General features: G+C 44.8%; 1 protein-coding gene and 1 long non-coding RNA gene across 4 annotated transcripts; one reads left to right on the top strand and one right to left on the bottom strand.

Annotated features, from left to right (window-relative positions):
• Positions 1 to 18,797: 18,797 nt before the first annotated feature.
• Positions 18,798 to 67,097, bottom strand: Bcl6 (BCL6 transcription repressor). 3 transcript variants are annotated; one of them, XM_052158028.1, is made up of 10 exons: positions 66,884 to 67,097; positions 31,438 to 31,476; positions 30,343 to 30,514; positions 28,060 to 28,281; positions 25,489 to 26,463; positions 24,790 to 24,974; positions 23,261 to 23,428; positions 21,640 to 21,770; positions 21,380 to 21,517; positions 18,798 to 19,070 (listed from the first exon to the last, which is right to left on the bottom strand). In XM_052158028.1, the coding sequence occupies exons 3-10, from the start codon at positions 30,501 to 30,503 to the stop codon at positions 18,927 to 18,929; spliced, it is 2,124 nt and encodes a 707-aa protein (XP_052013988.1). In that variant the 5' UTR covers positions 30,504 to 30,514; positions 31,438 to 31,476; positions 66,884 to 67,097; the 3' UTR covers positions 18,798 to 18,926. The 3 variants fall into 3 exon arrangements, with proteins under 3 accessions (XP_052013988.1, XP_052013986.1, XP_052013987.1); XM_052158026.1 differs by lacking the exon at positions 66,884 to 67,097 and adding an exon at positions 41,222 to 41,442; XM_052158027.1 differs by lacking the exon at positions 66,884 to 67,097 and adding an exon at positions 32,891 to 33,903.
• Positions 66,547 to 105,178, top strand: LOC127665578 (uncharacterized). The gene is made up of 4 exons (XR_007973459.1): positions 66,547 to 66,752; positions 66,838 to 66,962; positions 70,257 to 70,393; positions 103,950 to 105,178. It is a non-coding gene; the product is annotated as an uncharacterized LOC127665578 (long non-coding RNA).
• The last annotated feature ends 23,331 nt before the right edge of the window (positions 105,179 to 128,509 follow it).

Raw genomic sequence — 128,509 nt, 5'->3', positions numbered from 1 at the left:
ATAAAGACCTTTGGGAGCAATTGAGTAGTGGTTTGCAAGCCGGACTAGTCAGAAGAACGGTATGGTGAGGTAGTTACACTCAAGGTGTGTAGCCATAAACATTTGCACAGAGCTCCTGAACCTGAGACATCACCACGCACAGCCACACACTGCTCCATTCTCATTCTGTCCCGTGCCTTTCTGTCTCTCTCCTTCTTCTCCTCACGTGCCCACCAGCAGGAAGACGGACACCCCCACTGCATTCTTCAGGGCCGAGACAAGAAATTACTCTGCTCACATCAACATGGTAAGAATCCCACACTGTTGAGCAAAAGAAATAAATATGCATGTATAGACACATAAACGAACTGGACATAGCACTGCAGAGATAGTCAGTACCCCCTTACATGCTCAGTCTTACACGAACCTTCGCTTTGCGTGTGAAAGTATCAGACACACAGCCAGCAGGAGTCTGGGCCTCAAACTGAGAAAATTCTGCTTCGTGTGAGCTTAGATGTCTTTGAAGTTTTTCCATTCACTTCATCCTCTGTTAAAGAAAATGAGTCTATGAAGGATAAAATTGCTTTCCCACCCAAAGATAATCCAAATGGATTTTTACAATAAAGATTTGAGGTAAAATTTTGTAACTTTTCTATATTTCTTTGTAAATTGGGTTTTCCTAATCCATATATTATAGACACCATAGTGTAAAAGTTACTGTCTTTGTCTACTTTTACTACTATAAAAAGATGCAACAGACCAGGGGATTCATTAATAAAGAAAATGTCCTCCACCAGTATAAAGGCTGGCAAGTTCATTGTTAAGACGCCAGCATCCAGGATAGCCCTTCTTTCTGGTTAGCACAGTACAGGCCAGAAGGTCAAAAGAACAAGGGCAGGTGAGCAAGCTAAAGTAGATCTCCATTTAGAGTTAAGATGTTGTTACAGGAATACCAACAGAATCAACTAACCTGGGCCCTTGGGGGCTCTCAGAGACTGAACCACCAACCAAAAAGCAGACACAGGCTGGCCCTAGGCCTCCCTGAACATATGTAGCAGATGTAGCCCAGTGTTCATGTGGGTCCCAAACAACTAGAGCAGGAATCTGTCCCTAAGTTGTTGCCAGTCTGTAGAACCCAGGGAGAGGATACATCCAGCCCTGCAGAGACTTGATGTGCCAGAGTCGGGGGACATATCCAAAGGGGACCTCCACCCTCTCAGAGGAGAAAGAGAGGGGGTTGGGGGAGGCACTGTGCGATGGGGGTATTGGGAGGGAGCAGCAATCAGGATGTAAAGTGAATTTGTAAAAAAGCTATCTTAAATGTGGTTTGGAGTCTCTGGATTTATTTACTCTGAACGCCATGATCCTATCTGTCTGTTGGGCACAGCTACAGTGGTTCACTGCTCCCTCTGCTTTTTTCCACAGTCTGGAGCTCATTCGTGGTCTCTGGGCTCATTTGTCTTGGTTCCTGGTCTAATTCCTTGAACTCAAGGCTCCTGTGAGAGGCAGGGTCATCCCACACCTCATCCCATTGGCCAATGAAACTCCACAGGACGGTTTTTGTTCACTTCTAGTTAAAACACCTGACAGTAAGTATCACAGGGAAATGGAGAGATAGTTGACAAGGTCTATGTTGGGAAGTAATTAAAGTTACTTTTTGGTCAGAATGTTAAATTTCTTAATGAGGCTTTACAAAATTTTAATGGCCGATACCCCAGTGGAGCTTATGCGAACCAGAAATAGAACCAGAATGCTTGTGAGTCTGTGTTAGTATATCAGTCACACTTATAACATGCACTAAAACAGTCTGTGATCTGAGCCTGTTCCTCAAAAGTCATATCTTGAAATATTAATCCCTGATACAAGAATGTTGGGAGGTGGGGCCTAATCAGAGATGGTTAGGTGATCATCCTGTCTTTGCCCTCTCGAGGGAATGAATTTGATGAGTATAGATGAGTGGATTAGTTATTATGAGTGTAAGATTGTTATAGAAAGTTCAGAGTCTGGAGAGATGGCTCAGTGGTCAAGGGGATCAAAGGGGTCAAGGGCTCACTGCTCTTCCCGGGGATAGAAGTTCAGTTCCCAGCACCCACAGCAGGCAACTCATTCATCATAGCCTTCCTCTGGCCTCTGTGGTCACTGCAGTCACATGCACGTTCCCAGCTACCCGGATACAAAAGAAAGAAATTTGTCTGGGTATGTTGGCATGTGTTTGCAATCACAGCACTCAGAAAGACAGTCGGATCACTGTGAGTTCAAGGCCAGCCTCAAAGTCATAGTGAGCCTCTACCTTAACAGAACAAGACACCAGGTTCAGATCCTCCTTTCTGCTCTCACTGTCTCTCACCCATCTGCCTTTCACTTTGGGATGAGGCAGAGCAAAGATACAGTAGTTGCCTGAGACTTCCCATCGCCTAGAACTATAAGACTAAAGGTTATAAGTTACCCATGGCAATCTCTTGTAGCATCAGAGTAAGGCAGAAACCTGCAAGGTGTATCCTTCAAATTCTCTTTAGTCTTCTAACCAGTTTTAGAAAATATGACACAGACTAAGAACAGGACGGTCTTTCAAATTTTTGTTTCTTTTTATTTCAAGTGGTGTGTGTGTGTGTGTGTGTGTGTGTGTGTTTGTGTGTGTTTGTGTGTGAGAGAGACAGAGAGAGAGAAAGAGAGAAAGAGAGAGAGAGAGAGAGAGAGAGAGAGAGAGAGAGAGAGAGATACCTACACATATTTATGTGTACCACCATATGTGTGCCTGGTACTCAGGGATCCAGAAGACAGCATCAGATCCTCTGGAACTACGGTCATAGATCATTGTGGGTCAGTAGCCTCATGGGTCCTGGGAAGCAACCTTGGGTCCTCTGAAAGACCATGAAAGGCAGCCTGTGTTCTGACTGAGCTAGGTTTAAACCCCAGAGCCCCACCAAATAATTCTGGAAGGAACAGAAGGTTAGTTTGTCATGCTCTCAGACACGAGGCTCCTGACATGAGGCCCCACCTCCATAATGCTATGACCATCAGGCATGGAGGGCAGCACCCCAAGCTTCTGGTATTCTGTCTGGACTCCACCCCCACAGTTACATGGCAACAGCCTGGTATGCTCCTCCCCACAGTCACCTGGCACGAGGCTCCTGACATGAGGCCCCACCTCCATAATGCTATGACCATCAGGCATGGAGGGCAGCACCCCAAGCTTCTGGTATTCTGTCTGGACTCCACCCCCACAGTTACATGGCAACAGCCTGGTATGCTCCTCCCCACAGTTACCTGGCGACAGTCAGGTGGGCCTGACCCACTCTAAAAGGGGCTGTTTGCCCCTCCTCCCTCTCTTACTCTTTCTCTCTTGCCCTCTTGGGCTCTTCTCACTTCCTCCTCTCTACACATGGCCGTATCAACCTCTACTTTTCACTCATCATAACACCCCAAAAATAATAAACTCTTTAAAACCATGGACTGCCTCCTCTCATCTGGACCCACCATGCTGGAGCAATGGAGCAGGTCTTCCCCTAAAGAGCCAGTGTCTCATCTTCCACAGGGAAAGCCCTCTACACTTTCAGCCACGGTCATCCCCAAGTCGAGCCTAGCTGCTGAACCAGCCAAGGACACCCTGAACTCTCCTTTCCCTCTTCTCTCTTCAGCACAGACTTAGATCCAGCTCTGCAAGTTCCCATCCTGTTCTCAGCCTGGTGGCAGTGTGGGGGTGCACACAGTCAAACTCCCAGCATCTGTCTTCAAACAGTTGACCTGGCCAAAATCAGGTCAACACTTTTAACCCACAGTGATCAGGACAATATCAAGGTAAATTTATCCTGGATATAAGAGTAATTAGAATCTTGAAACTAATGTAAAAGATGAGTCAATTTTGTGATCATAAAATATAAACTACAGTTGCAAAAGCCACCACAATGACTTAATCTGTCTGTGAGGTGCCCTGAAAGGTAAGAAAAGTCCAAGTGCCTGAGGGTACTAGGTTCAAGCTAGAATGACCTCAAGGTCCAAGGGGACCTGTTCATGGAAGCTGGCCAAGAGAAGCCTGGGTAGTTGCAACTAGGGAATCCAGGTCATTCTTACAAAACACTTTATATTATCTAAGAAATAGAAGCTGCAACTTGAGGCACCAGGAACCAGACAAGAAAATGGTAGACTCTTTCCTCATCCAAATATCAACAGGAGTAGCAGAAGACCTTGCCAGGCATCAAGGATAAAAATTAATGGAGCCATGTTATTCAGGCACCATGTTACCAATAAACATGAATGGTGTGAGGTAGTGTGTATTGTAATGACATTCTTTACTTTTCATATGAGAAAAGGTTCACTAATGTATTAAAGGTCACAGAGGAGTTGTTCGGTCTAGGATTTGGATCTATGTAGTAGGCTCACGACCTGTGTAAATTTCAACATAAAGCCTCCTTGGTCATAAAATTTCAAACAATTCAAAAACCTATTAAAGTTCAAAATACATTTAATGGCAGAGCTAATTTCATTCTTAAAAGATGTCATGTAATTTTATATTACATACAGTGTTGAGAAATTTTTAACATCGATGCCTTCCCAGTTTGGTATGGAACTGTCTAAGAGACACAGACTTGAACTTCATGAGCCTAGGTTTACTTAGTAATGATGTTAATATGATTGTCAGCTTGAAAGGATCTAGAATCACCTAGAAGAGAGGCCTGCAAGCATGCCTTTATGATATTATTTAGAATGAAAATAGATCCATATCTATCACCTTGCACAAAACACAACTCTAACTGGATCAAGGACCTCACCATAAAATCAGAGACACTGAATCTAATAGAAGAGAAAGTGGGGAAGAGCCTTGAACTCATTGGCACAGGGAGAAATTTCCTGAACACAACACCAATGGCTCAGGCTCTAAGATCAACAATTGATATATGGGACCCCATGAAACTGAAAAGCTTCTGTAAGGCAAAAGACACTGTCAACAGGACAAATTGGCAATCTACAGATGGGAAAAAAGTCTTCACTAACCCTACATCCAGTAGAGGGCTAATATCCAAAATATATAAAGAGCTCAAGAAGTTAATCTCTAAAAAAATCAAAGTAACCCAAGTAAAAAAAATGGGATACAGAGCTAAACAAAGAATTCATAACAGAAGAATCTCAAATGGTCAAGAAATACTTAAATGTTCAAAGTCCTTAGTCATCAGGGAAATTCAAACCAAAATGACCCTGAGGTTTCACCTTATAGCAATCAGAATGGCAAAGATCAAAAACTCAAGTGATAGCACATGCTGGCAAGGTTGTGGAGAAAGAGGAACACTCCTCCTTGCTGGTGGATTGCCAGCTGGTACAACCACTCTGGAAATCAGTCTGGCAGTTCCTCAGAAAATTGGAAATAGTGCTACCTAAAGACCCAGTTATACAACTTTTGGGTATGTGCCCAAAAGATGCTCCAACATATCAGGACACATGCTCCACTATGTTTATAGCAGTCTTATTTATAATAGCCAGAAGGTGGAAACAACCCAGATGTTCCTCAACCAAAGAATAGATTCATAAAATGTGGTTCCTTTACATAATGGAATTATGTACGTAATATAATTACATTATTCAGCTATTAAAAATGAGAACATCTTGAATTCTACAGGCAAATGGATGGAACTAGAAAATATTATCCCGAGTGAAGTAACCCAGACACAAAAAGACATACATAATATGTACTCACTGATAAGTGGATATTAGCCAAAAATTACAGAATACCTAGGATACAACCCACAGACCATTAGAAGTCTAATAAGCAGAAAGGCCTAAGTAAGGAGGCTTCAATCCCACTTAGAAGGGGGAGAAAATAATCACAGGAGTCAGAGGGAGGGTTGGACCTGAGTAGGAGACATGAGGGAGAGGAAAAGAGGGGTAGGATCAGGGATGGGGGGAACAGGAGAGAAACAGAAAATGGATGGAAATATGCAGCCTTAGGGGATGGGAGATTGGGGGGGGGGACTCTAGTAAGTACCAGAGACCTGGGAGGTGAGAGACTCAAAGGTGGTGACCTTAGCCAAAATGCCCAATACTTGGGAGAGGGAACTTGAAGAGTCCACCTCCAGTACATAGACAGGGCCTAAGAGAAGGAACGGGTTACTAACCCACAATCAAAATTTTGAACCCAGACCTGTCCCTGTCTATAAGAACTGCAAGGACAAAAATGGGAAAAGACTGAAGAGAAGGTGGACCAATGACCAGCACAACTTGGGATCCATCTCATGGGGGTGGAAGGGGACACCAAGTCTGACACTATTACTGATGCTATGCTGTGCTTACAGATGGGAGCCTAGCATGGCTGTCCTCTGAGAAGCCCTACCAGCAGCTGACTAAGACAGATGGAGATGCTTACACCCAACCATTGGACTGAAGTTGGGAACCCCTGTTTGAATTAGGGGAAGGACTGAAGGAGCTGAAGAGGAGGGCAGCCCCAGAGGAAGACCAGCTGTCTCAACTAACCTGGACTTCAGGGAGTTCCCAGAGACTTAGTCACCAACCAGGCAGCATACATGGGCTAGTCTGAGGACGAGAGAATATCCTGGCCTGGCCTCAGTTGGAGAAGAGTCACCTAATCCTCCAGAGACTTGAGGGCTCAGGGAAGAGACAGGCCTGGTGGTGGTGAGCACCTTCTTGGAGGCCAGGGGCGGGAGTGAGGCATGGGACGAGAATCTGTGAGAGGAGGTATGGGGTGGGGGGGCTGCTGGCTGGAATGACCCTTGAGGACATCAGTACAGGGAGAAAGTTTCTGAACAGAACACCAATAGCGTATGCTCTAAGATCAAGAATTGACAAATGGGACCTCATAAAATTACAAAGTTTCTGTAAGGCAAAGGACACCATCAAAAGGACAAATCGGCAACCAACAAATTGGGAAAAGATCTTCACCAATCCTACATCAGATAGAGGGCTAATATCCAATATATATAAAGAACTCAAGAAGTTAGACTCCAGAAAACCAAACAACCCTATTAAAAAATGGGGTACAGAGTTAAACAAAGAATTCTCACCTGAAGAATTTCAGATGGCGGAGAAACATCTTTAAAAATGCTCAACTTCATTAGTCATTAGGGAAATGCAAATCAAAACAACCCTGAGATTTCACCTTACACCAGTCAGAATGGCTAAGATTAAAAATTCAGGAGACAGCAGGTGTTGGAGAGGGTGTGGAGAAAGAGGAACACTCCTCCACTGCTGGTGGGGTTGCAAATTGGTACAACCACTCTGGAAATCAGTCTAGCAGTTCCTCTGAAAACTGGGCACCTCATTTCCAGAAGATCCTGCTATACCACTCCTGGGCATATACCCAAAGGATTCCCCAGCATGTAATAAGGAAACATGTTCCACTATGTTCATAGCAGCCCTATTTATAATTGCCAGATGCTGGAAAGAACCCAGGTATCCCTCAACAGAAGAGTGGATGCAAAAAATGTGGTATATGTACACAATGGAGTACTATTCAGCCATTAGAAACAATGAATTCATGAAATTCTTAGGCAAATGGATGGATCTGGAAAACATCATACTAAGTGAGGTAACCCAGACTCAAAAGATGAATCATGGTATGCACTCACTAATAAGTGGATATTAACCTAGAAAACTGGAATACCAAAAACATAATCCACACATCAAATGAGGAACAAGAAGAACGGAGGAGTGGCCCCTTGTTCTGGAAAGACTCAGTGAAGCAGTATAGAACAAAATCAGAACAGGGAAGTGGGAAGGGTTGGGTGGGAAAACAGGGGGAGGGAAGGGGACTGATGGGACTTTCGGGGAGTGGGGGTCCAGAAAAGGGGAAATCATTTGAAATGTAAATAAATATATCAATAAATTAAAAAAAAGAAAAGTAATGAAATTAAGAGTATTTATTTATTTGTTTGTTTATTTATTTATTTATTTTAATTTATTTACATTTCAAGTGTTATCCTCTTGCCCGGTTTCCCCCCTCCCAGAAACCCCCTATCCCACCTCCCCTCCCCCTGCTTCTATGAGAGTGTCCAGCCACTCACGTGCCCATTCCAGCCTCCCCACCCTCAATTCCCCTACACTGGGGCATCTATCAAGCCTTCATAGGACCAAGGACCTCTTTTTCTATCGATGATTGACAAAGCCGTCCTCTGCTACTTATGCCGGTGGAGCCATGTGTACTCCTTGGTTGGTGGCTTAGTCCTCTGGGGGGTCTGGTTGGTTGATATTGTTGTTCTTCCTATTGGGATGCAAACTCCTTCAGCTCCTTCAGTCCTTTCTCTAACTCCTCCATTGGTGACCCTGTACTCAGTGCAATGGTTGGCATCCAACTCTGTATTTGTCGGTCTCTGGCAGGACCTCTCAGGAGACAGCTATATCAGGCTCCTGACTATATCTGGGATGAATCCCCAGGTGGGACAGCTTCTGGATGGCCGTTCCTTCAGTCTCTGCTCCACACTTTGTCCCCATATTTGCACCTGTGAGTATTTTGCTCCCTTTTCTAAGAAGCAGCCACAGTTTGGTCTTCCTTCTTCTTGAGCTTCGTGTGGTCTGTGAATTGTATCTTGGGTATTCTGAGCTTTTGGGATAATGTCCACTTATCAGTTAGTGCATACCATGTGTGTGTGTTCTTTTGTGATTGGGTTACCTCACTCAACATGATAATTTCTATTTCCATCCATTTGCCTAAGAACTTCATGAAGTCATTGTTTTTAATAGCTGAGTAGTACTCCACTGTGTAAATGTACCACATTTTCTGTATCCATTCCTCTGTTGAAGGACATCTGGATTCTTTCCAGCTTCTGCCTATTATAAATAAGGCTGCTGTGAACATAGTGGAGCATGTGTCCTTGTTATATGTTGGAGAATCTTTTGGATATATGCCCAGGAGTGGTACAGCTGTGTCCTCAGAGGGCTAATAGCCAATATACATATAGAACTCATGAAGTTAGACTCTAGAGAACCAAATAACCCTATTAAAAATTGGGGAACAGAGCTAAACAGAGAATTCTTAACTGAGGAAACTCAAAGGGCTGAGAAGCACCTAAAGAAATGTTCAACATCCTTAGTCATTAGGGAAATGCAAATCCAAACAACCCTGAGATTCCACCTCACACCAGTCAGAATGGCTAAGATCAAAAACTCAGGAGACAGCAGGTGCTGGCAAGGATGTGGAGAAAGAGGAACACTCCTCCACTGCTGGTGGCATTGCAAGCTGGTACAACCACTCTGGAAATCAGTCTGGCGGTTCCTCAGAAAATTAAGAAATTTAAAAAAAAGAGATTATTTATATTGGGTTAACTGAGGTGGGAAGGCTCACCATCATACTGAGTGCCACCATCCCATGAACAGGTGACCTGGACTGAATAACAGAAAAAAGGGAAACTGTACCCATGGTCAGCGTTCTCTTCTCCTGGAACACTGGGCAAATGTGGCTGCTTCAAGATCCTTGGCCCAAATCCTCCTTCATAATGGAATGTACCCTTGTATTTTGAGGCACCATGAACCGGTTATCCCTTAGGTGGGACCTAAGGTTAGCCCTTAGCACCTGCTTCTTGTCAGGAGCTTTGTCACTGCAGTGAGGTGAAGAACCTCAGACGCCCTCTGCTGGGAGCTGCTGTCATGCCTTGATTTCAGCACCGCTGGAGGCCTGAATATTCTACTGTCCAGGTTGCACCTTGTCAAGTTACTGAATATTGATTCTCCACTATAATTGCATGGCAATAGTTAATCTGTAGAATGAGGACACACCTTGCCATCCATATATGATAATTAATTTTATGCCAACCTGATGGACACGAGACATTGACTATCAGGCTATTTCTGGAAGAGGTTAGCATTGAACCAGTGGCCTGAGAACAGCAGATGGCCTTTTCTAGTATAGGTAGGCATCCAATCCACTGGGCCTAGGTAGACCGAATTGTCGCTGTAGGAGGGTGGAGCTCACTATGCCTGACTGTTTGCCTGGATGTTAGCTCTCCCCTGCCTTGTCTCCTTGGCTAACCAGCCTGTACAGAGAGTACACCTGTTTGATGCTCTGCCACTGTAATAAAGACCATCATCAAAAGCAGAGGGTTTATCTGGCTTCTATGTGTTGGTCACAATCCATTATTGAAGGAAGCCAAGGCAGGAGCTCAAGCAGGGCGGGAACCTGGAGGCAGAGCTAAGACAGGGCCAATGGAGCAATGCTTCTTAGTAGTTTGTTCTTCTGTAGTATGCTCAGCTTTCGTGTGTGTGTGTGTGTGTGTGTGTGTGTGTGTGTGTGTGTGTGTGTCAGATAGGACACGCGTGTGCATGTGCGCATGTTGTCAGATAGGACTTGTCAGATGCAGTCCTGGCTGTCCTGAAAGTCAATATGTGGAACAGACTGGCCTCAAACTCAGTGCTCATAGTGATTCCCTAATGTTGAGATTAAAAGCACCACACCCTGTTCAGCTTGATCTCTTATATCTCCCACAGCCACTGACCACTGGCCCTGATACACCATCACCCACCATGGGCTAAGCCCTCCCACATCAATCATCAATCGAAAAGGTGCTTACAGGCCAATCTGATGGAGTGGAGGTCTCCAGATAACTGTTGTTTTCAAGTTGACAAAGCACTACCCAGGACACCACTCTCCGTAGTCACATGAGCCAGCTCTTTCTCCTCCCATTGGTTTGGTTTCTCTAGAGAACCACAGGATATATAGGAACCATAGGGTATATATATGCATATACATAAGATATCATCACATATATCCTCTCAACAAAGAATGGATTATTCATAAACTACAGTCATCAGTACAAAAGCAGATATCTCTGACCTCTAGGGGAATAAGCTAGTTTATCCTGGAGCCAAATACCCAGAAACACAGATTTAGGTTACCCCAAATATCAATATCCAAATATCAATGCAGACCGACTTTTCACCAGCACCTGAAACCCATGGAGTGGGTGAACCTGTGTGGGATACAGCCCTGAGGATGTAGGGGTGCAGGAACACGGTGCCTACTCCAGGATGTGGTCTAGGACCGACCGAGCTGATAACACACCCATCGGCACACCCATCACCACAGTCTGAGAAGCTGTGATGGTCACTGTACTGCGCCATCAGTGAGCCTGAGACTGTTGGGATGAAGGTAAATGCCCTCCCTATTTCTGACCTGTAAATTTTTCATAAATTAAAAAGTTTTGAGTTAGAGAACAAATACAATTTTTCTATATTTTTATTATTTCTATTTAAAAAAAAATAAATGTTTTACTGTTCTTAGAAAATGTACTCTGTGGTACTAAGCCAGAGAAATTTTCTGAGGCAACTGTTAGCTTCTTATAATTATGCTATTCTGTGTTGAATTTTATCATCATCACCATTATTATTATTATTATTAAGACAGGCTTTCTCTGTGTAGTTCTGGCCAGCTCTCCTGGAACATACTCTGTAGCCAACACTGGCCTCGAACTCACAGAGATCCCCCTGCCTCTGTTTCCTAAGTGCTCATCTGAGAGGCATGTGCTTAGGTGAATTTTTTAAATTTACATTGCATCTTTCAAGAGAGGTTGTATTTCATAATTAAAGCTCCATGCACATGTATATGTATGTCAAGTGCTCACAAATGACATGGCAGCATGGCATTGATAGCATTCTCAAACGCACCAGCTATGGAAATGCGGAGCAAACAAGGGATGAAGGCGAAAGACAGAGAGAACAAGAGACCGTAGTGATAGAGCATATACAGCTACTGTGTCATTTATTGAACACACACACACACTCACACGCACACGCACACGCACGCACGCGCGCGCGCACACACACAAACGCACGTGCGCGCACTCTCACACACACACACACACACACGCACACGCGCGCGCACACACACTCACATGCACACGCACGCACGCACGTGTGCGCGCACTCACACACACACACACACACACACACACAGGTGGCACCGCTCCCTAGCAGCACGCATTCACGGACCCCTCTTTGCCTCCTGATTACAGATGTGATCTTACCAGTTGCTTCGAGCTCTTGCCTCAATGGACTGTACCCTGGAGTGTGAGAAAGAACAAACTTCTTGTCCTTTAAGCTTCTTCTGTAGAGTATTTCATTACAGCATCAGAAAAGAAACTTTGACAGCCGGCATTTAGGGGTGGGCGGTTTTCCTGGACATCACCTGTGTGGTCTTTTCGGTTGCAACCAGAAACCCACCCAAGCCTGAGGACAATACACTTCCCTAGCAATGCCAGGGCTTGGTCAACAGTGGCGCTCTAGAGCTAGAACTGAAGTGGGGCCCTGCTCTGCAGAGATTTGCTAAGTCTCTACAGCCACCCAGTTTCTGGGCCTGAACAATGTTTGGGAGCATGTCTGGCCTGTCACTGAAGGGTTGCAGAACGCAGTAGCGGGTGTCAGTTCCGCAGCCCTGGTAACAGTAAAACTGATGAATTCTGGGTGTCCCTGGTGGTTTCCTCTCTGACTCCATCCAGAATTTGCAATATCACTTCCCCCAAACCTTCCAATTTTGAGAGCCTCCGTTGTCTTCTTAAGCTGTGCTGTGCAATAGAAAAGCTGTACCAAGGACTGTGCAGGAACAGGGGCATGGCGTTCCAAAGAGTGGCTCTGCCCGCTGGGACCCGGCCTGGCCATCTACCAGCCCAGTGTTCTGAGCTCCTTCCAATTTCCATTTGCTCCTGTCAAATAAGGTGGGGTTCTCTTGTCTCGTTTCTCTTTCGCCAGCAAGATTGTGATGAGGATCAAAGCTCTTGGATCCCAGAGCGCTTTGCTGACCTAGAAAGCACACTATGCTCATTAGCAGTAATATTTAAAGGGCTCTAGTAGAGATTGTCCTCCTTTAGCTGAGAATTGGGACAGGACTTCCGCGTTTATCAAGGAAAACTGGAAACCTACAATTCAAAGGAAAGCCAGAGTGGAAATTTACGCGCTCAAGCAGGACCTTAAATCACACCCAGTGGGCCACTAGACACTTGGGGTGAGTTACAAGAAAAGAAAGGGTTCCAGGGAGAACAATCCCAAAAGACAGCAGGACCTGATTTACATTGGGGAGGGTGAGGTGGGGGGGAGCAGAAGGTAGGGGTAGAGGGGCTGGGGAAACTACTAAAATAGCCACTGCTTGTCCTATGCTTCCCCCTTGTGGCCATTCTCCAGACTACACAAGTAAAACTAGTCGCAAAATGGGAATCCAAGAGTTGTTGAGGCTGGGAAAATCAGCCTAGGATGGGTTGGTAATCCCAACTGGTTATCCTATGCCAAGTTATCATCCATAAAAACACACACAGAGGAGAGGAAAGAGGAGATGTTGTAAATACATCCCACATCTGTAAGAGTAAAAAGCAAATAAAATACAATTAAAGACCAAGCAGAGGGTTGGGAGTGGCGGTACATGCCTGTAATATCAACACTGGGGAGCTGAGGCCCAAGTATTGCTTTGAGTTTGAGGACAGGGTAAGATACAAAGTGATAACTAGCCTCAAAACTAAATGAGTGAAGGAATACATCTGAAATCCTTAAGCACGCTGCCATTGCGCTGTCCACAATGGCAGGTGGACCAGGTCTGCGGTGAGTTAAGGGGGTGGGGTGGGGAGTAAGCAGGGAATGCTGGGAGCCAGGCAGTGCGCAGGACAACCAGTCGCTGCACTCTTGAGTTAGACATCATCTGTGTTTCCATGTGACTATGGGTCACGTGTGCCAGGCAGACACAATAGCAGCATTAGCAGGTGGGGGCACCGAATTGTCTCACTGCTGTAAAATAAAAAAAGAAAAGAAAGAAAGTGAAATGAATGTTGTGAGGGCTGAGTTGGAGGCTCTCATCTGGTAGGGGTGTCTGCTCTGAAAGCATGAGGTTCAGCTTGAGTTCAAATCCCCAGCACCCATGTAAAAATCGTGGCATGATCAACTATCCCTTTAATCCCAGAGTTACATGAGGTTGGGGCAGGAGAATGGCTGGGGTTCCAGGATAACTCCATGTTCAGGGACGGCATCGAGGTGAGAAGTGATAGGGGCCGGACACCTCATGTCGTCTCCATGCACAGATACATACACCCAAATTCATATACGTGTAACACATACACACACACACACACACACACAAACGCGCGCGCGCACGCGCGTTTAAAAAGAGGGAAACAAAGAAGACACTTTCATAAGCCAGAAGAGAATCAAAGATGGCCGGGCAGCCACCAGGCACAGACTCCCACACTGCACTCAGGAGGAACCATCCTGCTGCCACCTGGTCTCTGAAAGCCAGCCTCCAGGACTTGTAGGAAGCCCTTCAGATTCTCATACTTGTCATTCCTTGGAGGAATCCAGGAAATGTCAGCCACCATTCATTAAGAAGTTTAGACATGCAGCCAAGGAGATGGCTCAGTTGCTTTGCGAGGTTGGCAAAGTGAGTTCAGATCTTCAGAAACCACAGAAATGCTGGTTTGCCTTAGCAGCTGCCTACTACCCTGACACTTGGAAGGTGGAGATTGGGGGTCCCCAAGGGCCAGCTGGATAAGTAGACTGACCAAATGGGCGAATTCTGGGTTCAAGTGAGAGGTCTTGCCTCAATAAGGAGGAAAAAACCACAATGCCTCCACTCATGTAAATATGGGTCCCCCACGTAGGTGAACACACACTCACACACACACACACACACACACACACACACACCAACATCAGTATCTGTTTTGTTAATTACGGCCAGTTACAAATTTTACTTGAGTTTAATACTAAATTGAATTTTACTCCAAAGGCTATGAGTGTGGGAAAACATTAGTAAAAAGTGTGTCTCCTTCATGAAAGTCACAAAGTTGTCATCAGCAAAACCATCCACTGTGAAAGGCAGTGTATAGACTGGACAGCGTTTTACTGTAGAGGCATAATTAAAAGTGAAACTGGTAACTATTGTAAAAATAGTCTCCACAGTCTGACGTTGCGGTTCATAGTGTTATTTCTTTATTTCTTAGCCCCTGGAGCTGGAGTTACTAACGTTGTGAGCTGCCTGAGGTGGGTGCTGATAACTGAACTCGGGTCTTCTGGAAGAGCCGCAAACCTGCCCTGCTGAGCACCTCTGTAGACCCTGAGGATGCTGTTCCTTATAGCCAGTAACGCCAGTAAACAATAGCATTGAGATAAGATTCCTAGGTCCTAATCGTTGACTGAACTGTAAATTCTACAGAGAGCTGGTGTGGTGTCGAGCAAGCTAGACCTCGGCTGTGTGACCCTGGGCAGTCCCTATTCATTTCATCACTACTAAATCAGAACACACCTACCTGTTCCTTCCTGGGGGGGAGCCTGGTATCCATACTTGCCCAGACACTAGATGGCAGCAGACTGTTTCCCTCAGTCACCTCACAGGTCAGAAGAGTCACTTAAAGGACAAAATTCTTGCCACTCTGTAATTTTCAGCCCCGTAACAGCTCTACTTGAGTAGACTCAACCAGTCTACAAGCTGCTGCTGTGGTTTAGGTATGTGGTCAAGCCCCCAAGCCCTCCCAAAGCTATTGTTTTAAAAACACTTGTCCTCTGCTGGTAGTGCTATTTTAGAAGAGTCTGGAAACCTTAGAAGGTGATCCTGTATGAAGGAAATAGGTTACTCAGCACATGCCCTTGGGACAGCATCTTCTTCCTCTTTTTGCTTCCTGTCTGCCACGATATCCTGTCTCATCATAAGCCCATAGCGGAGCCAGTGACAATGGACAGGAGCATCTGACGCTGTGACCCCAAAGACATCAAACCAGTGAGCTTAAAGGCGTCAACCCTTCTTTGCTGGGATGGGAATTCTGTCACACCAGACGGAAACCTGTGCTGTTCAGCTGTCAACTCTACTCCAGTTAGAGCCCTCTGGGCAGCAGGAACCTCAACCAAGTGAGAGAACAGCACTGCTGCAGACTGGCCTGTAGACAGATGTGCGAGGATCCTGAGCAGATGTGCCACGATTGGTTCAGAAGCTGAATAAGCCACAGGACACAAGTAGGCAACATTCCTCCACGGTCTCTGCTTCCATTCCTGGCACCAGGTTCCTGCCTTTAGTCTCTGCCCTGACTCCCTTCAGTGGTGGTGTGTGATCAGGAAATGTAATCCCAGTAAATCCTTTCTTCTCCAAATCGCACCTGGTCTGTGTATTATTACAGCAACAGGACGTGAGCTGAAGCCAGAGCTAATGCACCTTCCTCAATACACACTTCAACCTGAGGTCCTAATAAACCTTTCCCTCAAAAAACTTCTGTGATATGGGGAATATTAAACATCCTGGTGTTTGAGACACCTGTGTATGTGTGTATGTGTGTGTGTGTGTGTATGCATACATGTGTGTACGTGTGTATGCATGTATGTGTATATGCATGTGTGCATGTGTGTGTGCATGTGTATATGTGTGTGCATGCATGTGTGTGTGCATGTGTGTACGTATGTATGTGCATGTGTGTGCGCAAGCGTGCATGCGAACATGTGTGTGTGCATGTGCATGTGTGTATGCATGTGTGTGTGTGTGTGTGTGTAAAAATGCATTCACTCCACGCTTTTGTAATAAAATTCTCTCTCCCCTTTGCTCTGGACTATACTCTTAATAACTGTTTGGAGATGTTTTCCTTTTACTTATTATTAATCACTGGCTGACTACAGTGGCTCAGTCTTTGATCTCCCTTTTGTCGGAACACCACCCTCCCTGTCTGCTCCCCTGTCTCTCTCATAAATAGTAATGATACAAAAACAGACTCTCGGGAGCAAAGGAGCCTGGGGCCCAGCCTCCCTCAGGCCTGTGAATTGCCATTCCTGAAGCTGTCTATCCCGTAAGTTCTTCTGCCAGGTTTCTATGGGAGCAGAGGGATCGTTTTCTCCTTTTCAGAGAACAGGGTGAGTTGAGGCCTTGAGCTGGCAAGTTCTTTAAAGTCATTTTCAAAGGAAACCTGAACGGCCAGGCCTTGCGGTTGGCAGAAGGTGGCGTGACTTTCTGAAGCGCTCTCTGGGGCTTTGGGTGGGCAGCTCCTCTAGGTTCTCCACACGTGCCCAGAGACGGCTGCCAAGCCACCGCCAGGAGCTGACCAGTAGGCACGTGTTCCCTCCCCCACTGCCACCCTGGGCACAGGAAGGGGATGCAGGCTTTCTCTTCTGGGCCCATTACCAGAACCACACTTGTCTCCCCGGTTCTCAGATCCTGTCAATCATACTTGGTCCTCGGGGTTTTCTGAGGTAAAACACAAACAGATGCCAAAGCAGGCCAGTGTGAACTCACATCTGAATCATGGCTTCATAAATGGTCTCGTTAATCCAGTCTACTCTTGGATGGGCTTGGACAGAGACCCGCAGCAAAAATAGTGACCTGATACACACAGGAGGACGTGGCTGAGCTCCAACACTAGGGTAGAGGCTTGCTTGGCCCCTGGCCAATCCTAAAGCTTTTTAAGTCTGTAAATGTCAGTCGGTCACCCCGGAGACTCCAAATGCATGGATGCTGAGAGATGTGTGTGGCTTCAGTCAGAGAGATGCCTTGGACCTGCCTGAGGTAGCCAAGTCAAAGAAAACATGTTTCTAACATCAGAACCATGATGGGACTTCTCACTTTAGAAAAGAAGAATCCCAGAGATGGGAGAGGTTCTGACGAGTTAGGGGTAGGAAACACTGTGACGTTTGTGTCTAAAGAAGAAGGACTGAAGTTATTAAGAGTGAGGCCCTGGGCTGGGGAAGGGTTCACAGATAACCTACTTGACCTTCAGGCCTAGTGTCTGGGCTCTGCAGCTGATGCTGGTGTTCAGGACCAAAATAGGCAGGAAGCTACCTGGACAAACCCCAGTCTGGCCCTCATGCCATGCTCCTCTCCCATGCCTCACTGGCCAGCGGCCCCTCCCCCTGCTAAAACATTGCCCACTGGAGCAAGAGGCTGGATCCACTCCGGTCTCTCTCCATGCAAAAACAGATCCTCAGAAAAAGCCGGCTCGACTTTTCAATGTTTTATTCTTATGTTTTGTACAGCTATATTTTACAACGCACTAATGCAGTTTAGACACAGCCAAACCCTGTCTCCGGAGTAATTATAACGACAAGCACGACGTAGAATGTGGGAGGAGTCAAACATTCCCAAAGAGAGTTTAGTTAGTGACAACTTCAAGTCCCTGTGTCTGCCTACACTTCAAAAAGGGATGGCGCGCACCCGTCCGTCATTGAAAACTTCCGTGTAAAAAGGCACCGTGAGGACACGTTACAGGTATGTACAAACTGAAAACTGGGGTAAAAGTATACATTTCTCCTTCTGCGGCTTTTTTTGTTCTTTTTGTTTTTAATACACACTTTGTAAATTGTAAACCTTCACTTGCAAAAAAATACAAATACACGGAGGCATTTTAGACAAAATATTTTCTTACTTATACAGACGCAATACTTAAAATAGTCTCTTAAGTGCTCTTTCTCAATAAAGATTCTCAGATCCGTGTCTGCCTGCAGATACAAAATCGAGCCTTTAACACAGTTTTATATTTTCAATATATCTTTTTAGGTTTATATATTTATATTATATATATATATATTTATATATTTACAACTCTGCCATATATTCCTTCACCTTTGGTTAAAAAAATTAAAGCCCTCTCTTTGACAACATACTGAAGTCTTGTCTTTTAAAACAATACACATTTACATACAAAAGAGATCTCGGTTTCCACAGAGCATTTACATTCCTCGTGTTGCAACCTGTCAAGTCGGAACTTCTGCATTCTCCCCTACTTTGATATAGAAAAGGATTTTTGATTTTTGCTGACGTGGTTTGCCTTACACATAGGAGAAGAAGCAATAGTATTTTCTTAATGTTTTATGGCAGTGACGGAAGGGTAGCCGCCCTGGCCCCCGTCCCGCAAACCCCACCCCCACCCCCCCCCACCCCAACTATGATTTGCACTAGTGGATGAGAGAGGCACTACAGCATGGGATGACCTTTGTAAAGTGTTACAGCATCCTTTGGGTAGATTCTGAGAAGGGGCTGGAAGAGGAAAGAGTCAACATTCCATGCTTCAGCAGGCTTTGGGGAGCTCCGGAGGCAGGTCAGCGGCCGACACGCGGTATTGCACCTTGGTGTTGGTGATGGCGCCGTGCTTCTGGCGCAAATGGAGTCGCAGTTGGCTTTTGTGACGAAAGTGCAGGTTACACTTCTCACACTGAAAAGACACCAGAAGCAAAGTATTAGCTGTCATCCACTCGAGAAACTCAGTGCTCCAAAGCCCAGAGGAGACTCATCTCTGGGAGGGTTGGGTGAAGGCAGCTCCTCCCTCTCGAAGGGCAGATTTAGAATCCATATAAATCTTGGCTTCCACTGGAGGTTAAGTACACACTGTGCAAATGCCCCAGGCTTCCTTTCAGCTCACGTGGCCCTCGGGCCAGAGATGTCCTTCCTGACTTAACTGCATGGCTACAAGTCTTATCCAAAAGATAATTTCAGATGCATACTCCCCTAATTAGTAACATTTCTCAATCTAAGATAAAATAATCCATTTCTTTGCAGCTCTTGGATTTTCAGCCTTGCCTCACAACTGTTCTGGTGTATTAATGTCTCCATCATGTGGTTAATACTTTGAAGTACTTCTCATCCAAACTTAGTCTTCCCTATGACCTAGCAGAATACACCTACAGGAAACTGCGAAATCAATCAGATTGCAACAGCACAAATGAACTAAATAGGATAAATCCATGGAGATTCATGAGTCTGGGAGATGGTTTTCTTTATTTCCAAATGGCATAAGTCCCCTGTGTCACCCACACCTGTGTCACCCACTGCTGTATATCTTGGCCATATCATCTGTCAAGATTGACTTTCCTGTCTCTAAGGGACTGGGTCAATCAAATCCAAACATCGCTTTTAACTCTTACTGCTTCTGAGACAAAAATCCTAACAGTTCATGGCACAGCTATGTGCTTGAAAAACTCAAAGCACTGGGTGAATTAGTTCCCTCAATATGGCCACTTTATGAGGTAAGCACTATTTTCTAAATCAATGTACAGGTGAGGAAAATAGAAGGCCCTAAGGGCGAAAATGGCTAATTTGCCAAGAAACAAATAGCAAATACAAAGATCTTCATTCAAAGCCTAAGAAGCAAGTCAACGAAAGAAGGCACACGCTGAACCTTACCGACTCAGTGCCCGGGAGCCATTCATGACTCGCTCTTGTGCCCAGCACCTCAAGGGCTGCCCTTGACCCCGCAAAGCACCCTTATATAATTCGCAAAGGATGAGTGTGGCCGCATTCCAGTTATGTTTTATTTATGACCAGTTCTGAGCACAGTACCAAACAGGCAGGCGCCTGCTCTTTCTTTTGAATTTATTGACGCCCATGTATTCTTTTTTGTTTTTTTTTTTTTTTTTTTTGCTTTTTTGCTTTTTTTTTTTAAAATTGAATATCATCTTCATTTACATTGCCATGGTAAACTTTTCCCAATTTCCCCCCTCCCCAAAGACCCCCAACCTCTCCTGCCTCCCCCTGCCTCCACGTATATGCCCCTCCACCCGACACACTCCCACCTCCCCCCCCTCAGATTCCCTTTGTTGGGGCCTCTGTTGAGCCTTTACCTGACCAAGGACCACTCCTCCCACTGATGCCCAACAAGGCCTTCCTCTGCCACATTTTTGGCTAGAACCATGTGTGCCCCTTGGTTGATGGTTCAGTCGCTGGGAGTCTTGGGGCGTCTGGGTGGCAGAAATCATTGTTCTTCCCATGGGTCTGTAAGCCCCTCAGCTCTTCTGGACCACCCTCCAGCTCCTCCATTGGGGACCCCATGCCCAGTCCAATAGTTGGTTGCTAGCATCTGCCTCTGTATTTGTAAGTCTCTGGCAGGGCCCCTCTGGAGACAACCATTGCATGCTCACGCATGTATTCTAAATCTGTAACTATGTCACATGCATGCAGGTACCCGGGGAGGCCACAAGAGGGAGATGAATACCCCTAAACTGGACTTGAAAGTGGTTGTGAGCCAACCGATTCAACTGCTGGGAACCAAATAGTCTCCCGCAACAGCAGCAAGTGCTCTTAACTGCTGGACCACCTTCTAGTCCCAGCCAGCTCTTTCATGAAACAATATTTTTTATTTATATATTGGCTCTGGTTTGGGCTTTATTTCTTTGCCATATTTCTCTGGTTGCTGTCCTACTCCTAAGCTCCCTTTAACGCCTTCAATACTCCCACATACATATCTAGTGTAGAGGCATGCTGGAGATGCTCAGAAAACATCTGTGGAATGAATGACTAACCCAGTTCTATGTTTCCTTTCCTAAGACCCAGGACCAATACCTCCATGTCAGAGATGAACACCCTGAGACCTGGGATTGCTGAAGAAGGGAGCTTGGACCGTCAATCAGACCAGGATCTAGATTTCCTGACCATTCGTACACTAGAGGTTGGAGCAAGCAATTCTGCTGTCTGCTTGCCCCATATCCCCCACTCCCAGGCCAGCCAGAAGCCACAGGGTTTACGTACATGGTAAGGTTTCTCTCCTGTGTGGATTCGCAGGTGGCTCTTTAGAGTCTGAAGGTGCCTGAAGCGGGTGCCACAGATTTCACAGGGGTAGGGCTTCTCTCCAGTGTGGATGAGCACGTGGGCACGGAGGTGGGCCACCTGAAGGGGGACCACAGGATGAAGGGTGCTGTCAGAGTATGCTGCCTGCCCATCCCCCACAGGGCCCATCCCCCACAGGGCCCATCCCCCACAGGGTCCCTTTGCCATGCTGCCCTGCTCACCTGCACAAATCTGGCCCCACAGGTTTCACATTTGTAGGGCTTTTCTCCAGAGTGAATTCGAGTGTGGGTCTTCAGGTTGGCTGGCCGATTGAACTGCGCTCCACAAATGTTACAGCGATAGGGTTTCTCACCTATGGACAAGACCAACAGGAAAGGAAATCATCTTTAATGGTGGTTTCTACACTGGCCTTTAATTTCAAGGCAACTATTTCTATTCAAGGCCACGAATGCTTTCCCTTCCCTACAGGGAGGTCTGAGAGAGAATCTAGGGCAGTGGCTCTCAACTTTGTAATGCTGTGACCCTTTAATACAGTTCCTCATGCTGCGGTGACCCCTCCCTCCCAATCACAAAATTATTTTCGTTGCTACTCTTAAACTGTAATTTTGCTAGTTATGAATCGTACTGAATCACATTGTAAATATCTGTGTCTTCTGATGGCCTTAGATGACTCCTGTAAAAAAAAAAAAGTCATTCAACCCCTGAGGGGTCTCGATCCACAGGTTGAAAGCCACCGATCCAAGCGTCTGCCACACACATCAACACACTAAGGGACAAGGACAAGGGACAAGAAACAGGCAGTTGGGCATAGTGGGGTGGAAACTCTGTACGTAGCACAATTAGCACACAGCTGGAGAACTTTCAAGAACCCCAAACTGCAGAGTCACCATTGTCATTAGAGTCACCACCTGCAGGGCTTGGGCAAGACCCAGCCCTTCTCTGGGCCTCAGTGTCCCTCTCAGAATGGGCAGGGCTGATTTAGACAACCTGTGAAGAGTCTTCTGCTCTTCCCTTGGCCGGACTGATGCAATAATCCACTCACTCACCAGAGAGATAAAATCAGGCCGCTCTAGTTTCTCTCTCAGAACATACTTTTCCACTGTGGCAACTACAGCCGTATTCCATTTGCTAGCAAGGCAGGGTGTGGGGCTGAGCAGAGGCTGGGCAGAGGAAACCAATCTACAGCTGAGCCTTCCTTCCGCCATGGAAAGTTTTGGGGATAATGGGGCCGCAGAAAGGTCTGAGAACTAGTGAATGCTCACAACAAGGAGGTTGTGAGAAGCGTCCCGGGGAAAGGAATCTAAGTTGGTTGAGATAAGTCCTTGACATCAAGAGGCTTTCATTTTTAGCTGGCTTTACCCAAACTCTAGTCCATGTTGTCTCTGTCAGCAATTCTCTCTTCACTCAGCCAGGGAACTAACACTTAGAATCCCAGCAAAGGCAGAGAAGTAGGACAAAGCCCACAAAAGAAGCACAAAGGAGAGAGACAGAGACAAGACAGGGTTAATCCTCTGGGTCAGTGGTTCTCAACCTTCCTCATGCTGTGAGCCTTTAAGACAGCTTCTCATGTTGTGGTGGCCCTCAGCCATAAAATTATATTCATTGCTAATCCATAACTGAATTTTTGCTACTGTTATGAAACATGACCTAAATATCTGTCTGATATGTGTGACCCCTGAGAAAGGGTTATTTGACCCCCAAAAGAGGTCAAAACCCACAGGTTGAGAACTGCTGAAGTCAGGGTGGGGCATACATCCTGCCTCACTCCAACCAAGTCCCCAGGTTTGTCCTAAGGTCATGTATGACAGATAATGGAGCACTCAGCATGGGGCACGGCCATACCTGTGTGGACGGTCTTGTGGCTAGCGAGGTTGCCTTTGTAGCGGAAGGAGGCCTGGCAGCGGTCACACTTGTATGGCTTGTCGCTGTGCGTCTGCAGCGTGTGCCTCTTGAGGGAGGCCTCCTCAGAAAAACGGCAGTCACATTCGTTGCAGAAGAAGGCCCCGTTCTCTGCAGGACATGGAGGGATGCCGTGTTAGCATGAGGAGGCAGGGCAGAGCTCGAAAGCCTCCCTCCTCTGGAACTCTGCCATGTTTCACTGGACCCTGGGCTCCGCAATGTTTACAGGAACCCATAGGCCCAGTGGGGACTTTTATTTTTCCTAGCATTTAGAGCCTCAGTCAGAGAAGAGCAAGACAGGAGACAGACTGAATCTTAAGGTCAACACATCCTACGCCAGAGACTCTCCTTAGCGCAATACTGCTTTGGGGAAGCCTTAGCTTTTCTCTTCTGGGAGCTCTGAGACACCTTGCATATGGTCCATAGTTCAACTTCTATCCATACACAGCAGCCCTGGGGCAAGACACTTCACCCCCCTAAGCCTCTCTGTGTCTCTGTCTCCAAAGCAAAGCTAAGAAGTCCCGCCTACTCTCAGGAACACATTATACAATGGAAAAGGAAAAGGATGACAAAATTACGAGGCTGTGAGACACAGATCTAGTCCATTTATCCTGTAAGTCCACCCTGGAGGGACTGATGATGAAGACGCGGTCATCTGTGTGTGTATCTGTTTTTCATGTCTCCAAAGCCCATCTGTAACCCTAGGACACTAAAGGTGGCAGAAAGGGAAACAGAGGCCCAGCGACAGGAACTGGAATGCAGAATAAGAAAATCATCTGGGGACTGGCAGGCACAGTCCCTATGCTCCCTGACTTGTGACCCTGTGCCAAATGGCTCACTATAAGGCGCTTGCGTCTTCATGCTGTCATAATCTTTTGGGAATAGTATATCAGTGTAACTTAACCCTGATTATATATTTCCTGGGTCAGAAAAGGTGGTAACGAGAGCTGTGTACAGAGTAAGGCTTTTTACCAGGTTAAAAACTGAGGGAGCCAATACTGACTATGTGGAAACGCTAATCTAATGATTTAATTCAATGAACTTAATTCGGCAAACATTTTCTAAGTACCTCTGCCAATCTAGGGACCAACTGAGGCCCGTGCAAGATGCATGGGTGACTAAGGCCAGTGGTTTCTCCACAGAGAATTGACAACCTACCGGGAAATGCTATCATGCACCCAGCTTGGTACAGTAGTCTGGACACTGACAGGCTGAGAAAGCTCTGAGGAGTCCCAGCCGCCCCACAAGCTACCTATGCTAGAGTGCAGTTATCCCAGTTCAACACCTAAATCCTCTGGCTTGCGTGAATCAGCCCAGTTCCTGGGAGACAGAGAGGATAACTATTGCTGGTGATGCTATGTGCCAGAGGCCTTCTAATCTGGGTCATGTCCCAGAGACAGTCGCACACAAATGCCAGGGAAAAGAGGGGCCTCTCTTACGGGCAGAGAGGGGGGGAGGGCAGGGAGACTCACCACAGCTAGAATCCGAATACTCTGACTGGGTCTCTCCCATCTCCTCAGGGAACGTGGGCCCAGCAGTGTGGAGGCACATCTCTGTATGCTGTGGGGACTGAGAGCCACAGGACGTGCACTTTGGGGGGTGCATGAAGAGTGGCGAGTGACTCTCACTGCTGCTTCGGGGAGAGCCTGCCAGGGACCTGTGGACAGAAAACAGAAATCTCAGCACTCATCTGGGAAGAGTGTTCCTCATGGTGTCAGTGTGAACCTCTCTGTGTGTCTCTCTGGCAAGCCCAGACTCAGAGACCTCTTCTACTGGTCAATAAGTGCCCCTGGCCCAGCTGCTTCTCCTCGGGGCCTGAAGCCCACAGCCTTTCTCAGTCTAAAAGAGGGGTTCCCTGCTCCATCAAGGCCACAGGAAGTGCCTTTGGGATTTGTGGAATGCTTTCTCCTGCTAAGGAAAATAAAACAAAACGAAACGAAAGAACAAAACCAAACCAAACCAAAAGAAACGAAAGAAAATGAAACAAAATACAACTTCAGTGTAGTATGGTCAGTCCTGACTCAGGGTAACTCGCTCTGGTACTAATGCCCCTCAGCATTTCAGACAGAAAAACAGAACGACCCTGTACTCTGTATCAATCCAAGCTTTGAGGCCTCGGAACTGTGCTCGGGTAGCCCCTGACCTTAGACCCACAGGGCCTCTGAAATCACCTGTTCACGATATTATTGAGCCGGCTGGCTTGGGGGATGGTAGAGTCCTCCCCGCTGGCACTGAGCTTGGTTGGGGACTGGAGATCAAGGTTCGTAGGCTCCATAGGTGGCTGGCAGGCCGGAGGTGCAGGGTAGGCTCGAGGGGAGAGGCGGCCCAGCTCTGCCTGCTCAGAGCCCTCAGGTTTGGCGTTCTGATTGAGGCTGTTGAGAACGATGAACTTGTATTTCTTCCAGTTGCAGGCTTTCGGGTCAGTGGGGCTCTTGGCTGGAGAGGAGCCAGAGGCCTGAAGAATGCAGGCGTTCTTGCTGCTGCAGGACTCTGTGGGTGAGTTGGGCTGGCAGTCGGATTTCTGGGGACTCTGGGGACTAACCAGGCCCTTCCGGTTCAAGGGTGCATTGGGGGACTCGAAATGCAGGGCGATCTCATCCTCTGAAGAGGGTCTCTCTTCTTCTTTGCTGGCTTTGTCGCAGGGGAAGTATGGGACATTCCGAACAGAAGGGGCAGCAGGCTTGGGGCCCTCAGCCACACTGTAGTGTATGTCACTCCGAGCCTCCTCTGGGACCGCCTCCTTGGGCGAGTAGATGTTGCTGTGGCACAGGCTGGGGGACACCTCCATGGCTGGCCGGCTGTAGTCATTAGGGATGGGCCTGGCACTGTCGCAGGGAAGGGCGCGCTCCTTGGGAAAAGGGTTGGCGACAGGCATTCGGGGGGCATCTCGGAGTTCCTCATCAGAGAAGAGGAAGCTGCTGAGGGGGAGATGGCTGTACATAGGGTAAGAGGCTGGTGGTGTTGACAGGCCACTGTACAGGGGAGGGGCAAAAGCTCTGCTCTCACACCCAGGAGTATTTCTTAGTGGCATACTGTTCTCCACAACCTCACGACCTCGATAGGCCATGATGTCAGAGGGCATGAGCATCCGGCTGTTCAGGAACTCTTCACGGGGAGGTTTAAGTGCAGGGGCCATTTCTGCTTCACTGTGGGGGATTAAGAAAAAGACCCAAAATTAGAACTGTTAAACAGATGACCTTCCAGTGACACTGTTATATAACTGCATCTGTGCTTGAGTCAGCTAGACATGGGAGATGTGACTCTAGAGTAGGAAAACAGAATTATAGGGCATTATACCCAGAAGTCTAGCTATCTGAGGTACGGTGAGGGAAACTGAGGAAGAAGAGTTACTCATATAGCCTGTATTTGATTGGGCATGGTCTTGTAAATGTGAGGTGCATATGTATGCATGTCTTAGAAACTGTAAGTCTTCTGATTATATAGAATCATATGGGTTATGTAAAAATTATATGGGTTATGTAAAACTTTGAAAGCCTTTATCTCATTTCACACGTGCAATACTCCTGCAAGGAAAAGCAGGACATTTCATACTCATAGAAGCTAGGAGGGAAGAATGCACAGAGTGGTGGCACTCTACAGTCAGTGTGTATCAACCAAAAGACCTGCCCTGTATGTTGAGCAGGTTTACAGGGAGGTTGATGAAGAACAGGCAGTGACCAGCACAAAGCCCTGGTGATGGAGCAGCCTGACCTGGTTTGCAAAACCCAGCTCTGACCTGCAGCAAGTTGCTTCACCGTTCAGAGCGCAAGGCCTGGCCTGTGTAAAGGACTCCCAAAGGATGCGGATGATGAGGCCGCCGCCATTATCACCCACTGGAGACAAAAACCACTGGCTGCAAATACTTAAAGAGACTTGTGTGGGTGAAAAAAGTAGGGCAGCTCAACAAACTCCCCACTAACAGAGCTGGAACCAGAAAGAGAGCATCTACAGAGCCGGGCTTCAAGAGGTTGTAAAAAGAGACTTTGCAGCTACCCAGAGCAGATGGTATGGTTGTGAGAATATGAGTTCCTAGGTCCTGGAAGCGGTCAATAGATGGGAAATCCCTTCTGGTAAGAAGCTAGCCTAAAGCTGCTGAGTTACATGATTCTGAGGAAGGTAAGCCTCAAGTAACTGCTCCATTTACCAACTCTTCATTTCCCCGACTCTCAGGATCTTCTGATAATGACCATGTCTCCTACCCCTTGGGTAAGGGTTAGACCCAGCCAACTCCATTCTATCCATGAAGTATCCTCCCAAACATGAGTGTGTTGATAGAATAATAAACTCCAACTCAGCTGTAAACTCAAACAGCCTCTGCTTTGGTAGACAAAGAAGGCGCGTATAGGAATAGTTATCACAGACGTCTAGAGGAGAACTAACCTACAGACGAAGGTTAGCAGGAGAAGGAAGGTCGGAAGGAAAAGCAAAATGGTGCCTGCCAAACACAGACAAAATGAGGATGTCAGAAAAAGGTCCATGGAAATGGCTTCCAGTTTGGGCCTTGCAGGGCAAGTGGGAAGAAGGACTAAAAGGAAATAGGGTGGGGTGTGTGGGTGGGGTGGGGGTGGAGCTTATACAAGATGGACATCTGGACAGTTACAAGAAATGGTGTCCGCCTAGAGCACACGGCTAAAGAGTAGAAGGGGGCGTCGCATGTCGCGGAGGGTATCCCAGCATGCATGGTTTCTGATCTGGAACTATCCTTTCTGCATCCACAGCTCCTGCCTAGGTAGCGGCCTCACCTGGCCTTGATGAACTTCCTGCATGTGTCGACGACATGTTCCATCTGCAGGTACATAGCTGTGGTCATCACAGCCATGATATTGCCTTCCCTCAGGTTGAGTCTAGATGTGTACATGAAGTCCAAGAGGATGCAAAACCCCTCAGGGCTGATCTCAGGATCCAGGTTGATTACACTCAGGTTGCATTTCAACTGGTCAGTGAAGATGCTGTAGAACAGGCCACTGTAAAACAAGCAGAGGTGCCAGTGTGGTGGTCACAAAGTGTCTCTGTGTCTTCTCTTTCCGGAGCCCAGATCCCAAAGCTCTGTGGCACTTAATAATTACGTCTACCTGTGGAAAGTCTGGCAGATGCCAGCAGTTCCTGAAGGATTTTGCAAGTTTACATTAACCAGCATTCTCCCTAAACCTGTGAGACAGAGAGCTATCACCTTCTCCCTCTACACTTGGAGAAACTGAGCTAGCAGAGTCTTGGGCCCACGGTGGTGTTTTTCTCTTGTCTAACTTAGCATTCATCTGCTTCTACGTCATGTGTGTGCTATAGATTTTCCCTTGTTTTATCACAATAGCCTTAGTTATAGAAGTCTCCTGCGTGAGGAGCACATTGGGGAATGGACAATGGTGACACATGCATATTTATACTCCACAGCCTTGCTCGAAGTCCAACGATTACCAGAAAGTCAATTATTCCTAGAAGATTCAAGTCTAATCCCAACCCATGCCTCCAGGTCATGTTGTCTAGTCAGTTAATATTAAAATGACTGTCATCACAAATCTCCTTCTGGGTGGGTTGTCAGAAGTGAGCCAAGGCCTTCCGCAGGAAGCAGCTCTTCAACTGTGGCCAACAGCCTTACCTCCTCTATGCCTTGGTTTCCTTATCTGCTAAGTAAAGGGATATTTTTATATGTGCTTAATAGGGTTGTGGTGAGAACAAAAAAAAAAAAAACTATGTAAGGGGTGTGCACTGAGGCAGGCCTCGGTAAATACTGAACACTAGCTATCACTTTATATCTCCATAAGTTCCTGTTTTACATATGATCTTTACACTAGCTGTCTGTCTCTGTGTCTCTGTCTCTGTGTCTCTGTATCTCTCTGTGTCTCTGTCTCTTTCTCCTCTGTCTGTCTGTCTGTCTGTCTCTCTGTGTGTGTGTGTGTGTGTGTGTGTCTGTGTGTGTGTGTGTGTGTGTGTGTGTATAAATTTGCTATGTCATGATAGTGGAGGTCACAGGACAACTTGTGACAGTCACTCCTCTCCATCCTCCATGCGGGTCCTGAACGTGAACTTGCGTCATCAGGTTTGGGGGCATGCGTCTTTACCCACTGAACCATCTCACCAACCCTTCACATTATTTTTTTTTAAATGCTATTATTAGACATTGGTGAAGTTCTCTAGTTGCAATACAGAGCACAGACATGTGCCTTGCTTTCATTATCTACAAAATGGAGACATAGTGTCACCCACAACTAGTAGGAAGACCTTGGAAATGACTTAATATGCTGTGGCACAGAAATCATGAAATTCAGGAAAATTTGAAGAATTAGCTGGCATACTCTATGCTTAAACCATGGAAATATAATTATAGTATAAATTAAGTATAATAATCTGGGCATGGTAATTTATACCTATACTCCTAGCACTTGGGGTGAGAGGATCAGAATTTCAAGGCCAGCCTTAGCTAAGTATTATATCCAAGGCTAGCTTAATCTACCTGTCTCAAAAAAAAAAAAACAAAAAAAAAAAAAAAAAAAAAAAAAAACGTTTTAGGACAGTGGCAGCAAACACTAATTCCCAGTACTTGGGTGGCAGATGCAGGTGGATCTCTGTGAGTTCAAGGCCTGACTGGTCTATGGATCAAGTTCCAGGAAAGTCAGGGCTACACACAGAGAAATCAGGTCTTGAAAAACCAAAAAGCAATTTTTTAAAAAATAAAGTACAGTCATGGCATAAAAGGCCAAAAGCTTTCAAGCTTGGTTAACCCATTTAGAAACTTTTGTCTCATCCTCATGCTGTTTAAGTGAAGATACTCTCCCATGTGGCCTCAAATGCACCTTGGCTTTGATAGTATATGATTTCTTCACTCACTATTCCTTCGGAACAGCAACGCTTTTCCAAAGGTGTGTTCATTCAATTGTTTTTGAGAATCCGCAATGCCAGGCCATTTGCTGAGATCTGGAGACTAAGGAAATGTCATCTCAGACATGAGAACAGCCACCATTATTCATCTCACTGGCTACGATCCGAGCATCCCCATTTCTGCAGTCCCCCTTCACGCCCAGACCACTCACCTGCAGGCCATGAGCACTGTCTTATGGGCTCTAAACTGCTCACGGCTCACCACGATGACAACATCGGTCAAGATGTCCCGACTCCGGAGGCGATTGAGGTTGAGAAGAACATCACTAGCATGGCGGGTGAACTGGATACAGCTGTCAGCCGGTGAGGCCATGTTGTGTTTGCCTGAACAGAAGTTAAAACTCCTGTTACTCCTTGAGAACCTAGTGCCTGCTTACAGGAGTACCAAGCAGATGACTTAGCCTGAGAAGCTATCTATCGCATGCAACGCAGGTATAGAGTGGACAATTCATAGCCCCATTTCTGGACATTCCTTTTCATAGCTGTCAAATGGGGAGAATGAACGCTAGTGTAGAAAGCTCTCTGGGGGAAAGGGGAAGGGAAGGGCTGCCTGTGGAGTGCTTTTCCGCATACTAAACACTCTGCCAAGCATTGAGAGGCAGTGACTGTGTTGCAATGGAGAAAACCACTCTTGGAGAATTACCCAGGTTGCTTTGCCTTTCACCAGCTCTCTTACCAGTGTGTGCTGTTACTTTTTCTCAGCTTTCATTTTCCAAAATAGGAACAGCAATACCTATGTGGTTTTTAAAATTAGAAATATGTGCCTACACCATAATACGTTCTTTTTTTTTTAAGTGCAGCTATCTTTCTCGGTATGTCATCTCACTATTCAGCTCCGAGATTGTGAGTTGTTCCGTTCAACAGTTTGAGTATTTAGCACTCACATAATCCTGACAACACAGGCAACCAGGTTAGCCTGAACTGAGAATGAATACGGGGAATGAATAATACCATATAGACAACGGTATAAAGTCAGTTAGTGAAGGGTCAGAGGGTTGAAACCTGAGATATGTATGGAAAGAATTCATTATCCTTTGTTCATCAAGTCAAAGAGAGCAAATTTTACACACAAACACTTACACACACACACACAGAGGCACGTACACACACGCACACACACGCGCGTGCACACACACAGGCACATACACACACACACACACACACACACACACACGCACGGGCAAAATTCAAGAGAAAAAAAATCAACTAAAAATTTTATAGCATATAATTTGTTCTGATTTACTCACCCAATGCCTTGCTTCACAGTCCAAAATTTTGCTTTAAAACTGCAAAGAAGAGAGCAAGCAGAGATTGACTAAATGAGTGTGAGATTGTCCACTCCAGTCTTATTTTAGGACACACGTAGCTAGCTTTGCTTTGATAGCTGCAGCCTGCCAGCTGGTGCAGTTTTCCCACAAGCTAGCAAACATATTCCAGCTCAGTTCTTACAGAAACAACCGGCACTCAAAGCCATTTAGCAACAATGCCTTATCCTTAGGGCTAGAAATATCAATGCATATATTAATTACATATATCTGTATACATATATTTCCTTTCTTAGGGTAAAAAAAAATATACATCAAAAGGCCATTTGAGTTTATGGGAAAGAAAAAAAAAGTAGTTCTTTCAATATTAATGATAATGATTCTTCAGGGACCTAAAAACACTGGATGCTATTCAAACCCTTGCTAAAAATATTATCTTTCAAGTCTTAGAATGATTCCACAAGGCTGATAGGGCCAATATCTTTATCCTTATTTCTCTGGTGATGAAATTGAGACTCAGGGTTCAAATGACTTGTTCAGGACAAACAGCCAGGCAGTATTTCCTGATTCTCTGGAACGCTTCAGACTGAATACCAACTCTAGAAGAATAAAACCTGAGACACCATGTTTATGCATTCCTTGGGTATCTTTGCCCTCTTTTTCAAAGTTTTCCCCTCCCTCCGTTTCCAGGTCTAAAACTAGACAGAGGGCCGACCATAGCTTCCAAGTTTGAGCTTCTCCCGGCTGGTGAAAGATTTAACTGTGTGGTTTAACTGAGAAGTGGCCAGGGAGCCTTCAAGAGATTTAATGAAAAATGTACTCTCTCCAAATTGGTTTCTCTAAAACAAAAACCATTAGAGGCAAAGGTGCAAGACTTTCCTTTATGATCGAATGTGGGCTGCAAAAACTGGGCAATAATACATTGGAACTCTGTCCTCCCATTTAAATAGCACAGCCCTTCGGAGCTACTTTCCGGGTAAAAAGGCCTAAGGCCGGTGAGGTCATGTTGGGCCACGCAGATAGTTGATGGCCTGGCCCTAGGTCTTCTGGCTCAGATTCCTGTCCTCTTTCCAAGTCAAGCATACGTGCCATAGAACACGCAGGACGGCAACACCCTGAGGTGGGTGAATCTGAGTTTTAAGCTCCTTCCCCCACACAAACTTTGCCCCATTTCATGCTGCTGAGTCTTACCAAGTGAACACTCTAAAATGTGAGGTTTCTTTGAGTCTGTAACCAAACACTCAGATATTTCTCTGTGGTCCTAAGTGTCAGTCACTCAATCTCTTCGGCTTCAAGGTTAATACACACATGCAAGTGAGTGAGTCTGGGATAGGAAATGGGGGAGGAGAGAGGACAGAAAATGACAAGAAGGACCTAGTTCTTCCTGAACCCACCCTAACTCAGAGCAAGTAAAAAGATTTCACTTGGTCCTCACCCAAGTCCAGTGACTGTCTCTTTTGAGAATAAATGCTGAAGACACGTGAAGTGTATTTACTGACTTCTTCCTGCTTCCCAGTGGAAGAGAGCCACAAGCCCTTCTGGAAGCCGGGGCTGAGCGTCAACCACCAGCTCACTTGTGGATTTCCAGTCACAGCCTTCTGGAACCGCAGGAAGCCCAGATTTGCGTTTCACCAGGACAAGTGGTAATGACTCATTCCAGATGAGGAACGAGGCAAACAAACAAACAACAACAACAACAACAACAAAAGGCAGCCCTTCTATGTCCTCTGACAGGCTGGCCTTGGGCTTTTTACCTTAAGCCTGTCCCCATAACAAAGCACATGTACACACAAGGGCAGGCTGTGTTCTATGGAATCACCCCTCTCAAAAGACTCACTTCTCTGTCAGCCAACTGGTCTCAGCAGGTTCCACAACTCCCTGGGGTGGGGGCTAATGTTGGAGCTGAATGCCACCTCCCTCCAGACACTGCAGATATGAAAGCTAATCAGCATCCAGCTTGCTTGTTGGGCAAATGACTCATCCCTCTCCCACTCCTCATTAGACCACATCTTTATGACAGCCAGGATTCACTATAAAGGAAACTGAGGCTTCCAGAATAAGTCCTTGCCCAAGATCTCAAAACCATTCTCCAACAAAGTTCTATGCAAACAACCCCCAAAGAGAGTCGAGCAGGCAAGGACAGCTGAACCGGGTCGAGCCTCAATAATCCCCACCTAAAAAATTAAACTAACCCACCCATGCAGCTTCCCTCCCTGGGGCACTTTCCTAGAGTGCTTTGAACGAGGCAGCTTCACAGGAGCTTCCCGTCAGAGGGAAGACAGACAGAAAGAGAGGAGAGAGAACCTGAGAGTTGAGGGGAAGAGAGCACAAGAACCCGATGTGAAAGACTCCATCCTTTCCCTGTGGGGAGGAGGGGTGGCACTCAGTCGGACTTGCCTCTTCAAACACACCCGCACAAACCCCAGCCCTGCCGCCTGGCAAGCTTGAACAGGCTTGCTCACCGCACCTAGCTGTACCTGTCTTCCTAGGACCGCCCACCCCCTGGCGATCGGCTGGCACTGCTGCCCATCCACTTCGAAGCCGGGGAAGGTTCCGCCGGGGAAGGTTCGGCAGGGCCGAGTGGTAGGACTGTAACAGCTAATTTGGTTACATTCAAATAAATGTTTTCGTGCACCTCGGTAGCATTGTGTCTTTTTTTTTTTTTTTTTTTTTTTTTCCTGTTACTCTGTCAAAGCAGGGGGCCGCGAGGGGACTGGCTCAGCCCTCTCATTCCCGGAACGTAGTCGATCTCAGCTCTAAGGATTTCACAGAACACTCCTGCCCAGCGCGGTCTCCAACGAGAAGTAACTTTCCAGGAAGCCGCGGCCTGACAGTCCAGCCCGGGATCACTGACTGCATAGCGCTGGCCGGCCGGGGACAGAGCACCCGTTTCCCCTAAATCCACCGTCTCCACCGGTTCCGGGTTCCAGACCCGAGTCTACTGGCTCCCTATCTCTGCCCCCCAGCAAGCTAAAAGCCGCAGAGCGCGCAGAGCCCCAGAGTCTGAGGACAGCCCGAGGCTCGCTTCAGGATTTCTATTTTACCCTAGTGTTGCAACTGAGTGCGCTAAGGGTTCATTTGCTTTTGTTGTTGTTGTTTGTCTTAGGGTCTTGTGGTTATTTCCTGGATTTTCTTTTTCTCTTCCCGCTTGCTACCTCCTTCCCTGCTTTAGAAGGGTAAAAAACAATTAAGACTAAGGCTCTCCTCCCTTGGAGAAACCTGGCCGAATTAGGGAGCGAGGAGGGGGGAACAGATTAAACCTGGAAGAAAAGTAAATTGAAAGCCCCTTCCGCCTACGTTGGCAAGAAAGGGGAGGCTTCCGCCCAACCTTCTTTAGAGTTAAAGCTACCAAGCTGAAGCCAGAAGGGCTCCGGAATTCAGTGTCTTATTTTCCTGAAACTGTGGAGACAAGTTTTTCCTGAGACTGTGGATAACAAGCTCTGTCACACGGCAGGGTTGCTTCGCCTTCCCAGAAATGAAGTCCCTGTGGCCACCCCCCAAATGCTCTCAGTAGCCTTTTGCCTTTGGGGAGGTCTGCACAGCCTCAGTTCTGTCCTAAAAGTAACGGGTAGCATCCTTACACTGCACATCCTTTCAGTGACAGAGGCAGGATCAGGCTCGTGCCCCAGAGATAGGGTCTCTCTGGTTCCCTGTTTTGTGGTTTCTTTTTCCCTCTGTATGAATTAACGGTGGCAAAGGGAATTTTATATGGGACAGGAATGAATATCCTAGTAAGTAATTCGCACTTAGCGCAACCATAACGATACCTCTGTCTAACGCTAGAGGGAGCTCTCCATCAAGGCTTGAAACCATAGCCTGCTGCTCGCCCCGCCTCTCCTTCCCATTGACCTAGTTTGGCCAGGGTCTGGATTTGGAGAACGCTTTTCCACTTCTCTCTATCCAGGATGGTTGTTGGATTATTGGTAATCTAATAACTCCAATAGCTCTCCGAAAAATCTAAAGAGGATTCTTAAAATGTACATCACTGTCCAAGGAGTTTGAAGGCGGGGAGGGAGAAGGGATGACGCGTCGAAACACGCCTCTGGGCTCCAGCTGGAGCGCTCAGGGTGCTCGGGTCTAGCCACCCTGTTCTGGGGATAATGGGGAGAGTCAAAGTGTTGCTTCTGTTCTGGAGGTAGGGAAGGATAATATTGGTGCTCTTGCCTCTGGGCGGGGATGACACTAAAGATAAAAAGAGAATAGAGAAAGATAAAAAGAGATAGTAAGATGGACTCCGCAGCTGCATGAGCTAACCAGAGGACTCTGTGTCCTGACTTTCTTTTCTGTTACATGTCCTACCTCAGAGCTCTTGCTAGCCTGCAAGCTTCGAGGAAATGCAATAAAATAAAGGGATGTGTTTTATCATCAAGAGCTGAAGAACTGAAGGGACGCTCCCCGTGAGCCCGGTCAAGACAGCCTCCAGAAGGCCTGCCGACAATGCCAGCAAACCATGTCCTTCAGAAGAATCTCTTCCCTCATCTTGACTGGACTGGGATCGGCTATGGAGTGGGCGGGGTACTGTGGGGTTAGGAAAGAGAGGCATGATCTCCCCAAGCAAACAATGCCTTTTAAAATTCGATCTAGACAGAAGTCAGCCAAGGTCTTTATTCACGTTAATGAAGATGGAAGGCACTAACTGTCCTTGGAAAGCGATGAGTCAAACTTGACCGCGCTTCAGACACGTCCCCAGATTCGTTTCCAACCCGAACAGAGGCGCATTTCTCCGCGGCGGCCTGGGACAACTCCCGCAGTGACAGAGGGTGAACTGGATTCCTCCCGGCCCCGGCAGGGGGTTAGGGGTGGGGGTGGGGGTGGGGGTGGGGGTGGGGGACAGCTGTGTCTCTGCAGTGAGGACGCCACTAGAGGCCGCCAGTCGGTGCAAGCGGGCCATCTCCGTTAAGAGCTTTGAGAAAGAAAACTACAGAGGAGATGGGGTGCAACTTCTCAAAGAATAAAGCTCTGTTTATTTACGACCCCTACAGACACGCGCACGCGCGCACGCACCCCTGATTTCTCAACAGGCCACTAAGTAAAAGGATAAACTGGGTAAAAGAGCCCGGGGTTCAAGCTTACAAAAAGCCGGTACACAATCTCAACCAGACCAAGTAGTTTCTGGCCACTAAACTCTCAGAACAAGCATGCGACACAGCTTTGAGATGTCCCCACCCCTTCACACCTCTGTAACTTGTCCATGTCTATTTTCAAAAACTTTCAGCTAAGGCTGGGAGGGAACGTTCCCAATGTGCACTGGACATTCCAGTGACCTAAAGTTAAACTGCTCTCGGCCTTCCTCTTAGATGAACGAACTCCCTTGATGAATTCTTTGGAATTCAGAAACTTACTGTTAGGCCTGATCCCACAATTGCAATGAAGTTACAATCTTACAGTTCCTGAGAGTTTGGGCGCAATCCTTCTGCTACCAACTTTCTCTGTGGAGAGGCCACACCTGTCCTTTCAGAAAAGTATCGTTTCTCAGTTGAGTTAGATATTGATGGCTGAGCAACTGTGGATGTGGACGGCGTGAGCATATAATTTTCATCTGTCTCGTCAAAACTTTGCAAGTCTTCATTGGATGCTGTCTTCATTGGAGAATGTCCTTCTCAGCCACAGCTTCTGATCAGGATCCAGAGTCGCAGCTCTGGAGCGTGACCTACCACTAGGTGGCGGACTCAGTCCGTTCAAGAATCACCCTGTTACCAGAGCCTTCTACACTGTACGCCCCCCCACCCCCACCCCTCGCCCCGACCAGCGCGGGTTTTGTCTCTCTTGAGGGTGGGGGGAGTTGCTTCCAAAACTGAAGTCGGAAAACATTTAGTTGAGCAGATGTAATTCCGTTCTTCCGATACTCATGCCTCTAGCTAACACCGTACGGTTTCGGGAACTGCTTTAAGTGCATTGTGTGTCTATCTGTTCCCTCCGTCCTCTCCTCAAAGCTGGCTACACTTGCTTTCAAAAAGAACCACACCTGAAAGTATTAAGAGAGACTCGTGCCAAAGAGAAAGACAGAGGGAGGGAGGGAGGAAGGACGCAAAAGTCGGGAATAACCCCATGGTTCATACCCACATTGGAAGTGAGGACCAGAGGTAAGTCCCTCACCCACTGAGAAAAGCGGGTGCGGAACCGAGCACAGGATGGTCTTTGGAGGTGCTACTGGTCCGTAACTGGGAAGCAGGAAGGGTTCGGAGAAGCAAAAAGAAGCTAACCAGCAGAGCCAGCGTGCAGAGTCGCGCGTCGCTGCTGCGGTCCCACTTGTTGCGCAGTGTAGGAAGCCGACACGCGCCACGTTACTTTGTCTCTCACAAGCCTACCGCTTGCCGCTGCGCCCTGCGGTCCACAAACCTCTCCTCCATCACTCTGACACAAGTCACCACGGCCCCCGGGGAAACTGCAACACTTTCAGTTCTACGGGTTTACACACCAAAAAAAAAAAAAATCCTCTTTAGCTCAGAGTCGGACCGTCAAATCGACGGTCAATGTCTGAGAGGAAAACAGCTACATCAATCCAGAGGAGTCGCTAAGAGCCAATTCTATCCCACCTCATCTCCACTTCTAGAAAGTGTGTCCCTTGAATTAAAGGGAAGGAAATCGCCTGTTAGGACACCATTCTAGTTTGGAAAACAACGTATGTCTATCTTATTTGAGAGATTAGCTGAAAAGTATTGATTTTAAAAGTTTCATCTGTCTCTCTCTTTTTTTTTAATCTCTCGGGGTAGCGGGGAAACACATTACGCTCATTTCACAAGTATTTTTTTTTTAAATATTTGACTTTACCATAGTTTTACTCACCAAAGGGGGGCGCTGCTGCACTACCTCCCCTGAAACTTAAGTTTTGGTTGTTTTTTATTTTTATTTTTTTCACAACCGAGGGGGATATCCCCAGCAGGGGACAGAGGGAAGGAAAGATTTTGACATCTAGTCGTGGCATTTACACAGCCCATAACTGGAACTCCTCCTCGGGGCTCAGCAAAAGACAACTTAGAAATTTAGGATGCCATTCCTGACCACTAAGGCCAGAATAAATTAGTCTTTTCAAGAAAACACTTCGGTAAACCCTTCAAAACTGAGGCGAGGAAGAATGGGTTTGTGAAAACCCATTTCCTGGTTGTCTCTGCTCAAGTCACTTGGTCGCCTTGAACAGCACCTAGTCTTACTTACTGTCACTACCAACAGATCCTTAAAATCACCCAACGCCTGGAACTATTAGAAAAGAAATTCTTCCACATAGAATACTGGAAACTTCTATTTATAAACTGGGGGTTGGGGTGGGGGATGTGTCCATCTACAACTTTCTATTTTGGCCTCAGGACTCAACTGCAGTCATTTCAGCAGGAGAAATGTCCATCTCCTGGTGTTTTCTCTCCATTCCCTCTTCCCCGGGGGGCAAATATTTTTCCTTCTTTTATTAAAATATGTATATAAAAAAGCATATGATTTCACCCAACTCCTTTGAGCTCATGCTTGCTACCTCCAGGAATAGCATGTGGACTAGGGCCAGGTGAACTTCAACTTGACGTATAAGGTTTTGCTCAAGTGCCTACCAAAGGCTCTTGGTAGTAAATGGTGAGCAAAATAGATAAATACCTGTCTCTGGATAGATCACGCTGCCTCCTCCCCTATTTTAAAGTTGTTTGTTACACACACACACACACACACTCACACACACACACACACACACACACCCCTCGCAAAGAAAAAGGGAAACCAGCAAACTGCCGAGGAAGCCAGCGGCATAGCTCAGAGCCACAAACTGTATTTCTAAACAGTCTTTTCCGAGAGGATCCCTCTCTCTTTCTTGCCTTCCCTCTTCAATTCCTCGCTCTTTTTTTTGTGGCTAGTAATATACACATAGTAATATATGAGTAATATACCTCTGAGAACTGTACAATGTTTGAAGAAGAAAAAAAGACAAAGATAAAATCACTTCTTGGGGATGGGGGGAGGTGCGATGCTTGTCTCTACTGCAGCCAAGGACCCTGTAATCGCTTTGGAGTTCCAGCGCAGGGTTTAGGTCATTTCTCACTACCCCTAGCACAAAAACTAAATCTCTATGGGAGGGAGCACAACACAGAGGTTATTTATTTTACTCTTTTTTAAAAAAAATATTGTTTGGTGCTGTTGCTTTTCATGGGGGACTTTTAAAACTCATTTTGCAACACTCGCTCCATTTCTCGCCAGGGTTCCAATAACACGGTATTATACAGGCAACGCAACCCGCAGTTCTCAAGACATTTAACGTTCACCGTTTCCGGCAGGGGTGGCCTCTAGCTCCCGCTGCCCCCTAGGTAGCCCATTTTCTAGGCTCCAACTCCCAACCCTCTCTCTCCCCGGGCCGCCGCCGCCGCCTTCCCTATTCCTACTCCCTCGAGGAGAGCCACAGGTTGCAAATCCAACCAGCCTCGCAATCTGTTTTTGCAAAATCACTCACAAAGATCTCCCTATCGCACCCGCTCCTCCCGTCCGGGGCCCCCCAGCCAGAATCACAAAGTACCCCTTCTTCCCTCCCTGATCTTGCAAATCAGGAACGCAGGCTGGAGCTCTGTTTTTCTTCCTTCGCCCAAAATAAGGACCTTGGGAATCTGAAGCGTGGCGTCCGCTATACCCAGGGCCATAGCTGCCTTATTTATTTATTTATTTTTACACAGCTTGCACCAAAGGGGAGAAATGAAATTAAATTTAGGAAAGGGAGGGAACTACCGCTGAGAGCCAACACAGTCACGCAGTACCCAAAATACAAACACCGCGGCCGCCAGAAATCCCGCCACCTCCGCGGAGCTCTGGGCGGGCTGGCCAAGACCCCCCGGGTCCTGCACGCTGAAAGCGCCGCAGGTGCAAAAAAACCGCGCACCCCTCTCCCGCCCACCCCCAAAATCCCTGTCCCGCCTTCAAGCCTCCTTCCTCGGGCTGGGCAGACCGAGCGCACCCGGGTTCCCGACTGCCTCGACTCCAACCAAGAAAGAATAATTTTCAAAGTATTCAACGTCCCCGCCCCCCGTGCAAGCGAAGCCTCCCCAAAACACGGTCTCTCCTTGGGAAGATCACGGCTCTCAAAGGAAACTGCAGACACGATACTTCATCTGGCTTTATGACCAAAAAGAAAAGGGAAAATAACACAACCAGCCGAGGAGTTGGCTTGCATTCCCCCCGCTGACTCCCGGCTCGGGTGCAAGGCAGGGACTGTGCGGGGCCGGGGCCGGTGGACGGCCGCCAACGCGGGCACCGGGAGAACTGAGCGGGGAGGGAGGCAGCGGCGGGGAAGGCAGTTTGCAAGCGAGCAGAGAAAGCAAGCCAAGCCGCGCGAAGCCGGCGGGGCCGCCGCGGTCCGCCCTCCCAGGCCGCGCCGCGCAGCCCAGCGCCCGCCGCCCCGCGCCCCAGCGGCTCCAAACACCGAAACAACACCGGGCAGGGCGGCACAGCCTCCCCGAGGCGGCCGAGGCGCTCCAAGACAGCAAAAAAGAAAAAAAGAAAAAAAAAAAAAAGAAGAAGAAGAAGAATACGTATGCGTAAAGCTAGATCCTACAGTGGGAGAGACGTGGGGCTGATCTTCGGCATTTATTTTAACACCTGACAGCTAGAATCAATAAATAGATACATTTATATCAATAGATACACATAGGAAACTTGGAGCCAAAGCATTTGGCAAAAGCGGAAAAAAAAAGAATTAAAAGGTAAAATAATGATCATGAGCAGCGGCGGCGGCAGCGGCACCAGCGGCAACAGCGGCGGCGGCGGCAGCGGCAGCGGCGGCGGCAGCAACAGCAATAATCACCTGGTGTCCGGCCTTTCCTAGAAACTTCTTGCATCACCACTTCTAAGAACCCCAGTTCTAAGAATCAACAGAGCTCAATTCTCGGAATTTGAGCTGCGGGCTTTACCATTGCTCCACAGCAGGGGAGGACTCGGCTGGAGCGGCGCTCGCCGCAGCGCCCTCCCGGCCCGCAGAATGCCTCGGGGCTGCGCCACTCGCCTCCCTAGGGTGCGGATCGGGGTTCCCGCAGCACCGCCACCCGGAACACCGGGGGTCCCGCAGCGGGCGCGCGCGCCTACAAGGCGACCCTCCCTGCCCCCGGCCTCCGATGGAACCGCCCGCTCCGCCGCCGTCACGTGGGCTCCTCCTCCGTGACGTCGGCGTCTTCGCTGTAGCAAAGCTCGGCCTCTGGAATTCTGAGAACTAATTTGCTATTCGGTGACATAAGAGGGGGAGTGCGCTTCGCTTTCCTGGGGTCTGGGGCTAATTCTTCCTCTCCTACCCATAAACTCAGCTCCTCGAGCTAAATACACAAAAGGGAGCGAGAGATTCGAGCCGTTAGAACAAGTATGTTAGAGGCAGGTTTAGAGAGACGAGTGAGGGAGAAAACAATAAATACCACAGCTCCTTCCAGCTAGAATATTAGGCACCACGAGAAAAATATTTGCCAAGCAGTTTTCGGTGGGTTCATTTGTTTTCTTTTTATTTGGGACAAAATATGTTGGGGTGTGGGGGTGGTCCTTTTGGGATGGTGGCTTGGGATGCTCCTGTTGTATTTTAATGATTTAGGGTTTTTTTTTTTTTCCGCTTCTGATTTTTGCCTTTTGCAAGTTTGTGCTGTTATGTAAATCGTCGGAACTGTCATCCGTTGGTTTTGTCTCCTCTCTTTAGCGCTCTCTCTCTCTCTCTCTCTCTCTCTCTCTCTCTCTCTCTCTCTCCCTCTCTCTCGCATTTAAAAGATGCAATATTTCAACCTAATACCATTGACAGAAGCTTAAGTTTTTGGCCACATATGACAGCCCCAACCTCCAACACCACCCCCACCCCTCCCCAGTTGCCCTTGCTGCAGTTTCCTTTTCCTCTTGGACTTTTGCTGAAGGAAAGCTTTCCTGCACTTGAAAGAGATGTAAAAGGATTTGGTTTGGTTTGGTTTGTTTCTTTCCAGGACAGCCAGTGGTGGGGTTTGGTGGGTTTACTCTGTTACTGTTGACTCTTAGGAAATTTCATGATGCTAGAAATGTGTGTGTGTGTGTGTGTGTGTGTGTGTGTGTGTGTGTGAGGGAGTACGTGTAATGCTTGTCTGTTACGACATTCTGTGAAGCCAAATACATGTTTGTATTTTGCTCTTTTCTTAAGGTCTTGAACATTTTTTCTTTCTTTTTTTTATAACCCCCACTGGGTTCGTTTCAAGGTCGTCGGGGTGGGGGGGGGGGGGGGAGGAAAAAATCTCTTTAGTACGTGTTGAAGGGATCAGCCTGAGGGAATTCTAAAGGCCTGGCTGCCAGGATCTCAGATACTGCGTGCATTGAGTACAGGCTGTGCTACAGCTAGGCGCCCTGCACGCAGCCTGGACCTCTAGGCTCTGGAGCAGAGCTGAGGGGAGGAGGGGGGGGAAATCTTTCTTTCCCTTCTTTCTTCCTTTATTTTAAAGGGCGAATACAGGGCAGAATCCTTTCACTGTGGGCCCTGGTTTGTTTGCTTGTAGCTGCCAGTTTCCCTATTTAAATACGGGTTGGGTTTTTTGCCCTCTCACTCATCGCTGGATGAGTGAGACTCTTGTGTCTTTTATGTCTGTCTCTTGCAAGAAGGGTGTGAGCTAAATAATATTCAGATTCCTTAAGACTTAGAATGAACCCAAAGTGTTTGGAGCAAAAGATGCTTTCAAAGGTCAGGCTGTTCTGGGCTTTAGCTGTGAAAGTCCTTCAAGTGGCTTGTTAAATCACAGAGGGGTTCTTAAGCATTCGCAAAATATCTCCACATATTAATTTCTAATGAATACCTGTGGACCACAACCCACAACGTGGGCTTAAAAATAGAAATGCAAGCAGAGTTCTGGAAGGCTTATGGGGTACGGAGGACTGGTCTTATAAGAAGTTTCAGCTGTGCTGTTGTTGGAGTAACACCACCACTTCAAAAGATGATGTCACAGGTTTTAGAACTGGGGGAGTCGGAAGGAGCTGATTGTTTTCTATGGGGGTTGTAACTTAGAAAATCCGTTGTCTGTCCCTGAGAAATCTGAATGTTTTAATACGTATTGGCAGATGGATTACTGCAGTCTCAGCGGAAAAGCCTGTCTTGTGAAGGATTTTTGAGGGATATTCATAGGCCTAATCCTATCACTATTGGGGAAACGAACATTTTACTTCCAAAGACATGGTGACTTTGTCAAATAGATCCACTCTGCTGGGATGCAGGGTCCCTTCCCTCTCATTTTAGAGTATTAAGTAAATCCCACTGGACCAAAATGACACCCTGATTTTGCTGAAGTGATTTTCTTTGTGTAGCTAGCTGTCTTGCTACCTTTTCTGAGCATTAAGTACTTTGCATTTCTTAGATACGACTTAGCTTTGGAACAGGAGTCGTATGGTTTTGCTGTATTGTTGTCGTCATAAATAGAATTACTTTTATGGTGATTTTGGTTACTTTTCTTTTCAAAGTGACCGTGTGTCTTATTCCTTGATTCCCACCACAAAGCCTTCAAAACACACACACACACACACACACACACACACACACACACACAGCAGGTCTTATGTTTTCCCCCTTGCTACTCCACTATTCGCCCCATGGGGGCGCTGCAGAGCAAAGGGAAATGTGCTCCCTTAGGCAGTAGAGCCAGCCAGAGTGGGGGTTGGGAAGGAATTTATCCTCCTCATACCTCATACCCTTTGATTGTCTGAAGAGTTTCCCGGAGCAACAGCCCACCAGCCCTGCTTTATAGGTAATTAACCCCATCCCTAGAACCTCTTATCCTCCTTTCTGGGACCAAGTGCCAGAGTTTGTGTTACTGTGGTGGAATTTTTGTTGTTGTGTTTTGATTTTTTTTCCCTTCTCCCTCTCTTCCCACCCCACCCCCCAAGTCAAAGTGTGCATGTTGGAAGAAAATAACCGTAACAGAAGGAGGCACCTGCTTTTAGATGAGTCTCTTTTCTCTCAACTGAATGGATGTTGAAGAAAATTATGCATTCACCTTTCAGTTTCTTCAGTTCCAGAGAAAGTAACTTAATAGAGTTTTATACCAGTGTAACTCTTCCTGAATGTCCATTCTTCTCTTCTTACTGGCCTGATCCCATCACTTCCAGCTATGTAAGGCCCTTGAATTCTACAGTGCTATTATTGGGCTTAAGAAATGACTGGAATATATTCAGATTCCTTTAAATCATCCTTAAGGATCCCACAGGAGGGATTCCATACCCTGGGGTCTATGAATTATTCCTGCACACTTGAGAACAACATGGGTCAGATAATGCCACGAGTAATGATTCCTAGTTGCTAATACTCAGAATAGGGGACTAGACCAACTCCCTTGACTGAGCTTAGGAATAGATCCTTGATCACAGCTGCTGGGTAAATATAAGCTCTATTACAAAATAAAATAACTTGGTACTAATATTATGTTGTTGAAGGGACGGAACACAATTCACACCCACTTTCCTTCGCAAGACCTTTCTCACAATTCAGCACTGTAGATTCTAGAACAAGGAGCCTTCCTGATAATCACTCCTCCCAGTTTTGTCTCCCCAAGGACTAGACTGTTCCTTGTGAAGGGGTCTGAGACAACCTAGAGTCACAACTGAAAACGAGGCCGTAGTCACTTCTGGAGATCGGGCTGAGCTGACCATCTAGCCTTGAGGGGTGTGTATCGGTAAGGCTGCATCAGGCCTTGTGTAAACTGTAGCTGGTTCCAAGAACCAACTCCAGGACATGCTTCTCAGAGCCAAGTCAGTAGGATTTGTGAAGAGCTGCAGGGGGTTATAGGAAGGGTCTGAGCTGTCAAATTGGACGATGATTTTGAAGAGTACGTCTCTTTATTCTACTTCAAGACCTTCCTTTGGAAGTGCTATACACAAACCAGGCGTTGTGTCTGTGAAAGCTGGAGGCCAAAGGATTAGCTGTCCAAGGTTGTCCTTGGCTTTGTGGGGAGTTGGAGGCCAGCCTGGGCTACATTAGACCCCATCTTTGAAAAAACAAATAAATGAACAACATTGTATAAAAGCTCTGTAGTATCCTCAGACACAAGAGAAGGCTCTTTGTATGTTTTTCAAAATAGGTTAGTGGAGTCTGGTGAGATTGAAGAATGAGGAGGAAACAGAAAGTGCAGAGACATTGGGAAAGGAGGACAAACCTGGGCCTATTGATGCTGCACTACCACCTCCTGAGGGAAGGAGATCTCACTTCAGTTTCTCCTCTCGCTCAGAGCAGGTTCATTAGTCCATGTCCATTCATTCCTCCCCCTTTGTCTTCCTCCTCTTCTCCTCTCCTTTTCTTCTCCTTCTCCCTCTTCCTCCTCCTCCTCCTTCTCTTCTTCCTCTTCACCGTCATCATGGTGAAGAACCACTGCCCCTCTTTAGCAAACCTTTTTAGCCTGGCTTACAGGCTTTCTTATCGCAGTACCAACTGCCCATGCTCTGCCCATTGATTTAAGTGGCAATGGCTATCTGGATTTTAAAACAGAGAAGTGTCGGGACGGGATGGGAGCACACAATCATTCGGCCTTTTGCATTCCAGCACTGTTTTGAATAGCAGGGTTTTCACTTCCTATGAAACCTTAGCAGGAGGGAAAGCGGAAACTGGACCATACAGTGAGAGGGATGAGGAGAGGGAGGGACTTGAGTATTTGTAAACTCAGGGTGGCTGGCCCTGCCTACCAGGCTGCTCTCTACCACCCGAGGCTAGGAGTGGAAAAACTTGATTTACGCGTTGTGCCTGCCTGTTTTTTTCTTCTTCTTCTTCTTCTCCACGCCCTCTGTACACCTGACCATGCCTAAGCCTATCTGGTGGCAGGGAGGGCTGGAGAGTAGAAGAATGTGCACAGGGAGGGAGGGCTGGTACTTTTCCATTCACATCTCCTCAGTGGCTGTTCTTGTTTATTCCAACCTCCGCCCGCAGAAACTTTTTCAGCTGCCTGAAATTCAAGTCATCAAACCGTCCCCTGAGGTCAGGCTGCAGAGGCTTGGGTGCATGGCCCTTTCATGCCAGCCTGTATTTAGTCCGTACACATAGGAAGAACACAAACCTGGCTCTGAAGTACCCAGAGTGAGGGAGAGGAAAGATTGGCTTGCTGCTCAATGTGCTTGGTTTCTAATTATAGTTCTACCTGAACTTTTTACTGGGCACGGCCGCCCGTGAGGACCCAGTTCCCTCACCTGTGTGAAGGAAGTCCAGTGATGTCCGGGGTGCCTGCTGGTGTGTCCTGACTTCTGTGACTCTGGACCTAGACATATGTTTGTGTAACTTTAGGATGGGGATGAAAAAGGGCTGTGTGTGTGTGTGTGTGTGTGTGTGTGTGTGTCTTGGGGTGGAGCCAGAGGTTAAAATGTAAGCTTCGGAATAAAGAAAGGCAATCTGCAAATAGTCACTTTATCAATTTTTAACCAGTTGTAGACCAAAGTCTCTGTGCTGAGTCCAAAAGCCAAGTTAAGGCTTGTGGGTTTTTTTTGTTTGTTTGTTTGCTTAGTTTTTGGTTATTGTTGTTTGGTTTAGTTTGGTTTGGTTTGGTTTGGTTTGAATGTTAAGCATTGGAAGGTGCAGGGTCTGAGACCCAGTTCTACTTTGTTGCTTTCCTTACTCACGCTCAGAGCTGGCAGCCCCTAGAAGCTTTTCTGCCTTTCAGTTTTGTTTTCCTGTTTTCTTCTCTCCTATTGTTCTTTTCTTTTTGTTCTGGAAACTGTTCCAGCCAATGGTAGAAAGGGAAAGACAGTTTTAAGTTGGATACTCTGTAAGCTGCCAGGTTTCTTGTGAATATGGGAAATATTGCAGGACATAGAGAAGGTGGCATGGGAAAAGAGAGAGAAGAGAGAGGAGGAAGGACCTAGAAAGAGCCCTGATAGCCTTGTAGAAATGATCAGTAAACATAGAAAATCAGAAGAAATAAGAAGAGAAAGAGGAGCAGGATGGCAGGGGAGGAAGGAAGGAAGGAAGGAAGGAAGGAAGGAAGGAAGGAAGGAAGGAAAGGAAAGGAAAGAAAAAGAAAGAAAGAAAGAAAGAAAGAAAGAAAGAAAGAAAGAAAGAAAGAAGAAAGAAGAGAAAGAAAGGAAGGAAGAATGAAAGAAAGGAAGGAAGGAAGGGTGAAAGAAAGAAAGAAAAAGAAAGAAAGAAAGAAAGAAAGAAAGAAAAAAGAACAAAAGAAGAGAAAGGAAGGAAGAATGAAGGAAAAGAAGGAAGGATGAAAGAAAGAGAAAGAAAGAAAGAGGAAAGAAAGAAAGAAAAGATGGATGGACAAAGACAGCAGAAGAAAAGAGAGAGAGAGAGTTAGCTCCAGGATCTATCATACCATTGAAGAGCAAAGGTCAGAAGAGAACCTATGTAAGACTGAATCCATGATCTCAATTGACACTATTGTTTAGAAATTGTTACTAATTATGAATGTAGGAGAAACTAGGTACAGGGTTAATCACTGGACTGTTTTCTCACTTTTCTGTTAATATAAAATTATTCTTAAAAATAAAGCCTATAACTCAAAGAAATAAAGAATATTTTTGTGTGATATCTTTTTCATTCTTAGAAACCTCCAGATCATGACCTTGGCTTCCATTGAGGTCAGACAGGTTCTGGTTCTCATTTGAAAGAGTCAGAACAGCAGGCTTGCTTGGTTTTTGTAATATATATTTACTCATCATTCACTTGGTGCTTTGAGGCAGGATGTAACCACAGTTGGCATCATGATCCTCCTGCCTCAGCTCCCAGGGTTCTGTAGCTGACCATCAACCATCTTTCTCAGCTCTTCTGTTTATCCCCCAGTTCTTGTGTGCCACCATCTACATAGAAAGCCATCAGAATACCAGGGAGACACCAAGGCAGGTGGCCCAGTCCACATGCTCAGCATTTCTTTATGGAAACCATGGAAACAGAACCCTCAGCTAACCTGCTGTCAATCTCTGTGAGACACACAGGACCTGGGGCTTGGTTGCTGAAGTTATAGGAGCTCTCACCATCATCTCTGAGTGTCAGCTTTTCCTTAATAACTCCAGTGGAACTGTGGGTCAACAGAATTATAACTCTAGGAGTGTGGAAGAGGTATGGACTGGACCCAGCCATGAGATTGCCTTCATTAACCTCATATGACTGCATAGTCTAAATAGGGAGAGCCTCTAGCTGCATATTTATTTGATTAATGTGAACTATATAAGGCTATTTTATACAACTATATTTTTTAAACATACCTTTTCCATTCTTGTCTCATCTTTTTCCTCACAGGTTCTATATGTGGGGAAATCCAGACAAGAAAATAGTTTACAGCAAACTTAGCAAGTTCCCGTGCCTATGTCCCATTGGATCTACACTGCATCAGTTATTTAGTGGCAGTATCTACTTCAGTACGCTGACAGTTACTACAACATTGATGTGCATACTGACTTAATATGTCCTATTAATTTCTGGCTGTTTGTCAGTAATCGGTGGCTTCTAGTTCTAAAGCATATTCAGATTATGTGTCTCTTTCCCTTTCCCCTTTAACTCTTCCCAATTCTACCAGCCTTCATGTCAGCAATCGATAGTCTGTGAACCAACCCTTACATTTATCAGATTTATATCATTTAAATAATTCTTGGAGAAATGCTGTAAGACTGAGTCCTACTTTGACTAACTTGACTTTTCCAGTAAGCTGTCTGGTCACGTGTCAACAACCAAGAGCACAATCATGCCCTTTGACCCAGTGCTCCACTTCTAGGAATCGATGCACTAGGTATACTGGAACATGTAGGAAAGCAAACCTTTGAATGCTAGCATGTGAACATTAGTATTGTACCAAATATGGAAACTCCAAACAGTCAACATGTCTGGTCATGACTGGGTTAGTAGAGAGAGCATTAGGTAGGGAAATGGTTCAGTAAATGACAAAATGCTAAGTCTGAAAGGTTTAAGTTGAAATATATACATGGGGCTGGGTGTGATGGCCCATGCCTTTAAACCCAAGACTCGGGAAGCAGAGGCATCTGTTGAGTCCAGCCAACCTAATCCATATAGTAAACTCCAGACCAGCCAGAGTTTCATGATGAGACTTGTATCAAAACACACAAACATACAGAGGGTGTTATGTTAAGTAATGAAGCTGGATGCACACATCCATATACACCTGTAGTAGGTCCATATAATATATTTTACAACTATATCTTAAAATATTTTTAGAAAATAGGGTAAATATAAATAAGAGTATACAACTAACAAAATATGTATAGTGGTTGCTTTAGGGTCGAAGGATTATAAATTGTTCCCTCTAGTCTTTGTCTTTGAAAATGTCTTATGTCTATCACCTATCTCACTGACACATACATGGGAAGCCCCACGTGATGTCTTTTTCCCTGCAGACAATGAGATGCTTACCTCACAGTTTCGAATATTTGACTTACAGTGTCAGTCACTCACATCTGTGAGGCTTACCACAGACGTGAACTGCCTGGACAGTCCTGGAGAGAGGGGACCCTTCACTCTGGGGATACCAACCAGCCTCCTTGACGAGAAGCTGCTACCCTTTCTATGGACTCTGATTGCAGAGAGATAAAGCAGATCTGCAAATCTCTGATCTGTTTCCCGCCCCCTTGGTGGGGTAGGTATCACGTCTGTTAGTGTTTCGCGACATTTGCAAATGTCAAAGGGTTTCCTGGGTGCTGTGCTGTGAAGCCACCCATATGCTATCCTGGTAGCTAAATCTCCAAGACCCTCTTAGGTCAGCAGGTGATTTATTTTGATTCTTGGTAACATAAAATTCTGAAAAAAAAATATAAACTACTTCAATGTTTATCTTTCAAGATTCAATTAGAGAATCGCAGAACTGTTAAGAACTCTTTTGAAGATTATGTCATTTTCAGAGTCCCTAGCTTTCAAAGAAGGGCGGGCGGGTAGAGGTCAGTATCTAGTAGGTGAGAGCAAGGATCATAGTTTTACTAAGACACCCCTCTCTTAAACTACAGACATGATTTCCCACTTTTTCATTCATTGCTCAAAGCTGGATATTTTATTAACTTTTCGTGAGGTAGATAGACACTGTACCGAATGAAATATGGGCTCCCGACTTCAGGTGTTCACCATCAACTGAAGACATAAAGATCCAGAAAGGTGCTGAGACATGCTTTAGGTTAAGCAAATGACAGTGCCTGTACTAAAACTTGCCCCACATGTCCTGGTCGGGAGCCCAGTAAAACTCCATGACTTATCAGAAGCTGCTCTCTGACACAGCTCTCAGATCGGAGGGAGGTGCTGGCTTGCACATGACATCAGCGCTCTGAAGGGCTTGATCTAGTATTTATCGTGAAAACAGAGTGCATCCCAGTCACCTCCATGTACCCTCCAGGAAAATGTAGCTTCCCATGTGGAGGGAGCCCTAAAGAGCCTGGGTGAGAGCTCACAGCCTCGGCTCTCTCCACCGTCATCATGAGTTTCTCAGGCCACAACACACAACTAAGACTATCCATTATTCCAGGGACAGTAGAGTCCCACCTTAGCTCTCACTTGTGTGTTTAGCCTTCCAGGAAAGCCTGCTATTCTGAGCTTCGTGTTCAGCGTGTATCTGCTGTATGTACTATGTTCTACCATAAACAAAGATCACCCAGCATTATGTTGTTCTGATGCACACAACTTCAAGGAACATCCACGACCTGAACTCTAGAATCCAACATTAGTTACCACAGAATCTGAGCATCGTGGTGTCTATTCATCTAAGGTCAAGATCACCATCGCTCTATGGGCATTCCAGAACTTTGGGTCAGAAACAGTAGGTACTCTCTCCAGGTGCCAGCTCTGTAACAAGACTGGTTTCCAGAGCATTCCAGTTGTCAAGACTCAGCCTGCCTCAGGTTGGACCCATCAGCCAGGAGCTGTAACTATTTGTTTTCTGTGGCCAGGCAAAAATAAATTGGATATTAGAGTAGTCAACTTTCCATTCCTATAACGAATACCAATGCACTAACATTTCAATAGAAAATGTTTATTCTGGCCAGGTTTTAGAAGTCTTGATCTAGTTCATTGGCTCTGCTGTTTGGGCTCAGTGGCAAGGCAGTTTATAATGATGGAAGAATGTGGTCCATTCATTTCAAGTATGCAAAACTTAAAGACAGAGATCATGCCACTGATAAACTAGGAGCCCCCTAGTACAATCTACCCCTTAGAATGTCTCACTTCCTCCTAATAGTTCTGGGGTGGAGTCCAGCCTTTAAAATGCAGGACCATTGGGGAGGGTGGTATTCAGGATGGAAACCGCACAGATACAATGGCACATACATATTGCCTGGATGAGACTTAACAATTAATGGAAAGCCCAGCAGATTTCAGTGTTTAAGCCTCAAATTGTCGAGATAAACTTTGCCATGCTATGAGCCCTGATACCTAAATTTCAGCAAAAGACTCAAAACAAAATGGACAGAAAAAGATTGATAGAGGTTATAATTTAGTAAGGTAAATTAAGAATAGAGGATACAATGCTAAATCAAAGAATGAGCCCATTTGGGCTCCTTAACATCTTTCCAATCTCATACGCAGAATTTTCCACACCAGACTCCTGAGGGTTCCCTAGAGAACCGTGCAGTTTCCTCTGCTCAGCACAATAGCCTCTATGTCTTGATCTCTGACTTAGAGAATAAAGTCAAGATCAGAGGTACTTCAGTTTTGTTTTCTTAGCATTTTACTTAGCGTGTTAGCATTTCTTAGCATGTTACGTAGCAGTAACAGCCAATGCTTACTTAAAAGAGGTTGACTAAGTTGAAGGAAGAACCGAAAGAGATTTCACTGTGAGATCTGCAGACCCACATTACGGTTAAAAGCTCCACAGTTGACTAAGTTCTCTGGATCTCAGTTTCTTGTTCTCCAAAGTTGTCATTTCCATGAAGGGAGAACCTGATAGCATCTCGTGAGAATTAAGGGCACCAGAGGGAAAGGTGATCCAAAAATCATTGCTCAGAGTGGTTGGTGAATGATTAGCCAGATAGTAAAGCAACATAGTCACAGGACGGCATTCTGTTATTTGGCAACACCTTCCGAGGCGCACACTGTATCTAAAAAAACTGCATTTTAAGTGCCCTGTCTTGACTTTGCAACCATCCTTAAATATGATGATTTCACTTCCTCAAATGCTTTAAGCCTTTAAGTACAAGAAGATATACATCTCAGCTAAAGATAAACAGTGATCCAAAGAAAAATTTTAAAAAAGATCATCAGAAAGTCTTTTTGTTCTTGAAATGCAGAATTGGAAATGAACCATTTTCTTGTAGTAGGAACTGAAATCCAGTATTAGATCCGTGTTTCTGGTGCATTCTTCCCCTTTCTTCCTCCCCCTTTTACTTTAGCTCCTCCCTACACCTTTCCTACACCCAAGTAGGAAAATAGCAGTTATTTTGAGCTAACTTTACTCTTAGAAAAATGTACAGTAAAATTCCAATTTATTGGGCCTGTGTTCTAAGATCAGCAAGGCAGCTGCTGCTTACAACATTTTAAAGCAATTGAAGTGATGAGTGAGTTATCAAAATAATGAGGCAGGATAATTATCTACCAGAAAACCCTAAATGATAGAAAGAATCCTGGTCTAACTCCATCTTGTGCTGAAGTTTAAATCTATCCTTTTTATCTCTGCAGCAAATACAGAGCCTCCCCAGGACATTACAGGAAATAAAGGAGGATTTCCATAGGGATTAAAGAAAATTTCAGCATAGGTGTCGAGGGGAGAGTGGCAACAACACATCGGGTAGGGTCACTGAGATGGCAAAAGATAAAGCGCCTGATGCTTAAGTGTCAAGACCCTGGTTTGGATACCCAGCAACCATGTGAAAACCAAGGCAAGGTGATGTGAATCTATAACCTAGCATACATGTGGGGGCAGAGAAGGGAGGCAGGAAGACTCAGGCCCATCCTCAGTCTGGCCAGTTGGGGAGCACTGGGCTCAGTGAGAGGTCCTGTCTCCAAACACAAGGTGGAGAGCATTCAAAGAAAACATCCTATTGTTGGCTACTGGTTTCCACACCCATGTGCATGCAACACTCACTCCTTGCAGATGCACACGTACCCTCCCCAATACACACACATACAATTTTTAAAAGCCCATCTTGGCGGCCAGAGAGATGGCTCTATTGGCCACACATGCATCAAGCCCCGAATCAGAGACTCGGTACCCAGTGGAGTACATCTGGTAGATGGGTGAAGACAGGTAGACACCCAGAGCTCAATGGCCAGCAAGCCTAGATGGATTGATGTACTCTGGGTTTAGTGAGAGACATTGCCCCAAAAGACATGGAAGAGACCAGTTAAGGAAGATCAAGGAAGATACTCAATGATCAATCACTAGCTTTCACCTGCGTGCATATACGCAGGCACACACAGCCCAATGCACATGTGCATAGCATAGACAGTATAAAACTAAATAAATAAAATAAAAAATTTAAAGCCTTCCCTCTGGAGCGCGGGAACTCAGTGGTTCTTTTTTAATATTTCCCTGTCCCTGACACTTTGGTCAGTACCAAGTCCATGATCAATAGACCATTTATTTTTAGATTCCTAGAGGTAAAGACGGAAGAATATTGTTGTATATGGTCTAAAAACCGAAAATGGGTGAGCCACCACAAAAAAAATTAGGATCCTGGATGATGTCCACCTTGGACAAGGACAGTCATCTCCCACGGTTGTTCAGTATTTCCCTATCCAATCATCCCATTCCTGACACCTTTCACCCAACTGTACTTGTAGATCCCTGGTTCCCACCACAGATGATAGGCAGATCAAAGCAAAGGAACTACCATATGAGATATGCCCTTCTCAGCTCTGTAATTGGGAGACTGGGATGGCCCAAGAGAGAGTAGAGTACTGTTAAGATTTCTGGAGGTCAGAACACAGAGTTCGATCACCCACTTGGCAGTACTTTCTCAGAAATGGCCAACAGGGATATCTGTTGAGTACACTTTAATATGAAGTTATAAAGAGAAGGCTCAATTGTGCCAGGCCAAAGGTGGGAGGGAGCATGTTCAGGCCAAGGAAACAGGAGTGATGTGTTTCACAGAGTGAGTTCATGGTACGTTCGAATGGCTGGAACACAGGACTTTACAGATTATTCCAAATGCTCAAGATATCACGGAAGGCTGTTAGCAAGGTGGTTGACAGATCTGACTTCTGTCTTAAGACAAAATTTGCATGCTGTTTCTGTGATAAAGCACCATGACCAAAGGCAACTTGGGAAGGAAAAGTTTTATTTGACTTCAAGCTTACATTATCAGAGGAAGACAAGGCAGGAACCTGGAGGCAGGAACTGAAGCAGAGGCCGTGCAGGAGTGCTGCTTGCTGGCTTGCTCCTCATGCCTTTCTCAGCCTAGATTCTTATACAACTCACGACAACCCACTCAAAAGTGGCACCACACACAGTGGGTTGAACCCTCACACACCATTCATTAATCAAGAAAATTACCCATAGGCCCATCTGGGGGACTTCCCCTTCCCTCAGTTGATATTTCATTTTCCTAAATGACCCTAGCTTGTGACAATACAAGCAAACCACACTAGCCAACACGTAATTTCACATGTTCAGGGGGAGGAGGCCAGAAGGGAAATTTTTTAAAAAGACTATTGTAGGAGCCCTGGTCTGAGAAGCGCTAGCATAGACTAAAGAGTTAGCCTTGTAGATGGTGAGGCATAAAAAGACTTGAGACACATTGCCAAGTGAGAATCAACCGGAGTTAACATCAGATCACACTGAACTGTGGCGAGTGCAAAGGCAGTAGAGCTAGCAATAACAAATCTGAATTTTTTTTGATTCAGCAGTTCACGGACTAACAGGGTAAAGAAATATTCTGGGGAGCTGGAGAGATGGCTCAGCGGTTAAGCGCACCGACTGTTCTTCCAGAGATCCTGAGTTCAATTCCCAGCAACCACATGGTAGCCCACAACCATCTGTAATGAGATTGGATACCCTCTTCTGGTGTGTGTGAAGACAGCTACAGTATACCCATATAAATAAAATAAATATTTTTTTAAAAAGAAATATTTTGTGGTGGGTGGGACTTGTTCAAAACTCAGTTTTGAACATGATATGTTTAAGATATCTCTGAGGTAGATGTTTCAAGAGAGGCAATTGAATATTCAAGACCTGAATTAAATAAAAAGAAAAGAAAAGATACTAGCTTGAAGATACAAATGTGGAATACATACATTTTTGATAGTAGGGGAAAGAATTGATTTTTGTACCAGACAGGTTTAAAATCAAAACAGCAAAAAAGAACCAAGCCAAAAGTGGTGGCACATTCCTGTTATACCAGTCCCCAGAAGTCTGGGAAAAGATGTGGTGAGGTTAATGCTACCCTAGATTATAGTGAGTTCTCGGGCAATCTGAGCTATAGTGTGAGTCCCACTTTTACTGGAACAACCTCTCTAAAACAGTAAGGGCGAAATGGTCCTTAGAAATACTTACAAACAAACTTCTCAATTATAAAGAAATTGGGTCAAACAAATGAACTTCCTGGCAAAGCTAATGGGAATAGCCAACTTCACTGGCTTGAGAACTTTCTTCATCTTATAATGTAGTCTCAAGGTTGGACATTAAAATGATTGAGGCCAACAAACCCTCTGTCTGGATCCTATGGTTCATGGCCACCACCTTTTCTTTGTTTTATAATGATGTCCAGTGTGTGTGAACCACCATACACTCTCAGAACTAACTTCTCCATTTAAGTAAAAAAGGAGTTGTCTTCATGAGTCCTTACCTGTCAGAACATTAGGAGTGGTCATTTGGGATGGAAATAACTGGAAAATTTACTAGTCTACTTCTATGGTTCTCAACTTGTAGGTCATGACCCTTTGGGTGGTCAAATGGCTCTTTTAAAGGGGTCACCTATCAGATATCCTGCATAGCAGATATTTACATTAAAATTCATAACAGTGGCTAATCATGAAGTGGCAACAAAAATAATTTTATGTTGGCTTCACCACAACATGAAGAACTAAACTGTATTAAATGATTGCAGCATTAGGAAGGTTGGGAACCACTGCATGATGACTGAGCCTAACACATATTTTTCAAGTCCCTATTGAGTACCTATTACTTAGCACTCAAATCCAATTATCATTAGCTTGTAATTGAACTCTATCAGTTTGAATTCGAGTATATAAAGATTAAGACCATCTTTTGCTTCTCCTTGGAACCTTAATCTAGACCTGACGTGTAGGTTAAGCAGGTAATCCATCTAATGCATGTTTTGAATGAGAGACAGCGAATAGGAACTTTTTGTAATATCTTGGCTTATCTTTGTTTTTCATATAAATACATTTACTGTGAGTATATTATATGTCAGAGTATATATTATGAAAAACATTATGATTGTAATGTTTTTCAGTCTTTAAAAACGTATCTGTGTTATGGTAACATAATCATTAGTATGACCCAATAACGCTAAAGGTGCAGTATTGGCACACATACCTTGGCAGTACCCAACTGCTATCTAATTGGACTTAAGACCTGCTCAACAAGAGGGTGATCATACTTGGTATGGGAAACCAAGCCAACTTCTCAGGGCTGGTAAAGTTATGATGATTGGAAGAGAAATCTATAATCACCACTTTATTAAACCAGTAAAGTCCCTAACTACATTCTAAGTATTGGTCCTTCTACCCACAGATAAGTGTAATCTTCACCTCTTGTGAAGGAAATTTCTTTGTGCAACATATGGAGAATGTTACAGAAAACCACAACTGACCATATAAACAGAGGTTAAAGAGCTGGTCTCTGTCCCTTGTGCTCCAAGCTTGGTGTAGGAGGGGGTTATCAAAAACAAAGGCAGGGACCGCAGCTGTCAGAGACAAGCAATATACTCTAGTTGAATAAAAGTACACGGCTGCTTTAGACAGAAATATCTGAGGTGTGAGCTGTGAGCATAACATTGAAATAAAATAAAATGATGAACATGTCCTTGACATAACAGACACAAAAACAATGAGCTTTGAGATAATTAGCCCCCCCCCTTTTTTTTTAAATCACAGTACCTAGTTTGGACTGTTACAAAAATATTTTGTATTTATGGTTTATTCAGTCATCATAACGACATTATAAATCAGGTGGTGGTATTGGTGGCATCACCTCTCTGGGATAGACTGGAAGCAGATGTATAGAAATGTGAAGGCCCAGATAACTTAGCTGTTATTCTAGACCCCTTTTGAATGAAGTGCAGAATTTCAAACCATGGGTCAAGGGGAGGGAGCATGGGGAGACAATATTCTAATGTCACCGCCACAGTAGCCTGTGTACTGGCTGTTCTTGCCTCTCAAAGGAGGAAGAGTCCCAGCCTGGATCCTCTCTGGGAAGCCAATGACTCCTGTGGGGCATGCTTGGATTCACATTCAGCCTCTGCTCTGACTTTTGACCCTCAGAACCCTGGAACCCTACTAATCCACAGCATCCCCTGTAAGTTCATTAGATGACCTCCCTCTCTGACAATGGAAACATCCCAATTAATATCTTTGCCAAAATTTTCCAGTCACTCTTACATTTGATTGCCCTTTCTCGTGTGGTGAAAGTCAATATTTAAATATGAAACCTGGCTTCGATGCTTTCAAAAATTTAATTCCATTATTAGAATTAGTTGAAGCTGGGCTTTGTGTCTGTTTGGAAATGGCTAGGAACGATGCTGCCAGTAATACCCCAGGCTCGGGCTATTGCTGCAAGAAGGACAACACCTTGTACTGCACTGACGGTCACACCGGGTACGGCTCAGTAAGTACCATTTCATAGGGTACAGTTTGAGAGCCTCCGGGGAGACTATAAAATCAGTGTCCAGAGAACAGAGCTGGCTCTATCATGGATCCAGCGGCAAGTATATCAAATGCTGAAAGAAATGCAATCAAGAGATGAGTGAAAATTCCCAGGCAACCTGGCAGCCTCCGGCAGCAAGGGCTAGACTCCCAAGCAGGGTCAGATTTGTTTGTGCACGTTTGGTCAGGGACCCAATTCAGAGGACACTTGTGTTTTGTTTTGTTGTCTTCCAGGTTCTATCCCACCCAGCTCTTAGCAGAATTGTGATCTCAGTCCAGAAAGGCAGCAACATTTTAAAAAAGACAATAAGAAAGACAACTAAAGTTTTCAGTGCAAGAAGAATGCATGGGAAAAATCTGAAAAAAACCTGCACATGATTTATCAAGATTACAGTTAGTTCCAGTGAAAGACCTCATTCTTACATTTTGTCAAGTCTTTCCAAAGAGTCTCCCCTACATGTTAGACATCGTTATTTCTTTCTAGGGTCCATGCTTTGCTTTGGCTTACTTCTTTGGAAAGGGAACAGAAACTATTGCCAGGCAAGTTATATATTGAAGATTTAATATAGCAAGGAACAATAGCTATTTCTATGCATAAATGCATAAAGTCTGGCATTTTTTTTTTAACGATGCAGGGTTTCTCTGTGTAGCTCCGGCTGTCCTGGAACTCACTCTTGTACACCAGGCTGGCCTCGAACTCAGAAATTCGCCTGCCTCTGCCTCCCAGAGTGCTGGGATTACAGGCGTGCGCCACCACCGCCCGGCTAAGTCTGGACTTTTCTATGGTAGCATAATCTCAAGTCTGTTTAAAGGGGAGGGAGGGCTACAAAAAGATGCATTTAATACAGTGGTTTTCAAACCTTCTTAATGTTATGACCCTTTAATGCAGTTCCTCTTGTTGTGGTGACCCCCAGTCATAAAATTGTTTCCATTGCTACTTTATAACTGTGCTAGTGTTAGGAAGCATAATGTAAATATCTTATATGCAAGATATCTGATGACCCTCTGTGAAAGGGTCATTCAAGTCCCAAAGGGGCCACAACCCACAGGTTGAGAAATGCTGACTTAATGGCACATTTTTGGATCACCTGACAGTGGTAGATGAGAAGAGAGACAGCGGAACATGCCTTGACTTAGTGGGAGGAGACGAGATACTGACACCACTTAGACTGGGGACTCAGTTGGCCATGCCTTTATTATGCAGTGGTTCATTTTATTCTGAACAGAGACACACAAAGTGCATGCCTACAGCTTATAAATTGGGAGCCCGAGGAATTATTGTCCAGAGTAAAGGACAAATAAGCTGATGAGAGAGAGACTAGGAAGGGAGATAGAGCCGAACCTAGACCCCAAGTCTACACTCCTGACTCCAGACCTTCCTCTCCCCTCCACCCCCCCTTTTTTTTCAGTGCTGGGGATTGAAGCAGGGGCTACCACTGAACTATGGCCCTGGGCCCCAGAAAAGTTTCTATTTCTGTGTAAAGGCCTCTTTCTTGAACTTTCCACTGTAGCTTCTGAAATATTGGTGGCCCGGGAAGGAATGTTTTTGTTTGGATTATTTGAGTCTACTTATGCAGTGTAACTTTCCTTTACGTGGCTCAAGTTCGAAATCTGAAATGGTTCAGGGCACTCAACGACCTGGGCTTTCTTATCTCTAACACTCTAAGGGGTCAGTCCCATGGAAAAAAAAATTGTACTTCTTTGTCTCCAAATACAACTGTTCCTTAACTACAGAAATTATAACTTACATTTGGCAATGTATGTTTCTTATGATCTCCTGGAGCCAGTACAAGATGCTGTTCCTCCCCCTTCCTACTGTGAGCACACAGTAGGCGCTCTACAAATTTTCCTTATGCTTTAATTTTTACAGTAAGTTTTCTCAGGCTGGAGAGATGGCTCAGCGGTTAAGAGCCTGAGTTCAAATCCCAGCAACCACATGGTGGCTCACAACCATCCTTAATGAAATCTGACACCCTCTTTTTGTGTGTCTGAAGACAGCTACAGTGTACTTACATATAATAATAAAAAAATCTTTGGGCCAGAGCTGGAGCCAGCAGTGGTTCTGAATTCAATTCCTAGCAACCACATGATGGCTCACGACCATCTCATCTGGGCAGTTCATATACTCATATACATACAATAAATAAATAAATGTTTTAAAAAAATAAAATAAGTTTTCTCAGCATCCTCTACCCTCTTACAGGTTTGGGGGGTGTGTGTGTGTGTGTGGAATATCTCTGTTATCTTGGTCCTATCCATCCACCTGTAATACATCATCTATCTAAGTGAATTTACATATTCACTCAACATGTTCTGCTGCCATGCATATTCTGTATGTACACATAGACCCTCGGATATGATTAGTAAGCATTTGCTAAGCCCTATTAAGTGACGGGTAGCTGCTGTTTGGTGATAATATTTAAGATCTTATTTCCTTCCACTGACTTGAAAAGGAAACCTGGTGTGGAGAAAGACCAGAGGGCATCACTCCCAGCTATGTAGTTTTGTTTTTTTTTTTTACTCTTTCTGAAGATATATGCCAAGTACCCGATTTCTTCAAAATAGTCCCCATGCACAGTTGACTTAAATATCCATAGTTCCAGGCCTAGCTAGGGCCTGGCTGCAGGTTTGGGTACCCCATGGCCCCTTTCCCTACCTTTAGGATCTAACAGCTCAGTCTGTTGCCTGCCTTCAGCTCCTGCTTTACATTTTTACTTTGTTTTTTTTTTCCCCCACACTCAAGCAGCTTGAAGCAGTACTGTCAGCACTTCATTGTTGGCATTCAGGGGTTTGGAAAGGTGGCGTAATGGAAAGGGCACAGGCTGTAGAGATGACTGTCTCCCACTCCCAGGCCCTCACCCTGGGGACAGACACTAAATAGCTGGGTAAGCAAGGATGAGTTATACAACTTTTCTGAGTTTGAGTCTCCTGTCTCTAAAGAAAGAGATACTTACATCTAATGTGAAAATGTATGTAAGGGTGAAAGGAGAAGTGAGCCTCAAGCCCCAATGTGCAGGGAAGAAATAGCACCTTATTAGGACACTGAACACATCCTCAGGAAGGTGTGTCTCCTAGTCCCTCCCCCCCCATTATGTGACTCCTCTTATCCAAAAGCCAGATGAAGGATCCCCTAACTATCCAGAGGCCTGGAATCTCCCTTCCTCATGTCCTCACCACACTCACATTCACCCATTGTTCACCTCATATGATCTTCAAGACAGTCTCATGAGAACTGTAAGCCAAGGCTGCTTTGATAGTTTTGCAAGCTAATGGTCAGAAATCTTAGTGGTTAGGTCCACAGTCATGATTCTAGATTCAGATCCCTGGTTCTGAATTCCCCCTATGAGCTTTCTAGTACACAGGCAGACATTGGGGGTTTTGTCACTTACAAAGGAAAGGCAATGAATGCTATTTTGGAATACATTTTAAGAAGGTAAATGTTGATAGGTCAAGGTCTGCAGGCCCAACACTACCCAATGCCATCGTGCCCTTCCTAGGCCTCTGTTCTGTGGCCCTCTCTTCCACATAGCTATTCAGAATTTCTTACTCTAGTCCTGCCTGGGCTGTGGCACCTAACTAAAATCCAGGCCTCATGATAAAAGTCTTTGGTCAACCTTTCTGTTTATTTCTTTGCTTGATATTCACTAAGAATATGATACTATTCCCCAGTGCTTTTGTGAACTCATTTTCTAGCAGAAAAAAATAGCAATCAATTAAATAGATACATATGATATTCCTTATAGTGACAGTGCCATAAATAAAGGGGTTTGGGCTTGGGGCATATGGATGTTAGGAGCTCATTGGCAGACAGCATTTAGTTAAAGACTGAGAAGTGATACACAGAGACTTAATTGCAAACCAGGGGTAAGGCTATCAAGCAGAATACTAGGAGGCAACCAGAGGAAGGAACTGCAGAGAAAGGACTTCACCCTTTTACCAAAACCTTCAACATCTAGGATGCCTTCACTTAAGGCAGTGGTTCTCAACCTTCTTCATGCTGAGATTTGTTAATACAGTTCTTTATGCTGTGGTGACCTGCCAACCATTAAATTATCTTGTTGCTGCTTCATAACTGTAGTTTGCTACTGTTGTGAGTGGTAATATAAATATCTGATATGCAGACTATCCCATATACAGCCCCTACAGGTTAAGAACCACAGATATTAGGGTGCATAGATTCCAGCTAAATACAGAATCACAACAAATACAAATAAAAACTCAAGAATTTATTTGGATTTGTCATTTTCTAGTTGACCAATTTTTCTTGCTTGTTTTTAAGTTGCATCTATTAATTTGTGTCTTTATTGTGTGCAGGTGCACATGCCACAGTCTTTGTACCTGATTCTGTGGCGATGTTGTGCACATGAATGTGGTTGTTCATAGAAGCTAGAAGAAAGCATAGAATTTGGATCTGGACTTTAGAGATAGTTATGAGCCATTCAATATGGGTGCTGCCCATTAAACGAGGGCTCTCTGCAAGAGCAGTACACACTCGTACTGAGCCATCTTTCTAGACCCTCTCTTATTGTTGTAAAATCCACAGAGCGACAGCCTTCTCCTTTCCTAGAAGGAAAAGCCTTAGCATCTGGACCCTCAAAACAAACAGCTTCATCTCTTCTTCTGGGAAATAACTGTAACTGTTTTTAGACTCTGAGCATCTCAGAAAGTCCCAAGTGCAAGGATCATGTCTCAGCTCCCTACCCAGGGTAGAGGATACAAGGCAAAATATGTCAGTGCCTTCATTTTGATGGTTGTGAGAAGTGAGGACACATGCTGTGTACATGCTCCTCAGACCAGATGGAGAGCTAGGATCCTATACAGTCTTATAGAGATCATTTAGTCCTGTGGCTCTAAACTTTCATACAGTTCATGGTATTGTGGTGACCCCAACAATAACATTATTTTGGAGCTACTTCATAACTGTAATTTTGCTACTATTATGAATGACAATGTAAATATCTGATATGTAGGATATCTGAGGTGTGACCCCTCTGAGAGGGTCATTCAACTCCCAAAGTGGTCGCAATCCACAGATTGAGAACTGCTGATCTAGTTTAACCAGATGGTTATTCAGAAGGATAAGGGACTAGTCTGACAAGATCTTGCTCAAAATCCCATAGCAACTATGTTCCATCCATGACTGAATACCAGACCTCCATTTGGACCTCTTCTGATCAGATTGAAAACAGTTGAATTACTCAACTTCCTGACATAGGAAGCACACCAGATACTTCCACCTTCTCAATTAACAGCATAACCCTCATCAGTAGGCTCAGATGCTTAGACTAGGAAGTAACACACCCAGTGTCGAGGTTTGAATGAGAATAGCATCCACAGGTTCATATATTTAAATGTTTGATTCCCCGTTGCTGGAACTGTTTAGGAAGGATTAGGAGGTGTAGCCTTGTTGGAGGAGGTGGTCACTGGGGCGACTTTTGAGGTTCCCAAAGGCTATACCAGGCCCAATCACTTTCTTTGTCTCCTGCCTATAGATCAGCGGTATGTAATCTCTCAGCTATGGCTCCAGGATCATGCCTACCTGCCTACTGCCATGTTCCTTGCCATGATGATCATAGCCTGAGCCTCTGAAACTGTAAACAACCCCCCCCCAATCTAATGCTTCTTTTATAAGAGTTGCCTTCATTATGCTGTCTATTGACAGCAATATAGTGACTAAGATACCCGAGGCCACATGGTTGGCGTGGTGGTTTCACAGGCCTGCTTGACTTCATGACTTTCACCTAGCACAGCTAATGTCTCTCTCAACAACTCAGTTCCAAAGCTTCAAGATAAGCAAGAACCTGAAGGCCTGCCAGAACCCCAGTACATTAGGACCCTTTGGATCAGCATGTTCATGAGTGGTTTAACTTTGAATCCACGGTGTGGACTTTGAAAGCAAACTGCCTGTGTTTGAATCATGGTTTTGATATTCATTAGCTAGTGACTTTGGCCCAAGTAACTTGCCTAAACTGTGGTTTCCTCATCCGTAAATGAGGATACTGATATACTTCCCTGCAGGGAGTTAGGATTAGGTAATATTATACTTATAAATCACTTAGTGTGGCCTCTGATGTGCACAGTATATATGCAGTAAATGTTAAATATAATAGAAAATAGAGGGTTTTTTTCGTAGCTCCAGGGCTATTTTGTTATATTCCATCTTAATGCTTCTGCACCAATCAGAACACAAGCAGGAAAGCAGCACCTCAATAAATGATAGGAAGTAAGAATTTATTATGGAAGTCAGGTCTTATACAGGTGTTCATGTCTCTGACACACAGCAGTAACTCCTAAACATCCTTTAGAATACTAGTGCAAATCACTAATAAATTCATGGATGTATTACATGCAGCATATGAGTATATTTGTGCATACTTTATGTGTGTATATTATATACATATGTGAGACACAGAAAAGAAACTCATCAAGATGTTCATAGTGGGAATCTTTAGATGATGAAACAATAAGAAGTGTCCATTTTCATTCCATTTACTTGTTTTCTAGTTTTCTAATTATTTTTAAAACCCAAAGTATTTGTTAATATCTAATGGTTGTTAACTTCTTACTTCTTGGATTTCTTGTCTCAAAAAGTTCAATGTAGGCTTGAAGAGATGGCTCAGCAGGTAAGAATGAGCACTTCTCTTGCAGAGAACCTTAGCTTGGTTCCCAGTACCCATACTATGGGAGCATACAACCATCTGTGGCTATAGCTTCAGGGAATCTCACACTCCTTTTTAGACTCCACCGGCACCTGCAGTCACATGTGCACATTCCTACATACACACACACACACACACACACACACACACACAACCACATATATGTACAATTTAAGGTAAAATGAATTTTAACAAAAGAAGTTCAAGATACTGTATTGGCATACTACAATTATAAACTTATATATGAGGAAGAGAAAGTAGATAAAGCAGAGAGCTTGGCTCCAGTGCCAGACTGTGGAGCTGGTTCTCACTGGATAGATGGGGACTGCAAGCCACAAAGCTGAGCTGTTTGTCCAAGAACTCAGAGGCCCTTGAAAGAACCTGGGACTTCACACTCCTAGCTAAGTGTGTCAGTCTCTTTAAGGCTGCACTCAGGGTTAATTTTAGGATGCAGGTAGTGATGCAGAGAGAAGATGGAAGAAATGGTCCTTTAATCATAGCCTTACTTGATAGGAAGTGGAAACCTTTCCCCACAGGCAGACACATTCAACTGAACTGTTTTCCCAGAGCCCCTGGACTCCAAAGCATGCTGAACTCCAGCAGTCTCCCAGGTGGTGAGCTTTGCCAGATGTGTGATAATGCCTGTGTCAGCTCTTGTTCTTCTCAATAGCAACAGAGCTGAACTTGCCTACAGTCCCTCCCTGGGTCACAACAGAAATATCGTGACTGGACACTGACTGTAGAAAGCCATCTTACTAGTCAAGCTAAAACATAGCTCGCCACACAACTAAGACAAGCAATAGCAGAGAAACACTAAACGGCCTGGTGTGGGTATGCAAGTTTTTTTTTATAGGTCTTAGGAAAGTAATTGTAGCCTAGTACATCTTCAAATCGGTCTTAAAAAATAATGCTCTCCCTTGATACTTAGGACCAACTATAGAATCTAAAGATTTACTCCTGCTCTAGATTTAAAACATTCCAAGTAACAAAAAGTATGTACTATATTTGATGTTTGCAACCATCATCTATGGACAAGATATTTCATTTTCTGGACTAGTGCCCTGGATGAAAAATTGAGAAGATATTTAAACTCATCCTTTTATATCCCACTGTTCAGAAATCAACAGAGTTAGCAACATTTGAATATTATCATTTGAATCATATATAATTCTAGTATGGATTGTCAATGGCATTAGGGTTTCTCCTCAGAATGAAGTTCATATCTCTCTATCTAATGCTCACATTTCTGAATGGCTTGGGACATGAAGCAAGTGCAAAGAAAATGCCATTCTTTTCCTGGAAAGCTGTTACTTAAGCCTCTTCTGGGAGCAAAATCTCCCAGCCACACTGCACAGTTCAGGACAGACTTGTCTTTGATGTCACCACTCAGCCAATGGGCACTTTCACTTCCCTGTGTGTTGGGCTTCTCTGGTGTTCATGTCAAACATTTAGGGTCCCTGCCTCAACATCTAGTGCAAACAAAAGACAGACAGAGACAGGGCAGAAAAGAGAGGACTGAGAAGAGAAGGATACAGTGACATTCTTTGAAGGGATGGTAGCTAATGAGGATTACTTTAATTTAGAGCCAAAGAGTTTTCTTCCAACAGAGCAGACTGTGGCAAACCCAGACAGAAGCAGGAACCTGTGCCCAATTCAATGAGTAGGATGTCACCACCCATTTGTGGTTCCCCAGAGAACACTAGAACAAGTCAGGCCCTAACACCTAGCTCTGCTTTGACAAGCATGGGCCTGGCCCTTCAGGTACAATCCTTACAGGGATGGGCCTCTCTTCCATGACTTGGGTTTAGTCTGAAGCCAAGACAAGTCCTGTAAAGGCTCCAAGTCTTTCTTGATCTACACAGATGCAGCAGGCCTTCAGATGATCGGTAGGACTACACTGTTCCTTCTTCAGGCCAATAAATCACCACAATCCCCGGGTAAGCCATGAGAAGCTAGAAAAGGAGGTGAGTTGGGCTTCTCAAAGACCTAGAGAAGCAAGAACTGGGCTAGAAGATCTCTCCATCACTATGTCTTTCCTTAATTCCCAAGTCATTCTCCAAACCCTGAAGTTTAAAGCAAGACTCAACAGGCTTACCAGATCTGGAGAGATGCTTCCAAGGCTGCCTCTGGATGCTCCGGTGACCCAACCAGGCATTCTCCCTGCTACATTCCAGGTAATTCCACGTACTTCCTCTTAAGTAGCTGATTCTTGGATGGATGAGGGAAAGAGCAGCTTCACAGATGACCAGGCCAGAGCTCATCACCCAGCACTCATCAGTGAACAGCACGGGAACAATCAGTCAGTTGATTGATGGAGGTTCTGTTGGCAAATGCTGCATTTTAAGGAAGTACGACTTTTAAATTTCGAGTTGGACCTGGCAGTATGCCGAGAGAAGGAGTGCATTCAAGTGCAGGAGAATCTGGTAAGCCTGGGCACCAAACGGGGCACAGGCTTTGGGATTCTCAGAAGATCTGGGAGAAGTGAGTGGGTAATCAGCAGGAACCACAGTGAATACCAGTAAGGTGATCTTGCTTCCCCCTGCTTGCCAAGTCCAGGTTTGGGCATGTCAGTTTCCTCTCCTGACTTTTTTTTTTTTTTTTAACCACAATGCTGCCATCTATATTTAATTGAATCGTATGGCTCAGAATCCTGGAATACAGAAATCATCAGTACTAAGATTCAACTAGTCGTGTATTGCATTGGTATTTCCCTCTTCTCTGACAGAGCTGCACAGCTTATTATTTATTTATTTATTTTAAAAATCTCAATATATAGACTAACACTCTGACTTCTAGACTAGAGCTTGTAAGCGTGAATATATCTAGAGAATCATAAAAATTGTTGGGTCCAGAGGGAAGCGAGACATCAGTCTAATTTGAATCTCTAACATATCACGTCTATGAAAGCATCCATTTTTTGGGGGGTATCTCTGGATAAGAGAATAGTATGCTTCTCAAGCTGATTCTTTCTATATTTTGGCCAAGCTTAGAAGTTGAACAGTTTAACTGGGCTAGAGCGATGGCTCAGCCATTAAAGGCTAGGCTCGCAGCCAAAGAACTTATTTTATAGCTATTTGAACTTATTTACTGGTTCAGTTATTAGAAGAGATATTACCATGGCTCAGTATCAGTTAGCAGTCATACTATGTTAGAGTTTTATGGGACTTCAATTGATGAAAGTAAGATCTGTGATTGTGTCCCAGCTCCCTTCCAAAAATACATCTATGGTCAGATCAAGAAGGAATGATTATATATGAAACATAGTACATGCCTGTTACCAGGGCTAGCAACAATACGCACAAACGTTGCACTAAGATAATAATGATGAAGGATTTTGTGAAAACTACACTCTGACACAGGGAAGAAAAGCGTGACCGACTCACTTTTAACATTTAAAGAGCTGTGTGACTTTTAAGACTAATATGGCAGCTTTTTGGACCTACCAGGACACAAGGTGGATAATCAACATTTCTAGCACCTTAAGTCACCTTTTTAAATAGATTTTCCCCCCTTCTCTGGTTTTGAATCTATGTCTAAAAGTCTGAATGCATAGAGTTAGGCTTCTGTTACATTTTTAGAGGAAAGTTCCTAGTAAAAAGTTGATCTGAGATCAGAAAGATAAGCAGCCAATCTAAGTTCACACAGCCCGTTGAGATAAAGCCAGAAGTGAGCACATTTTGCAACCCGATGGGGTTCCATGAGTAACACGGAGTGTGTGCCATGCTCTAGGTAACACATCTAGGGTGTGAGGGTGTGATGGCCTTACTGATAATCTACTTTCGTGAAGAAACTAAAGAAAGTTTTACAGCCATAAATAAACAAGCCAACCTCCTTTGGCTCTCATGGTGGCGGCCTTATAAAGTAATATCAGTATAAAAATAAATAAGAATATCATAAACACAGTCTCATGTATCTGCATTCAAGCCTACCAGGTTATCAACATAATATAAAAACCACATTTACTCTGTTGCAGGTGCTTTGCATACGTGATTGGCTCTCAGTTTTCCAAGACTTCACAGGTTTAGTGTTACTGTGGTTCTTTTTAGGTGAATAAGCTAATGCTCATCGGGCACACAGCCAAGGTGTCAGGGCTAAGGTTTGGTCGACTCTACGACTCTATTTTTACCATGGCTACGACCGTCTCTAAATTGTCTCCAGCTCATTTGGGGCCACACACAACAATCAACCCTAAAACAGCTACTGCTGATATGGCATAAACTTGAGTTGTTTGTGCTTTAAGTTAAATTCCTGTAAAATTAGCCTGGTTATTTCCTCTGCCAGTTCAAGAAGCATCTCTCGTATTCATTGGCATGGTCCTTGTATTTAATGTACTGTATAGAAAATACAGCAAATTAAAACCTTGAGTAGCAAGATGAAATATATAATAAATAGAAAAATAATGAAGACCCACGACATTTTGAAAAGACCTTTTCACCATTTTAACTTTCAAATTATTTTTGTGTCATAATATGTTTATATTAAAACCATCTTTTTAATAGATTTAAAATTGGAACATTTTGCATTCAAGCTAGGTCTAGCATTTGATTATAAATTCCTTGCATTATTAAATAAAAAATTTTTATTTTTGCAATGTATATATATTTTGATATTTAAAATGTGTTTTTAAATTAGTATTGTATGGTTTTATTAAAACATTTACTTTTGAGGTAAGAATAATATTTTCGTGTGCCACACATAGGTCATGGGTTCTGATAAATTTACTGGTAAGTAAAAACAAATATGACTTTGTGACTTTAGAAGAATAACTTTCCTGCTGCCCTTAGAGTTGAGGGTGAAATTCACAGACACAGAGCACCGTGTCCACTTGCCACTTGTGGAAAGAACAATGATGAACTGCAGCTCAGGGGAACCTCTCTCTGCATGATGGGCAACCGTCATCTTCGCAATAAGGTTGTTAGGAAGTATACAATAAAGGATACTGTATGCCAATTTCAGATCTGTGTGAGATGTAAACATCTTCTCTTCCTTCTGAAATTCACTGAATACTTCTGTTCAGATTTACAGAGTCATTGTTGAAAGCATCATAAAAAGTAGGCAGCATTTACTGCGTTGACTGTAAGCCAGCCACTGGTCTATGTACTTCACAGGCATCAGCAACTTGCTCTTCACAATTCCGTGGTGGTAAAATGTTATTGCCTCCACTTTGCCCAGAGCCCACATTTGTGCAGCTGCTGCTTGGGGGGGGGGGAGCAGCTCTCAACCTCTGGATTGAGACCCCAAGGGTCGCATATCAGATATCCTGCATATTTACAGTATGATTAGTGAGAGTAGCAAAACTGCAGCTATGAAGCCACAAGGAAAATAATTTTATGGTTGGGGAGGTCAGCACAACAAGAAGACCCTCAGCACTAGGAAGGTGGAGACCACTGGTTTAGAGGCAGACAAAGTGAGTCTAGATCCAAGGGTGTCCTAACTTTCTGTTTCACTGTGTCTCTAACCCCTGGCAGGCTGACAGTGTTCAAGCCACCACAAGCACCAAGAAACAAGAACGTAGTCCCTGGTGTGGTAAGGGCCTCTGTGGACCTGTGGTTTAGGTCTCCTTGGTGCCACCATCTTTTCCATAGAGAGCTTCCCATTTTGATGGGTGAGTCATTTCGCTATTCTTTGTGATCTTCAGTTCAGTTTCCTCCCTGAAGGGAAGCATATTCATGCTCAGCATAGGACTTACCTTACTGGCCACCTCTAAGCTTCTGCGGGTCATTCCCTGAGCTCAAGCAATTCTTATTCTTTTAGCAACATCTCCTTTCCTAGATTCAACAAAACCAGTAAATCCCATCTTATCAAAGCTAAGTACCCAAAGAACCAAGCAAATGTTAGAGAGAGAGAGAGAGAGAAAGAGAGAGAGAGAGAGAGAGAGAGAGAGAGACAGACTTATTCTCTATTCCTATACCATCTGTCCAGGACATGGCAGCCCGCTTATAAATGCTGGGAGAAAGAGTGAGGGCACCGCAGGCTGCCCCCGATTCCTTCAGGATGTGCTCACTGCTCAGCCACTACCTAGAAAGAACAGGAGGTTCTGCCTGGAGCAGAGACATGCACTTATTTGAAGACTGGCAGATCCCTGCCCCCCCCCCCCCATCTACTTGTTCCTTCCTTGTTTGATCAATGAGCATTTTAGGGGTGCTTCCTACCCACCCATGTACAGTGTGTGGAGGCATGGGTGAGAAAACAAGAGAGACTACCCCTGGCTACCAATTTGACTTTCCTGTTTAACACTTACAAACACAGACAGCTTCCTCAACTGCTAAATGAGGGATTAGCATTGTTGGGTAGCAGTAAAGGATTAAAGGAGACCACAGGTGTGAAATGTGCTGTTCTCTCTCTCTCTCTCTCTCTCTCTCTCTCTCTCTCTCTCTCTCTCTCCCTCCCTATCCCCCTCCCCACCCCCACTCCCCGATCAACTATTGTCTCTTAGCATTTGCTTAGCAACAAAAACAAAGACAAACTGTTGACCTCAAAGGATTTGCATCCATGGGAAGAAAACAACCAGGATATGGGATACAAATAAAACGACCAGAGTGATTCAGAATTAGTTTGAAACGACAGCAGGAAAAATTGGGGGAGGGGATCTTTTCTTGGGGAAGATTAGGAGGATCTGGACAGGAAAGCAGGTCAGGGGTAGATACCTCCCAAAGAAGTAAAATGGGTAATTAATATGAAGGCATAGAGGGGATAGATTGAGGTAGCCCATGGTAAAATCCTTGACTACCTTGTGAGAGAGTAGGTTGGGCTGCTGGTGGCACTGGGCTCTGCTCTACACAGTCCAGGGGTATTTCTACACATTTACCTGATTAGTTCATTGCTTGTATTCTTAGCAACTGTGGGTGGTGTGACATCTGTACTCTCACCTCTTTGGAGGTTTTAAAGAATAATTTTATGTTTTATTCATATGTATCTGTATAAGTGAATACTGCTGCTTCCCATGAAGGCTTGAGGGAACTATCTGATCTTCCAGAACTGGAGTTATAGCTGGTTATAAGCCGCCAAATATGGTGCTGGGGATGGAACTCATGTCCTCTGGAAGAACAGTGAGCACTCTGGTGTTTCTCCTTCTCATACATCTTAGATTTCAGTGACATGTAGCCTTTCCTACTTAGAAAGCTTGATCGCCTCCCAACATGCTTTTTTCCATTCATGTGTTGCTTTGGTGATGGTGACATCATAGCCATTGTGTTGCTTGAGTGATGACCTAATCTGACTAAGAAGGTTGGGCTCTCTGATAGAGGTGAGGCCAATTTAGCAACGAAGGAAAGCTCATAAGGAGTTAAGCTAACTTGTCAGTGGCCACAGCAGTCATGTGGCTCATCTAAGATGTGAACTTCATTGTTTCTGGTTTCAAGGGTCTTTTCTGGAGGGGGACTTTGGGGTGCAGACATGCTAGAGTTTCAGAGGCCACATAGCCTGAGTGGCAGTGGAGACATTTGGACAGCAGGTCCAGCTGTGATCTATAGCACTTAAGTGCTATGAAAATGAAATCAGCTGTAGATATTTTCTTGCTTCTTGGCATAACCTATTGGTTACCTTTCTTCTGGCTCCGTCCCAGCTTCTTTAAAGGACATCAAGAGAAATTGTTATTGACCAGACTCTGATGTTATTTATAATGGCCATTCCATCTTTCTGCTTTGCTGTTCTCTACAGAAGAGCTGTGTTCTTAATCTGAACCTTTGGGAATCAAAAGCCAAGTTTGCTTTATTTAGCTTTTAGGATCTTGGATTTGTCTTTGTTTGTTTGTTTGTTGTTGGTTTTCGGGTGTTTTGTTTTGTTTGGTGAGGAGCTCAAAGTTCCACCGAAGGCCAAAGTACCCTGTGCTCAAAGTCTTGGCTGTTTAAAGAACTTACCTCTTTTTATTCCAAACCTACCTCCATATTCCCCCCAAACTGAACATTCCTTTTAATTTCTTCCCATAGCGAATATATGGAATAGCAGTTTAATTAGGAACCAATATTTGAAGCAGGCAGTGGTACACGCCTTTAATCCCAGCATTTGATGGCAGAGGCAGATGGATCTCTGTGAGTTTGAGGCTAACCTGGTTGACAGAGCAAGTTCCAGGACAGCCAGAGCTGCACACAGGGAAATCCTGTCTCAATAAACCAGCAAACCAAAAAGAACCAATATTCTAGCATACCCCAGAGTAAATTTACTTAATTGTAAATTATTTATGTTAAATAACTTGATATACTCATCCAACAGTTTGTCTAGATCTCTGTGAGTTTCAGTTTCTGTTTGTGTTCTGTGTTGTCTAAAGTTCGCACATTTGTCCTTGTGCTCAGAAAGTGATGTTGTTTTTATAAATGACTTGTTAGTAATCATGCACATGTCTTTCTGTGAAGAGCATATCTATCTGTGAATGGCATATACATACATACATGCATATACATATGTATATGTATACATATATATGTAGCTTAAATATTATTTACAATCTGATTTCTAGCCACCCTTTCCCCATACACACAGATACACACAGTCATACATACACATTCAGACAGAGACATACATGTAAATACACACAGACACACATACACATAGATACACACGCTCACATGTACATTCATACACAGACACATACTCAAGCATACATACACACAGATGCACACACATACGCAGATGTATGCACATATATACACATTCATGTAGAAATACACATATACCAATACATGTCCATTCACACACACACACACACACACACACACACACACAGATTCATAAACTCACAAATGATTAGCTTTATCTTGCCTGCTTTTCATGTGTGCTGGATTGCATATCTGCAAGTCACCCATGACATTTGAATGTTTTCTTTTGATAGGGCTAATATAATTGGTCTTTTATTTAACTGTTACGTAACCAAGATGTTCAGACATTCATCTTAGTTTTCTCTTCTAAAAATGGAAACAACAATAGAATCTACCTCTTCTAGAACAGAATGGAATAATGGGAAACAGAAAACTTATCTTAGTCTCTGATACGTGCTCAATAGATGTTAATATGCCAACAGTATGTTTTTGTCTAGATTAAAGGAGCGATATAATGACATGATAAGCTATAAATAAACTCTTGGTATTAGGTTGGGTATAAAACTTCAATAATTTCCAAAATTTATTTCTACATTTATTGTTCATAGACTGACCATTTAAGCAAGGTATTGCAAAGGCTTACAAGAGGTTGGAGAGATGCATTAGCATGTAAGAGTCCTCCCTGCTTGTCCACAGGACCTGAGTGTGTTTCCTGGCATCTGTATCAGATGGTACACAACTGCCTAGAATTCCAGCTCCAGAGTATCTTATGTCCTCTTCTGGCTTCTACAGGCACTGGCACACATGTGACATATACTCACTTGAACACATGTACATCAAAAAAGGGCTCACAAAGAAAAATAAAGCCCAATGTAAACAATATTCTAGTTAATATATAAATCAGAAAGCCAGGGTCATTTTGTTTGCAAAGTTTTGGCTGACTGTTTTGGAGTCTTTCACAGACTCCCTGGTTGAAGTTTGAACCTTATGTCTCTTAATCCTTAGTTTTCACAACTGTTTGGGAGGCGTTATCGCTTCTCAGATCTGAGGGGGAGGGAAATGACTTGCCCTAGTTCTCACCACTTTGTGTGTGGTTGGCTTGCAGAAATGTTCCAGAGTCTAAGATCACAGGGCCACCACCCCCAGGGAAGAGCCAGGAGGCAATTACCCCTTGGGTGAACTTCAACCACCAGGTTCTCTTCCCAAGGTCAAAGCTATGCTGAGGGGCACTAAGGCAATAGCCCACTCTGGCACTCGGTAGATTTGATCCAGATCTTGCCTCAATTGTTTTCTGGCTGTGTGACCTGGGTCGGGTAGTTAATACAGTTCCCCCAGTTTTAGTGACTAGTTTGTAAAATGAAACAGTGAGTCTTTATGATTTCCTGTGGAGATGGCACTTACTAAGAGGAGGGCAGTTGCAACACGGAGTAGTGGTGATACTAAGCCAATAAGAAACTCTGCCTTTGACCTTGAAGGCCCTGAGGCTGGAGAGTCTTGGCTGTTAGAAACTGACTCGGAAAGAAGGTTTGAAGGTTGAAGCAGAGAGAATGTCCAAAGAGGGAACTCCAAGCTAAAGAGAAAGGAGATTAAATGGAAGTAAAGCAAGCCTGTGGCTGCCCAGCCCTTTGGACCTGGTGAGAGTCCATGGAGCACTTGAAAGAAGGAAATTGGGGTCTAAAGATCAAAGTTCAAGATCAATTGTTAATTTAGCTGCACAGTAACTGGATCCTTCTTTTGAGCCTCAGTTTACTAGCTAAGAAATTAAATTTGTCAAGAATTAAGTTTCCTGTCATTCTTAATATTCTGTCACAAGCTTCAGGGAGTGCAGGTGAAGGGAGGTGAAGTTGTGGGCGTGTCTATTTTAGCTCATTAGTGTTAACTGACTTGAAATACCACCTGCTTTACAAACAACCTGGTCCTGAGGTATATGCATATCTTTCGGAAATAAAGGTCATTGTTCTCCTTGATTTCATCCTTTCTATTGTGACAAACTGGAAAGACACGTCTAAATCAGGTGAGAGTCAAATCTACCAGTATCATGTGTCCTTGAAACAATAAGGAAACAAGTTGGATCCCTGGATTTGCAGCTGTGTATCCCTGCAGTGATGGAAGTAAACCAGTCAGGGAAGCTCCTCTCTCTGACCCCAGGAAGCCCATCCAAGAGGAATAAAGGAAGGCCAAGAGGAATCTTCTCTTTCAAGAGAAAGAGGAGGCAGAGGAGAAAGGGTAGAGAAGAGAAGAAGTTCCCATTTGGCAACACTCAGTCAAAGGCTCTCCTATTCTGAATCAGTCATCTCCTGATTACTAAACTATCCCAGAAGAGAAAAGAAAAGTCTAGAGACCCAGAATGATTGACAAACGCCATGCAGAATTGACTTCTTGCTAGGTTCTTCTTGTTCCTAACACTCCCTGCTGTGTGCATTGGTGTGGATTTGTGTAGGGATGGTCTTCACTGGTGTTCTAGGGATAGTTTCAGGACAAGACCTTCATAACATTCAGGCTGACTCTAAATCTGAGGTTCAACATCTTATACATAGCAAGGTGCTCAGCAGATCAGTGAATGTCCAAGGGTAGCCCCTAAGATCACCAATTTAGATTCCTTCAGCTCCCAGCTTTTGTCTCCTGTGAGAAGATTTGAGCGAGACTGTTTACCAGACTTGACCACTAATCTTTTCAGGAATCAGATAAAGCCCTGGATAATGGCTTCCAGTCACTTACTGAACAATTTACACAGGGTCTGGTCTACTTTGAGGCACTAACACTCTTCATTTTACAACATGAGGTGGTTAGGCAGGAATTGTTTGTGACTCATTTTGCAAAAGAGACGACTTGGTCTGGGGAAGTGCGTAAACTCAGTGGGAAGCAATTGAGTGTAGATTTGAATCTCCAGCTGAGACTCCAAACCCTGTTCCCAGAGCTCACATACTGCCTGCATCTTTGACCCCTAAAGGCTCGTTGGTCCAGCTAAAGAAGAACACAGACTGCCTCAGCCCAAACCACCTGATAATAACACCCATAAAACAAGATAATCTACACAATGTACATAGTTCCTTTGCACCTATACCTGTCAAATTGTTTACTCAGTCAGAAAGTGGTCGTTATCTGGACTTGATAGGTTGATGGTGCTGTCACCATGAGAAAATGATAGGATGGGACTTCTGGGTTCTCAGGTCCAGCAATTGTCTTTTTTGACCAATCGATGATTCAGGTGTGTGTTGGAATTTTCCATGCTGAGTAACATAGCAAGTTCAAGACCATGTCTAAAAGAAGCAAATATTGGGATGGAGAACTTGCTAAATGGTTAAAGGTGCTGGCTGTTCTTCTAGGGGACCTGACTTAAGTACCCAGCACACTTAGACAGCTCACAAACACAAGCACTTATCATTCCAGATCTCAGGGATTCAATACTCTATCTCCCTCACACACACCCACAAACACACATGCAAACAAGCACATGAATACACACGTAAGTAAAAATCAACCTTTTAGTCAAGCAAACAAAAGAATATTAGAATATTCAGAATGAGCTACTTGTTTTCATAAGTTAACTTGATATTTTTGTGTGTCAACATTTGGACCATTAAAAACTAGTGATTGGCAAAAAATTAATTAATTGGTTAACTGCATTAGCTACTCATGGAGGGGGTGGGGCCAATATTTTAAACTACAGTCCTGTTGTAGCTTAAAAACGTAGATATGATCAGGTGCCTCAATGATGCATGTATCTGGGCATGCGCCTGCTATGGAATGCATGTGGAGGTCAGAGGAGAATTTTACAGAGTCAGCCCCTCCTTCTACCTTCCTGTGGGTTGCAGGAATTGGACGTGGGTTGTCAGGCTTGCTCTGCAAGCACTTTATCTGCTGAGCCATCTCTTCTGCCCCAGACATTCTTAATGAACAAAAATCTGACACCCAAATGAAGCCAACCTATAAAATATGTATCTCACACTAAATATCCTTCTGTTTGTTGTCATTCTGCTTTTGATTTTTCTTTCTGAGACAAGCTTTACTATAACCCACTGTTGCCTCAAACTTTCTATGAAGTCAAGAATGGACTTGAGCTCCCAATCTGCCTGCCTCTGTGTCCTGAGAGCTTGGGGTTCCAGGCATGAACCCACAGTTTCAACTGAATTGTCTTTCATTAAATACATTAAATAGTAGTACCTCTATAGTCCATATGTAGTTTTAAGAAGTAGAAACACAGAATTGGATAAATAAGGCAGATGCATTCTTCAAACTTGTAGAGTTGATATTTAGTGAGGGAAGAACAAAGACACAAATTGAAGAAGGTACAGTAGGGCCTGCTGAGGTCTGTTTAAGTCTATATTAATCGAAACACAAGAGTACAGGGCCAAGTGTATGCTGTTTAGCAGAGGTGATACTTGAACTGAGACATGAAAGAGTAGACCTGTAGCAATTGGAAGGAAGAGTGTTCCAGGCATCCTTTGAAATGGTATTGTCATGTGAGTTTGGTTGAGTATCCTCTGAAAAGCAAGGCCAGCAAGCTAGCTAGAGCAGAAATGAGGTCCACAAGTGGGCAGGGGAACCTGCTGCGTGTATTGGTTCTGACTGGAGGAGATGGGAGCCTCTGGAGGGTTCTGATTAGAAGTGCCACTTGAGTAGACTTAGGCTCCAAGTGATAGCTCAGTGCTTTGAGGAGAAGGGAGCGGAGGGTAAAGGGTGTAATGAAAAGAGCAAGCTACTCGCAGGTTAGTCCATGAATTCAGAAGTCAGGCAAACAAGAGTCCATACTGTGGGGTCCAAATAAAGAGAAATGTCTGGGTTATCTTTAGGCTTAATGTTACAGATTTGAATTATGGGAGGATGAGGTCAGGAAAATGTAAACTCAGCTCCGAGTTATATGCTCACTCCAGCTGTTTCTAGAGTAGTTACAAGTAGCACATCAGATGGCTAGATTTTTGCTCCTCACACACAGACTCTTTTTTGCCCCAAGCCTCGTTGCTTTGTGTAGACCATTCTTCACCCACACAAACCAAACACCCTCCTTCTTGATACAAGTTTAGATTCTAGGGCACAGCTGGATGTAAAGAGCAGCTTTTCCTCTTGGGTACCACTATAGGGTGATAAGAGTTGCCACGATCGGTTGGGTCTTTCAAAACAGCTGACTGAGAAGATATTAAACATTCTCAACCCAAACTGACGATAGCCACCTCAGGTGATACACCAAATAATCTAATCAATCCAAGTGCATATGTGCATATGTCCACATGGACAATGCTATAGGGCAGCTACATCTTTTTTTAAATTAACAAACAAACAGAACAAAACAACAACAAATCCAACCCATCTATGCAGCAGCATTGGAGTTGTCCAGAACTCAGTGCTTTACCAGGTGCTAACAATAAAAGCCTAGTGTAAGACCGCTGCCCTTTCTTTAAGGAGTGCTAATTGGAGAAATGTTCTGTTTGCACTGGAGGAAAGATGTCATTCTGGGTGATTATTTAAAAGGATGTTGTTTCAATGTCTTCTTGAGCTTTGAGTAATTCAAAATAAGTCCATGAGTCGGCGCTCAGGAAAGCACGTAGAGGAACTCTCTAATCAGTCGAACAGAATGCTTAGAAATGAGCAGATCAAGGCCTCTTTGTAAATAGGTAGATCAGAGACCTGGAAAGCATTTGATTCTCCTAAATACTAGGAAGATTTTTGTCATGACTCCACAATATTCATTGTCCTGTTTTGGGTGTAGGAGCACAAGCTGGAACCCCTCTGGGAGATCAGGCTTCCAGGATGACTGGAATCTAAAATCCCAAGGGACAGTAACATTCTTTCTGCTTGAGGTGTCTTGGTGCTTTTCCTTTGTCTCCAGTGGTGCTGGAGATTGAACTCTGGACTGTGAGGGCAAAGAGCCATTGAGCTAGACACTCAGCCTTTTTCTTATTCATTTCTATGAATCAAAAATTTCTGCCTTTGGAAGCTGAACTCAAAGGTTACCCACCTGTAGTGATGATCCCCGATCCTAACATCTGTCAAAACGGCCATCCTCTTGCCTCAGAGTATTGTGGCCATTTGACTAGCATGGTTGAAATGCAAGTGCCTGGCATTTTCGGTCTCCTGTTAAGTTTCCTGAGGTTGAAGTTATGCCTAACTCATTTGCTTACTCTGCCTTGTGACTTACAGCGTTTTTGGCTCGGTGATAGTTTTGTTGTGTTCTGTTGGCCATTCCTTGGTGACTCTGTAAGGCAGGACCTAGGTTCAGCTGCCCTGACTGCGATCCAAAATTAGAAAGGCTAAAACAACAAAGTGGTTTCCTTCTCATTTACATTGCCAAAATCGCCATGAGGAGGGAATGCCTTATTGACGCTCTGTACAGTTCTGGAAAGCCAGCCCTGGCCCTCTCAGCTAATAGTACCTCAACCAGATCAGTGCGGCGGCCATGTTCTTGGTCTGTCACACAGCTGAATGGAGAACAGACACTGTGAATATTAAATAAGAAAGTTCCTGTAAAGTTCTCATGTTAATTATTTTAACCTAAGATATGTAGGTATAAAACAGAACAGAAAGCAAGAGAAGGAAGTGGCCGTAAATACTCCCAGCCATCTAGGGGAACCGAATTTGATTCTAAGCTTCTTGGAAACGAAGCAGAAAAAGAGAACACATTGGGGCAGTGGATTTCTCTTTCTAAGGAGACAAAACTTGTGAAGTCATCTGCTGGGGAGACCAACTTTTCATGGTTATTAAGATGAAAATAGCATCCCCCCACACATGTGGAGTTTAAGCATAATGTCTTTCATAGTGAGAATGGAGGGAGGGGGAGAAGAGGAGAACAAGAAATAGAAGAAACAGAAGGAAGAAGAAGAACAAGAGGAGGAGGAGGAGGGGAAGGGGAGAAGGAATAGAAGAAGAAATAGAAGAAACAGAAGGAAGAAGAAGAACAAGAGGAGGAGGAGGGGAAGGAGAGAAGGAATAGAAGAAGAAATGAAGAAATAGAAGAAACAGAAGGAAGAAGAAAAAGAAAGAGGAGGGGGAGGGGAGGAGGAGGAGAAGAAGGAGGAGGAGGAGGAGAAGAAGCAGAAGAAGGGGAAGGGGAAGAAGAAGGGGAAGGGGAGGAGAAGGAGAGAGATGGAGGGAGGGAGGAGGGAGGGAGAGGAAGGGAGAGAGGGGGAGGGAGGGAAGAAGGGAGGGAGGGAGATGAAACCCCTCTAAGGCATCCATCACAGACTCTATGCACTTCCTGGTTTCCTCTCAGGTCTTGGCTTCCTCTGTTACCCTCTACAATAAAAGCTACTGTGAAGGACAATATTAAGTTGGCCCTGCCTCTGACTCTGCCCCAGTCTTTATCTGCTAGTTATTCTTAAACATCTGAAACACTTGACCTTGACTAAATCATGTCCTTTATTTCTTTTGCATGTTCCTGATCGTGTGAAGTGTTCTTTCTTGATTTCCCTTAAGACTAGTTGGGTGCCATTCTTCTTTTAAACATTGGCAACCTTCTGGCTTTCTCTTTCTGGGTTCCTCTCTTCCTTGCTTGCTTCCCTTCTTTCCTTTCTTTTTTAACTCTTTCTTTGCTTCTTCCCCTTTCTAGGAAATGTCATCTGCCCTTATGATTTTAATTTATTCTCTAGATTTTAATAATTCCCAGTTTTAACTTCACATCATAATACACACTTGAGTTAACTCTTTAGATTTTTAAATTTGAATTATTTATATGTGTTTATACTTCTTCGTGCTTGCCTGTGTGGGCATATGTGTTAAGATGTTTGTGAAGGCCAGAAGATGACACTGGGTCTTCTGGAACTGGACCAACAGGGGAACTAAACCCAGGTCCCCTGCAGGAGCAACATCAACATGGTATGTCCAGTTCCTACTTGGGTTTGAAATTTGCATATTCAATATTCTCCTGAATTAGTTTATACATCCCTTATTTCTGCATGTCTCAGATTATAGTTGTCTTCCTCCTAACCTTTGTTACTCCTTGTGTTCTTTATCTCAATGAAGAGCTCTATCTCCTACTCAAATGTTCAAGACTGAAGAGTAGTGGGGTTTAACTTTCCCCTTCTCTATATAGACAGGGTTTCTCTATATAGCCCTGGCTGTCCTGGAGCTCACTCTGTAGACCAGGCTGGCCTCGAACTCAGAATTCCGCCTGCCTCTGCCTCCCAGAGTGCTGGGATTACAGGCGTGCGCCACCACCACCTGACTCTCTAACTGTATTTTTAAAACCATTGTTATTTAATCACTGAGGTATATTTCATATATATACAAAGCATATCATGGTTATATTGTAGTACTGTTTTTCATTTAGTTATTATTATGCACATGGGTGTTTGGCCTACAAGTATGTAGGCACAGCACATGCACAGAGTATGAGATCCCCTGGGTATTCAGTTACAGGCCATTGTGAGTGCTGGGCATTGAACCCTGGTCCCCTAGAAGAACAGCCAGTGCTCTTAACCATTGAGCCATCTCTCCACCTCCACTCTATATATGTATTCAACAAATATGAGCTGAGTCCGTCCTTGATTTTCAGGAGTGTGTATCTTCTCTGGCACTGTGTTCCACTCAAAATCAACACTAACAATTTGTTTCTATAGATACTGTTGACTGATATTTCAGAACTGCAAGACACAGGGTCACTATCAGTACTACTTAACTCTGCACTTCTGAGGAAAAACCACACATACAAGAAGAGTTATGGCTGTGTTCCAATAAAACTTCATGTCCAGTCAGATTTGGCTGTTGGCCATAGCATGCAGAGCTGAATAGCTGAAATTAGATATTATGGTTTACTTTTGTATCTGCAGGGTAAACACAGTGTTTGATGTGAAGGCGTGTCATTACAGGATTGTTGGAGAAGTAAGCGAGGAATGAACAGAGTAGGGTTGACCAGCTTTCTGGTTTTCCTTTGTTCCACAGTGTGCTCTGCATTCACTTTTATTTTCTGATTGGATATTTTCCATGTCTCCCCTTTGGAAACTCCCTATCCCTTCTCCCCTCCATCTGCCTCTTGGAGGGTACTCACCCACACACCCACTCCTGCCCTCCCGCCCTGCCATTCCCATACACTGGGGCATTGAACACACCTCTCTCCCCAACTAATGTCAACAAGGCCATCCTCTGCCACATATGTGGCCAGCTCCATGGGTTGCTCCCCTCTCAGGAGACAGCCATATTAGGCTTCCCTCAGCAAGCACTTCCCGGCATCCACCATAATGTTCTAATTTGATGGCTGTATATGGGATGGATCCCCAGGTGAGGCAGTCTCTGGATGGCCTTTCCTTCAGTCTTTGCCCCACACTTTGTCTCCATATTTCCTCCTGTGAGTATTTTGTTCACTCTTCTAAAAAGCACTGAAGCATCCACATTTTGGTCTTCTTCTTAGGCTTCATATGGTCTGTGAATTGAATCTTGAGTATTTCGATCATTGATACCCAGGAGCCAGACCTTCCATTCCTGCTGCGAGTGTTTTGCCCTCAGCACTCATACAAACAGTTCATTAAGTATTGTATCATCCATTTAGGTCTCTTTGTTGGTAAGCTGCCTTTTAAGACCTTTGGCCCTGCCTTTAGTCATTTCCTCTAGCAAGCATGCTCATTTTCTTTTTAGATATGATCACTTGGTTTTGTGTTATCCATCGCTTATTATAAACTTTTATGATTTCATTTGTGTGCATGTAGATGTACAGGCATGCTTTGGACATAGTAGGTTAGGTTTAAGATAACAATAAAGTAAATACTATATTAAAGTGTAAAGTGTTTCTCTCCTCTCTCTCTCTCTTTCTTTCTTTCTTTCTTTCTTTCTTTCTTTCTTTCTTTCTTTCTTTCTTTCTTTCTTTCTTTCTTTCTTTCTTTCTCTCTCTCTCTCTCACATACACACAATATATATCTCTCACACCATTCACATACATTTTAAACATGCACATATGTGCATATTTACATACATACATACATACATGAATACATGCATAGGAAGAGGTTCATGTAGTCTAGGCTGACATCGAACTCTTTATGTAGCTGAAAGAGTTTTCATACCTTTCATCCTCTAGTTTGTACTCCCAGGAAGCTAAGATTATAAGCAGTACCACCATACCCAATTTATATGATGCTGGGATCAAAAGCAGGACCTTGTACATGTTCACCAAATATTCTACAGTCTTAGTTTGGGTTTTAGCTTGATCTATAGGCAGCATTAAAAAAATAGTGAGCCCCTAGGCTTGGCTTGAGCTTCTGAGACCTCAAAGGACTCCCCCATTGGCACACTTCCTCTAACAAGACCATACCTACTCCAACAAGGTCACACCTCCTAATAGTGCCACACACTATTAGCCTGTGGGGATTATTTTCTTTCAAACCACCACATTCCACTCCCTGGCAAGCATAGACTTGTAGCCATAACATAATGTAAAACTTCATTCAGTCCAACTTCAAAAGTCCCCATAGTCTATAACTGTTTCAATTCTGTAAAAGTTCAGTCTCTTCTGAGACTCATGACAATCGCTTAACTATCCCCTATAAAATCAAAATAAAAAAGTAGATCGCATACTTCTGCCAATAACAGCATAGAATTTAGATTACTATTCCAAAAGGAAGGGAAGGGGGCATAATTAGGAAATACTGGGCCAAAGAAGACTGAAATCCAAATGGGCAAACTCCAAACACTGCCCCTCCATGTCTGATATCAAAATTCTTCAGATCTCTTTTCGTCTTTGTGGAATTCAATATACTGCTTTCTCTTAGGTTGGTTCTTCTCCCTATTATCAGCTTTCCTTGGCAGGCATGTATCCCGAAGCTCTGGCATCTCCAGTATTTTTTTTGGGGGGGGATCTCTAAGGCAATCCAGGTTTCATTTTCATAGCTTCACACAATGGCCTCTCTAGGCTTCTATGCTGGGACACCCGGGCCACATGCCTGGCCTCAGCAGCTTTCTTTAGCTGTGGCAACAGATTCTATAATCCCTTTCTTCTAGCATAATCTCTAAAGTCAGAACCTTGTGGATGAAGCTGCCGATTTCTGCTGCTTGCTGGGACTGGAAAATGGACCCCTTGTTCAAATATACTTTTACCAGCTCTCTTTGTTTTTAATAGTTTATTTCACTGCTAAGCTTACCTGTCCTGGAACTCTTTCTGTAGACCTGGCCAGCCTTAAACTAAGAGATCTGCCTGTTTCTACCTCCAGATTAAAAGTGCACATCACCACACCCAGCCTTAAGCTTTTCTTTAATTCCCTTTCAGAAGTTGGAATCTGCCCTTAGGTCACCACTCCCTTTATTCAGTTTAATATCAGACTTTTAAAAATCTGCTTATGTATTTGAACACCGAATTTAGCTCCATTCTACTTCCTGGTGCTCCCCCCATCCCCCACCCCACCCCCTCCTTGTTCAACTAGCTTGTTTTCATTATAGATCTTTATAAGACTAGATACAAATAACTACACAGCAGAGCCTATACTAGGCTGTTTTGAAATTTCCTCTGCTAATGCCATTAATCCCAAACTCTTCAATCTAGCTTCCGGCAGAATTTTCAGACATGTGCAAAAAGCAACCACATTCTTATCCAAAATATCACAACAATGATTTTTTAGCCACATCCAAAAATTCTTCTCTTCTGAAACCTCTTGAGCTAGTCCCCGACAGCTTAAACCATACTTAGCTTCCAGTAATGCCTTCTGTGTTCCTCTAGGATGGTCCATTAAGGCCAACTTAGAGTGTCCTACTCCTTTTCTAATCCAAAGCCCCAGCCCCACATTCCTCCACATAAAAGCATGGTCAGGACCATCACACCAATACACTACCACTTGTACCAACTTCAGCTTTAGGTTGGGTTTCATTGTTTGAAGAGACACCATGACCATGCATTTCTTATACAGGAAAACATTTAATTGGGGCTGGTTGACAATTTCAGAGGTTTAGTCCACTATTGTGCCATCTCCATCAGATAAGTCATCTGTCAATGGTAGCTACAGTCTGGAATTTTTCTTAATAAGACCCAAATTTTAAAATCACTCCTTATATGACAGAGTGGATGTTGTTCATGGGGGGCATTTAGCCTCACTGTGAGTACTCATCTGAGCTTTTGGGGTTACTAGGTGCTTTGTTAATAAGCAATAATATTTGGAGTAGTAGTCACAATAGTCGGTTGAATACTCAGCAAACCACATTATGAATAGCTGTACCACCATCCAGGCTTAGTCCCATGTAGCAAACAGGGTAGCATAGATTTAGAATGTCTTTGAGGTGTAGAATGGGGGTGTGTCTGAAGAGGCAGCTGAGTGGTGCAATCTCACGATAACACAAAGTTAAGACTTGCTTTTTTCCCACATTTGTTTACTTATTCACTTTATATCCTCATGGTAGTCCTCTTTCTAGGTGTTTTACGCGAGCTTTGCCTTGAACTTTGAGTTAACAGCAGCACTGTCCCCTGGAAAAAGTCTATGTGACCTTTGAACAGTTGAAGCCAGCCACTGATTCTCTGTAGCTCTGAAAGCCCCAGCTAGACCTTGTCCCAAGACCAAGTTGCTGAGTTTACTGAGTGTTGTGTCTTCACTAGCTTTCTTGGCTAGATCTAGACTTCTTCTATGGCTACTGCAGCAAGGCTTGCTTGCCTCATATTTCCCTTCTTTGTTACAGAGACGGTTTTCTTTCTTCAAACCTTGTGATCAAACTTCCATTACATTTTCTTCTGCAACTTCTTTCTCTCTTTCAGCAATTGCAGAACTGAAGAGAGCTCTGGTTTTGAGGAATGATGTGACTGCTTTGATCTTCTACCTAAACCACTAGCACTGCCTCCATGCCCATCAATAAGGCTGTTAAACTATGTTATCACTCATCTGCTTGTTGAGGTTGCATTTCCAAGCTGTCTTCTTCGCATTCAGGTGGCTATTTTGTGTAAGGAGTCTAGTTTTAAGCCTACATCAGCCTTCAGCATGCTTCTCTCTTTAAACATGATCATTTCTAACTTTTGATTTAAATTAAGAAATAAGTGTTTCTTCCTTCTACTTGGGCACAGCTGGCCTACTGTGTGGCTATTAGTTGGCATAATTTCAGTTTTGCCTGTCTCAGGTAAGAGAGAGACCGAAGAAGGGGGAGAAAGTGGGGCAGTAATTGATTGGTGGAGCAGGTAGATCACATTTAACACTCCTTGGTTAACTTAGCTGCTTCTAAAATGGGAACCCATGATGTTCCCAGAAACTTGCAGTAGGAACATCAAAGACCAGCAAGTAAACATCACTTTCACATATGTAACAATAACAGGAATGCATGGAATATTGACAAAATTATAAGAATGTGACACAGATAGCTGGGCATGGCGGCATGTGCTTTTCTCTGGAGGCAGTCAGGCCTGTAAGTTTGAAGCCAGCCTGGTCTACATACTGAGTACCCTCACAGAGAGATTCTATACACTTTTTGTTAAAGTGACACAGAGACACAATGAGAGCAAGTCATTGGGCAATTAGCATTGATGAAGCAATTTGTGCTTGTTTGTGTTGTATAGTGCAGGGACTTATGAGTGCGAGACAAGTACTTTCACACTCAGTGGCATTTCCTGCTCTTGTAAAGACCTGTTTGGTTTAGGGCTGTAGACACATTTAAGCTGTAAAAGTGCATTATGTGCAAAACACAATAAAATGGCATGCAGTGAATTAGGTATGAATTCCTTTCCTCCATAAAAATGTAAAATATGTTAAAATAAACAAACTTAAAGCCATTCTTTGGTGCAGGTGGGATGTTAGGGGAAAACCTCAACTCAATCACCATATAAATCATTTACTCTTCCCTGGGGAAAGGTTCAGTGTCTTTGAATCAAAGATAGCCCAGGTAAGGCAAAGAGATCAGATGTTGGTGAGTAATTAGAATATATAATTCTAAGTCTTTGAGAGGGTATCATCAAAGTGCTTTCATAGGAAGTAAATTTTAGTCTTCATACAACGTGAGTAAAGAAGCTCTACGTGGGAAGAATTTGACCTGGAAGTCAGAAGGTAGGTCTCTAAAGCATAGCTATGACTCCTAAGGGCCCTGATACAGAGGACTGTACGGGCACGCCCACAAGTTACTAGAAAGCAAGTTTTAAAGAGGCCATGTCTAGGGAGTGGCTACCAAATGTGAAGGCAAATCTCTTCCAGAAGGTGCTAAGTCCATTCTGGTTGGGAATGCATCGATAATTGGACATGCTCACGAACTGCAGGTCGATATTCTGTACCTCCCTCTTAGAGTAGGAACACTGATCCTTTGAAGTAATTAACACCATGTGTGCAAAAACATAAATCACCGGGGTTCAAAAACAGGTACATTAAATCCAGTGGTTAAAAGACACGTATCCTTATTAGCTCTACTGACATAAATGGAACGGAAGATAAATAGCATTTAAAATAAGAAGAGACTAGGAGAGGTGGCAGTTTCCTCTGGAAAATTCTGTCTTATGTATAGGTTTACACTGATAATGATGGTTCATTTGCCCTTCTTCGTCTTGGTCATGTTTCTTTATTGCTAAAGAATCATAATCATCTTTCTTTCCGGAGGGCTCGGGGGAAGAACATCTGTGCATATTGGATGTTTGTGTTGAAACGGGAAGGTGTCTTCTCCCAAAACTTAGGTATCTTTGCTCCATTCCCTCCTTCGTCCTATCATGTCCCATCACTTGTTCTTTTTTTTTTTTTTGTGTGTGTGTGTGTGTAATTTTCAGACTGTCTTCTTTTTTTTTTTTGTACTTCTTTTTTTTTCATTCTTTTTTTTATTCGATATAATTTATTTACATTTCAAATGATTTCCCCTTTTCTAGTCCCCCCCCACTCCCCAAAAGTCCCGTAAGCCCCCTTCTCTTCCCCTGTCCTCCCTCCCACCCCTTCCCAGTTCCCCGTTCTGGTTTTGCCAAATACTGTTTCACTGAGTCTTTCCAGAACCAGGGACCACTCCTGCTTTCTTCTTGTATCTCATTTGATGTGTGGATTATGTTTTGGGTATTCCAGTTTTCTAGGTTAATAACCACTTATTAGTGAGTGCATTCTTAACAAAGACCAAGGCACATTAGTTGCTTTCCAATTGCTGTGATAAAACACCATGACCAAGGCAACTTATATTTTAAGAAAGTGTTTAATTGGGCTCATGGTTTCAGAGGTTTAGAGTCCAGGATGCCTGAGCAAAATTGTGGAGGCAGGAAGAACTGGAGCAGTAGCTGAGAGTGAATAACTTAGTTTATAAACAAGAGGCAGAGTGAGAGAGCACACAATGAGAATTGTGTGAGTCTTTTGAAACCTCAAAGCCCACTCCTGGACTCGCTCCTCCTTCATAAAGGCTATACCTCCAATCCTTCCCAAACACTTCCATCCAATATGAAATCTGGTATTTAAACATATGAGCCTATTTGATACCATTTTCAATCAAGCCATCACACAAGACAATCTGCTGTATCTCAAGATTGATAGCAGACTCCACCCCAAATGCCCCCACTAGCTTTTGGACCAGTGAGACAACTACCTGGGTGAAGTCTCAGTCACTCATCCTAAGAATGTTGATGGCTACTATGATTCAGATATGAATCACCACCCAAGAATTCAAGGGTTTGGGGTTTGGTCCCTAATGACTCAAGGTGGAGGTTGGACCTGTGTCAAGGGATTTTGAGGTGTTGCTTTTGGAAAGAGGTAAGGCTATTTGTCTTAGTTAGGGTTCCTATTACTACACAAAACATCATGACTAAGAAGCGAGTTGGGGAGGAAAGGGTTTATTCAGCTTGCACTTCCACATTACTGTTCATCACCAAAGGAAATCAGGACAGGAACTTACACAGGGTAGGAACTTGGAGGCAGGACTGGATGCAGTAGTTCTGAAGGAATGCTGCTTACTGGCTTGCTTCCCCTGGCTTGCTCAGCTTGCTTTCTTATAGAACCCAGAACTATCAGCCCAGGGATGGCCCCACCCACAATGGGCCCTTCTACCTTGAACTCAATGAACAATTCAGACTTCTACTTCTAAATCCTCATGCCTTTCTCCCCTTGTCTTTAGAATGTTTAACCTTGAGTTAGGACTTACAGATTGACTAACACATGTCAATGTAAATCTAAAGATTCAGAGCTGGGATCCACAGTAAGAGCAGACAAATAGCACTAGTCTTTCTGGGTCTGTGTTAGCTCACTCACTATATTTTGTAGTCTGATCCATTTACCTGAAAGTTTTATGGCTTCGTTTTTATTTATAGCTGAATAGAATTCCACTGTGTGTGTGTGTTCCACATTTTCATTATGCATTCATTGGTTGATAGATATCTAGGCTGCTTCTGTTTTCTCACTACTGTGAAGCCAGTAGCAAGGAACATGGGTAAGCAAGATCTCCTCAATTGGATAGTCTTGTGGGTGCACGCCAAGGGGTTTGCATAGCTGGGTCAGTTGTCAGCCCTCTGGCTTCTTGAACATTCTCCACACCGATTTTGACTGTGGCTGCAACAGTTTGCAGTGCAACAGTTTGCTGTCATCACTGGTACTGGATAAGAGTTCACATGCATCTGTTGCCAGTTCTTTTCTTGATCTTTGCCATTCTGGCTGGCATACAATAAAATCTCAAAGCAGTTTTAATTTACATTTTCTTGATTGCTAAAGACAGAAACCACTTAAAGATATTTCTTAGTTATAGTTATTTTTACTTTGTTTTGAGAATTCTTTGTTTGGATCCATAAAACTTTTAAAAATTGGGTTATTTGTCTTATTGATGTGTGTGTGTGTGTGTGTGTGTGTGTGTGTGTGTGTGTGTGTTTCCAATTCTTTGTATAGTCTGGATATTAATCCCTTCTTAGACAGAGAGCTAGCAAAGTCTAACATCCACACTCAGGCTTCCTCTACACTCAATTGATATTTTCTTTCTAATTTTTGCCAGATTTTGGCCTTAATTTCTGAGAGAATGGAATCTTATCTAGAAAGTCCTTTCTTGGGCTTCTGTCTCTTAGATTACTCCATATGCTTTTATCTATAAGTTTGCACATTTAAGGTTTCACATTGAATTGTTTTATGCATTTGGAGTTTGTTTTTGTGCATGGTGATCAGTATGGGTCTAATTTCATTTTTATACATGTAGACATCCGGTTTTCACAGCACCATTGGTTGAAGATGTTGACCTTCCCCCTGAGGGTATTTTTGGTATCTTTATCAAATGTCAGGTGGTTGCACTTATTTGAGATTGAGTTTAGGTCTCTGTTCTGTTTTTGCTGATCTATATGTCTGTCTTTTTGCCAAGACCATGCTGTTTTTATTACCAAAGAATCTCTAATATAATTTGAAATCTGATATGGTAATCCTTCTACCATTATTCTTTTGTCTCAGGATTGTGACTCCCTGGTTTTATATTTTTTGTGCTTTGATATGAATTTTATAATATTTTTTCTATCCTTGTGAGGAATTTTATGAGAATTTCAACTAGTATTACATTGAATCTGCAAACTGCTTTTGATAGGGTAGTCATCATCACACTATTACATCTAGCAATACATTTTAAGGCCATTTCAATAGGAGGAACCCTTATGGTAAACCTAGGGAAGAATTCAGAGTAGAAAAGGTCACAGACCCTAGAGGAGAACCTACTAATTTCACTTTCCTAAACCAATATATCCTTCAACTATAAATATATTGCAAATGTAAATGTATAAATATAAACACTTAGCCTTATACCAACAGATGTGGATAGCTTTCAGCCCTCATCAAAAAAGCTTCTTTTTGCAGCAGATAGAAGCCCTCCAGAGATTCACAACTGCTCAAAATGCAAAAAAAAAAAAAAAAAAAAAAAAAAAAAAGCAGCCATGGAATACTCAGCTCTAATTGGTACATGCACAACACCACAGCTATTCCTAAGGCTCAGGAATCATCTTAGAAGAGGATGCAGAAGTGTAAGGGCCAGAAGTACTGTTTTCTAGACGTGGCAGGATCACCACACCACAAGCTTCAGCAATATGGCTGCTTGCGTGAGTCCTGCAGAAATCACCATACCAGGTGATATTTCCACATAGATGGGGGAAACTACACACGGCTCTACTCATAGATTAAAAAGGTACCAACTAGCAATGGCTGGGGAGGGAAGGAGAATCAGTTTTCTTCAGGGATGAGCCCTATGATAGGTTACCCAATCCTAAGTGCACATCCCTAAACACATGCACATATAGGCAATACTAATTGGATTCAGTAGGTTATGTGTATGTGTAATATGTATATATGTAATATGTATGTGCCATATATAATATATACTATATATTAACAGTAATTATAAGAGAAGATGTCCTAAATTCAAGGGAAGTAACAGGAACAGACTTGGAGTGGAGAGGAGGTATGGAAATGATGTGAAGACATTGTACTGGTGTATAAAATTCTCAAAAAATAAAGTCTATATTAAAGATTTATTTTGAAATCTCTCTCTCTCTCTCTCTCTCTGTGTGTGTGTGTGTGTGTGTGTGTGATTGTGGATTGTACACATGAGTGGGAGTACTCTGTAGAATACAGGAGATAGTGTTAGGTACCCAGGAGCTGGAATAGGCAGTGGTTGTGAGCTTCTGATGTAGATGCAGAAATCAAACTCCAGTCCTTTGTAAGAGCAACCATAACCCTCATCTTAACCCTAACCCTAACCCTCACCCTAACCCTAACCCTAACCTTAACCTTAACCCTAACCCTCACCTTAACCCTAACCCTAACCCTAACCCTAACCCTAACCCTAACCCTAACCCTAACCTTAACCTTAACCCTAACCACTGAGTCAACCCTGGAGCCCAGGACATTTCTACTTTGATTTAAAATGTCAGTGGAATTATCCAGTGATGCAACGTGGTTGACTCTCCGACCAACACTTTTGGTCACACAGATGTTTTTGGAAGTCATTTATTATTTATTTTTGTAGTAAACCAGTCCCTTTCGTTGTAAACACACAAATGGTTGGGGCATCTGTTTATTTGCTTGTTTATATAAAAGCTTAAGACTCAATTCAACTCTGTGCTACTCTGCATGTCTTTTCACAGGACACAGCCAGACCCTCGTTGATTCTTTATTTATCTCAGACATTTCTCATAGTCCTGTGTGTTCCAGATAATCTCCTTTATCATAAAGGTATAAACACTGGACACTGGGAACAATGCTATTTTCATGGCCATAAGTGATGGTGACTTTTTTTTTAAAGAGTTTACCCATAAAAATCTTTTTTTTTATTCGATATATTTTTTTATTTACATTTCAAATGATTTCCCCTTTTCTGGCCCCCCACTCCCATAAGTCCCATAAGCCCCCTTCCCTTCCCCTGTTCTCCCACCCACCCCTTCCCACTTCTCTGCTCTGGTTTTGCCTTATACTGCTACACTGAGTCTTTCCAGAACCAGGGGCCACTCCTCCGTTCTTCTTGTACCTCATTTGATGTGTGGATTATGTTTTGAGTATTCCAGTTTTCCAGGCTAATATCCACTTATTAGTGAGTGCATACCATGATTGATCTTTTGAGACTGGGTTACCTCACTTAGTATGATATTCTCTAGCTCCATCCATTTGCCTAAGAATTTCATGAATTCATTGTTTCTAATGGCTGAATAGTACTCCATTGTGCAGATATACCACATTTTTTGCATCCATTCTTCTGTTGAGGGATACCTGGGTTCTTTCCAGCTTCTGGCTATTATAAATAGGCCTGCTATGAACATAGTGGAGCATATATCCTTATTACATGCTGGGGCATCCTCTGGGTATATGCCCAAGAGTGGTATAGCATGATGGTAAATTTGTTGGATGCATAAACGAAGAAAGTACTTCATCCATATCTTAATTGTGGCCCCAATGACTGGACACTTAGTAGAGACCTCTGTTTCATTGTATATAAGAAAGCAGGTTGGCCAATGAATGGGCCAGCCTCGAGGTGTAGGCCAGGGGCAAAGTCTTGCCTAACATGTGCAAGGTTCTGGGTTTGAAAAGAAGGAGCAGATCTATTGGCTGTGCCTGCATCAAGTTTCTCACCTTAAATCACCATGAAGGTAAAGTCATATCATTTACCCATGGCCACTCATGGGTGGCTTGAGTACACAGAGTGACCCTGCCAAGCTCAGGAGATGGGCAAAAGGGCAAGAAGACAACTTGTAAACTTTGGGTTGCCAGACTCAGCATGAGGGCATCCCTGAGCCAACCCCCTACTGCCTTTGGCCATGGTCCTGGATCTGTGCTCTGTGCATTAGCATAGGTCAGCTTGGCCACTGGGAAGGGAATGTGGCAAAGGTAGGATGGACGGGACTGGGCCTGAAACTTCGTTGACAAGACCTGGAAACAGTATTCTGTGCTCAGATGCTTAGAGGAAGAGAGAAGTCTCAGAAGGTAGAGACATTGAGTTGACTTCTGTCTAACCCCATGGACAGAAAAATAAAGAGAATTGCTCTCCAATGGTGTGGAAGGAAATGCAGGCATCAGGGTGGCCATGCTGGGAAGTCCTATAGACAGGAAGGAGAGGATGGTATTGCATGAGACACAGAGAGTATCATCAGACAGAAACAGTAAGACTGAGCATAAGGCCAGGCAGAGGGAAGGAAGAAGAGGGGAGAGGAATAGGAGGGGAGGGGCAAAACAAGGGAAGGGAGGTAGGCAGGAAGGCTAGAGTGAGGGAAGCTGAAGCGTTCAGAGAGAAAACCAGGACAGGGGAGAGAAAAGCTTGGAAAGATGAGAAGAAGCAGGGACAGGGTGCAAAACAAGCTCAAGTGTGCGGGTGAGGCTCTGCACAAGAGGCTTACCTCTGTGAGCCTGGCATGGAGAAGGCCTAGGTACAGACAGAAATGTGCTGACTCCTGCCCAGGAACACCAGAGGACGGAAACAGATCAATTAGCCTGGGAGGGATGCTATTGCCTGTGATCAGTTCCTGGCTGGGCCAGGCTGGGCCCAGGACTGGCCATGATCAGTATACTATCACAGGGCCAGTGGCTCCAGGGCAGGCTCAGCCTTTTACCTTGAGAACACCCTGTGCTCACATCCGTTTGCTGATCTGGCCACTAGCTCTGTCCCAGGCTCACCTCAGGGCCCAGTTAGACCCAGTCCCTTGGAGTTTGAACAGGTTTCAAGGACCCACTAGGAATCAGTGCAGCCCAGAACAACCAGTCGATGGGATGATCCTGGGGCATGCCTGTGGGTGGAGTAGAAGTTATTTGGAGCAGATTCCTCTTATAAATCTTCAATCAATAGAAACATATGTTATAGGGAGAAAACTTCTTGTGCAAAGAGGTGTTTGATATGTTGGGACTCATAAGCTACATATTTTATGACCCACTTGTGAGCATCTGTCTTGTGTGGCCACTGTGACAGAGGCTGAGGGTACAAAGATGCACACACCTTCAGTGCCCTCTGGGGAGACCAGTGACACTGTAGTTTCCCCTGCCCAAACTAACAAGGTGCTTTGGAGCTCCGAAGGGAACATGACTGGTTCTGTTGTGAGGCAAGCAAAATATCTAGAAACGGAGGTGTCTAAGGGCAGCCTTAAAGGCTGAGTAGGACCCACCAAGCAGATGGAGTGTTGAAATCCAAGGAAGGGAGATAGAGTTGAAAGGTGAAAGGGGAAAGGGGAAAGGGGAAAGGTGTGAGTTCAAATGGCCGTTGGATAGTCACAGGTGTAAGTAAGCATCAGGTAAAAGGAGACATCTGTAAGGGCTCAGGGTGGGCCTGTTAATTAGAAGGAGTTTAAGGCAGCATAGAAGTGGTCTGCTCAGCTGACATTTTCAAAGAATATTTGTGTATGAATAAATTTGTATGAATTGGACAATCTGAAAGAACACCTAAAATTGGGCGTAGGAATGAAATTAAAGCAAGGCAAATGCGCTACCCCAGGAGAACGCCAAGATAGCATTCTCAATGATGGCTTTCTCCTGTGAGCCCTTCTGCTCCATGCCTGCTTAGGCATTTTCCTTTGATTCCTTGTCAGACAACTTTAGCCATGGCCACTTTCTCTCTGAGGGGTCTCCTAAGCGCTGACCTTCCCGCCTCACCTCCCTGGAGTTAGGCTATCAGGAGGTAAGAGCTACCGTCCAGTACCATCTTCCTCAAATAGCAAGCATTTAAGGGAGCATTTTCACAGCTCACCTTTGAGAAAGGGCAATTATAGATGAATAACCACCCTTCCCCCATCCTTAAAAATAAGAGAGTAAATACTTCTCAATTTTCCGTCCACTCTGTTATCATTTGTCAATCAAAATGATTTTCTTGGAGCGGATGAAGCAGGAGGATCACAAGCTGAAATCTAGCCTGGACTATGCATTGTGAGCATGTCTCGAAATACTTCCAACAACAACAAAAAAGCACTTCCTAAGTTAAACACATTGATTATACTGACATTCCTGTTTACAGCAAATGCTAACATATACATTTTATTTTAAGGATCTATTTACTAATTTATTTTACGTGGTGTGTGTGTTTTGAGTCTACCTATTTGCTCCATAAGCACATAGGTGATCCTGCAGCAATATAAGGGTATTGATTGGAACCTCTGTAACTAGGGTTATAGGTGACTGTGAGCTCTGGGTTCTGAAAACCACACCTGGCCTCTCTACAAGAACAGTATGTACTTCTAGCCCCGACGTGTATTTCTTAAATTTTAAAATACTTTGTGAAAACAACTCTAATACCATGTCTTATTTTGAAGTCTAACATTCTATAGACCAGAGGTCTTGCCACCTGCTTCACTATTGATTGACATTCATCCTGATTTGATGTGTTTGGTTGTACAAGTGACAGTGTCACAGACAGCCTTGTGTACAAATCCTTACATGGTTTTTGTTACTATTGCTACAGCAAGGATTCCTGAGGTTAGGTTGTTAAATCTAAGAACAATTTACACTCTTATTAGGAATTGTGTCATCCCTTTTCTGAAGATCATCCTGACCTGTTATACTCCAACTAGCAATTGGTTTGACTGTCTCTTCCTCATCCAGTCCTCCAAGCAGCAGGTCTGTCACACTCTGTGACAGGCACTGAACCCCAGAACCAAGAGCCCTGGTCTGTTGCTACTGTACAACAACGTATAGCACATAAATTAATCATAGCTGTGCCTGGCACAGAGAGAAGACTCACTTCCTATTTGCTGTTGTTGGTAGTAAAGCACATTGCCCAAGCCGACAGCCAGTCAAGCTTTTAACAGCTGGCTCAGTGGAGAAGACAAGTTGGAAAGGAGAAAAAATAAAGTTGGGAGAAGGTCTTGGATTGATTTGCCTGAGCTGGGAGGTAAGACATCGCCTCCGTTCCTTGTGTATGCTGCCATCTTGAAATCTCAAATGTAATATGTTGATTCAGCGTCCATCACATGCCTTTCCCCGTGGGAAAAAAAAGTGGAAAGGAATGTTCTCTGTCCTCAGAGACTGATGACTATAGGCTCAGATGAGGGAGGCACACTGACTCCCATGCCCGCTGGGAATGAGAACAGCAGCTTTCGGAGGCGGCATTCACTCAGCTGTTTAAAATGCCCGAGGGTTTCCAGGAGGAAAAAAATCAGGCCTTGCTCATAAACTGGATTGTTACTTATTTTAAAAGCATTTCTCCTCCACTAGGATGGAAACTCTACAGAGGGAAGACTAAACCTTTTCTACCATCCATCACAACAGCAAGGGTGGCGAGGGTCTCCAGAAGCCACTTAATAGACACCAAGTGGGTGGTTTAAGGAAGTTTAAAGCCATACCTCCTAGAAATGAATTGGTGAAAGTACTATGTGAATAATGGTTAAAGTCAAATCTACCTTTGCAAATGATAGACTGTGCTCAGAGCTGTCCCAGGCTTCAACAGAGATAGCTACTACTGTACACTTTACCGGGCCAGGACTCTTGTATCTGGGTCGGCCAGGGAGAAATGTCTGGGGAAATAGGATTACAGAAGGTAACAGTTATTGGAACAATTTGGCCCCAAAGCCAAGGATGCCTCAATCAATATGCATGACTTTCAAAATTCCTATTTTAATCGGCAAAACGGAAATGAAATTCCCAATGTAGCTTTTAGTTAAAAAAATAAATTACAAGTGGTATATGATATTCATGCATACCATTTCCTCTGAAGTTCTTTTTAAGAATTGAAGAAAATAACCATATCACATACTGGAAAGAAACTAGCCCAGGAGTCCGGAGATTTGGTTTTATGCCTTAAAACTATCACCTGAAAGTTATGGGATCAAAAGGTATAAGTTACTCCTTTACCTATGTTTGCTCACATCCGGAACGAAAGAGCTGGTGGTTTGTAAGCTCCTGTCATACCCTGATAAGACTGAGTTGCTAAGTCTCATTTAGTGTCAAGAACTCATCCACCCATCCTGTCCACAAATACCGAGTGGATTCATCCCTTGCATGGTGCCCCTGTGAATTGAGCACAGGGTTTTCTGAGTAGACTCGTCTTAGTGTCATCACGCTTTGTGTACCCAGTCATATCTTTGGCAGGCTTTGACCCCCGGTCCTCATCTGTTATTGGCCTCACCTTGTACAAGTCTCCAGTGCCTTGCTTTCCCTGTTTCTGCTCTACCCTACCTCTTCCACATCCTTCCCACCATTCTTCCGGCCTTACCATTTCTCAAATGAGCGGTGGCAAAAAACTTAGCCATGGGCCCCGCCAGCCTCTATACTTTTCCTTCCAAATACGTGCCATGTTTACAGGTGTCTACAACTTACCATTTCAGCCACCATCTTGTGAAGGCTTGCTGAATGGCATCACTACCCCTGGGCCTTTCAAGGGCTGCACCATTCAGAGAAAGGAACCAGCACATTGCAAGGCATGCAGGGCTGTATCGGTGAAGGAACATTCCAGGGCATGCCTCTTGATCTTACAAGGACTTCACTTAATCAATTCCATTCCCATGCTTTGATCTCACACTTCATGTCCGTTTGCCATTTCTTCGTCAACCGTTTCTCTCCTTGACCACACTTAACTCAGCAGCAGGGATCTGATGTGTATAAAGCATCCTTTCACAATCTTTAAGGGCTCCCTATTGGAGAGAGAGAGAGAGAGAGAGAGAGAGAGAGAGAGAGAGAGAGAGAGAGAGAATAACCTCTCCTCTCCCGATACCCTCGTCCCAAGTTCATACCTGTCCCCTGACCCCACAGCAGTGTTTTCCCCCCCAGGCCTCTCAGTTCCATTGCCCTGGAAGCTAAGCAATCAACTCTTCTAGAAAGGTCCAATACAGCTTGATGAAGAGGATGCCTGGAGTGACTTAACCTCTCTTCAAAGTCTAGTTTGAATTTATCTTTTCTAAGGACACAGAGTTCTTGTACTCATTTAGAAATAGCTATTACCAGGTCCCTGATATTTCTTACAGTAAACATCCTAAGTGCACCGAGGTCTCTTGTTGAGAGTGGCGAATCAGATTCTTGGCTGTACTATGGACCTTTAGGAAGTATTGCCTGTGTCCCTTGGGTTTTGAGGTCTGCAGCACAAAAATCTTGGTGCTTGGTGCTTGGTGCTTGGGCTACCACTGCATCAGACAGTTGCCACATGCTGGCTGCTGCACGTGTCTTATGACATGCCCTCTCTTTTAAAATTTTAATTGGTGGATATGAAATCCAGGGCTTTGCACATACTGGGCAAAGTATTGTACCACTGAGCCATATTTCAGGATGCTTCAGGCTTACAACAGATGATGAAACTGGACTCAGAAAGAAGCTAGCTGAGGGAACTACTGGAGGCATCATTCGGTAATGCAAGCAAGCAAGGTTGCATCAAGAGCACCGTGTAATCACCTGGCTAGCTACCCCCCACCAGAAGCTACTGCATCCATCCAGTCATCAGAGCAGGGATGGTCAGGCTTGCCCTACAGGGGTAGCCCTCTGGAGAAGAAATGGGAGATGTACTTCCCAATCATCCTCATTACCTCCAGAGATTTTAGAATCATTTGGCAGGAAGAGGTCTTCTTGGTCTCTTTGTTCAATACTAAGTAGCCAATTGACAAAAAGACAAAGGTATTGTAGGTAAAGAACAAGAGTAGTGCTAGGAAATCCGCCCCACCCCCAGTGAGTTCCAGGGACTGCTTCTGAAGAGAGAAAAGCTATTTGTTCCTTCAAGTCCCCAGCCAGATTGCAAGCAGTCAGGGGAGGGAACCACCTTGCTCTTGTCCCAGGTTCTGTCTCTTCTGTTTGTGTTCAAGCTGCACTGGTTAAATAAGTATGTAACAGGAATTAACTCTGTTCAACAAATACTACAGGAGCAGTTCCTGGGCCTACATGATTGAAAGCAGTTTTGAACTCGAATTCTGAGCACTCTCGCTGCCCCTATGATAGCATAAAGAAGCTCTATCCAAGATGTAGACCCTGAAAACAGAACGACAGTCCCTAGAAAGTTTCCCTGACCATCCCTGTTCCGATGACTGGCTGAGAAACATCAACGAAACAAGCTATGATAAATCAAAATGGAAAAAGAAAGTCCATTCAGTTCTAAGAAATTTATTTATTTTCAGCAATTTTCCTGCTGTAAGGAGACATGAGGGCTTCCTTGGTTATGTCAGCTTATTTCTAAGAGAGAGAGAGAGAATGAGAGAGAGAGAGAGAGACAGAGAGACAGACAGAGAGAGAGGGAGAGACAGAGAGAGAGAGACAGAGAGAGAGAGAGACATGGATCTGGCTCTGCAGACCAAAGCTCTATGCCTGTCTTTGCTCTGCATGACTTCCAGCTTTGTACTAGAATGGGCTAAGAGATGAGCAGGTCTGTTGGTGAGTAGTTCCAGATCATATTTCATTGAATCAGTGAGTCAGAAAAGGCTTCCAGCAGAGCTGGTGGGGCGGGGTGGGATAGGGGATGGAAATGTGAGCGAGGCGTCTCAGTTTGGGTTGGGGGAATAGGCTGTTTCTTCTCTATGGAGCTTATGTGGGAGACCTTGAACAGTTGTCTCTCTCCACCCAGCCTTCTTTTCTCTCTTTACCTCTTATTGTGTAGAAGAAAAACTGTTGGCAAAATACTCGTTGCTGGTTTCGAAAGGAGACACAGCTTTTTGATAGGGAGTGATGGCCTATTCTTCATTCTTCTTGCCCAGTGTTTCCTACTCACTGTGCATTGATGCCTGGTTGCGATGCAATGACTTGTTATGGGTGCTGCTCTGTTCTGTGCAGTGTCAGATGTCCTGCAGTATCTCTGATATCCCTAGTCATGCCTAATTTGTTCACCCTACTGGGGCACCCCAGTATGTCTCTAGAAACGGTCATAGGCTGCCTGAACAAGAAATTGCCTTTACTCGAGAACTTCAAATTCGTAGCCTCAGGTCCACATGAATCCAGCAGATACAATTCTTCTCCTCCATGACTCCTCCTTCCCATCCCCCCCCCCCCCACGTTCACATCCTGCTACAAGGTTGCCAGGCAGACAAAGAGGTATGCCTGTGGAAGACAAACTAGGATTAAATAGTAACAACACAGAACAAATGTGTGGGGCTTTTTGTTGTTGCTTCTCTGGTTGGTTGGTTGGTTGGTTGGTTGGTTGGTTGGTTGTTTTTCTCCTGATAAAGAAAAGAAACAGATTTTTTACTCCTGGGCCTTTTATTTTGTTGGTGTTGTTGTTTTGTCAAGAATGGTATGTTGACATCATAGGTTCCCTCACAGAAGTAATAAAACCAAAGGATGACAAGGTTGTTTATTCTGCCTTTGGCGTTACTTTGCATTTCTCCAGTATACACAGATGCTCCTCAAAGAAGGTACAACGTGTTCAGACAAAGTCCAGAGAGTTCTAGTTGACCGTCCTGGAGAACGTGTGGCTCTGTGTTGCCTCTCTCCTCAGGAACCCTGCCATTCTGCAGGGTGTCTAAGTGACTGTGTCTTCAGTAACTGAGATCCTCAGAACTGAGGGAAGACTTGGATGACCTGGCAGTTTCTTTGGAACAGATGGCCTGTGCTCTGGTCAGTCCAGCCTGTGGTAGGGCTCTCTCAATGCCGCAGGCGGCCCAATAGGCCTTGGTCCTCTGGTTGGAGCCATATTGTTTAGGTCTTAGCGAACGAACAGACCAGCAGCCTAGAGGCTGTTCAGAATGCCAAGCAGTTAGCTGTCTGTGCCCTCCCTCCCCTCTTTCCTTCCTGTTGCTGCTTCTTCTTCTTCTTCTTCTTCTTCTTCTTCTTCTTCTTCTTCTTCTTCTTCTTCTTCTTCTTCTTCTTGGTACTGCTTGATTTTTGAGACAAGATCTCACACTGTGACTTAAGCAGGCCTCGGACTCATAATGCTCCTCCTTCTACCTCCCAAATGCCAGTATCATGTTATTCCATGACATCCATTATCATGTTATTCCATGACATCCAGCCAAACTAGAATGCCACATTCTTTGGAGTTGCAGGTCAGGTTCATATATGACACAGTTGTGGATGCTTCTGTTTCTGGGATGTTTTCACCCTTTGCATGCAGACTGGAATAGTGGTGGGGGATTCTCCTCTCCAAGACCTGCATGTATATCTTGGCCCTGCTTTCTCTAGCTCTGTGCCTGTGGGCAGCTATACAGTAGGAATGTGGCTATACCACCCAGTGTGCCACTTGGCTACACGGTAGCCTCTTGGATTGGATTAGTGGAGGGATGATTTTCACATTGCACATGTAGTCTGAAGTTCAGGCAAGTGCATACTCACACAGTGTGCCTGACTCTCAGGTCTCCCTTTCTTCTCTTTCTGTTAGCCAGAAGCCACCTGCCCCTCAAAATCTATGCAAATGTGACCTTCCCAATGAATTCTCCTTCCAAAGTAGCACCAAACTCAGCTTCCTAAAAGCCCAATAGCATTTTGTTTGTTCGCTGTTTTACTGATATCCACTTGGGACAGTAATCGCCTCAATGCAATGACTTGACACAAAGCAGTGTGGTAAAGGTTATAGAGAAGCCAGAGGTGAATCAAAGAAGGCATTCTTGCTTCATGGTTCCTTTGAAGGGAATTACCACTTTGAGTCCCAACCAAAGTAGATTTGCTGCCTCCCTTCAGACTCTATCAGGGAAACAGCTCATATGGAATCACCACTGATTCCCTCTTATCCCAGCACATAGCTTAAGCAAAAAGCAAGGGCCCAGAGCTATCAAATGCTTAAGAAATGCAGATGGTACTAAACTGAGAAGGGCTTGCCGACAGCCAGATGGTGACATAGGATGTTCATCCATGACAAAAACCCAGCCATCGTCTGGGACAGTGTGCTCACAACATTTCACTACAGCCGATTAAAGGACAAGAGACAGACCAGACTTAGAAACATAGTCTACTCACTAGCACACTGGATAGAAATTGGAAGATACAGAGAGTGGTGTGCATGCCTTTAATCCCAGCACTTGGGAGGCAGAGACAAACAGATTTCTGAGTTTGAGGCCAACCTGGCCTACAGAGTTCCAGGAAAGCCAGAGCTAGGGCTACACAGAGAAACCCTGTCTTGAAAAAAGAAAAAAAAAAAAAAACCAAAAACCAAAAACCAAAACCAAAACCAAAAAAAAAAAAAAAGAAAGAAAGAAAAAAAAAAAACAACCAAAAAAAAAAAAAAGAAATAGGAAGATAGAAACTAGAAACAGCATGTGGGCAGAGACTGCCTCACCACGTGACCCTGACCAGCAGATGACGGCATCACAACCAACCTTGGTCTCCCCTGATTGGTCAAGTCATAATGAATAATCATTGAAAGAGCTCTACTTATTATTGTTGTTCTTTGAGGAAGATGTAGGACGGATCTGCAGTTTATGACTGAGACAGTTCCATTACAGGGAGTTGAGTACAATCTAAATTTCATTGTAGTTTCCTTGGTTTTATCTGATTTTTGTGGAGTTGGATCCTATATATTAAAATTTTAACATTCTTTTTATAGCTAATACATGCATCAGGTACAAAATCCAGTAAGTACCAAAGGGTAGGCAGCAAGAAGTCAACCTCCTTCCAAGCCCAGCTCTCTGCCAAGTGTCATGCCGCCCTTTCCTGAGTCTCTGGCTTGCCATGGTCCAGTTTTGAGTGAGTTAATAGCCCTTCCTCCCCCAACATTCTCAGGAACCAAAATATGCCTGTAAAAAGGGAACGTATTTTTAATGCAATATATCTATGCTGATAAGATGCAATTATGCCACCATCTGCATGTTGCTTAACCGCAATTTTATAGTGTAGATCTTTCTGTAAAATGTTCCCAACTGATAGCAGTGTTTGGAGGTACCCAGTCAAGACATGTTCCTTTGACAGGTGTCTGTCCCAAAGATTCTTTTGAGAGGTTCCCAGGACCCAGCAATGGTTTTAAAAGCTTCAGAGGACAGACCTGAGGTCTCTTGGCTGTAGCTACTAAAACAACCACCCCAGCTCAGCCCCCTAAAGACAGATGTTCCCTTCTGCACAGATCAATTGACAAAAGATTTCCTCATCTTCTTCTGCCTAAGTAACTGTGTGTGTGTGTGTGTGTGTGTGTGTGAATTCCAGTTCAAATGAGGCAGATTAAGAAAGTCATTTCCATAAAAGCTGCTCAAAATAGAGAAAGCCAGTCTATCTGTCCTTACCCAAACTCTGTCCTCTTTGAACTTACTGTCAACACACAGAGATGGGGGAGCAGAGCACAGGCTGTTCCTTGATAGTCTGTGCTGTGGGTCCTGCCCATCCGTGGCTCACACTCTCCTCAGAGTGTCATGGCTTCCCACCTCCCTATAGATCCCCTCCTCAACAGCCAGTGACCAGGGTCTCTTGGAGATCACAGCAGTCAGGAAGTTAACTTGCCAGTGAAGTAAGTTCACCTCAATTCTCCGTCTCTTCCCAGTACCCATCTTATAAAGTTACAGAAGGCATCTCAGATTCTCAACAACCCTCACCAGATCCCCACTGAATAACACATCGTCTGGCAACAGGAGGCGTTTGATTACATTTGGAAGGAATGCCTGCGTCAACTCCAGTTGTCTCCGAATTGCAACCGATGGGCCTCACGTGTGGCGGCCAACAGTTTGCCTTCACCCACTCCCCTCTCCACAATGAACCCTTTCTCTGGGAAAACAAGAAACCTACGTGCCATCCCGAGTGAGAGACAAACAGGAGCCTTGTCACACCACATGCGCTGAGGACTTAGCCACCGCAAGCCGTGCTTCACACATCTTGAGAGAAAAAAAGTCTCTGACCCAAGAGACCAAAGTGATCTTGTCCCTGCTTTCTCTTCAGCACATACGTGTAGGTTCCCATGTGTTCTTCATACGATGCCATGCTGCTGTCTCCTGTCTGACCCCTCCCCCATTCTAGCTCAGTCGTGATCCTGCAGGCAGAATTATGTTCCGCACAGATGTCCTTGTCCTAACTTTGGGGCCCTATGACAGTGTTATTTCACATGGCAAGGGTCAAGTAATGTTCCAAGTAGAAGTAGGTCTGTGGTAACCGGTTTCAAATGGGAATATATGTTGGTCATCTGTGTAACACCAGTGTCATTACATTCATACATTCATGAACAGCAACCAGCAGGATCAAAGCAGAGAGATGTCATCCTGATAAAGATTCCACCTCCATTGCTTGCATAAAGACAGGCAAGAGGACTGTGAACCCAGGGCTGGTGCAGTTCATACATTCTGGCAAACAGATTCTCCAGTACCACTCGGTAGATTTTTAGCTCTGTGGGATCCAGGTTTCTGATGCCCGGAACTGCACAATAACAGATGTGTATGGTTGCAAGGGCAGTAGGAAACCTATTCCGTGAGTGTGGACCTGGCACCTACGAGGCTGGCACCTCCATCAGGTGCTTTCCCAGAGCATGTGCTTCGCATCGGTCACTAGGGTCCGCCTAAGGAATGGAGCCGGTTCATATGTCCACTCAGAGGTTGCTGCAGGCAGCTCTTGGCTACACAGATGACTGAAGGGCTGAGAAGCCAGTCCAGGCATTAGCCAGAACAGTTGCTGCTCCACTAGCACTTGGTTAGGCCAGTGGGATGAAGAAAGGAGGCCATGTTATTGGAGGCCAGAGACCAGATCTCCTCATGGAAGGTGGACCACGCCAGGAGACGGAGCCACAAGGGGACCAGAGCCCAGCTGAAGAAGCCCTTCTGTTGAAGCAGAAAAGGAAAGACTCCCCCCCCCCCCTTCTCCCTTTGGCTTGTCCTCAAGCATCCTAATAATGCTTCCCCATTAGAAGCCTCCTGATGTGGGACCTGGATTTGTGGCAAAGCTGGAGACCGGCAATGGATGGGTTAACGGATATATTGTGTAGGCGGAAGTGGGTATCCATACATCATTTGTGTTTGAAATTCATTTTTTTAAAGCCTGGTTTCTGTAACACTGCAGTATAGTCCTTCCCCGTCTTCTGTGCTCTTCTTTAGTTGTACCTCTTCTTCCACAGCAGAGCAAGCCGAGTTCTCACTATGCCGGTGGGTGGCTCCTCTCAGGGCATGCCCCTTTGCAGTCTCCCTTGATTTGTTCTCACTGGGCTTTTAGTTGTCTGTCATCAGGCAGGCACCCTGTCAGTCAAACATCTGTCAGTTGTCAGATTTCTTTTTCTCATCTAAACAGGGACTTTTTTCTTTTTTTCAGATGTCCTTTTCCTCATCTAAAACAGGGACTTGGCCACTCCAGACACCATAGCATCTCAGAGTTATCATCTCCACATTACAGGAGATGGTCTTGCTTGTTATCTGTTTCCTTATTTTTCATATCCTCTGGCCCCCAGCCCAGAGGAGAATCCTTTGAGGGCAGGGATACCGACTGACCTGTCAGTCTTTGCAATCAGCATCAGGTGGCTGTTTCCCAACACCTCTGCTTTCTTGGGACCAAGGAGGATCATTTCAGATCCTTCGTAGTTAGAGGCCCCTTTGTGCTGGTGGATGGGACTCCAGCCGGACTCTAAGACACGCCCCCCCCCCATGCCATTCCTAAGGGTTTCACCTTCTGCCAGGCAATGACAAGGTCTCGGGGAATGGCAGAGGCATAACATGAAAGGAAGTTGTGCCCCTGAATGACTATGTGTAGTAGAGTTGCCGCAGCAACTGGCATGCCTAACCAGGACTGCCACAAGAATGAGGAGGAAGCTGTGTTGACTCATTAATTTAGTTTCACAAAGAATCCCCGGCGCTGACAACGGTTGCCTGTATGATGATTGGCCCTCAGTGACTAGCATGTGCATGATTGAATATTAGACACTCAGGAATGGTACATTCCCCATGGGATTTCTGCTTGACGCTCTCTGTCTTCATCCAAGAGGCAGCACAGGGACAGAAATGGTTTATGCATTGCTTTGCACCGGGTGCTTCCTTATTTCGATGCTAAGTTTCTAGGCTGTATGAGGGGGACACTGAGTAGAAACCCTGGTGGGAAGGCACGAGACCACACATCCAGTCACGTGCCCAGCCTTGTAAACTAGCAGCGTTCTTTTTTTGTTTGGCAAGCATTTGCAAAGTGCTCTTCACGATCTGATCCTGCAGTGATTTTCATTTTATAGGTATCACATTTAAGCTCACAGGGGTTAAGTTCCTTGCGAGAGCAAAATTTTTGAAGCAACAATACTGGAATTAGTTCATGGTTCAAAGCTATTTATTGAGTGCTTACAATGGACTACGCCCACCCCACACCCACCCTGGCTAAGCTCCTTCACCTAGTAAAGGCTCAGGAAATATGAGAACCCACATTGTGAAGGAATCAGAATTACCCCCCAGAAGATCCACGACGGGGTGTGTGTGTGTGTGTGTGTGTGTGTGTGTGTGTCTGTGCGCGTGCGTGCATGTGTGGCAGATTGTAGTCAGGACAGAGGACTGCTTGTGTCCGCAGCTAAGGTGTCCAGTGGGGTGCTACTGCCGGGTTCCTTCCGTGTTTCTGTCCGGGTGGTCTGCCAGAAGGGCCTGAAGTCAGCCCCATTTCTCTGAACCCCCTGAAGCGCTTCCACTTGTCTAGGCTAAGGGCCCCGCATTCCAAGTTTGCCCTTTTCCATACATTCTTTCTTGTTCGGGAGTGCCAAGATTTTGGTCGACCGACGATTTTGAGTGGGTTCCAGGCCATTTAGCTCCGTCAGAGATTTGGGTGAAGAGTTTCCTCCTACTCTGCCTAGGCCTCAGATAACCCAACAGGGTGTGATCAACCTAGGGAGGGGGGGGAGGGGAAGGGCAGAGGGAGGGGAGCCTGGACAGTTTCAGGCATAAGGCTGAGGTGTCTCTAGGTTTTTCACTTACCTACCTGCACTGGTTGAACTGAACATAGTGTGCTGACAATGGGCTGTTTTGGAAAAGGTAGTGTGGAGTGCTCAGGACAAAGTGACTTGTCTAAACAGAGGCTCCTGGAAAGTGCCTGACCGGTTGGGTTATTTGTCAGGGCAAAGGGGACAAATGCAGGTGTCTGACAGGCCACCAACAGAAAGGGAGGAAAAGGGAGACCGGGGCTGCCTGCCCAGGGACGGGACTCAGCATTCTTAACCTGGGGTGGCTCCTGGCCAAGGCTGGGTGCCTCTCTCTGTAGATAAATTTTCACTGCTCTTCCAGAGCACAGTGTCCCAAGAACGGTGCATCTGAGGTGGGGTGAAAGACAAATATGCCTTTTCATAATAGCTTTACACCTGGAGCAGTGGAGGACCGGTTTATTACCTTGGTAAACACGAGGGAGAATTCAAGCAAAGTACAAACTTTGCCCAAGGCACTCCTGACAGTGCACCTTGTGTTTGTGAAGGCGGAGGATAGAGCCGGTGGGAGGAGGGGCCTGCTTTGTTTTCTGTCTCCTCCCCCATTTTCTTCTCTTGTCTGATTTCCAAGGTTTAAAAGTTCGTGTGTGTGTGTGTGTGTGTGTGTGTGTGTGTGTGTGTGTGTGTTGGAGAGGGAGTTTGGGAGAATTTATTTTGGCTCTGACTTTGCTCAGCATTTTGAAATCCCTTTGCTTAGTGTGAAAAAATACAGGAACCAATTTATATTGTCTCTAGAGACAAAGTGCTCCTTGCACTCTTGGGGACAAGTAGGGCTTGTGAGTGGGTGACAGGGTAAGCCAGTTTAGGGAACACAGAAGGAACGAAGGTGTCTATTAAATCTTACTTAAATTAAACATTTAAAATGCAGTAAATATTTATACAGTGTCTATTTTGTGCCAGGTACAGAACATGAACTTTCCATAAATATTATTTAATTTAGTCTTCATGACTACGTGAAGCAGAGACTTTTGGAGGAAATGTCCATTTTATAGGTCTGGGGAGATAGCAAGGACTGTGAAGAAAGTCCTTGACATGTGAACAGGATGACCTGAGTTTGATCCTCGTGTTAAAATAAAAACTCGTTTTAAAATCAGGTGGAGTGACTTGAGCTCGTGTTTCCACTGCTGAGGAGGCGGAAACATGGCTCCTTGGAGCCTAATGCGTGAGTCCTGGGTCCCAGTGAGAGATTCTGTCTAGAAACCTCTGACCTCCACATGCAAATACGCACAGATACAACTAAGCCTGTCCATGTGCCTACACACACACACACACACACACACACACACACACACACACTCACACATTCACACACACTCACATGCACAGGAAGGAATGCCAATTTTATATGTGAGAAATAGCATGGTGTGATCTAGCAAGCCCAGCATCCCAACACTCAGGGGTAAGAGCTAAAAAGGTAGGGAGTTCGAGATCATTGTTACCTACATAGTAAGTTAGTGGCCAGCCTGGAGGATAGACCAGGAAACAGAAGGCCATGGCTACTGAGGTAATTTGAGCCATAGGGCCTACCTCCAAATGTAGGCCTTTCTGAACTGCCCAGATTTAAGGTCACAGATCATGTGATATGCGAAGTTGTGTCTTTCTGCTACCTCAAACCCATTTTCCTATCTTGCTATGACTGACTTTTACGATTTTATTTTATTTGGTAATTGTGTGTGTGTGTCTGTGTGTGTGTGTGTGTGTGTGTGTGAGAGAGAGAGAGAGAGAGAGAGAGAGAGACAGAGACAGAGAGAGAGAGAGGTGAGTGCTAGGAACCAACTTAAGGTCCTCTGCAAGAGGTGTATGTATACCTAACCACTGAGCCATGTGTCCAGCTACCTCCCTGCTCAACCAGGAGCACCCACTTGTCAGCCATTTACTTATGAACTCCTGACAAAAGATCTAAAGCTTATCTGGTGTGTTGTCGCTGGGGGTGGGAGGGCCTGCTCAAGTGTGTGTGTGTATGTGTGTGTGTGTGTGTGTGTGTGTGTGTGTGTGTAGCCAACTGAATATAAACCGTACTCCTGCTTCCTTATCTCTGCCTCTGCTTTTAGGCAGGCAGGGTATCCTACACACTTCACACCCTTCACCAGGAGTTCTGTCCCACAACTCTTGTAGGTTTTCAGAGCATAGTCTCCAAAGCAAGCAGCCTCAACCGAGTTTGTCTCCGAGCTCAGGGATCCCCACTCCACATCCCTCCAGGGCTCTGGCAAGCCGGCCACCTGTTTAGCCCAACTGAAATGTCTTCCCCTGTAATGCTCATTTTGTGTTCCAAAGCGTTTTTTTTTCCAAAGCTAGCAATAAATAGAGCCAGAGCTAATTGTCAAGGACTGTAATTAGCACTGCTCTGGAGGGATAAGAGCTGGAGGAGGGACACCTGATTTTCCTTTGGAATGCTCTGGCCCCCCCTCAGACTGCTGAGTCGACATTGTCCATATGACCTGACCTCTGCCTGACTCAGTTTAGTCTGTTCTCTCAAGGGACCTTTCATCTATGAACACCAAACACAAGCTGACACGTTCATTCAGATTTCTTTTAAATATCAGCCTGATGAGTTCACCCTCATTTGAGAATTAAGTGGGAATTAAAACTGTCAATGAAACAGTTAAAATTTCACCCAGATGGGGGAGGGGGATAATGGGCAAGTCCAGGCTAAACATTTGAGGAGCAAACACATAGAGGTGGGCAAAGGTCTTCAGGTTCAAAGGCTTGTTTGGAATAGATTCCCTGAAAACTTCCCTGTTTTTGATACAGTTCATCTGTCTGAATACCCAGTGGAGTCGGGGTGGGATGATATCTCTCGAATGAACTGGGAAGAACACTTCCTAGACTTGTTGCTTTCTCCTACATAGGAAACAGAAGCTCAAAATGGAGGAATAATGTGACGGCTCTCAAGCTCAGTCCCCACCACTCCCTAGCATGGACTCCGCGCTCTTACCATGCTCAGACCCAGAGAAGGCGGGATGAGACAGACTTAAAAGCAGCGGTTGTGGCCTAGATCGACTTCTCCTGGCTTTTCACCACTGTTAGTCAATAAATATGAGCAGATTGGGTCCCTGGGAAGATGTTTGCCATGAGAAAAAGAGAAAGGAGAGAGAGAGAGAGAGAGAGAGAGAGAGAGAGAGAGAGAGAGAGAGAGAGAGAGAAGAAACCTGGAATGCTCCCAAAACACTACGTGGAAAGCTCAACGTGAAGTAATCCTACTGTGTCTCTGCTTGGTCAGGACTGTAGACCAGATGAGCCATGCTTAGACAGAAATGGATATGGCTGTCCTAGTTTCAATTCCATTCTTATTAGTGATTGAAATTGCCTTGCTAGTGATTCTAAGCCAATAAAGGTTCTTGCCATTGGAAAATGCAGCTAGCTCATGGCTGAGCTCTAAATTGAAGGAAACCAGAAGGTGGGAGATTATATATTTGGGCCTAGAAGGAAACTTAAATGATTCTCTGGATCAGAGCCCTCAGTTGACCAATGCCTACAGTGGGTTTGAAAGAAGTTAAATGACTTATCCTGGTTTGTTCCATGTGTTAATATCCTGCTAATCTCTGACTCAGTCAACTATGTGTGTGTGTGTGTGTGTGTGTGTGTGTGTGTGTGTGTGAGCGCACCTGCACTCATGTCTTATCATTTCACGGTGAAAAGGCATCTCTCTTCATAAGACTGAGGTGATTTTTATTAATAGTAAATGAACAGTGCCCAACTTGAGAGCTGAGCATTTGCTGTAGCTTGGACTTAATTAGTCTGTAGGAGATGTGGACAGTCACTTCTTGTCATCTTTTGTTTCCTGGAAAGACAAATACCCAGAAGTCAGAGGAATTTTCTACGATTCCAGGGTCAGTCAGCAAAGGCTGTCTGGTGGCAGGAGTTACTCCATGATGAGGAATCCTGACGTGCATGCCAGCCCTCAGGCTGCTGTTCACCATGATGTGGGAGCTCTCGGACAAGCCACTCGGGTGCCACCCGGAGTCTTGGTTCACCATCTGAGAAGCGCTTCATTTGATGGCTGAGAGCACATTAGCTCTGATGGACTTTGGCTCTTCAGTCCCGGCTCAGGGCTATTTAGTGTCTAAAACACAGCTGTGTGGCACTCAGAACTGACTTCACATTGATACCCCTGCCAGTATCAATCCCATGATAGAGGATAAATTAGTTCTGTGTTCAAACACCAGGGAACAAATTATCTTTAGTGATTTGTTTGAATAAATAATAATAATAATAATAATAATAACAACAACAACAATGCCAATAAGTCTGTTTTTATTTTTTATATAATCCTTTTTATCAACATTTTTTTGTGTGTTTACCTATCACTCAACTGCTCATAGGGTAGTAGTAGACAGCAACTAGTAAACATACTTGGAAACAAGGTATTTATTATTTTCAACGTTTTTGAGTGTCAAGACCAAGACATATTTATTGAACACTTAAAACATAGCACATGGCTCACATATAGTCTCAGTGAAGAGCTGTAATCAAAAATAAATAGACACTGCAAACTACCAATGCTATCACGTTCCTTTCAGAGAAGAAATAACTTACCAGCCTGTGGAAAAGCATTAAGTAAGAAAGGTTAAGTTTGAAATTGGCTTTTCTGACTCCTACGTTCACATTTCTCACAATTCTAGATAATAACCATAAATACAATCGTATTTTGGTTAGGAAAAAAACTAATTGTATATAAAAACATGTAAATGTATTGACACTTTATTGGGCCATACAGAGGACAATACCTCAGCATCCAGGAACTGCAGTATATACACATCTGTGAGATGGGCCAAGGGAGGTGAAGACTCAGTCTGGCTTTGCCCAGTATTTTAGCAACGATCCACTTTCTTATCTGGAATTACTCTGTCAAAAATATTTTCCCTGTACATCCAGCTGAAAAGCTGGGTGGAGGTGGCTGCCGCCTTGGAGTTCATGCCAGTTCCTGTGTGCCCTTGGCTTGCCTCTAGCCCTTTCTCCAGTATCAAGCCCTCTAATCCTTGTAAGAACACTGTTCAATATAAGAACGCCCAGAAGAATCAGTTTCTGGAGTCTGTATCGCTCTCCTCAGATTTCTCCATCCAGGGACTCGTAAGCCCATGGGTCAACATGGGGCTAGATTCTACAAGCTCCACTACTTCCTGACAGTCTCGGGTGCTTCCAGCTTGCTGCAGGGCTAGACACAGAAAGAAGACTTATCCTTGAACTGGCTTTGAATAACCAACGCCAGCTAGATCTGGGCCGGCCTCATGCGAAAACATATTAGACTGCATTGCCCTGTACTGCTTCCAAGGTCTAGGGTTAAAAGTCAAGACACAAGATGAAAGCACCACATTTTCTGTTTGCACTTTCCCCAGGAAGCCACAGTGCCCAGTCTGCCATTCTCTGTCTGTCAGGAAACAAGAGATCATTAAAGCTTAAAAGGACTCTGGAGATCCAGCTGCTCTTTTAGGTCAGTGGCCCTCTTCTAGGGGGGAGGTCATGAGGCTCACCAATTGAGAGGTTGCTAGAGGTCACCCACAGAGCATCGGGCAAGGCTGGAGCTGAATCCCAGGTCTCCAGGGTTCAGTGCTCCTACCTGGCTACTCTCTCACTGCCTTAGTAGTAGAAAAGAGACACTAATTAGCCCAGAAGGCATTAAGAAGTCTGTCTTTGGATCTTTGTTTAGTAAAAAAAAAAAACTTTGGAGTTCACTGAGTAGATCAATCCACTTCTACAAAACGCAGTGATTATGGTTACAGTGAACCAATTCTGTGGCTTATTGGCTGCAGCCACTTTGAACATCTTGAATACACCAGACCTGTTCATGCTTTGCATGTTACATTTCCTGGGTCTACAAGAACCTTCCCATTTCTGCTCAGAACAGGTAATTTTGCTCTCAGACCTAGTTTCAGACATCTCTGGAAGTATGGTTGATTTTACTGGCAAACAAACTACATTTCCGAGAATCCCTTTCCTCTGCATGGCTACCTATCGCTATTGGCCATAGGAGATGGTTTGCATGATATTTGGAATAGAGAAGTGAAGCTACCATGTTTTAACATAGAATGTGGCCAGTGCAAGGTGCACAACAGCATGTGTCGGAGTGTCATGTACAAGTTGTCCCTGGTTGGCTGGCATATGTGGTTAAGGAGTGGCATCAGCTGACACTTCAGTTCCTCCGACTCTAACAAGTTCTTGCAGAAGTTTTTAATCCCAGACCAGCGGAGGCAGGGTGTCCTGGTGGGGCTCAGGCTGCCCTTGATTTCTTCCATCTGAGTCCATTTCCCCTTTCCTTTCCCAGCTGTCTGCCCTTCTGATTCATATGAAATGCAAAGTGACGAGCAACAGCCTGACATTAATTAATCAGCCAGCGTGTACAACTGTGTGGATTAAGGCCCAATCATAACAAGTCTGTATCGCAGCTCATGTTCTGCTTCCTTGATCAAAACTTCTGAAGTCATCTGTGATCCTTCAGAATGAATCTCTTCCCTATCCCATAACTCTATTTCAGCATAGAACATGCCATGATGTTTTTCTCTCGGTGAGGTTAGCTGACTGCACTGTGTGCTTGTTTTGTGCCCAACACTGTCCTGTGTGTCGTTTAATCCTTACAACCACATAATAAAGCAATGACTGTTAATATTTTCCCCATTTTATAAACAAAGCAACTGGAGACTAGGAAAAGTTTTAGTGGTTGGCCAAAGCTCTCACAGCCAGGAAGTGAGAATCAACGACTCAGAAGACTGGTCTCACAAACCAGCACTCTTCTCCTTAAGGTGGCTCTTTAAGGAACAAGCCTCCTCCACAGATGGATGGGGAACCTATCTGCTTGTCTTGAAGAGAAAATGATTTCTATGACATCAAAGTTGAGGGTGAGTTTTTGAAAATGAAAGCTTTATGGCCTAAGATGCTATGGTACGTACCTTGAGCCCTATTTTTTTTTCAGAATCAAAGTTAATATTTTGAACAACTCATAGTCAAACCTTATTAGTGCACAAGATATCTGCTTAAGTAATTATCATAAGAAATCCACCAGCACACTCAGTGGGAGCCATTAATATTACAAGACACACCCTTTGATGAGTTAGATTATCTCCCAGCCTAGCAATGCCCCACCTTGGGTAGAACTCTCTGGGTCTCCCACAGAGGAAACTTCAGCCTGGAGAGATGGATGGGTTCCTACGCAAGTGCTAGGCATGCAATTAATATGTGACATTTCACTTTACCTACGAACAATGAAATATATTTTTAAACTATGCATTTATATGGAGCAAGCACAGACTGGGATTGTTTGGTTTTAATGTAGTTGACAACAAGGAACTTCAAACTAAAATGAAAATTCAAGTTTAGGGCTCAAATTGAGTAATCGGGACAATAGAGAGTCCCCCCATTATACCCAGTATACAGTTGGCTGACCCTGTATAAGGTATAGGTATAAGGGTTGTAGGAAATTTCAGGGCTCTAACTTTCATGATAAAGCACCACATATACCCCCCATATACCACATGTACCACCACATATACACACAGAATAAAGAAAAAAACCAAAGGAGGGTGGAAAAATAAGATATATGAGAGAAAAACAATGAGGAGGCAAAGTTGAGGCTCTGACAGCAAGGTTATGCTGTATGACTCTTCTTGGACAGAGGGCACAGAGGGTAGGCAGATGAAGGTTTAGAAGCTTTGCACAACTTGAAGCGCTCCCATTACACAAGAGAGAAAAATATACTCTACATCATGACCATCACCATCTTCACCATTGTCAAGATCAACAACATGTGTATGGTGTAGAGATGGTTCCTGTCTGTCTGATTGTGTGCATGTGTGTGTGTGCACATGTGCATGATTGTGAGTAAACATGCATATGTAGGTGAACACCTGTGGGAAGGTCAGGGGTCAACATCAGGTATCTTCCTATCTCCTCTCTTCCCCTGTCCCCTCCACCCCCACCCCCTGTTTTTGAGGCAGGAACTGTGTAGAACTCATTTATTCAGTGAGGCTGTCTGTCTGATAAGCTCCAGGATCTGTCGGCCTGCCTCGGACATCCTGGGTCGCTAGCCCTGGAATTACAGAGGTGCTCCACTACACCTAGCTTTAACTTGGACGCTGTGGACCCAAATTCAGGTCCTTCAGTTTTGTGCTGCAGCACCTTACACATGGGGCTACCTCCTCAGCCCTGACTGCTTCAGAATCAGCATTATGCAAACGTCCCACAGAAGCAAAACCGTGAGAAGAGAAAGTAGGATAAAATTTGAATTCATGATCTGTTTTCCTGGCCAGACTTGGAGTGGAATTGACTTTATCTAGTCCAAACTTTTATTCACAGATGAGGACATGGGCTCTGTGAAAATAGATCCTCTTGTTCTAGAAGAAATGCTCAGGAGAGCTGTTCTCCAGGTAGCAGCAGTAGCAGCAGCAACAACAACAACAACAACAGTCTTAGCAATAGCAGCAGTGATGGCGGCAGGCTGAGACACAAGGCTTTGAGATAGCCCCTGCTTTCCTGAATTCAGTGTTCTCATTACTGAGATTCATCTGCTGCTGAGTCCAGGACTTCCCACATCTCCTCTGTTGGATGCTGTAGCAAAACCTCAGTGCTCTAGTTTGAGACTCTACTGGCAATAAAATACCATTTTCAACTTGCTCTGTGTCCTAGCCTTTCTGGGACTTTGGTCTCAGTTTTTATACTCTTTTCATTCTACCCACACTTAAGAGCTTCCCTAAGAGCCCCTGTCATTTCTCAAGGAACTTCACAAGGCAGAAAAGTTACTCTAAAAGGAAAAGGGACCAAGGGATTTAGAAAGATCTTAGGGTCCTTTTCTTTTGAGTCCTCCCATTTGGGGATGTTTCCTCAAAATAAAATATGACTAGTGCAAAAGGCCATCAGAGATGTTCTATTAGCTTGTTTATTGCATACATATAGGCTACAGGAAGGAAGCGGCCTGCCTGAAGGGCACATAGGAAAGAGGTGAGCTGAGGCTGGAGGATTCTTCATTCAGGGAGTTGCTAACCTGAAGCTTGGAGACCCGAGTCTCTGCTTTGAAGCATTTGAATTGTTTTCAAATCCATTGGAATTGACGGGTTAGATAACGTGTTGTTCTTAACGCTGACTACATATCAGTGTATCATACATATGCTTGCATGTCCTTGAAAACAAAACACCATCTGTTGTTGATTGCAGGTGATAATTTTCATCAATATTTCAATTTTTATAGAAATTTAAATTTTATTTTTTTAAACCATAAAATCTTTACTGTTGTAGTTTACTGTGATAGTCCAAAGGAAAATGAAAAGCCAGAGGGAAGAAATAGGAATGACTCTTAATGACATTGTACAAAGGCAATATTTCTTGCACAGCATGTTGATATCCTGTCTCTGCAGAAATCCATACACGTTGCCCCTGCCACTTTTGTAAGCTACTATGCCAATATAGCAGCAAACACACCCTTTATTCCGTATAGGTGAGTTGAGTTTATGGACGAGATGGAAACTGAATGGTTGGGGAGAGTTTTTTATTATTGAGGGTTATTTCAGGCAGAGAGGATAATGCTGGAGAGGTGTGCAGGAGCCCATAGATTGGTTACAAAACACCATAAAGGAAATGGCAGAAACTTGGGAAGAAAAGGGTGAAAGTCTATGACATGAGGGATGTGTTTTAAAAGGCCTCTCTTCCTATGTCAGGACAAGTAGGCTGAGTGCTGAGGAGAGGCTGGTCCTTGGGGCACTTAGAAGCCAAACTCAGCAGAGGTAGAAACACAAAAGTTCCCCTAGCTCTCCTGTGGCTTTCTTTTTCTTGGTTTATCCTTGTCGCTAGGTGAAGCTGCTGCTATTCCCTACAGCCCTACAAGGTTAAATCACAGCTTGTAAGACTTGTCTTCATCTAGGAATGGTGGCACATACTGTTAATCCCAGCACTTGGGAGGCAGAGGCAGGTAGATCTCTGAGTTCAAGGCCATCCTGGTCTACAGAGTGAGTTCCGGGACACCCAGGGCTACACAGAGAAACCTCCATCTCAACTTGTCAGTATCCTACTCATTTGAGATGCTCTGGAGTCTTGGCTGCTGGGCTCTGAGTTCTCAGTGAGTGGAGTTGCAGAAGTAAACCTTTCAAACAGCAGGCACTGCAGGTGGTGGAGGTAGAGATGAATCCAGAATTGTGGTAATACAGTCACAATGATTCCTGAGCATAAGAGGGACTCTCCTGACATCTTTTCTCCCAAACACTACCAGAGCCCACAGACTCCTGGGAGGCAGGTAGGGCTTTGTGGAAAGATCAGTAAGATCCTGAAATATAAAGCTGTGTGACTGAGACAGTCTAGCAGAGACAGAACATAGGCTATCGTTTTCTCTACTTTTCCCCTTTGCACAGAAGTATGGATAACTTGGCTGTAGAACCTGCATGGGTCCAAGATGTGCTAGTAGCAGCATCTTCTAAAGACATACTTACACCCCCCACACCCTCTCCCCACACAGTACTAGATGAAATACACTTATGGGTATCCTCCTATATAATAGACAACCCCTTCCAGATGTCTCAAGGCACTGTGAGTACTGCTGCCCTGGAAGGATCTGCCTCATCTGGGGTCCTGGCACATTGCTGAGGCCTGATTCATACTTAAATGTTTGGTGTCCGGACCACCCACAACAAGAGACCATTTCCAGACAAACAGGATCCCTTCCTTTGGGATTTTCCAGGTCTGTATCACACATGCCCTAAGGACATGCTCTCCTCAACAGGCAGGGTCAAAGGCTGCTTGTGCTGAGTCTTAGACAATAGGACCTGGCAAATACTTCTGAAGAGTAACACGCTAGGCTTAGCTATGATGCAAACCCTAAACTGAGATGATTCACCAATTGCCTTCTAGAAATCAGTCCACAAACACTAGGATGCCATTATAACACTGTGTATTGTGTTGTGACTCATAGGTGTTGTCTCTCCTGACCCTGACACCAGCCTCAGATAATCACATTTATCAAAGAAGCTCACTGACTGGAGCCTAGATGACACAATTATCTATTAATTCTTGGGAGACAGTCAAGGCCCCGTGGTGTTTAGCGTTGGGTTCTGAACATCTAATGGGGCTTTTTAAAAACACATGATGAGGAAGGAAAATGGGCCAGTTTTAGGGATTAGGTGGTGATGAGGTTGAGGGGGGGAGGAGAGGAGCTTACAGAGAGGTCTGGTTTACAGAGCACATGGCCTGGTACTCACAGCTCAAGAAGAGTTTGTGGACAATAGGATGGGTTTAATTTCCGTAAGTTAAGGGAGCATATCAGGAATTTAGAGGGGTTCTGCATACATCACAGGAATTCTAGACATGGCTCCAGTCACCACTGGCCCTGATGGTAAACCTAGCGGGGAAGGTGTGGGATGGGAAATGGGACAGGTTAAAGGACTCGTGGTGAACATAGAGTGATTCTGAGCAGGAACAAGCCGGTTCTTCTGGTTCCCTCACAGCCCATTGTTTTCACAGGTTGTTGGGTGGACAGTCCCAGAGTTATACTGGAAGGACTTAGTGGAATGACCAGGATGTTTGGGGAAAGAAGTCCCCTCCTTCTTCATGCTGTAGATTGATTTTTCTTGGCAAGACGCTGTGTAACTTTTAAGAAGGTCTTGATGGATAAGATATCAGATTAGTGTGTCACGCCAATAAATAGCACACTTTGTAACTGAAAGTCAATGCTCACCAACTAGAGAAAGCTTCAAGAAGGAAGTGCTAACAGACTGGAAAAACCCAGGGACATTTTTTCCCCCAGATCAAATGATAAGAAATACATCTCCACCATCCTGTAGAGTTGTCCTTAGGGAAAGAAAAAAAATCAAGAGCGGAACTGGGACTGGCTCTTCAGTCATTCAGATTCATGCCATTTGCATCTCCAATGATGGTGAACTTAACTGTGACACAGAACTCTGCACCTTCAAGGATACAGGCTCTGCTGCTGTGGGCGGGTCCTGTGTGCTAGCTTCCTAGCAGCAATTGCCTAGTTACCAGCAGGTAATCTTTGCAGCTTCAACTCTTGAGAGCACAGCAGTATGTAAGTCATGAACTTCAATTCAGTGGGAATCAGCTGTGTGGTAAGTTCCTGGGACTTGTGGAGCCCTGTGCTAGACAATAGAGTACTAGCCTGGACCAGCAGGCAGGGCGCATGCCCTGAGGACTTTCCATTCTACCTACCAGCTCCTGGAGCTGCAAGAGGCCACAGGGACAAAGTGGGTGGAGATAACGGGAAAGGAACACGGAATGGTAAACAGAAGCTGCAGCAAGGACACTGAGCCTGTCACTTATAACTTACACTGCAATGATCCCAGATAAGCTTGTGTCTACAAAACACAGATGAAGGACACTGCTCGTCACAGCGAGCTCCTAACAAAGCAACTGCAGGGATGTGCACTATCACCGATAGATCGTTGAACAGATGCAAGTTATCAAGTGAAACGTTTTATTATTTTGTTTTCTGAGGCAAGATCTTGTGTGGACCGGGCTGTTCCCTGACCCCAATGCTCATGCATTCCTCTGGCCCTAGCTTCCACAGTGCCTGGGACGACAGCGGTCTAACCTGTGCCTGGTGAGATATTTAATTAAAAAGAAAGGAAGGACATGTTCAGCACTGATGTACATAATTTAAAATAAATACTAACTTCTATCAGATCCCTTCTTGATTTTCTAGCTTCTTTTGTTTGCATTCGCATATCTGTCATTGGGTTGCATATCTGGATTTGCAAATTTGTATTCAAATTGTGTCTGTTAGGCAGGAAATAAATCAGTCAAGATAGTTACACTGATATAATATAATATATTATGTATATTATATATTATACACTGGTATAATAAAGGGGAAATTAGTGCAATACAGGCAACATTACTGTGAATAAAAAGAGGATATGTTCTATGTTGGTACAAATACTAAAGAAAACCACAAAACAGCCACATGTGCCTTGGAGCAGCGGTTCTTAACATGTGGGTTACAGTCCCTTGGGGGGAGGGTCAAATGACCCTTTCACAGGGGTCACCGAAGACCATCAGAAAACACAGATATTTCCATTACAATGCATAACAGTAGCAAAGAATTAATGAAAAGAACCTTATGGCTGGGGGGGGTGGTCACCACAACATGAGGAACTGTATTAAAGGGTCTCAGCCTTAGGGAGGTTGGGAGCATTTCCTTGGGGGTTATTGGCCTGGCTCTTATTAATGGAAGAGTGGGTGGGTTCCTTACCACAGGAACTCCATGAAGGAGCTGGAGCCAAGGGTCCAGGTGAGCATGTACTTCTGATGTGAGTGAAAGGTGTGTGCTGATAGTTAAAGGTCACAGCACAAACAAACCCAAAGTTAGACGGTGCTAAGATCTTTGTGCAGACAAGGAAGAGCTGCAGGTTAGGTGTGTGCCTTGGCTACTATAAACAAGAGCGTAAACTTCAGTACTTTTATACCTATGTTATTTTTATTTTTCCTGATTTTTCTATTTTACTTTGTCTATATTCATCTCATGAGTCTACTAGCCCACTGACCAGACAATAAGCCTATTTGAGATAGTGGTAATTTTTGATACATGGTCTTTCTCTGTAGACCAGAAGGGCATGAAACTCACTACATAACTCTGGCTGGCCTCAGTCTCCTAGGACTCCTCTGTCTCAGCTTTCCATAATACTCAAATTATAGGCATGATCCACTCTGCCTGGCTAAAGCCCTAGCACTAGAGTATAATTTTCAATTTTCAGTTAACATGTCTGCTCTTAGAGATAAGATAATAAAGCCCATTGCTGGCCCTTTCTATCTCCCTCCGTGAGTCTGTAGTTCGAAATCATCCCTGACAAATAAAGCTCAAAGCAGCCTATAGTGCTAGATCAGCAATGACCATAAAACACCTTGAACCTTGTTAAGTACAGACCATGCCATAACACCCCGGCCACCTGTGCCTTCTGCATGTTTTCTTCGGTCCCACCCACCTGTATGCTCAGGGGAGTTTGGGAACACAGACTCTACGCACATCCTAGACTCCTGATTGATTATAAGCAGGTTCTTCCAGGGTCTTGAGAGAGCATACAAATGTGACACGTAGACTCTTAAACCACAGACAGTGGGAAGTGGATCAGGCCACTGGGCTGGAACTCAGTGGGCCTATCCCTATCTTTCTCTGCCCCGACTTATGGAAAAGATTTTGTTGTTGTTTTTGTTGTTGTTTTGTTTGTTTGTTTGTTTTAAAATCATGCTTACCTTGTGTTTCCACTCATGCACAGGTTGCTGAATGAGCCCAGAATCAGGGCGGTGAGCCTGCCCCATCTAACCCTCTGATTTGTTTTTGCTTTGGCTGAATGTCATGGATTAAATTGTGTCCCTTTAAAATTGCTATGTGGATGCCTAACCACTTGTAACTTAGAATGTGATCTTTATTGGAGATACGGTCTGTTCAGACTACCTAAGCTAAGGAGTTTAATTAAGAGTTGACTCTAATCCAGTCTGTCTGGTAACCTTATTAAAGAGAACATCTGTACACAGACAAGGACATATGCACAGGGAGAAGGCTGTGTGCATATGCACACGTCACCTGTAAGTGAAGGAGATGGCCTGGAACAGATCCTTCCTTCTCAGTCCACATCCGGAACCAACTATGCCCAAACACAGACTTTGGGCATGTAGAGGCAGGCCTGGAAGACAACGCGTCCTGTCGTTTAGATGGCCCTGCCTGCTCTGTAGTGTGGCATCCCCAGCAAAGACACACAGTGACTTTTTACCTTGCCCCCACCGGGCCTAATTTTCTCCCACTCCGCAGCGCCATTTAATAATGCCTGTTATCTGACTTTTTAGGCTCTGAGCCCATAATCTCTACAAGAAACTTCCAAGCAGTTTTTTTGGGCAATTCCTTGTAATTCAAGGAAGAGCCTTTAAAATCTAGGAAGCAAGGGTTGTATTCGATGAGAATCTCAACTCCAAAGCCTAGGGGTGTGGGGTAGAAGGCTGGGCAGACTATCACATACCCTGAGACAGTGCGGTTTGCTGATATGTGTTAAGTTCTTGATGACTGGGGAGAGAAACCTTGGTTCAGAGCGCCTGTAGTCTGTCCCCACAGCAGATCGTAATTTCCTAGAATGAGCTCACAGGAAGTGGAGATGGACAAGGAGGCATGGTACTGACCTGGTGAAGGGGTAGAGATAAGTTTGGCACACCACTGCCACTTGGAACCCATAGTTCTACAGGGCAGACATTTTCCCCTGGTGGCCTTCTGTCTAAGTCAATGCTCAGCTAGCTGACTAGCATCAGGACCTAGGATCCTTTTGATTTATCCAGTGAGATGTGATAAGCTTCAAGGCCTCGGGTACCATCGTGTATGGAACAAAATGTCTGAACAAATTAGAAGCCTGAAGCATTGGAAGCTTGGCCTTCATGGGACTAGAAGAGGTATGCAAAATCCTGGGAGTGGAAAGAAGTCTCTCTCTAAAAATGTGATTCCGAAGTTCTTTGGAGCTGAGGTACTTCGGGTCCCTCTGTGATTTTAGAATTCTAGAATTTTCAGTCTCAAACCTAAATCAGAAGCCTAGTGGTCAGGGAAGGAGACCAGGTGGGTGGTCAAAGCCAAAGAACAATCTAGTGGAGGAACACAGGCTTCTTCAGCTGTGTCCTAGATTATGTCATTCCTTTGCTCGGGCCTCCCCTGACGCCCCATTTTGAGGCTAGGGAGGACCAAGAAGAGTCTATCCACGAACAGACTAAAGAGGCTCTTCAAGGCTTCATGGTCGGAAGGAGAAGGATGACATCATAAGTGAGCTGGGGCCCTCTGGGTCCATCATGGCTGGTCCCTATTTCTTTGGGCAATGCTGCCATTTTCCAACCAGGCTCCATCGCCTCTCTGCGCTGGCTGCATGGGCTAGCGTGGTTTTTGTTTTTTTGTTTTTTTTTTTCTGACAAGGTGAAATGGCAGCTGCCTCTCCAACTTGTGTATTGGGATGGCCCTGAGCAGCTGTAAGTCACACACACTACTAAGTGCTGAGGCACCAACATTCCTGCACTCCCTCCACAGCAAACCCTCCCTTCACTCAGTCACTTTGCACCCAAAGTACCAGAGGGAGGAGGCGCTGCCAGCCGCGGCTTACCACAGGGTCCTCAGGCGCCCTGCAGCCTGGAGACTGGGATGCCATCTGGCACCCACCACAGCTGCAGGGCCTCCAGCCTGGCCTAGAAGTCCAGAGTGGGCTCTTAGTGTTGGTGCAAGAAAGCCCTCTAGCTTCTAGTCAGTATACCCATCCTTCCCTAGGCAGAACAAGCTGCTGATTGTGCCCAGGCCTCAGCCTCCTCAGCTGCCAGGGCAGGAGAAGAAGTGGATTTGAGCCTCCTTGATCTTCCAGTTTCTCAGCCATGGAGCCCCTTATATTCAGGAAGGAATCTTAGCTCCTGTTCCCAAATAGGAAAAGTACTCAGTGTGGAGAAATGGAGACTCATGAGCAGTGAGAACAGAAGCGTCAGGGAGAGAGACCTGATACGGATGCTCTGGCGAGGATCGGATGACTTCGGCATAGGTCAAGCATGTAGTCAGTGGTCAAATATTTGCAACAGCAGTAGTGAGAATGACATCTATCCTGACGCTCATCTGCTCCTGTCACCCATCCGAAGCCTGGGCCTTGCTTTCTGCTGCCACATGCTCTCTGTGCCAAGGGTGCACACATGCCTCGGTCGCAGCTTCCTAAAACATAGCTGTGGCATGCATTCCTTTCAGTTCAGAATCCTTCGCAGATGCCCCAGCACCCCTCGAGTTATGTGTCAATGTTTCACACTGTGGGTCAAGAGTCACAGCACACGAAGCCCCCCTCCTCACTTTCCCACCCTTCTCGGTTCCCCACACCTGTCCAGTGCTTTGGCAACTCTGCCCTCAGTGCCCAACAACAGGTGCTAGTTGTCGATATCTGCACAGGGCAGTAAGATCACATGCTAGATGCGGCTCTGGGATCAGAAACAAATTCATGTTGGATGGCTGTGTGTTCCTCAGCAAGCTCAGCCTTGGTGTCCCGACCTCTAAGGAAGGATTTCTGTTTTGTTTTTTGTTTTTCTTTTTTTTTTAATTGAGTATCTTCTTCATTTACATTACCAATGGTAAAACCTTTCCCAATTTCCCCCTCCCAAAATCCCCCCTCCCCAATGATTCCCTACCCCTCCTCCCACCCCCTGTCTCCATGTATATGCCCCTCTACCCGACACACTCCCACCTCCCCCTTACCTCCCCCCCTGTCCGTTTCCCTTTGTTGGGGCCTCTATTGAGCCTTTACCTGACCAAAGACCACTCCTCCCACTGATGCCCAACAAGGCATTCCTCTGTCACATTTTTGGCTGGAACCATGTGTAACCCTTGGTTGATGGTTCAGTCCCTGGGAGTCTTGGGGTGTCTGGGTATCCGAAGTCATTGTTCTTCCGATGGGGCTATATACCCCTTCAGCTCCTCTGGACCATCCTCCAGATCCTCTGTTGGGGACCCCAAGCTCAGTCCAATAGTTGGTTGCTAATTTCTGCTTCTGTATTTGTAAGGCTCTGGCAGGGCCCCTCTGGAGACAGCCATGGCGTGCTCCTTTTGGTACAGGCTTCTCGTCGTAGTGTCTGGGTTTGGTGACTGTTTATAGGATGACTCCCCAGGTAGGGCACTAATGGCACCTCTGGGCTGTAAGAACAGAAGCCAGATGGAGGACATCTGAGCTCCAGTGAGTGCTACTACTCAGTACCTCTTGTTACTCAGTGCTCCCATACTCTGTCTGGGTCCTTCCTAATATTTACTCCTTCCTGACAGATTGAGAAATGCTTCCCCAGTACGTCTTCTGCACACACCTAAGGAACCCCCTGCTTTTCCCTTTGTAGAAGATAGGTCTGGTTCTTCCTCCCAGCCTCATGCTCCCAGAAATAAGACTCAGACTCAAATATATTTACAAATACCTTGGCCATATAGCTAGGCTCTTCTCTGACTAGGTCATAACTTAGATTAAACCCATTTATCCTAATCTGCCTTCTACCATGTGGCTGGCTACCTGTGCTCAGGTACCAGGCATCTATCTCCTTACATCTTCCCTGCAACTGGCACCATCTCAGAATCCTTTCTGCTTCTTGGATGTCCCACCTCCCGTTTCCTGCCTCAGTTATAGGTGATCAGTTTTAATATTGACAGGTGCCACACCCATACAGACACAAGATATTCTCTCTACACCCCTTCATAGTCTAGTGGCTTGATTCTCTTTTTTCTTTTCCCTTCCCTTCCCTTCCCTTCCCTTCCCTTCCCTTCCCTTCCCTTCCCTTCCCTTCCCTTCCCTTCCCTTTCCTTCCCTTTCCCTTCCCTTCCCTTCCTTTCCCTTCCCTTCCTTTTCCTTCTCTTCCCTTTCCTTCCCTTTCCTTCCCTTTCCTTCCCTTTCCTTTCCCTTCCCTTCTTCCCTTCCCTTCCCTTCCCTTCTTCCCTTCCCTTCCCTTCCCTTCTTCCCTTCCCTTCCTTCCCTTCCCTTCTTCCCTTCCCTCCCCTCCCCTCCCCTCCCCTCCCTTCCCCTCCCCTCCCTTCCCTTCCCTTCCCTTCCCTTCCCTTCCCTTTCCTTTCTTTTCCTTTCCTTTCCTTTCCTTCTTCTGCCAGAGCAAAGCCCCTGAATGCAGGAAGGACCCATTCACTAGCCAGTCTAGGTATGTTTCTCCGCATCTAGGATACCACCCAGCACTTCAAAGGTGTCAACTAGAGAACATTGGACAACAGGCTAAAACAAAGAAGCTGGAGTGAAGGTATGGGTCAGGGAGATCTTCAGAAGCACACTGAAATCCTGAGGGTAGGCCATCTCTTCCCCAGTTTGGTACAGGATGGCTAAATGCCAGCTCTAAGTCAGGCATGTCTCCTGTGGGAGTGGGTAAAGCCATCAGCACCTGGGCGAGGATAGCTTTCTTTGCTTAGGACCATGTTGCAGAGCAGGAGGGATGAGAGCAATGGGCGAGTGGGGATGAGGGGGCGGGGGCAATGAGAAAGTATGATTTTTTTTAATTCCAGTTGACCTCTTACCCGCTGAGGCAGCTTGGCCCGTGGATGAAATGAATTGGACTCTTAAAAACAAACAAAACCAAAAATGAACCAGTCACTCTCCAATGTGCTCCCCAGAGCAGCAGCAATGGAATTCCATACTAGAGCAACAGGAATATAGAAGTGTGTTGACAGTCTGAACCAGCAACTGTGGAGAGGGGCCCAGGCAATCACCTGTTCTATCCGGTCCTCGTGTTATGAGGCGATGTCAAGTTTGAGAACCACCTGGCTGTCTATACACTGGGGCTTTTAAAGTCCTTTCCTTTCAGTTTGTAATTGCAATGGCCTGTATTTCTTCTAGTGAAGTCTTAGTCCTCTTGCTGATAAAGGGGCAGACCCTCACCCTCACACACTCCATTTATATGTTCTACACAGTAAAATCCTTGTCCTCTAAGACCTCAAGAACATCCACAGTTTAGGATCCTGGGGTGTCCCTGGATGTGAGCTCTCATGGCCGATCCTTTGAGAAGGCATCATCTGTTGGCATCCTGGCCCAGGGCCCAGCAGGCCTAAGGCAGATAGGGTTCATGTCGGGAGCCTCAGGGAGGATGAAGCTGAGACCCAGAGAGGCCTGGTGAGGAGGGAAGCTCAGGTTCAGGGGTGTGACAGTGTGAACCCCCTATCCAGTGTTCCATCCTGTGGGTGTGGAGAAGAGCTGTCCTGTGTTCTAAGAGGTTGGTTGCAGCCTCAATTCATTTTCATGCTAGCTGTCTTTGGGGGCAATATGGCTGCACCCTGATTTTTATACCCCTTTCATGTGGCTCAGCAAATCATGTGAAGTAGTCAAGAGGCTGCTTAAGAAGCACTCATCTGGACCCACAGACTCTCTCTCTCTCTCTCTCTCTCTCTCTCTCTCTCTCTCTCTCTCTCTCTCTCTCCCCCTCCCCCAACGCCATGATGATTCACTTCGAGTCTCTTTTCCTGTCGTTTTATGGATTCACGACGATGGTGAGGGGGAGCTTCAGGGGACAGAGTGGGTGTGGGGAACTCCGAGGGTAGAGAACCTCACAGTGGGGACACCCTGTTGCAGAAGCAGAACTCAAATGGTTTGGGTAATGATTTCTATGGTAGATGAAATCTAAAGAGCACAGAGCAAAAGAAAGGCCAGGCACCCCTTCCCCGATGCCCCTTGGCAGCCAGGCATTCACTCGTTTACCCCAAAGCAGAGACCATACCAAGAGCTGAAAGAGGCAGGGCGGAGAGGCAGAAGGGCAATTCTGGGCCCTGTTGCTTGTGACAGTGGCCACCTTCCTAACCATCCCAGCAGATGTCCCTCCAGCAGCCAGGCAGAAGGAAGTCTCTGCGGTCTGGGGCCCCACCCTGGAGAGTTCTGTAATGGTGCCATGCTCAGAAGAAGAGGAAGTGCCATGCTATGTGTAGGTGCCCCTGTCTTTCCACTGAGGGACACCCTTCTTCTTGGTCCAGGAGATGCAGAATGATACCCACAGCTACTCATCTCTCTGTGTCTTGATCTCTGAAAGTAGGGATAATGATAACAGTGCCGACACAAGCCCATTGTCTAGGCACATGAGAACGCACAACGGCTAGAGCTGCTGTATTGGGGCTTCTCCTTTATCTAACATGGAGTATCTCATCAATGCCCTCTGTCAAGCCTGGACACAAATTCTTAGCCTTGTAAGGAAAATAGGATGGAGCAGCAAGTCTGGAGTAGCTTAGGGGCTTTGAGTGGAGGCTTGTCATTTCAGTATACCTTCCAGCTCTCTCAGCCATGCAAATTCAAGCCTTTTCAAGGAAAGGCTATCTCCTAATTGCACCACCATTGATTGCCACATGTCTCTGTCTCTCTAGCTGCTTGCAACCCTCACAAACAGTAGTCCATTTCCCTCATTTCTGGAATTCGGCCTTTCTGACAAGCTGGCAGATTTGGCTGTGACTTCTCCTCTATTTTCTTCAGAGTCCAGACAGAATTCCTTAAGAGTCCACAAGGACTTATTTTGCATTGGCTAATTCTCAATGAGGTCAAAGGGAAACGCTGGTTTCTTGTGGGTTCTCAGGAGCATGACTCTGACCTCTTACAGCGGCTCGAGCCCTGGGATGTGAGACTTCGTAAGAGAAGAAAGACTCCTAGGACATTCCCAGGTTGGGGGCCTCTTCCCAGTGGATAACATTGCTCTACATGGTTGGGAATCACAGTGTGGGCTCTGGTCCACTCTGCTCTGGAGCTCGGCACCTTCCCCACCTG

Source organism: Apodemus sylvaticus, chromosome 15 (genome assembly GCF_947179515.1).
Source record: "Apodemus sylvaticus chromosome 15, mApoSyl1.1, whole genome shotgun sequence".
NCBI lineage: Eukaryota > Metazoa > Chordata > Mammalia > Rodentia > Muridae > Apodemus > Apodemus sylvaticus.
This window is presented reverse-complemented; position numbering and strand designations above follow the sequence as displayed.

What these genes read in the sequence shown, in the direction of transcription:
- Bcl6 (XM_052158028.1), bottom strand. Translation starts at nt 30,503, where the DNA reads ATGGCCTCACCGGCTGACAGCTGTATCCAGTTCACCCGCCATGCTAGT. An exon ending in AGGAAGTTCATCAAGGCCAG is followed by an intron (nt 26,464 to 28,059) that starts GTGAGGCCGCTA and finishes AATCCCCCACAG; the next exon opens with TGAAGCAGAAATGGCCCCTG. An exon ending in CCACAAGACCGTCCACACAG is followed by an intron (nt 21,771 to 23,260) that starts GTATGGCCGTGC and finishes TCTTGTCCATAG; the next exon opens with GTGAGAAACCCTATCGCTGT.